The sequence below is a fragment of the Budorcas taxicolor genome, chromosome 18 (genome assembly GCF_023091745.1).
Source record: "Budorcas taxicolor isolate Tak-1 chromosome 18, Takin1.1, whole genome shotgun sequence".
Classification (NCBI taxonomy): domain Eukaryota; kingdom Metazoa; phylum Chordata; class Mammalia; order Artiodactyla; family Bovidae; genus Budorcas; species Budorcas taxicolor.
The window spans coordinates 20,356,769-20,498,761 of NC_068927.1; the positions used below are offsets into that span (position 1 = coordinate 20,356,769).

A 141,993-nucleotide genomic window follows, 5' to 3' on the forward strand; every position below is an offset into this window, starting at 1 on the left:
GCCCTGGAGTCCTGAGTCCTCTCTGCTTCTTGCGGTGAGAACTCCACTCCCACCTCCAGCCCTTGCTCCTCCTCCTTCCTATAAACCCTTTTCTCGCGTCAACTCTGTCATGTATGTTAGGACACGCTCAATCCCCTCTTGGACAAGTGACCCCAGGGATGGTGTGGGCCAGGGGCATGGCTTGGGGGCCCTTTTGATTTCAGGCCCTGCCCCCTTGGGTGTTTGTTTTCCTGAGATTTTTGGACATGGGCATTTGAACCTTGACTGTCACTTTAAGAGGGGAACTAGAAAGGCAGGAGCCGTGGTCCTCCCAGCTCTCCACTGCTCAGCTTGTATACAGGGAGCTAAATGGGGCCTCTCTGGTTAGGGTGGGCATTGGGCCAGGGCCATTGCCAAGTGTGGGGAGCTGGCAGTGGGAGGTCCAGCCAGTATGTGCACAGGAGGCCACCCCTTCAGTTAATAACCACCTGCTGAGTGAGGTGGCTATGAGCAGCTATCCACCTGTTTGCAGAGAGAGGCACTGTTTTCAGTTATTAACAACAAAGGCTAGTATTTGCAAGCTTTTATTCCTGGAGGACAAGAACACATACTCTGGAGGGCATCTCTTAGGCTTGAGTCCAACCTTAACGTTTCCTAGCTATGTGACTTTGGGCAGGTGCTTCAACCTCTCTGAACTTCAGTTTCTTATCAATAAAAAGGAGATGGAATAAGAATACTTACCTCAAAAGTCAGGAACAGCTTCTGATTAAAAGAGGCCAAAGTGACATGACAACCAAATGCAAATATGGATCTGTGTTGAAACAAATTGCATGAAGAACATCATTAGGACAGCTGATGGAATTAGGTATGGACTGTAGATTAGACCCAGACTGTAAAGAAGCCGCCTGCAGTGCAGGAGACCTGAGTTCGATCCCTGGGTCAGAAAGATCCCCTGGAGAAGGAAATGGCAACTCACTCCAGTATTCTTGCCTAGAGAATTCCATGGACAGAGGAGCCTGGTGGGCTACAGTCCATGGGGTTGCAAAGACACATGACTGAGTGACTCACACTTTAGATTAAAGTGTATTAATATTAAATGATCAAATTAATATTAAGGACCAAATATAGGGCCTTGTTCTTAGGAAATATGCACTGAGGTGTTTAGAAGCTCACTGTATAAGCAGCCCACTCTCAATATTAAAGAGAAACATATGTATAAACATAATAAAAGTGAGGCAAAAATGATACAAATAGGCAAATCTGAATTAAGGTATAGGAGAGTTCTTTGTAGTTTTCATGTAACTTTTCTAAAAGTTTGAACTATTTCAAAATACAAAGTTAAAAGAATGCCTATCTAATAGCTTGAATGAAAGCACATTAACTCATGTTACTTAGTGCCTGGCACTCATTGAATTTAGCTGCCGTTGTTACTGTTGCCTTTTATTGTCATTAATATGGACAAAGTGTATCGTATCTTCTTGTTACAATACTGTGGGCTATTTTTCCACTTTACAGATGACAGTTGAATCCCAGAGATGTTAAGTGGTTTGCTCAGGGCCACACAGTATTGAGTCCAGAGAACCTATAGGAGAACTGCTTGAAATTTATTTTGGATTAATCGCCAGCATCTGAAACCATGAGATTTTATGTAAAAACCCAGATTTCTTTTTTTTTGTTTGTTTAGTTATATATATGTAACATATTTGTAGTTATATATATAAATTTTAATATGTATTTATTTTTCAGATTCTTTCCCATTATAGATTATTACTAGGTATTGAATATAGTTCCCCATGCTATGTGGAAAATCCTTGTTTATCTATTTTATATATAGCAGTGTGTATCTGTTAATCCTAAAACAAACCAAAAAAATGAAGCTGCTAATTCATGTCCAACTCTTTGCAACCCCAAGGACTGCAGCCCGCCAGGCTCCTCAGTCCAAGGGATTCTCCAGGCGAGACTACTGGAGTGGGTTGTCATTTCCTTCTCCAGAGGATCTTCCTGACCCAGGGATTGAACCCAAGCCTCCTGAATTGCAGGTGGTCTCCTGCATTGCAGGCAGATTCTTTTACTGACTGAGCCAGCAGGGAAGCCCCCTGTTAATCTGATACCCCTAATTTACCCACTGCCTCTTCTCTTTGGGAATTGTAAGTTTGTTTTCCAGGCCTGTGAGTCTGTTCCTGTAAAAACCCAGACTTCTGATTTCCTTTGATAACTCAGAAGGCTTGCAGCATTGGCCACACTCCTTTGTGACAGCTGCTGGGTGAAGCTTGGCAGCAGAGCGTCCTCACACAGAGCTTCCAGTTTGCCATGGTGCCCAGACAGCCAGCCCGCCTCACTGTCCCCTCTGGCCTCTGGGGGCTCTGAGCTTGCTGTCTGAGGGGAGTGTCAGTGTACACCCGATCCCAGGGTGCGAGGCCCAGAGGCCGGGGCTCTCCCCTGCCCCACCCGCTCCTACTTGCAGTGGGTGCACCTCCTTGGCCCAGCCTGCACTTGAACACCTGCCAGGTGTGTGGGGAGAGGCCGGGGGCTGCAGGCAGGCGGAGCAGGAGCCTGAAGGTTGTGTAGCTCCCGCCCGCTCTGTCCTGCCAAGTTCCTGTCTCCCCTCATCCTGCCTGCAGCCTCAGCAGTGCTCCCGGCTCTGCAGAAGGGGTAAAGGGTGGTTTGCTGATACCCCATGAGGAACTGCCCGAAGGGCCCCCAGGGTGCACTCTTCGTCTTGGCTTGGTGTATGTAGGTGGGTGATTATTTCTCTTCTCTGAGTCTCTGGTCTTCCTCTGTAAAATGAGGCTGTACTGCCCCCATGAAGGGTGGTCAGAAGGTTGGAGGCTGGCACATCAGGTGGGGGTCTCGGGATATGGTCGTAGGACTTCCCTGGTGGCTCAGATGGTAAAGCATCTGCCTACAATGCAGGAGACCCGGGTTCGATCCCTGGGTTGGGAAGATCCTCTAGAGAAGGAAATGGCAACCCACTCCAGTACTCTTGCTTAAGAGAATCCCATGGACAGAGGAGCCTGGTGGGCTACAGTCCATGGGGTCGCAAGGAGTTGGACAGGACTGAGCGACTTCACTTTCTTCTTCTTTCACTGTTTCACTCTATGCTTGACCTCTGATGCCCCTGGTTCCCAAGAGGCAGCAGAATGAGCAAAGGCTGGGAGTGAGGGCACTGGTCCAGAGGGAGTGGGGCAGGGAGGCTGGGAAGGTGTTCCTGTGGCCTTGTGGGTGTGCCTCATTGCCCTCAGTCTCACAGAGGAGGGGACAGGCCCCATGGCCAGGTGTGAGGGGCTCGCCTGGTGGGTTTGGTGTCTGACAGATGGGGAAACTGAGGCTCAGAGAGGCAGGGTGACCTTGAAGGGGAGTCCCACACAGCCAGGCAGCTTCTACCTCCTGGGCCAAGACCCTGAGCTGCGTTCCTGGGGAGGAGGAGAGGATCAGCTCATTTCTTATTTTCAGATGGCTTGGATTTTGTGTTAATTACAGAAATAATTCTCATTTATTATTAAAAAGCAGAAAACCTAAGCAGTTAAGTGGGGGAGATAAACCAGAATCTGTGCTCATTAATGTAACCCAATAGTGCCTTGATGTAGTCTTTCCAGATGATTTCTTGTGTGGTGGTGTTTTTTTTTCAACATGTGACAAGAAGAAAAAAAATGATTATCACATTTCTTATTCTGTCCCGCTTACTCCCAGGCTTTGGGAGTAGAGGTGCTGGGTTTCCAAGACATGTATTGGGCTCACCCCAGCACTTTGTACACTAGGAACCCGGACTTACTTTCTCAGCCCTGCTTTTGCTGGACACTTAGGTTTTCTCCAGTAGTTCTGCAGTTAGATCTCTGTGCTAAGGAGCCCATAGCTAAGTCTTCGTACACACTTGGGATTCTTTTCTGTAGGGTGAATTAAGACAGGTCCACTTTGCACCTTGAAGGCTGGATGCAGGTTTGTGGTAGGGCTGTGTCTGGGGGCGTGGAGGTCTTGGGCGCCGAGAGCAACCCCCTCCTCCATAAACTGCTTTGCGGTCAGGGGATGAGACAGGGAGGGGTGCCCACTGGAGGGCTTTGCCAGGAGAGGGGTTAAGGTGCCGCCGTCCAGGCTGGTACTGGAAGCCTTTAAGCTCCTGTGGGGGAGGTGGGTGGAGGCGAAGGAGAAGGTGGCCTGCACTCCAGGCTGGCCCATGGTGGTGGCGCCTGCATCCCCACAGCCTGTTCTGCTTCCGCAGAGGGGCCTGGGGTTGTCCGTGCCCATGCTCAGGGGTCAGGCCAGGAGTGCATCCTTGTGATTTGGGGGACAAGGTAGCGAACTCTCCCCCACCCCTTCTAGGGAGCCGGGCTGAGACTGATTCTGTGCTTCCAGCTCTGAGACTCCCTGGGGGTGGGGGACATCTTTCATCTCTAGGAAGGGGGCTGGGAATGATACCGGCATCGAGTGACACCCAGATGACAGAGCAGACGCCAGAGCCCTGACAGTGACTGTGTTTCAGCATTTCATTGTGGAGAAACTACACACCCACGAAGGAAGACAGAATGGCATGCCTGCCCACACATACTCAGCCCCTAGATGCCGCAGCTTCCAGCCCTGGGCCACCCTGGAGTCATCTCTGCTCCCACACGCTTCCCCCTTCCAGGCCTCATGGCACTTCATCTGTGGAGATGGTAGTACAGCCATACCTCCTTTTATTGTGCTTTGTAGGTAAATTCTGTGCGTGTGTTTTTCTTTATTTTTTCTTTTTTTTTTAAACAAATTGAAGGCTTGTGGCCACCTTGTCAGATGATGGCTTGCATTTTTTAGCAGTAACGTATTTTAAAATTAAGGTATGTACGTTTCTTAGATATAATGCTGTTTCACTCTTAACAGGCTACTGTCTAGTGTAAACATAACATTTATATGCACTGGGAAACCAAAAAATGTGTGTGACTCACCTTGTTGACATATTTGTCTATTGTGGTGATCTGGAACTGAGCCTGCAATTCTGAGGAAGTATTCTTGTTTATATTCCTGAGAGAGAAGGCATGAAAAAAAGAAAAAAAAAGAATTATCTCCACATCTAAAACTTAGCAGTGCTCTTTAAAATTATAGCTATCCAGTCAGTGTGTTGTGTTCAGGTTTCAATTGTTTCATACAGGTCAAAAATAAAATTAAAAAAAAATTTTAGATCTTAAAATCAGAATTCAAATGAGGTCTACGTAATGGGATGTCTTTAATGGGTTGATGTCTTTCTCAAGTCTTCTTTAGTCGGTAGTATTGATGTTCATTCATTGTCTCTCTTGGGCCAGATGTTGTGCTTCTTTGAGCTCTCTATAATGATCAACACATTTTTTATCCACCAACCTCCTATAAATTGGTAGTTGTGTCTCTAGCCTTGATCTACTTTGACTTCAACTATCCCCACTCCTGGAGTAGGAAATGGCAACCCACTCCAATGTTCTTGCCTGGAGAATCCCATGGATGGAGGAACCTGGAGGGCTACAGTCCACGGGGTCGCAAAGAGTCCGAAAGGACTGAGCGACTTCGCACAGCACATGCCCACCCCGCCCTGCTGCCACTGCAAAAGCACTTTGGAGAAGAGGTTGGAAACTTCTGCTGGGAAGCTTGCATTGTCTGGGACAATCTCTTTCTGCTATCTTCAGTGGCTTTGAGATAGTAGGACTTCTCATTATCATAAAAACCTTTCATTTTCACCTGGTTACAAGTGGTGCTGAGTGAGTGAAGAACTTCCAGTCTCAGGCCATTGTTTTTCCTTATTCCTGCTTTTTTTCCATAGTAGCTGCTTTTCCCTATTAATCTTTTAATTACATGGGTAGTATACTTTTATTAGAGAAAATTAGAAAACAGGCATAAACAAGAAAATTATGAAATTAAAACTATGCTGAATTTTATCACCTAATGATAACTCCTAAGATTTGGAGTATATCCTTTCAGGCTTTCTTGTGTGGGGAAAAAAAAAAATATACACACACACACACACACACACACGTGTATGTACATCTGTGCTACTGTTAAATGAAAGGTGGAACTTTACACACGGGTCTGTTTTCACCTTGTGGAATCTCCATAACTTCCTTCCCAGGATCTGTAGGGAGGGACGTGGTCTTTCTCCCTGTCCCTCAGTGGTTCACACCAGGCAGGGTGTGGGGAAGGACAGGCGGCCGCGGGTATAGCCCAGCTGCCGAGTTTTTCAAAGGAAATAAGGACTTTTGGTTGGCAGGGCAGTTGCTTTCACATCTGTTCTTTTAGGAGTCTCTGCAGTTGCTCAACACCCTGTGACCGGGCCTACCCCTTTCCTTGTCCAAAGTCCTGTCCTGGAGGCCTGGCAGAGGCTGGGGCCGGAGGTGGTCATGGGAGCCAGCCCCCTGCCTTCTGGTAGGCTGTGCCACCCACAGGATGCACGGTTGTTCATCTTTCCTTGTCTGGTATTGGACCTGGGACAAGCAGCAGCTGTTTAGATCTCTACACGGGCGGGACAGTGGCTAAGGGAGCTGACTTTGGGAACAAAGATGCTGTTTACTTCTTAGCACATGTGTTTTTTTTGGAGTGGTTTGGTAGTTCACCCCAAGTCGCCCCTTAGGACCACCACTGATTAGGAGTGAAGGCCCTTGTTCCATCTTGTAACTTGGAGGATATAAGTGAAGGAGTGAGCCAGAGCATCTCCATATGTTTCCCGCCTGAGCAGGGAAGGGATCTTAGCACATCTCTGAGCCTGCAGTCAGCCCAGAAGAGACGAAGGCAGAGGCGCCGGAGGTGAGTCGCTGCAGCGGAATGCAACCCCCTCGGGCCCCATCTCAGCAGTGTGAAGAGTCCATCTCGGAGGAGGGTGAGTGACACAAGCTTGTGCCTGCCTCAGCGAGGCTGTCTCCTTGGGGATCTCACTTTGGTCCCCCTGGCCCAGAGCGTGGAAGAGCTGAGGGCCTGAAGGAGGGGCAGCCCGGAGGCCTGATGCCAGTACTGGGCCAGACTGCTCTGTCCTCTAGGCCAAGTGAGTGCTGCTGTCTGCACGGAGAGTGGGCTCTGTTTCTCTGCTCTGCATTCTTGTTAGAAGACTCTGGGGGCAGATCAGTTTGGCAGAAATGTACAAAGGGCTCTTGAGTGCCTGGTGCTTGCGGGGGGATGGCCTGCTGGAAGAGAGGAGGTGACCCCTCCCCCCGTCACTCCCGATCAGGTAGGGATGCTGCAGTTACAGCGCGTCAGTGCAGTCTTGACGGGGGCTGGAGGGTGCGCTTCCGAGTTGGCTCAGACGTGTGGGTGGCAGGTCGATGGTGGCTGTGGGCAGGAGGCCTCAGTTCTCACCGCAGGACTGCTCGAGCGTCCTCATGACATGCTGGCTGGCTTCCCCTAGAGTGAGTAATCCAAGGGGGAGCAAGGTAGAAGCCGCAGTATCTTTCATAACTTTGGAAGACAAGCATGTGATGTCTACCGCATTTTGTTGGTCACCCAGGTGATGTGGGAGGGCACCATACAAGGGCATGGACACCAGGAGGCAAGGGTCACTGGGGCTGCCTACCGCTGTGGCCCCAGCAGCTTCCAGCTCTTATTCTCCCAGCCTAGTGAAATGAGAGCATCTTTTTTTTTTCCATTGAGTTCCTACAAAAGTCCCAGAATTGAGCATTTAGAGTCACCTGCCCATTCCCCAGTGGACACTGACCAGGAGCCCCCCACCCCCCCAAAGGGCTGACTACCCATAGGAACAGGGAGCTGTTACTGGAAGTGGAAGCTACAGAAGGAATATGGCAGTGTGTATCCTCTAAGGAGAGCCCTGTGGTCCAGAGAAGGTGACGATGGGACATTGCTTCTGGAAAGGTGGCATTTGTCCTTGTCTTGGCAGGATGAGTAGCATTTTAGCCATCCCAAGTGGCAGGAAGGCCTGAGCCAGGGCACGGCGGGGTGAGGCAGCTGGATCGTGGGGTCACGGGAGATCAGGCCGCAGAGATGACTTGGGCCAGGCATGGGGGTGGGTCAAGTGGAGGAGCCAGGATTTGACTCAGGAGACACCAAGAAGCCATGGAAGGTCTCTGACCAGGGCAGGCATGGAGTAGAGCCAGGATGTGGAGAACACCCTCTGTCTGGCCTTCCTTATCTTCGGCTATCATTGAGCACTTCCTGTGTACCCGACACACGTTTCTCACTTAACCCTCACAGCCTCCCAAGGCATTGGATGATGTCACCCTGACTTTACGATGGGCCAAGGTAATGCAACTGGGCCAAGGTCACTCGATGGGGACTCTGATTGCAGAGCTCTCGGCCTCTTCATCCCGTATTCATGGGACAAAGGACTGTCATGAGAGTGAATCACCAGCCTGATTGCTTGGACCCTTCTCAGGGCTACCCTGGGGTGTGGTAGCTCTCGTACGGATGGTTTCTTTGTCCGCACTCCCTCCCAGACATCTGCCTGGGGTGCTGTGGGGTTTCTTCCCTAGGGGGAAGGGCTTGACATCTGGGTTTGTCAACTGGGGCCAAACTATTTTCTCAGTGCTCGGCGTTATTTGTCTCTTGGCCGACTGCCAACCGTGTCTGCCTTGTTTTTGCTGCAGTTCTATTCTGTCTTGCCCACCATTTCACAGCTTGGCCACTCTCGTGTGTGGACTGGTGGCTCCCACGCAGCAGCCAGGCACTGAGTGGGCCATCTCCCTGGCCTGAGACACCCTTTTGTGGGCCTCTTCCTCCTCTAGGTGGGTGAGGGCTCTGTCCCCTGAGCTCTGGACCGTGTATCTCACCTTCAAGGATGCCCCTCCCAGATCTTTGTGCCTTGTCACAAAGTGGGCCTGGCAGGGGGTGTGTCCAAGTCACGCTTGTGTCCCCAGCACCCGAGAGGGGTCCTGCCCACAGGGAGGAGGGGGGATGTTGCGGAGTGAGAGGGGAAGGGGCGAGTTGTCCTGAGCGCCTGGCACCTTGAGTGAAGGAAAGCCAGCCTTCCCTGCCTGAGGCTGAGGAAGCCCACAGCTGCCGCTCCCTGGGGGGAGTTTCTCCAGCAGGAGCAGCCTGTCTCCAGGGAAGCCGTTTGTTCATTGCCCCTGGGGAGGGTCACAATGTCAGTGATTGAAAGCACCAGCTATAGAGTCAGACAGACCTGAGACTCAGTTCTGGCTCTTCCCGTTGTTGTTGTTGTTTTTTTTTTTTTTCAGCTGTGTGTGCTTGAGCAAGTGAGTAGCCTCTCTGAGTCTCAAGTTTTCTCTCTACAGAATGGGCATGATAGCAGGACCTCCTCCTGAGGCTGGGCATGGTGCCCAGCACACTGTTTAAATGCTGACCCCAGGTCCTGCCTGCTGGGACCTCGCAGTTGGCGTCAGGGTGGGGTGCCAAGTGCCCAGTGACTGGGGCTCAGGGTGCCGCAGGCTGGCAGGGAAGAGTGCCTCCTCTGAGGAAGGAGCTGGAGGGGAGACCTGGGGAGGGCAAGGCTGGGAAAACTGGGCTCCATTCTCTTGTCTGGAGGAGCCCACTCCAGTATTCTTGCCCAGAGAATCCCCTGGACAGGGGAACCTGGCGGGCTACAGTCCATGAGGTTGCAAAGAGTCAGACACGACTGACGCGATTTAGCACACCCTTCTTTGTTACTGAACAATAGGGCTTACTGTCAGGATACAAGGTAGAAAATGACCCCAGGTCCCCATATCACATGTTCAGGGGACTCCCTGCGGACCAGGGGGTGCTTCCCCCTCCATCTGGGGCCGTCTGTGCACCCTGCTCCCTTCCTATCTCCCGCCTCACTGCTGAGCACCCCACCATTCCAGAAGGGAAGCTGAGGCCCGAAGTGGAAGGGGAAACTGGAGCCTGATGCGTGGCTTCCAGGGATGCAGGGGTGCTGGGGTTGTCTGGGGGCTCTTTGGAATAGGGATTCCAACCCGGGGCCTTAACCTTGGCCCCTGGCCTGGCCCCAGCACGGGGCGGGGTGCAGTTGTGAGATGGAGAGGTGGCAAGCCAGACTGGAGACCTTTGACCTCTCAGAGAGGGATGAGGCCCCCTCGCTGTGTGGGTGAGGAAACTGAGGCTCAGGGCCCTGTGTGAGAGGCGGAGCCAGGAAGAGGCTCCCTGGCAGGCTTCTGTCACCTCTTAATTGCTCATTAAGGTGCCACTCGCCCCCTGCCTCCAGCCAGCATCACCAGGCTTCTAATGCAGGCTTTGGGTGCTTGTTTTATTTTTACTTTATGAAAATTGTTCCAGTTTAAAGCTTCCAATTTCCATGAGGTCATTGGAGCTGAGAGCCTGGCCTGACGGCTCCGCCGACTTCTGTCGAGGGCTCTTGCTGTGGCTGGGAGGGGGCTGAGCTGAGGGCTCAACATTAGCCTTTCTGCTGCTCCCACCACCAGAGCAGGAAGTTGTGGGTCCAGATGTGAGTCACTCTCATTAGGTAGCCGGTGGAAGGAGGCTTCACGTGTGTGAGTCTGGGCGCTGGCCAAGGAGGGGCAGGCGACGGTCAACTCTGAGCGGGCTCTGACCCTGGCCCAGCTGCTGGGGGGCCCCTGGAAGAAAGCCAGGTAAAGAGGGCAGAGGGGATGGGGCGCCATCTGTCCTAGAAGCCTGGGGCCCCCGGGCAGCACCCCTCCCCACCAGGCGGGCCTGGCCGGGGCATGGGTGGACACGATCCGGACTGGCGGTAGGGGAGGCCTTGGATGGCCAGGTGTGGGGGCTCCTGGACAAGGTCACTGACGTGTCTCAGCCTGACAAGAAGCTGCTGTTACGGCTGTGGTGGGGGTCATTTGGCTCGGCCCACCTAGACTGCCGTGACCCACAGACTCTCAGGTGTCCACCTTTCTTTTCAAGGTTGTAGCTGTACATTTACAAGTACACTTTACTTTTCTCAGTGAAAGTAAAAGTGAATGAGGGAAGAGCAATTGAATTTATTTTGTTAGATTGAAAAAAAGAACAGAAATAAACCAAAGCCACACTCTGAAAGTGACGCATGCCCGAGAGACAACCAAGACACCTGAAGAAAGTGGACGGAGCAGCCTCTCCTTCCCTCCAAGTCCTCTCAGCCCAAAGCTCTGGGGCGAGCAATAGGGACCATGGGGAGTGGGCCCTCCTGGATCTTTCTGCCCATTCATCCAGACACAGACACAGGGCAAAGCAAGCCCTCTTGTCCATGTCATCACATGGGGGTCAGGACAGCGGGCCCTGCGGGCTTCCGCTGCCTGGCCAGCCCCTGAGGGAGAGGATAGGGAGGGGGAGAGAAAGCGGAGGGCTGGGCTTGACCTCCAGGAGACAGACCGCCTGGCCCCAAGGCCTGGATGGACGGCCGCAGCCCAGACTGGCTTTGCCTGCAATAGCTGTGTGACCGTGGGCTGTCACCGGCTCTCTCCACCACGGACACGTGAGGGGTGACTAGACCACCGTTTCTAAGGTTAGCGAGGGCCCTGCTCCTCAGCTGCTTTTAGCCATGTGGATGAACGTGCTTAAAATGTAGGTATTCGTTTTAATGTGTTTCAGGGAAAAAAAAATCTGTAAATAGGACCTGTTACTTCATGCATGTATTTTTGGCTTGGACAGGGCTAAAGAAGACACAGAAATGAAACGGGGAGACTTAAGAGGAAGTGCAGCGGGGTTGGCTGCACAGGAAGTGTGGGCGTCCAGGGGTGTGGGGTCTGGAAGGCTCATCTGAGAGCCCTGGTTTCTGACCCGGCCGCGGGCCTCCCCCTCCAGATGGGCCCTGGGCTTCCTGGAGTTTTCCTGTGGCTCCGGGTGTGGGGGAGGAGGACTCTCAGGTTGTGCCGTGTCTGCCCTCAGCGGGGAAGGTGTGAACTTCGTGGGGGAGTCTCCAGGGGTAATTCGCTGAAACAAGTGACTGTTTGCTGGCGACCATTTTCCCAGGGGCGAGGTAGGGGGTGAAGGGCAGTCGTGGGGCCTCGTTGCCAGAATTGGGTCTGGGGACAAGGCAGGCTTCCTGTGGGCCCTTTGGGGATGGGGGCTGGTGCAGTGGGGGTGGGGGTTGGGGGCAAAAATGGGGCTTCCAAAAAGCCAAAGGTGCTTTTCCAGAGGAGACAGAGGCCCGACTTGATGTTGCTTTGGGGACGTGCGCCCCTTTTACAGTTTGTAATTATTGGTTTAACCCATTCCCTGCCTACCCACCCTCTCCAACCCCCACCGCCCGGTGTGGTAGTGTCGTCTGCCCTCCGTTTGTGGAGGGGAAGCCCGAGGTCTTGTCCTGGGTCACACAGGGAGTCGGTCCTTGGGGCATCCATTGGCGTGCGCTGCCTTCAGGGCGAGCCGCCACGTTTGAGGCCTGGCGTGGGGGTCGGGACGCTGCGCCTCGTCTTTGGAGGGGCTGGTGGGGGAGCGCGCCGAACAGGCTCTGGGTGGCTTTGGAGGGCCGGTGGGGCGAGCCTTCCTGGCGGAGGGTCTTGTCTGCCCCCAGCTCGGGGTGCCCGGGGCTGAGGCAGGGCTCTCGCCTCAGCGGGGCCTGCGTCCCTGGACGCACGCCGGCGTCCTGCCTCCGTGGGGAGGTGCGTGACCCAGCCCTTGGCATTTTCTGTGACTTGCTATCCCGGCATTGCTGGGTCACCAAGGGGTGGCCGGGCCTGTCCCTCACCTTTCTCCTCCTGCCGTGGGCACATTCATAGTGAGCTAAAGGCAGGCATCCACATCTCATTGCCTAGGCTGAGGTCAGTGCTTAACTTGGCCGGGAAAGTTCAGGGTCTCTGAGGAAGCCGGCAGAGGGGTCCCCCCATCTGCGTCAGTGTGGCCACGTCCAGCCTTTGGTGGGGTCAGGTCTTAGGGATGAGTAGGAAGTGCCAACGGCATTTCCTTTCCTTTGAAAGACCTCAGTAGCCAAGAGCTGGGAGGTAGTTTGGCTCGGTGAGTGAGGCCTTGGTATCAGAACAGCAGCCAGAGAAGCAGGGTCTTCTGGAGGCCGTCGGGTCCAGCCCCCTGCCTCCAGGCAGAGCTGGATTAAGGCTTGGGTTCAGTACCCCCTCCGCCTTCTCCTGGCAGTGTACAAGATGAGCAGGGGATTGAGCTAGTTTCTTGCATCTGTGAAATGGGTCACGCATGGTACCCAACGTGCTGGGTAGTTGTAGAATTAAAGGAAGGGGCGTGCATGGCGTGGCCGGCACGGAGAAGCCGCTGCCCATGCGGAAGTGTTTGTCGTCGTTACTGGCGTGCAGCTGTGTTTGGGGCTCTCTCCCCCGTCCTGCCTTGGGTGGGAGGGTGGGCATCCTTGGAGAAGGGAACCCGGGAGGGGAGGGGGCGCTGGGCAGGGCTGGCTGAAGGGCATTGCTGAGGGGCCTCCCTGTAGCCCTTGGGGTAGTCACAGTCTCTGGGTTCTCGGTTTTCTGCTCTGTGAAGTGGCAGCACCCAGGCAGGTTGCTGGTAAACTTAAAGGCCTGAAAAATGCTTCCCAGGCATCCGAGACCAGCAAACTCAGGCCTCGATGTTCCCGGCAGTGGCGAGCCCCCTTCCTCTGCCCGAGGGGCCTAGCAGCTCTGCCCCCGCCCTCCTAGCCCAGGCTCACTTGTGGAGTCTTCACTCGCCCACCTGTGGTTCCTCCTGCCATCACTTTCCAAAGAGGGTGGCCCGGTGCCCACCTGACAGCCATCGGCATCCAGCTCAGCCTGCCATGGCCCACGGATTTCGCAAGGGGCTCCGTCACGGCCGGGGCCTTGCCCAGTGCCCACGCAGGCCTGCGGGGCCGCGGCACTTCTGCTCCCCACACGCCCCTTTCCCCACGTCCCCACCCACTGCGCCTCTAGAAGAACAGGGCCTCAGGGTGGGGGGGGGGGGGCGGGCTGAACGAGCCCCCTTTGTGAAAAGTCACCTTTGCACCGAAAGATGGCTGAAAGTCGCCTCTCTGGCGACCTTCTCCCCGTGACGCCCAGGGTCGCCCTTTCTCCCTCTGTCTGCTGACCTCTTTGATGGTCTTGCTCCATCGGTGTTTTCTGAGCAGAGTGCTGTGCTGGGGGCTAGACTGAGCCCACCCTGGGTGAAGGGGGGCCGGGACAGCTGACCTGGAGACGAGGCCCGTGGGGTTCCTGTGTTCCCCTAACACACAGATGGATCCATTCCTCCTGTCCCGTTTGTGTTCAAACCCATTCTCCTGGCTTTCGCCCTTCCCCGCCCCCCAATCCTTGCCCCCACCTCTGGTTCTGTCTGCTAAACTCTGGGCCTGCCCCTGACCTGGGCAGCCCCTGCAGCCTCCTCTGCCCAGAGTGCTTCCCCACTTCAGCCCCCTTCTCATACCTTGTGTCACCCCTTCCCGCTTCAGGAGTCCTTGAGGTCAGGAGAAGACGAGGGCACCAGGAGCCCCCACCCCCTTGCTCCCTGCTCCTCTTTGTGCCTCTGTCCGCCCACCCCCCTGGACCACGAAGGAAGTTACCTGCAGCCGTGACTGATGGAAAAAAAAAACTGAGGCCTTTGTTGCGGGTACCCTGGTCCTCAGACGGGATCCTGGCCCCCAGGCCCACCTCCTCTCGCTTTCTGCTGAGCTGGGCTGGGGGAGTGATGGAGGGGGGTGCCTGTGACCCAGGGGGAACTTGTATTACTTGTGGGTGGGGAGCAGCGAAGCGGGCCTGGCTTTCAGGCATCAGGAGGCCCCCAGGGGAGATGCAGGCAGTGGTGCCACCCCCCATCTTTGGGACCCAGAGTACTGGGTGAAGGGCTCTGTCTTCAGGATCCAAGCCTCCTTGCCCTTGAAAGTGGCTTAGCTCACCACCTCAGGTGCAGCCGACTTGGGTCCGGGCTCCGGCCATCGCTGGCTGGCCGAGTGGGGGCAGGGCCAGGTGTGGTCCCCTCCCTACACTGGTGGGGAAACAGGCCCAGATGCTGGTGTGCTTCCCCGGTCAGAGCTGTGCTGGAGGCACGTTTCCCCTGGCCTCACTCAGCAGGGAGCTGTGGCTTTGGGCTTGCCAGCCCATCTTCCTGCCTCAGTCTCCCCATCTCTGCAGTAGGCAGATTGACTCTGCTTCCCACCCACCTCCCTGCCGTGCGGGCCAGGGAACCCACGGGTCTGCCCATCCCTGCTCCCTGAGCCCTACTCCTTGGCTTCTCCTTCAAGCCCCCATCTGGCTCTGGGAGGAGGAGCTCTTTGAAGTTGGCTGGAGGCATTACTTTAATGGGGCCCTGGCCTAATGGGGAAGCATCTTGTTTTGAAACACCCAGACTCCCTGGAGCCTCTGCCCAGGTTCCCTGGGGAAGGGGTGCCTCTGCGCCTCCCAGGCAGGCCTGGGTCAAGGGCTGGCACCCTGGGATCTCTCTGCCAGTCTGTTTTCTGAGAGAAGACAGGAGCTGCCTTTTGGGGGCTGACAGCAAGTGAGGTTTTGCTGTGAGGTCTTTGTCGCAGGCACCCTGGTCCTCAGCTGTGTTCCTGCCCCGCAAGGCCCACCCCTCTCTCTCTCTCTCTCTTCTGGGCTGGATGACGGAGTGGGAGTGACATCAGTCTCTCCAGCCCACCCCTTCTGTGTGGAGCTGTCTGGGGTGGCCCCAAGTAATGGCACTCCCTGGGTGCCAGCCTCTTGGGTCAGGCCCCTGGGCCTTAGGTACCATCACATGTCCATCCTGCAGATGAGGAAACCGAGGCCCAGAGAGGTTAATTAATGTGCCTCAGGTCACCCAGCCCCTCTGATGTGGAGCTGGGGTTCTTGCTTGTTGGGTCTCAGAGCTTGTGCTCTCGACCACTAGGCTTTCCTGGGTTCACAATTGCCCTCGCCCACCCTGGCATTTCTTTGCCTCGAGGGGCTTATGTGGCCCGCGTCTAGTCTCTGCCCTCCCCGCAGCAGGAGCTCACAGGGACCCTGCACCCATCGTGTTTGTTGTAGCTCCAGCAAGCACCTCACCTGGTACCTGGTGTGAGCAGGAGCCCAGTGAGCACCCGCTGGGTGGCAGCACACGGGCCTTGGGCTGAGGTAGAAACAGCACCGCAAGGTCAGCCCCCTTCCCCGTGAGAAGTTTCTGGATATTATAAGGAGTTTTCATAGCCATTAGGTCATTTCACTGCCAGAACAGGCCGGGGAGCCAGGGAATGTATTTGTTCCATCGCTCAGGTGAGAATCTGGAGACCTGAGAGGCAGGTGACCTGCCAAAGCTCATGCAGACAGGACTAGTGACACCAGGCTTGGGGCCCAGGCTCCACAGTTCAGGGCAGGCTGTTTTTGACTCAGTTTGTGAGTTTGGGGTGTGAGTGTCCTCTGTGTGCCAGGCAGTGTTGGGTCCTGAGAGCGGGGCAGTGTGTGGCCAGACACCGGCCTTGGGAGAGGCAGTGACAGGCCAGGATTTCTGTGCTGTGGTGGGACGCACAGGCTCTGAGTCCAGATTGGGCAGCCCTCCTGGAGGAGGTGGCCGCTCAGCCTGGCTCTGCGGGGCGTGCAGGAGTTTGCCAGGCAGAGGGAGCTAGGGGGTGGAGAGGTAGGCAGCTCTCTTAGGCTGCCTGAGCCTGGAGACAGAAGGGTGGGGCTTGTTTGGGGAACCGAAAAAAGTCAAATCTCACAGCCACAAAGAGGGCCTCAGGAAGCACTGGAGGACCGTGTTGGGCAGGGGTGAGTAGGACGGAGCTCATTGTCCATGGGGCGGCAGACAGGTGAGGGGAGGCCTTGGGGAAGATCCCAGGGGAGGCTTGGGTTTGGGGGGGCATGTGGCTGCCGTGGACTTAGGCTCCATCACGGCGACTGCCAGTGCCCAGGGGAGCCTGGCTCTGGAAGACCAGTCTGTGAAGGGAAGGGGTGGGCTAGGAATGGGGGCACTTGGGCTCGGGGGAGAGCCGTGGGGAGGGGCTCCTGAGCCCCTGTGTTTGCGGCTCCGGAAGCCGGGCTGTGGTTTCAGGGGGTGTGGAGGAGGTCGGCTGTAGCTGCTTCCCTTGCAGAAGGGCTCTTCCGGGCTCCGGGCTGGGCTTTCGCCAGGCAGCCCTCCCCCTTCTCCCCCCTGATGTGCCCCCTTGACCTTACACCATTCTCAGGAAGCCTCGAGGAAGGGGGGTCTCGGCACCTTGGGTGAGGGCTGGGCTCTCTGGTGGGGGTCTCTGGGCAGTGGCTTCGGGAGCCGGACTCAGCAATGATGCCTCGCTGGGCTCCGTGGGTGCAAGGGGAGGCTGCGAGCCCCGCAGGGCCTGCTGAGTTCTGTGTGGGGGTGCCTATCCCTCTGCCTGTCCCGCTCACCTCTCTGCAGCTAACTTTTCTGGTCACCTGAGCGAGGAGGGACCTCGCAGGCCCTGGGGGCCTTTCCTGCCCTGGGAGGAATCAGGCCCAGAGAGGGCTTAGAGGCAGAGCTCCTTAGGTCTGTGTCCCTTGCACTGCTTTGCTTGCAGCAGGTGGGGAGACTGAGACAGGGGCACTTTGAAGCAAGGCATGGGAGAGGCAGGAAGTAGGACAGGAGGGTCTCTCCTGGTTGGTTAGTGTTCTCTTCCACTTTCTCTTCCCCAGGGCGGATTGTTTCCTCAGCTGGAGACTGCCTGAGCGCAGGGTCTCCTCCCGTCTTCCCTGCACCCTACCCTGAAGGTCAGACTCAGGGCTGGTCCCCGTGTGCCCATCCAACCCAGCCCAGGGTCAGGTGGTGGTGGGGGAGCTGGGCCCCAGCCTCAGGGACCTCCCAGGCTGTCAGGAAAGGGGCAGACAGTGACCTCTGTTCATGATGCTTCTTGGGGGAAGGTCCCTGAGTTGAGATGTTGGAGTCAGCATTTCCCAAAGAGGATTCATTAGAGATTTAATGAGAAAAGAGCCTCATGAACCAAGAAGACTGGCAAGTGTTTAGCCGTGTTTATTAATTCAGCAGCTTTGCTTTCTTATAGGGCTTCTCAGAATCTGTAATCCACTAATGTGTACAGCATATCTTTGAAAGTGAAAGTGGTGGTTGCTTAGTCATGTCCGACTCTTTGCGACCCCATGGACTATAGCCCACCAAGCTCCTCTGTTCATGGAATTCTCCAGGCAAGCATGCTGAAGTGGGTAGCCATGCCCTTCTCCAGGGGATCTTTCTGACCCAGGGATCGAAACTGGGTCTCCCACATTGCAGGCAGATTCTGGGTTTTCCCTGGTGGCTCAGTTGGCAAAGAGTCTGCCGGCAATGTGGGAGACCCAGGTTTGATCCCTGGGTCGGAAAGATACCCTGGAGAAGGAAGGGCATGGCAACCCACTCCAGTATTCCTGCCTGGGAAATCCTGTGGACAGAGGAGCCTGGTGGGCTACAGTCCATAGGATCGCAAGAGTCAGACATGACTGAGCAACTAAGTCTTGGGTATCTTTAGAGAAAGAAGAAGAGAATGGTAAGGCCAGTGCTGCCTGTGACTAGGGACTGGCTGTATGTGGCCCCGTGTGCACGGCTCTGTGTGTGTGCCTTTCACGGCCTTGCGGTTGGACAGAGCACACATCAGGAGATGCCCATGTGGGGCTCGGAAGGAGCCTGGGCCTTGGAGCGGGCAGCTCAGAGTTCACATCCCAGCTAGGAGGCTTTGGACAAGTAGCTTGCGATCGCAGAGTTGGTTCCCCTGGCTGAAAGTAGAGTGAGAGCACCCCTAACCCGCCCCGGGGGTCAGGAGACAGGGACTTTGCCTGTTTGCAGCAGGTGCTCAGAGGCTGACGGGTCAGGGACGCCCATGGGCTGGTTTCCTGCCCTCTGTCTCCCCGTCGGGTTCGGGGTGTGCAGAGCATGCCTTGAGGGAGGGGTATGGTGCTTTCTCTCCTCTCCGCAGCCCTAGAGGCCTTGGGGGTGAGGACCCGGTGCTGCCTGGAGGCTCTCTCTGGCTCGGGCCCACCTTCCTTGACCCAGTGGACAGGTGCTCTCTCGAGCCCAGCAAGGCACCGCTTAGAGAGTCAGGTTATTCCCCCATTTTTTTTCAAATGAGGAAACTGCAGCTCAAAAAGGATAGGTAACTTCTCAGGGTCATGACGAACCTGGGGTTCGTTTTTCTGTTTTTCTTATTTTGTTTGTGTGTGTGTATACTCAATCGCTTGCTCGTTGTATCCATTTCTTTGAAACTTCATGAAATCAATGTACCAGCCAGGTTCCTCTGTCCATGGGATTTCCCAAGCAAGAATACTGGTGGGGGTTGCCATTTCCTATTCCAGGGGATCTTCCTGACCCAGGGATTGAACCTGCATCTCTCCGTCTTCTGCATTGGCAGGTGGATTCTTTACCACTGAGCCACCTGGGAAGCTCTTTGATTTATACGCTCTATTTAATGTTTGGAAAATCACATGGACAGAGGAGCCTGGCAGGCAACACCCCATGGAGTCGCAAAGAGTCGGACATGACTGAGCAACTAACACATACATTTATGTTTGGGGTATTCACATACGTGTTTATATATCTGTGCACACACACATATACACCCACTCTGACAAACCTGCCAGGAACACATCTATGTTAATATATTTCGAGTGTCACTTCAGTTATCAATCGCTTTATAGTGCCCTTTGAGTTTCTCCTTGATTTTTTACTTTACGTATTTATGAAAAACCTCTTTTTTGAGGTATGAGTGACATACAAAAAGCTGTGCATTTTAATTGTGTACTACTCGATAAGTTTGGAGATATGTATACACCCACGAAACCATCACTACAATCTTTGTTGTGTGCCTGTCCCTCACAGCCCAAAGTTTCCTCCCCACTTTTAATTTATCATTATTATTTTTATGCTGCTGCTGCTACTGCTAAGTCGCTTCAGTTGTGTCCTACTCTGTGCGACCCCACAGACAGCAGCCCATCAGGCTCCACCGTCCCTGGGATTCTCCAGGCAAGAACACTGGAGTGGGTTGCCATTTCCTTCTCCAATGCATGAAAGTGAAAAGTGAAAGTGAAGTCGCTCAGTCGTGTCCAACTCTTAGCGACCCCATGGACTGCAGCCCACCAGGCTCCTCCGTCCATTGGAGTTTCCAGGCAAGAGCACTGGAGTGGGTTGCCATTTCCTTCTCCAGTGCATGAAAGTGAAAAGTGAAAGTGAAGTCGCTCAGTCGTGTCCGACTCTTAGCGACCCCACGGACTGCAGCCCACCAGGCTCCTCCGCCCGTTGGAGTTTCCAGGCAAGAGTGCTGGAGTGGGGTGCACACAAAATCTACCATGTTGAGAACTAAGTATCCAGTGCAGTGTTGTTAACGATAGGTACTGTGTATACGATAGATCTTGTTTTTTTCTATTGAAAACTTTAAAAATTACACAAGCTGTATTATAACCATAGAAAAAGAAGCTGAAAATGAGAAAGTTTGTTCACTCTGTTAAAGCAGCAGTTTTGGTGTTTCTGTGTCCTGGTTCAGTCCTAATCCATTCCAGGCGTGACCTTCCCCATGTAGATTTTTCACAGGATGCCCTGCCATGGTACAGTTCAAGCTGCTGTATCTTTTTGACAGCTGCATAGTATTCTACCATAAGAACGTATTGTGATTTATCTTCTCCAGACTGATACACACATTGTTTTCAGTCTCTCCTACTTACAAATAATGCTGCAATGAATAATCTTGTGTATAAGTCAAATTTTACACATGTGAAAGTGTTTGTAGGATAAATTACTTGAAATAGGTTTGCCAGGTCAAAAGCTGTGTGTGTACATTAGTCACTCAGTGAGGTATGAGTAAAATGCCCACCCCAGAGGTGGTGCTGAATCTGATGCCTGCCAGGGTGAAGTCTGCTTCCCCCCAGGCTGGCCAACACAGATTTGTGAAATGCTTTGATCTTTGCCAAATAGATATATAAAAATGGTTTTCCATAGTATTTTAAATTTTCATTTCTCTTATTATGGGTGAAGTCAGTTTCTTTCCAAATGTTTTTAAGATTTAGATTGTCCTTCTGTGAATTTTCTGTTCATACCCTCCTCCCATTTTTCTGTTAGGTTATTGTTCTTTTTGATTTGTAGGAACACTTTACATATGAGGGAAATTAGCTCCTTGGGATAAAAATTGCAAATGTCTACATAATCTTTTGCTCATCTTTTGATTTTGCTTTTGATAGCTTTTACTATATAGAAAAAAAATTTTAATTGTAATGAATTTATCAATCTTTTCATTATGACTTTTAGGTTTCATGTCGGGTTAGAAAGGACTTAGTCACTGCAGCCTTATTTGAGAATTCTCTCATTGTTTCTTGCTCTTTGGAAATCATCCTAGTATAAATTATGACTCAAGCTTTCTCTCCCTCCTCTGGGTTTTGCTAACTTTTTCAACAGGCAACTAGCAGTGCTGGAGTTAAGACTTAAACCTAAATCTTTCTTGCCGTCTCCAGGACAGTGGCTACTCTGGGTTAAATCCACCATTACCAGTGGACCCACTGGGTGGGTCATGGGAAGCACACTGTTCTGACTTCTTGGGCAGGACTAGTACCACATGAGGTCTCTGAAGGCCAGCTAGACTTCCCCTTTCTGTTCTTCCTTATCAAGGGGAAAGGGAACAGGAATGAAACATGGGCATGAAAGTGTTTTAGTCTAAAGGGGGAGCCTAGTAAAGGTAGGGCTTAAAGGAATGAATCACTAATGGTGGAATTTCAGGCAAGAGTGCGGAGAAAATATAGCTGTTCTTTCCGATATGAGAGCCTGGTTGAGTAGTCAGTCAATCAACACTGCTGCCTGAACACCCACTATGTGCAGAGCCCTTTGCACACCTAGGGGGAGGGGGCACTGAAGTCTCTGCCTTCTGAAAACTTGGGCCTGGAGCCGAGTCTGCTCTTGGCCTCTGGCCTGGGTGCTGGCACACAGAAGGTGTTGGTGCACATCTGCTGAAGCCCTGAGTGCGTAAATCTCTGTCAAGATGAGTGAATGAATAGATGGACTCTTTCCAGGCAGTCCCTAACCCTCATTAGAATTGGTGCAGGAGATGGCAGACCAGATTTATTATCTCTGGCGGCTGGAACCTTGGGGCTGTTTGTGTTTTAGAGATTGACTAGGTCATGCCTAATCCATGGAGAAGCAGAAGGGCAGATTTCAGGAACAAAGAAGAATTCCCAACCCCACCCCTAGGATTAGCCCTCTGGGGCCAAGTGACAACACTTCTTTTTGTTGGGCCTCTGAGATCTGACTTAAGTACTTCCTTTGCAAGAGGGAGAACCATGGCCCAGATCGGGTGAGGGTCACAGAGCATGTTGGCAGAGCCAGGGGGCTGGGACTCAGGTGTCTGGACCCCAGGACTGAGTGGCCGCCTGCGCTCCCTGGAGGCTGGGTTGCAGTCCGCCTGCGGGTCTTGGCGGGCAGGGCTGGCTGGGGACTTATGCTGTTGGGGCTCTTGGCTTCTGCTGCTGCCTGGTGGCACTCTGGCGGTCACCAGGAGGTGGGGAGGTCAGGTAGAGGGTTGTTAGGGACTCTGCCCTCTTTGTACCTCGGTCTCTCTTGCGGGGACTAATGGCTGGGCTTTCTCAGCTCTAGGACCTGAGCTTGCTTCTGGGCACATGTGCTGTTCTGTCCTCGCTGACTTGGCCTGTTGGCCACGAGGACCCGTGCCTCACTCTCCCCCTACCTTGGCCATCAGCTTACTGGTGAGAACACAGGCGTGGAGCCTGAGAGCCTCTGCCACTCACATGGGCAAAGGCACAGAGCTGGGACTCGAACCCAGGCCCCCTCCCTCCCGGGCGCAGATCACCTGGCGAAGGTGTGGCGCGGCAGGTGCTGCCTGTTCTGCGGGAGGCCTTCTTGCCTGCTTTCACCATCGTATGCCTTAGTGCCAGCCCCCGCCGAAGCCGCCCTGCCTGCCCTCTGCCAGCTTTCTGCCAGGCTCAGTTTGGCTCATCCGTTTGTTTGTCCCACAAGCACCCGCCAGGGCCCAGCTGCAGGACATGGACTCAAATCCCACATCAGTTTGGTGAGGCAGTGCAGGGATGTTTGAGAGGCGTCTTGGAAGAACTCTACAGGGACAAGTGCCGGGAGAAAATGGTAGGCAGAGGGAGGTTGGGCTCCTGCGTGAGCTATGGCTTGGAGAGGGTGCCTCTTTGTGCTGGGCCTGGCAGAGCGGCTACTGGCTTCCCCTCACAGAGCTCTGGGTCTCCTGAAGGAGGTGACATTAACGTGATCAGAAAGTCTGCCAGTCATCTGGCGCTGGGCTGGAGGGCACTGGGCTGGGGGGCTCCTGCCTGCCGCAGTATGGTCACGTGGGCAGAGCGTGGGCGCAGGGACCGGTCCAAGAGGCCCAAGTGGGGCCTCTCCTCTCCTTAGGCCTGCCTGCCTGCCCCGCTTCACACCCCGAGGCCCCACTTCCCCTTTCTGGGGCCACCAGGCCCTGCGCAGCAACGGGGCCTGCCAGGGCAGGGCCAGAGGAAGCCGGGCTGGGTTCCTGCCAGTGCTGCTTGGGTGAGGAAGTGGGTATCCTGTCTGTGTCTGTGAAAGCTGGGGTGGGCTAGCACTCCCCCAGGGGTGTGGTAGGGCTGGGAGGGGGCTGCAAGATCAGCCAGTTCTGCTGGGGAAGGGTTTCCTGAGCACCCAGAGGGCCAGTTCCTGCAGTCATAATTTGAGGTCCTAGTGCCCTCCTTCCAGGCTCCTCTAGCTGAGGAATGTGGACTCCTGCCCATCAGTATTTGACAGGAAGACCCCAGTCCTGTTTTGGTTGCAGGGAAGGGAGAAGACGGTGTGTGAGGGTAGCTCAGAGGGCTTCCTGGAGGATGAGACCCTCCTGGTCTTGCTGGCTATGAGGACTCTCCCTGGCATGGCTGCCTGATCTTGCCCCTGGAAGGCAGAGGGAGGGACTTTGACAGAGTCCACTTTGCCCCCTACCCTCTCTCTGGAGTCTTGAAAACGGGGAGGGCTGGAAGGGGTTGGCATTTGGAGATGTTCTGGGTTCTGCGGATGTCAGTACTGCGAGGGAGATGGGCAGGACCCTGGATGGCCTGTATTCAAATCCCAGCTCTCTTTTACTAGCTGTGTGACCTCAGGCAAGTAACTGAATCTCTCTGTGCTCAGTTCCCACATCCATAAAAGAGACACAGGAGTCTCACCTACAGGGCAGGCATGCGGATTCAGACAGCGCTGGGCACACAGTGAGCACCCAGTAGATTGTCTGATGGTCTGTTCCACTCAGTCACAGGCCCTGGGGATGCAGGGAGTGCGGAGCCCACCAGGGCCGCTTGGGGGAGCAAGCTTGATTCCCCGGCTGTCACTTTCTGCCTACGCATATCCCTGGGCTCCCTAACTCCTCTGGCACAGGAGTCTCTGGAGGGCACTGGAGAAGAAGCAGGGAGCACCCTGCCTCTTGCAGCCTTGGGCCCCCTGCTGCTCTGGCCAGTCAGGGACCTGGTGGCCAAGGTATAAGACCCAGGTTGGGGTGGGGAGAGTTCCCCAGAGGAGGTCTCAGCCAGGACTGGTTGTGTCTCAGGGGCCTCCTCCCACCTCTGAACCAACTTTTCTTGGCTTGGATCCTCAAGGGGCCATGAGGGCTTTCCAGACACAGCACACTGGGGCAGGAGGCCTAGCATGGACCTTGGGACTCTTGGTTGCAAGTGCCTGAAGCTCACTCTGGCTTCAGCCGTAGCGGGGCGTTGATTGTCCCTTGTGAGTGAGCCTCTTGGGGTTGCTTGCGCCTCTGACAGAGCTGGATCCAGGGGCCCCAGGGCTATACTCAGGGCTCCGTCTCTCTCCAGTGCTCCATGTGGGCTTCCTTGCCGCCACATCTGTCACTGTCTGCTCCCTTGGCTGCCAGCTCAGGCCATTGGCAAAGCGAGCATCTTTCCCTCGTGGGCCAGCAGAAGTCCCGACGAGGACTCACACTGGGTTTGGTCCCACGTCCGTCCCAGGTGGCGCTAGTGGTAAAGAACCCACCTGTCAATGCAGGAGACGTAAGAGACGCAGGTTTGAGCCCTGGCTCGGGAAGATCCCCTGGAGGGGGCATGGCAACCCACTCCAGTATTCATGCCTGGAGACTCCCATGGACAGAGGAGCCTAGAGCAGTCCATGGGGTCACACAGAGTCAGACATGACTGAAATGACTTAGCATGCATGCACACACCATCCTTAAACCAGTCGCTGGGGCTTGGGAGAGCCTGTGCTGATGAGCCAGACCTGGGTCACGTGCCCCCTGGACTGAGGGCTGGGGGAGGGGGAGAGGAGCGCACCTAGCAGAAGCAGGAAACACCTTCCCACTGGACCCTTGGGGCCTCCCCCTCCTTTGTGAGAAGTGGCCGTTCCCCCACCAGCGTTGCTGTGAGGTGGGAGTGACAGCGAGGGGAGCCTGGGACTCCAGCGCCTCCAGGTAACGGGGCCTCAAGGGCTCTGCTCCGGGTGTCCATGGAGTTCACACAGGCTCCGGGGGATGGGGGTGAGGGAGTGCGGAGGTGAGTGGGCTGGGCCTGGCTTGACCTAAGGTCAGACTTACAGCCAGAGTAGCGCAGGTGCTGGAGAAACTGCCCCGAGAGGGGATGAGCTTCCTGTCACAAGGCCTGCGAGCTGAGGCTGCAGAAATGCTTGTTGGAGACGCGGCAGGAGTTCATCCAGGGGCTCAGAGGGGCCCCCGAGTTGCCAACTGAGCTGGCACTGGCAGAAGAGCCTTGAAACCTGCCCCGACAGAGAGGCCTCTGGGTCTCATTTTGGGGAGGAGCTGGCCTGTGGAGCCCCTGGAGGAGGGCATGCCAACCCGCTCCAGTGTTCTTGCCTGGAGATTCCCATGGACAGAGGAGCCTGGCAGGCTACAGTCCATGGGGTCTCAAAGAGTCAGACACAACTTAAGTGACTTAGCATGCACGCATGGCCTATAGAGATACCCATCGGTGCGGGCTTGTCTGTGGGAGGTAGTACCATAGCCCTTCCTCCCAGCCTGGCCTTGCACTGCTCCGTTTGTTCCAGAAGCTGGATGGCATCCCTGGGTGGGTCCAGTCCCCATGCCCATGCTGCCCATTGTCCACCTTCTCGCCCGCCTGCTGTTGCCCAGGAGGTGGCCTAATTAGATCCCCAAAAGAAGTGTTTACCGGGCCTGAGTTTCTGAGGATTCTTTCAGCTAATCCCTCCCTCTCCCTGCCTGGCTCAGCCAGGCTTTGTGTGCCTGGAAGGGCAGGTTGGCGTTGGGGGTGAAAGGCCCTGTGGGGGGTGTGTGTGTGTGCGTGTGCGTGTGCGTGTGCGTGTGCGTGTGCGTGTGCGTATGTATGAATACACACACGTGGGTAGGGGTACACTTGTGCACATCCTGGCCACCCGCAGTCTGTTCTGGGGCTGCACCGGGGGGACGGAGCAGCGGTGGAGAGTTGCCTTGGCCCCTTGGAGTTTGGGTTTCTTAGGCTGGCAGTCCTGGTGCCCTGGGGTTGGCACCCATCCACAGAGACAGTCAGTGTTGTGAATAGTTTTGGAAGCTGGTTCAGTCCCTGGGAGCTGCTGCTTCTGGAAGGAGCTCTGTAGGGAAGCCTTTCCCTGTTGACTGAAACCATGAGGCCGGGCCAAGGGGTCCTGGTTTGGGAGCTGGCAGCCCCGGGCTTGAGTCCCAGCCCTCCTGCCCACCAGCTCCAGCTGTGTGATTTTAGGGACCGCTCAGCCTCTCTGGGCTCGGTTTTGCCTGACAGGTTAAGAGGGTGAGAGTGGAGATGTGCGTGGAGGCGCCTGGTGTGGCGCTGTTGCAGCTGTTTCACGTGCCCTGGAGAGGGGGCTTCTCGGGGCAGGCACCCCATCTTGCTTAGTGACTCCTTCGGCGCAGGGCTGGTTAGTACTCAGACATGCCTGTGCTGGAACAAAGACTAGTGAGTGTCGATTTAGAGGTGGCAAATGCGTGGGCTGTGCTGCGTGAATTTTAGAATTATTTTTTTTACTGAACTACAGTTGATTTACAGTGTTGTGCCAACCTCTGCTGTATACCAGAGTGACTCGGTTATACACATATAGACATTCTTTTTAAAATATTATTTTCTGTTATGGTTTATCCCAGGAGATATAGCTCCCTGTGCTGACCTTGTTTGTTCATTCTAAATATGATAGCTTGCATCTAGTAACCCCAAACTCCCAGTGCCCCCTCTCCCTCCCCCTGCCTCCTGTGCAGCCACAGGTATGTTCTCCATGTCTCTGAGTCTGTTGTGTAGATAAGTTTGTTTGCATCATATTTTAGATTCCACGTGTAAGTGACATCATATGGCATCTGTCTTCCTCTTTCTGACTTCATTCAGTGGAATCATCTCTAGTTGCATCTGTGTTGCTGCAAATGATATTATTTCATTCTTTTTTTTTTTTTTGGCTGAGTAGTATCCACTGTGTGTATGTACAGCATCTTCTTTATTCATCTGTTGATGCATATTTAGGTTGTTTCCATGTTTGGGTTGTTTTGTCACTTTTGGCTATTGATACCACACAAATTTTAAAAATTAGCTATCAACATTTGAAGACTGGTATTTCATGTAGAAATCAGATTTGTAGCTTGTCCAGGCACTTTGAACACTTTGGCAGCCCTGGCTCAACCCCCTCAGGGTTGCCTGGGTTAAAGAGGTGGTTGCCAAGGCTTGTGGACACCTGTCTGGGCCCAGGAGGAGCACAGGGGCCTGGACCTCTGGCAAAGAGCCCCTTCCTCTGCCTCCAAGTATGTGGTTTTTCTGTTTTGTACCTGGGATTTGAGGAACAGGAGCTCCCAGATGGAATGATGCCTCAAGTGGGTCCTGATTCAAGGTGGCCCCGGGTTACTCAAGGCAGCTGGTGCTCACTGGGGGTCTTCACTTAGACGCTGAGATTCTGGGTGCCCTGCTATTCTATCTTTGGAGTCCCTGGACTGACGTTCCTTTGCAGCTTGCCCCAGTGGCCATCTGCAGCTCTTGTGACTGCCCTGAGCCTTCCCGCGTCTGACTGCCTCCCTGCCCCCTGTCACCTGCCTTGCCCTGGCTCCTGTCCCTGAGGCAGGCCGGGACGATGTTGGGGGCCTGGACTCCCGGTCCGCTCCCTTGACCCAAGATTCCTGTTGAGAGCGTGGCAGCCGCCCCAGGCTCCAGTGGCTGCATCTAGGGATTGCACATTTTTGGGTAACTTTCTCTCCCTGGAGACTGGGAGCCCTAGGGGAGAGAAGTGGGCCTGGTGTGCCATAGGCATGATTAGCAAGCCTTTTGGGAATGAACTAATGAGTAAATATATGAATGGTGCTGGAGAGAGAGGGAGACCCTCTGGGCTGAGCATTGCAAGCCTGGGGTCTGCTCTCAACTTTGTCACTAAGGGGCCACTGTGTTCTTCTCTGAGGTTCAGTTTTCTTTTCTATGAAGTGGAACTTGCTAGCTTGTCAATGGGTCCTTTTAGAAAAATTCAGTCTTAGGTGGAAACTTAACGTAATATTAATACAAGGGCGGTGCTCTGAGTGAAGCTGGTGTTCGGGTCTAAGACTCACCGAAAAGCTCCAGTAATCGAGTGAGTGAGGTCTTCACACAAGAACTGTTGGGGCAGAAGAAATCCTGCAGACAGACTTCACGCGTGTGGCCACCTGACTTAGGACAAACGTGGCTCCGTGACACTTTTGAGGGAAGAATGTGGTTTCACTTAAGGCCAGTAGGGTAATCAGATGCCCATTCAGAAAAAGGAGCTTGACCCCCCCATCATACTGTACCCCCAAATTCCGTGAGATGGAACAGAGGCCTACATGAAGTAGAGCAGTGCTTTCCAGGAGAAGTTTCCGGATGATAGCGGGGCTCCATACCTGCACTGGCCTATGTGATAACCAGGCTAGCTGTGTGTGGCTGTTGAGCACTTGCATGTGACTGGTATGACTGAGGGACTGGCTTTGTTTACCTTTAAAGATGTTTGTGTAATCACCATGCTGTTGTGTTGCTGTTCTTAGTCGTTCAGTTGCGTTTGACTCTGCGACCCCATGGACTGTAGCCCACCAAGCTCCTCTGTCCATGGGGATTCTCCAGGCAAGAACATTGGAGTGGGTTGCCATGCCCTCCTCTCACGCTATTATTATGCTCAAAAAATTAAGTGTAATTTACTAACCTAGTCCCACCTTCGGTTCACACGTATTTATCTGGGCGCTGCGTCTTCCCTGCTGCACGGGCTCTCCAGTTGCGGCGAGCAGAAGCTTCTCCCTAGTTGCGGTGCTCAGGCTTCTCATTGCGGTGGCTCCTCTTGCTGGGGAGCAGGGCCTCTAGGGCTCTCAGGCTCAGTAGTTGTGGTGCTTGGGCTTAGTTGCTCTGTGGCATGTGGGATATTCCCAGACTAGGCATCAAACCCGTGTCCCCTGCCTTGGCGGGTGGATTCTTAACCACTGGACCACCAGGGAAGTCTCAGTTCCCATTTAGATTTCACCACTTGTTTCAAAACAACTTTTTGTAGTGGTGCATTTTTAAAAAATTTTATTTATTTGGCTGTGTCAGGTCTTAGTTGCAGCATGTGGGATCTTGTTCCCTGACCTGGGAACGAACCTGGACCCCCCGCACTGGAAGTGTGCAGTCTTGGCCACTGGACCACCAGGGAAGTCCCTGAAGTTGCAGGTTTAAAAATCGAGGGCTAGATAGTGTCCACTACGTTGGGTTTGGAAGACTTTTGGGCTTCTCTGGTGGCTTAGTTGGTAAAGAATCTGCCTGCAGGCTAGGCAGGTTCGATCGCTGGGTCGGGAAGATCCCCTGGAAAAGGGAATGGCAGCCCACTCCAGTGTTCTTGCCTGGAGAATTCCGTGGACAGAGGCGCCTGGCAGGTCCATGGGGTCGCAAAGGGTCAGACATGACTGAGCAAGCAACACCTTTTTTTGTTTTTTGTAAGATTTTAAAATTTATTTTCTCATGTAACATCCCCACTGTCTCTCATGTCACTGACTGGTTAATAGTGGGTTATTTGTCCTGTAGGTCAGTCGTTTTCAAAGTGTGGACCAGCAGCTTCAGCATCTCCTGGGAACATGTGAGAAATGCCCATTTCTTCTCAGGCCCCATGTAGTCCCGCTGAAGCAGCACTGGGACTGCAGCCCAGCGATGCGTGTTTTCGCCTGTCCCCCGGGATCTCACCTGGGTGCCACTGCTGTTGTGACTAGCCCGCTTCATAGGTTTGGCTGGTTGCGACCTCCTGCTGCCATTTACCGTCTCCAGTTGGCCTCTATATGGGACTGAATTTTTCATTTCATTAAAAATTTTTTAAGTCTATTTATTTTTGGCTGCATCAGGCCTTCGTTGCTGCACGTGGGCTTTCTCTAGCTGGGGAAGGGATCACTCCTCATCGCAGAGCGCGGGCTCTAAATGCACCACCTCAGTGGCCGTGGCGCTGGGCTCAGCAGTTGTCTCCACAGGCTCAGTGGCCGTGGCGCTGGGCTCAGCGGTTGTTCTCCACAGGCTCAGTGGCCGCGGCGCCTGGGCTCAGCGGTTGTGTCTCCCGGGCTCCAGAGCACAGGCTCAGTGGCTGTGGTTCATGGGCTTGGCTGCTCCGTGGCACATGGAAGCTTCCCAGACCAAGAATTGAACCCGAGTCCCCTGCACTGGCAGGTGGATTCTTTACCAGTGGACCACCAGGGAAGTCCTAATGTCACTTTTAATCAATTTAAATTTAACTTTTGACAGTGATGTGTGGCTAGTGGCTACTGTGTCGGACAGTGCAGTTCTAAGAAATACAGGAAACTAGCTTTATGACCTTGGGGTGGGCCAGACTTTAAACAAGACCTGAAAGTTAGGTTTGGGCCAAGGTCGCTAATCACACCTGGGCGCGAGTCCTGACCTCGCTCTCCCCCGATGCCCAGCCTTTCCAGTCCAGGTCAGATCTCTGTCTTCTTTGTGTCTCTGCAGAGCTGAGGACCCCGCGTGGTCATTCACTTGGACCTGAATGCAGAGGCGGATGCTGGCAGTGCAGTGAGCCAGGCCTGGCAGCGGGAGCAGTGCAGGCCCCGTGTGCCCATGGAGCTGCCAGCCGAGGGGGTACCTTCCCAGCCCCACCTGCCAGGCTGGAAGAGGCCAGAGGCCTAGGCGCGCAGCCGTGGGTGTCGGCAGACAAATGCTCCCCAGGCCGTGGGGTTTCCTGCGTGGACTGCTGGGTGGGTGTGCCAAGGTGGAGGATGCCAGCCAAGGGGCGCTACTTCCTCAACGAGGGCGAGGAGGGCCCCGACCAGGATGCGCTCTACGAGAAGTACCGCCTCACCAGCCAGCATGGGCCGCTCCTGCTGATGCTCCTGTTGGTGGCCATCGCTGCCTGCATCACGCTGATCGTCATCACCTTCAGCTATGGGGTGAGTCGGGGCAGCCCGTGGGTGCTGGGGCTTCCCTGGGGTCCAGGTCTCAGCTCTGACGCTCTGTACTTGTGAGGCCTTGGGCACGTCATTATTTTCTTTAAGCCTGAGTTTCTACATCTGTAAAGTGTTATGGAGCACATTTAGGCTGGTCAGTTCAGTCGCTCAGTTGTGTCCGACTCTTTGGGACCCCATGAACTGCAGCATGCCAGGCCTCCCTGTCTATCACCAACTGCCGGAGTTTACCCAAACCCATGTCCATTGAGTCGGTGATGCCATCCAACCATCTCATCCTCTGTCGTCCCCTTCTCCTCCTGCCCTCAATCTTTCCCAGTATCAGGGTCTTTTCAAATGAGTCAGCTTTTCGCATCAGGTGGCCAAAGTATTGGAGTTTCAGCTTCAACATCAGTCCTTCCAATGAACACCCAGGACTGATCTCCTTTAGAATGGACTGGCTGAGTCTCCTTGCAGTCCAAGGGGCTCTCAAGAGTCTTCTCCAACACCACAGTTCAAAAGCATCAATTCTTTGGCACTCAGGTTTCTTTATAGTCCAAGTCTCACATCCATACATGACCACTGGAAAAACCACAGCCTTGACTAGATGGACCTTTGTTGGCAAAGTAATGTCTCTGCTTTTTAATATGCTATCTAGGTTGGTCATAACTTTCCTTCCAAGGAGTAAGTATCCTTTAATTTCATGGCTGCAGTCACCATCTACAGTGATTTAGGCTGGAGGAAGACACTTTCTTTTTTTTTAATTTTTAGGTCTGGGGTGGTTTTAGATGGTACGTTAATTTGGGCAAATAAATGACCATCACTTTTCTCCACAATGGACTTTCATTCTATTGAAGGTCTAAGTCAGGGAGGGCCGGTGTGTTCCTGCTCCCACTTCTGGTACCAAGGCAGACACCATGAATCAATCCCAGCACTTGTGCTCAGGGAGCCTGGCCATGGTCTCAGAGTCCTTCTCAGCACAACTGTCCAGGCAGACACCACAGCCATGACCTGTGTGTGGCTGCTGAGCACTTGAAATCGGGCTAATATGTCTAAAGAACTGAATTTTCTGTTTCGTTTCATTTTTATTTATTTTTATGCTTTGGTTGCGGCATGTGGGATCTTAGTGCCCCAACCAGGGATCGAATCTGCACTCCCTGCAGTGGCAGTGCGTAATCTTAGCCACTGGATAACCAGGGAAGCCCCTTAAGTTTACTTTTAAATTAGTGGAAATTTAATTTTGAATAGCCACACATGGCTAGTGGTTGCTGTACAGGACAGTAAGGTTCTAGGAGAAAACAGCAGAGACTAAAGGGTATTAACGGAGCGGTATGAATAAGGTAAGGTGGCCAGTGCCCGGTAGGTGCTCCATCAGTGCTGTCTGTGTCTCTGTGGGTGTACACTCAGGGATGTTTGGTCACTCGGCAGCTGGTGTACCACTGTGGGCCTGCCCCAGATCAGTCTCTGTGCTCGTCTTGCTTAGGGGCCCCTGGGGGAACCAGGTGCCGGCCCACTGTGCATGGTCTGCCCTGTTACCCTCCTCCCCGCAGGGCGCACGTCTGCGCCTCTCCTTCACGCCTCCCCCGTCTCGGATGCCCTTGGTCATCATTTCCCCTTAAAGGTCCTTTTGTTCCTTTAAGTTAGGATTGGTGGCCCCTCCCCCTTCTGTGTGCTTATACCTGTGCCCTGCAGTTGTGCACAGAGCCCCTGGGCCCCCTGGGGGGCGTTGCTGGGGGAGAGGGAGTGGGCAGTGAGACCATCCCAGGGCCGGGCCGGGGAGGGTGCTGAGGGCAACTGGGGAAAGGTGGCGGTGCAGGCACCCCCAGCCGAGGCAACGGCGCCAAGCCTGAGGGGACACAGACCCTGATGTCTAGAGGGAGGAAGGGCACCGCCCACGAGGAGGGAGCCGCTGGTGACCTCGCTTAGGCAAGCTGGCCAGGCTAACCTGGCAGGCTTCCTGGAGGAAGTGACACCCCGCTGGATAGCGATGGCATTTCTTTGTGTGTCTGCCCCACCCAGGACCCCTCCAGACACCGGGCCATCCTGGGGACGGCGTTCTTCACGCTTGCTGTGTTTGTGGTCCTCTACGCGCTGGTGTACGCTGAGTGCCTCAACCGACGGGGGCTCAGGGTTTCGGCGCTGCTCATCTGGGCCTGCCTCATGACGCTGGGCTACGTGCTGGTGTTTGATTTCGACTGGCCGAGGAAGGACACCTGTGCCCGGGAGCAGGTAAGAGGGCAGGGACCCTGGCGCCCCTCGGGGTTGGGTGCGCTTGGCAGCTCCTGCACTCCCTGGGCCTCAGGTCCGTCTTGGAGGCTGATCAGCATTGGGTGTACCGGCCACAGGCCCTCCCCTCTCTCCGGGCTGTGGTTCTATGGCTGAAAATGGGCCCTGGGCTGGTCTCGTTCGCCCCGCTCTGCACTGATAAGATGGGGGCAAGGTGGGAGGAGGGTCCACCTGAATGTCTGGCCGTGGTGTTTCTGGAAATGACACATCCCCAATCAAAGAGGCAAAGAGGCCCGAGCTGGCTCAGGTGGCAGGAAAGGCCCGGGGTCAGTCTGGGGCTTCAGCAGGCTGGCCAGATCCTGTTTCCTTCCAGCTCTGCTTTCCTGTCCGGCCATCCCCAGCTCAGCACACAGATGGCTGCAGCGCCTCCAGGCTGCCGTCCACCAGCCTGTCCCGGCCGGCTAAAAGAGGGAGCCCTTTCTCAGCCAGCTTGAGTCACACTGGCTGGCCTGGGTCATGCGCCTAGCCCTGGATGGTCATTGTCATCAGGGGCTGGCCCCAATCTGACCATCGGGGCTGGGGTCATAGAAGCCATGCATGGAAGCGTGGGGATTGGCACTGCTCACCAAAGGGTGCGAGCAGGCAGGCCAGCTCTGAGAGTGGATGGGGCAGGTGAACGGGCCCTGCCCAGCCTTCCAGTAGTTACCATTTTTGCAGAGGAAGAGCTGGGGGAAGCCGGCACCAGGCAAGGGCTCCCTGGGCCCTGAGCGCAGTGGAGGCTCAGGCTGGGTAGGCTCAGCCTTGGCCCCAGACCCTGAATCAGCTCATAGGACATGATGCTGGCTGGGTAGGTTTTTGACTTTTTCCTGTTCTCCCACGTGTCTGCTGCTGCTTCTCACCACACAAGGTAGGGGAAGGGGCCAGCCTGAGGGCAGAGGGCACCAGGGTCCTGGACGGGCTGCTGACGACTCAGCGGGCGACACTGGGTGGGGGTGGTGGGGCGGCCGCGTCATGACGTGCTCTGTGCAGGTGCCCTTCTTCCTGTTTGTGGTCTTCGTGGTGTACACGTTGCTGCCCTTCAGCATGTGGGAGGCCGTCACGGCCGGACTCGTCTCCAGCGCCTCCCACCTCCTGGTGCTTGCCATTCTGGCGGAAGCCTTCACCAAGCCCAATGTCCACCTGGGGCTGCAGGTGAGGGGCATGGGGCCGGCTAAGCCTCGAGTGGGGCTGTGGTTCGGGCTGAGGGCAGCTGAGGCTGGTGTGGGAGAGTTGGAAGCCTTGGAGACAGAGGTTTGCTGACAGGCAGCCTTCAGGCCAGGCTTTATCCCAGTCGGCAGGTGCCCAGCCCTGCAGCCTTTGCTTTGCTGGCCTGGGGTATCCCAGGGTTCAGCCTCTCCCTCCAGCCCTGACCTTTGGGGTCCTTCCTGGGTCCAGTGCGCTGTGCTGGGTGAGACCCTGTTCAGAGGTTTCCCCTGCTCACGTCAGAGCCCCACTGGACAGGGTTGGACACCCTGTCTTCTCTTCGTGTTGAGGGATTATGAATGGTCAGTGGGGATGGTCGGTTGTGTGTTCAGTCTGGGAGGCGAAGGCCAGAGCTCCGGGCAGCCAACCAGGCGCTGTGCCTTCCGTGACTGTCCTTGGCGGCCCCCTGGGCTCTGTGAGGAGACATGCTCCTACCACTGTTTTAGTGGCTCTGGGTCCTGAGCCCTTCGCGCTAGGGGGTGCCTGGAGGATGCAGACACAGGCCTGAGTCCCGTCCTGCGGTCACAGCGACTTACTTGGGGACCAACCCCTGTCTGGGCCTCAGTTTCCCTACCTGCAACCCCTGGGAGGCCAGGGATTGGGGAGAGGGTCCCAGCATCAGCCCGCCAAGGGGGCCGGTGTCCTGGGGGCATGGGCCAGGCCTGATGCCAAGCCCACTGTGGCCCACCCGCAGCTGCTGGCCACTGCGGTGGTCTTCCTGTGCGGGAACCTCACGGGCGCCTTCCACAAGCACCACATGCAGGACGCCTCCCATGACCTCTTTACCTACACCGTGAAGTGCATCCAGATTCGGCGTAAGCTGCGCATTGAGAAGCGCCAGCAGGTGAGGATCTGCTGCCCCCTGGAGCTGCCGCCCCTCATCCCCCTGCTGTCCCCCAGGCCCCACGCCCTGTGTCCTTTCTCTGACAACAAGTGTGTACACGGGGCACCTGACCAGACACCTGTGCTGGCGTCCCCTGGGGGGCTGCCAGGCCACGGGAGGTGTGTGCCTGTGGGTTGGTGCAGGACGTGCACCAGCTGCTGGGAGGTGCACAGGGCGCAGAGAGGACGGGAGCCTGATGCCGCCCCACCTGTGCCCGTGTGCCAGGAGAACCTGCTGCTGTCCGTGCTGCCCGCCCACATTTCCATGGGCATGAAGCTGGCCATCATCGAGCGGCTCAAGGAGCGCGGGGACCGCCGTTACCTGCCCGACAACAACTTCCACAACCTCTATGTCAAGAGGCACCAGAATGTCAGGTGGGTGGCTGGCAGGCCCGTGTGCCCCAGTGTCTCCCGGGGAGCCCCCTACCCTCCTACCTGGAGGCCCAGGAGACTCCCCCAGGCTGGGGAGAGGTAAATCCAGGCCCCTCCCCGGGCCTCAGTCTCCCCTCTTGCTCCCCAAGAGAGTGAGGTTGGATTACATGGGTACTGGAGGAAATCCTCTCCCCACTAAAATGGTCAGACTCTGTGCACGGACGTGACTCCAGGGAAGGAAGGGGTCATTTGCAGGTGATTCTCCATGGGGCACAGGATCCCCTCCCAGGAGGCGAAGCCCCCCTCAGGTGACCGCTCGTGGCCCCTCAGTCCTGACACCTGATCTTGACTTGAAGACTTGAAGGGCCTGCAGAATCTTACTCGATGGCGCTGCCCTGAGTGAGGTGTAGATGCGGGTGCCGTGAGCTCCACTCCGGCCCTCTGCCTGTAGCTCAGCCTCACCCCTGAGGCTGCCCGTGGCCTCTGTCTGGGCTGCAGATGGTCCAGAACCACAGGCTCAGGAGCCGGGAGATCTGGTGCAAAATGCAGCTCTGGCTTCCCAGCACGTCTTCACCTCCTGGGGCCTCGGTTTGCTCATCTGCAGAATGGGGGTTCTACAAGGGCAGTGTGAGGATGAGAGGTGTGAAGGCACTGGGTGTGGAGCTCGCCTGGAGGGAGCGTCCAGTCGCTTCTTTGTTGTTGTTCAGTCACTCAGTCATGTCCGACTCTTTGAGACCCCATGGGCTGCAGCACACCAGGCTTCCCTGTCCTTCACTATCTTCCGGAGCTTGCTCAAACTCATGTCCATTGAGTCAGCAATGCCGACCAACCATCTCATCCTCTGTAGCCCCTTTCTCCTCCTGCCCTCAGTCTTTCCCAGCATCAGGGTCTTTTCCAATAAGTCAGCTCTTTGCATCAGGTGGCCAAAGTATTGGAGCTTCAGCTTCAGCATAATTCCTTCCAATGACTAGTCAGGGTTGATTTCCTATAGGATTGACTGGTTTGATCTCCTTGCTCTCCAAGGGACTCTTAAGAGTAGCTGAGATTCCCTGGTGGCTCAGATGGTAAAGCGTCTGCCTACATGTAGTGTGGGAGACCTGGGTTCGATCCCTGGGTCAGGAATATCCTCTGGAGAAGGAAATGGCAACCCACTCCAGTACTGTTGCCTGGAAAATCCCATGGACAGAGGAGCGTAGTAGGCTACAGTCCATGGGGTCTCAAAGAGTCAGACACAACTGAGCGACTTCACTTCACTTCACCAAGGTTTTAGTTCTGAAGTCTGGTGAAATCAGGTGTGGGGAGGGTGAGAAGTTCCCAGGGGCCCAAGAATCCACCCGTGATGGCACAGTTGAGTCATCTATGGTGAGGGCTCTAAAGGGGTCAGGGGTTCCAGAGGGCCTTGCAGACCAGGGCTTGCTCCCTTTGACTCTGATGTGAAGCCTCTGGAACTTTAATTTGTCTTTATGACAGGGAGCTTCTCTGCCATCCCTGTGGAGGTGGAGGGCTTGCAGGTGTGACTGAGTGCAGGGCTGGCAGATATTTGGGCGCTTTTGGCCCTGATCCTTCTCCCACCCCACCCCCAGCATCCTCTACGCTGACATCGTGGGCTTCACGCGACTGGCCAGTGACTGCTCCCCCAAAGAGCTGGTGGTGGTGCTGAACGAGCTCTTCGGCAAGTTTGACCAGATCGCCAAGGTGAGCGTGTTGCCGCCGTTCTTCCAGTAGTGAAGTCAGGAATGCCTCCCGCTGCACTCACAGGGTGTCCTGTGTCCAGTGCTGTTTGGAGACGGGCACAGGGAGGCCTGGGTTGAATTTCAGCATCCAGTCAGCAAATGCTTCCAAGTGCCCCGTGTCGGAGTGGAGGCTGAGCCAGGACCCTGTCCCCCAGAGTGTGTCAGTGCACACTGGGGAAGGCACTGGGCTTCCTGAGCTCAGAGGAGGCTGCCTGGAGGAGCAGGTGGCTCCGTTCTCACTACATGAGGGCGACAGCCTCTGCCTCACTTGGGAGCCTCACTTGGGAGCCTTACCCAGAATCTGCCTTTTGACAGTATCCTGGGTGAAGAGCCTGCACATTAAAGTCTAAGAAACCTGAAGAGGAAAGGGAACAGTGTTATGGGCAGAGGGAACCAAATGTGCAAAAGCCTAGAGTAGAAAGAGAGCTCTGTGTGCCCACATGTGGAAAGTGGCTCCGTGTCAATGGGCAGTGGGACAGTGTGTGTTCATGGGGGCGCATGGTCACAGGGTCAGACATGCAGGGACTTGACAACTGAGGTGAGGAGTGGGCCTTGACTGGAGGACCCCTGAGGACCCTTAGCAGGTGCCACACCTGGAGAGTGTTGGGCAAGGGGAGTCTCCAGGATATAGACAAGGCAGGAGGGGTCTGGAGACTGAACAGGGCTGAGCCAGGACCTCACTGTCTTCACACATACAGCTCCCAGTGTGTGTGTCCGGGGGAGAGGGGTTGTGAAGGAGTCTCAGTTCTTCATTAATTTAGCACATGGTCTAAGATCAGCCGAGGGTCAGCCCTGGCCTCACATGGGGCCTCAGGCTGCCCTCAGGTAGCTCCCAGTCTGCATGTTGCCTGGTTGGAAGAGGGGCACAGAGGGTGGGACTGGGGAGTGCCTAGCCCAGCCTCAGGTGGTCAGGAAGGCTTCCTGGAAGTGGTGGCCACTGAGTAGAGACTCAAGTGTAAGATTTAGGGCGGTAGCTCTCCATTCTGGCCACCTGTTTGAATCACCTGAAAAGTTTAAATGAAGCACCAATACCCATGCCCACACCCTTGGGAGTTTTTAAGAGCCTCCTGGGTGACTCCATGGGCAGAGAATCAGTGGTTTAGAGTTTGATGGGAGGCAAGTTCTGGACCCACACTAGGAAGAACTGCTCATTCTTGGTAGAGATTGCCTAACCAGGAGTGGGCAGTAGGTGCCATCTTGGGGGATGAGCTTCCCATCACAGGAGGTAATCAAGCTACAGTTGGACACCACTGGCCAGGGGTGCTCTGGAGAACTGTTTACCTGGGTCCTGTTGAATGAATGAATGACTCTGAGGGCCTCTCTAGCTGGGAGCCTTTCTTCAGGAGCTTCCTTCCTTCATGATTTTCCCTGAACCAGCAGGTGGGGTTTCTCAGAGGCTGGAGGCCATAGCTGGCTCTTTACCAGCCAGAAAGCCAAGGCCTTGCCCTTGCCTTCTTGGGCACAGCCTGCCCTCTGTGGCAGGCTCATGAGGGAGCCCCACTGTACAGATGAGAAGAGGGAGGCCGTGGCAGGGGCCAGTCTTCAGGCCAGAGTGTCCAGTCCCTGGGCAGATGCAGCAGGCAGGGCTGGCTCCAGCCTTTTGTCCCCTCAGCCACCAGATCCCAGAACAGTAACCTCCTGGCTAGAGGCAAGGCCTGCTCTCAGGGGTTTCTGCGTTGCCTCTGGACTCAGCCACTTCCGCCCCCAGCACACTGACCCAGCTCCTCCAGTGCTAAGTGTCAGAGGCTGTGGGAGGAGCAGCCGGGGGATTGTGGCCTCCTGACAGTGGAGTTGGATCCAGACTGGGATCCTGCACCTGGCCTTGGAGGAGATAAGAGCGGCGGCTCCCTGAGCCAGTGCCTGGGTGTCCCGGCCCTCGACAAGCTTCTGCTTTCTAGGAAAGTGGTGTCCTCACCCAGCTACTTAGGCCATGCAGAGCTCAGCACGTGCCAGACGGGGCAGCCCAGCGGGAAGCAAGGGGGAAACACATGTAGAGGAGTCCTTGGAGGGCAGGCTTAGGAAAGGGACTGCTCACAAAGGCCTGGCAGGTAGGGTACCCCAAGGGAGGGTACCTCCAGGGTACCCCTTGGGGGCATGCCAGGGAGTGGACACTGGGTCTGCAGACAAAGTGTGTCCTGGTTCCAGGAACCAGCTCTTTGGGACCCTGCAGGAGGGAGCCAGGGCAGGGCTTCCTGGTGGGGTCTCTGCAAATAAAGCATGCCGTTGGGGTGCAGTGTGGAGCATGCAGCCCAGGAGGCAGCTCCTCCTTCCTGTTCTCCCAACCCCCACCCCCAGGCCTTGGTGTGTGTGGCCCCCTTTGCTCAGGGCTTATGAGGGTCAAGTGGCTGTAGCACCACTTCAGATGGGACCTCAGACAGCCTTCCTGGCCTCCCCTTCCCCTCCAAGAGCATTCTCCTCCATGATTCCACCTTCTCTCCCCACGCCCATCTTTACTCTCTGCTGTCTGCCCACTCCCCAAACCCTGTGTCCCTGGCAGCTTAGCTGTCTCCTTGGTTACCTTTGACACCTACTGACCCTGGAGCTCATGGCTCCTGTTGCCTCTCTGTTCTCACCCCCTCCACTTCATCCACACAGACTGCTGTGCTGTGTCTCCAACAGCTTCATGGCCTCAGGGCCTTTGCACAGTCTGCTTCCCTCTGCCCGGGATGCTCCTCCTCCAGCTCTCTACAGGGCTTGCTCCCTCCTTTAGGACTTTAGGACTTGCTCCTTTAGGACTTTTCTCGAAATTACTTTCACTGGGAGGCCTGCTCTGGCCTCGTGGAAGCCTCCACTTCCTTCTCATTCCTCATTTTTTTCTCCATAGCACTTATCATCAGGGGTGTCTATCGGTTTTATTTATCTAGTTTAGTGTCCAGCCCTGCCCCTGGCTGCAGGGTTATTTTCTGTTTTGCTCACTGCTGTGTCCCAGTGTCTGGGGCAGGGCAGGGGACTCAGTAGAACCTCAAACAGTGCATGGGTGAATGAAACCACAGGTAGTGGCTCCCTAGAGGCACTCAGGTGGCTGCCCTTCCTAACACTTGATTTCATCCTGGACACCTGCTTAGGGTTCCTCCTACAGAGCTCCTGTGTCCCCAGTCCTTTTGCCAGGCCCAGAAGCAGCTGCTGGTGTTTGGTGCCCCGGGGGTAAAAGCCTCTGGCCGGAAAAGAGCCTGGCTGACTCTGGAGAGTGTGGGGAGGTGGCTGACAGGCCTGCTCCCTGGCCCGTGGGCCATCGGTGGACAAGGCCTCTCCCTTGACTTGCAGGCCAACGAGTGCATGCGGATTAAGATCCTGGGTGACTGCTACTACTGCGTGTCCGGCTTGCCTGTGTCCCTGCCCAACCACGCCCGCAACTGTGTGAAGATGGGGCTGGACATGTGTGAGGCCATCAAGTAGGTAACACGGGCAGGTCCAGGGCCCGGAGGCTTGTCCCCACAACAGGCCCTTCCTGCTCCCCAAGGCATGGTGAGGAACACATTGTCCCCACTTTCCAGATGAGAAACTGAGGCTGCAAGGGTGCAGAAGGCTCACCTGGACCACTCAGCAGTGTGTTTCATCCCTCCCTCTGGGCCCCACTGGGACTCCGAGTAGCAGGGAGCCTCCGGAACTCAGAGCTCAGGGTCGTCATGAGGATGGGTGGGGGACTCTGTTTCTTTGGACACTGAGCCTTTGCAGTGGCAGGGGACCTGGCCAACACAGGGTCTGATTCCAGGCCTCCATCTGCTTCCTGCTCCCCTTGTGAAGATGCTGGGAGTTGGGGAACTAGCCCTCAGCTGCAGGGAGACCCCCAGCGTCCCACACCAGGCAGGCCTGGCCACCCCAGCCAGTGTTCAAGGATAGCGCAGGGGGCGGCTGGGCTGCCTGGCAAGTGCACAGCTCCTGTGCAAACCCAGCTCCAGCTTGTCTTCCTCCTGAAATCTCACCAAACAAATCACCGCCCGGGAGTCAGGGGTCCAGGTCACAGTCTGGCTCTGCATCACCGCCTGAGTGATCACAGGTTGGCGCTGCACTCTCGGGGGTCACTTCCCTCCCTGGAGAATGTGGGTGTTGTGCGGGGCCCTCTGCTCCCTCTGGCTCCGACCCCAGCAGGCTTGGTCCGTCTCCAGCCCGTTGGTGGGCACACGGCACTGGCTGCTTCCTGGACCCTCTCCCACTTGTCAGAGGGACCCCAGAGAGCCCTGTTCATGTTGAGGGTGCCTCGTGCCCCAGGGAAGCCTAAGTGGGGGCTCCTTGTACTGAGTGCTGCTGCAACCCTCAGTGCTCCCGTTTCCCAGAGGTGGGGATGTATAAGGCCCCCCAAGGCTGTCCCCATGTTCTTTGTTTCTGCTGGGTTTGGGTGGTGCTTGGATCCTTCTGCAGACCCCAGCTGGGGCTGCCGGGCAGGGGAGCACCCAGTGACAGACTCTTAAGGCCTTCCCCACGAGCCATGGTGACCGCTGACAATTGGAATTCTTCCTCTTTTTAGTAGCCTTTGAACTTGGGGGTGACCACATCCATTTGCACACTCCTGGGGATGGGGGTCTCATCCCCTTTCAAGGAGGCAGCCCTTCAGGCTGAGAAACTTCTCTCCTGGGAGCTGGGCCTGCCCTGTCCCCACATGCTCCTCACACCCTGTACAGGGACCTTGAGCCTGTCCTAGGGTTTAGGGCCTCTCAGGAGCCCTGGCTGAGGTGGGGTGGCTGGCCTCTGCCCCAGGCAGGTGCGTGAGGCCACAGGCGTGGACATCAACATGCGCGTGGGCATCCACTCGGGGAACGTGCTGTGTGGTGTCATCGGGCTGCGCAAGTGGCAGTATGACGTTTGGTCCCACGACGTGTCCCTGGCCAACAGGATGGAGGCGGCCGGAGTCCCTGGGTAAGGCTCAGCTGGTCGGCGGGCGGGTCAGAGATCACGGGGCTGACTGTGGGCTGCCATGGTGGGGGGTCAGCATGGGCTCAGAGAGGGAGTCAGTGACCCCGAAGTGGGGGGGGGTGGCGCTCACCTGGGCTCCGGTCTGCTCGGCCCTGCTGTGCACCCCGGGTGGGTCCCCCACCCTCTCTGGGGGCCCTGCTGCTGTGTGACTCTGGTCTCCCCCAGCCGGGTGCATATCACAGAGGCGACGCTTAAGCACCTGGACAAGGCGTATGAGGTGGAGGACGGGCACGGGCAGCAGCGGGACCCTTACCTCAAAGAGATGAACATCCACACCTACCTGGTCATCGACCCCCGGGTACGAGGCTCGGCTGCGGCAGGGTGGGGTGGGTACCATGTAGGAGCGGGGGTCTGCACCTGGGGAATGGTGCCCGCAGAGAGAGAGGTGGGAAGAGTGAGCATCCCGTCACCAGGTATGTTTTAGGCCCCAGGTGACATCTTCTCTGGGCCTCAATGTTCTTTTCTGTGAAATGGGAATGGCAGCAGTGCCTACCTCAGGAGGAGAAAAAGCCAGTCTGATTGAAGCCTTCACTGTGAGCTGGGTGCGTTGTCAACGTTCTTGAACGAACTCTGGTGACATTTTAGTCACTATTAGTTTGTTTTCCACGAGGTTGTCACTAATCTTCCAGATTTTCAAGGCACATTTTAAAAACACGCCTTGGATGGGAGTCAGGGGAAGCAGGGGTCGGCCAAGGGGCCGCTAGGCAGGAGTCTCCGTGTGTCTGACCTGCCGTGTCCGCCTGCCCCGCTGGCGCCTCTGTGTTCTCTGTGGGCCCCTCTTTCTCTCTGGGCCCCGTGGCGGGGCAGGGTGTGGGGCTGTGGGGCTCCTTCCAGGCGCCCGGCCCGGGTCCTGCCCCAGCCCACCCGCGCCGGCAAGGGCCATTCTTTCCCGCCCGCGGGAGGCCCGCTCGTCTGGCCGCCCTCGGTGAGTCATCCTTGGGGCTTGCTCAAGAATGTCGGCCGGGCCGGCTCTCTCGGCTCCCTCTCACTCTGGCCTTGGCTGTCCTCAGGGCTGACCCGGCTGCCAGTCTCCAGGGGGGCTGAGGGCCAGTCTCTGAACTTCTCCTCACCTCCCTCGGCTTCATCCTGCCGACGTTCCGAGGGCACCCTCGGTGGGCCAGCAACTCTGAGTTAGCGTCCGGGGGAACCCCGCCTGGGTACCCTGGGGCTGCTCCCGGCCCCTCACCCGGCCCCTCACCCGGCCCCTCACCCGGCCCCTCACCCGGCCCCTCACCCGGCCCCTCACCCGGCCCCTCACCCTGAGGCTCTGGGCCCCGCCCACTTCCTGACCCCGCCCACTCCCACGGCCCCCGCCCACCCACCGGGCCCCGCCCACTCGGAGCGCCCGCACTTCCTCCCCCGCCCTGTGCCAGCCTCCAGTCCCTCCACGCCAGGCTCTTTCCATGGCAGGAGCCAGGTCACTGATGCTCTCTCCGCCCAGAGCCCTCTTCCCTTTGTCCCAAGTGCTCCTGTTTATCCTTTTTACTGTTTATTGTCAGTGTGAGCTCCACGTGGGCAGGCTTGGTCTGGGGTCCGTCTTCTCTGGGCTGCAGCCCGGGGTCCTCGAACAGCGCTTGACATGGCGCTGGGGCCCAGACAGCTGGTGAATGAATGAAGCAGAGCCCTTGAGCCCAAGGCGGTGGTAGGCATGGCCCCAAAACCCACCCCTCAGGGCTGCCGGGTCAGCAGGTACAACAACGGACGACCAGTCTGAGTCGCGTTCCAGATGAACGAAGGAGGTTTTAGTATGAGTGTCTCATACAGGGTTAACTGGGCTTCCTGTAATTTACCTGGCAACCCTACCTTCCCCCATTTTTGTTTAATTTTATTCATTCATGTAGTCAAAAATTCAGAAAGCATGAGGGGCATGTTGTAGACAGTTTTCCACGCATCCCTGTCTAGAGCTGGCATGTCCCCTCTAGAGGGGGCCAGTGTGGTGAGTGTGTTCCTTCCAGAGGTGTCTATGTGGTTAAGTAGACGGAAGAATTTTGCCCTCCGAATAGCGCCCCCTCCTCCCACCTCCAGTGCGAACCTTGCAGTGTAGCTCGGAGACCTTCCCTTCTGTGCGCAGAGACCACCCTCATCTCTTCTCGTGACTGTAGCGCACACCACACGGATGCTCGGGCTCATCACCGGTCATGAACGGGAGGCTGGTTCCCAGCTCTGGCTTCTGTGGGCTTATGTGTGTGAGGTCCCCCCCACGGATGAGTGTCCAGAGGTTGCTGGAAGGGGGGCCTGTGAGCTCTCCCTGGGCCCTTGTGAACAGGTGCATTTTTACTCAGAACTGATGGATCTTCGGTATACATTGAACTTTTAGGGACAGTGTCTGGCTTCCCTGCCCTAAGAGAGAAAGTGCTAGTGACCTTAAACTTGAAGAGCTGAGTGCCGAATAGGCAGGGCTACTGACAGTGAAGGGGGAGGCAGAGAAATGTGACCGCTCCCCACCCATCTGACTTCCAGGGCAGGTCACTCACTGCAGGGCGATGCTCGCTTTCCGGACCCTGGGACTTTCCTCACAAGGACAGAACCCCGTGCTATTTCCTCTGACTGGGCAGACAGATGTGGCTCAGGGGTTAAGAATGTTTCTATCCCAGAAGGAGGCAAGAAGCTTCCAGGAAAGTTGCTGCTTGTGGCTTGACAAGCGTTTGTGGCTGTAGGTGCCAGTCCATGTGGGTGTTTGTGGGAACCCCTGCAGACTGGGACTCCTGGAGGGCAGGAGCGTTGGTGGGGGGAGGACTCAAGATGGCTCAGGCTTGTCCCTGGTGACCTTTCGGATGGTCCCAGGCAGGTTGTTGTTCCAGGTGGGGGAAGGTGGGTCCCTTGCTCGGGGCCTGGATGAGCCACCACATCCCTGGCATGGGTACAGAGGGCGTGTGGCGGATGGTGGACCCATGCCGTAGTCTGAGGGCTGTACGAATGGAACTCCCTGGAGTGCTGCCCCATGGGGATGTGGGTTCAGCTCTGGGTTGGCCGATGCTCCGGGCTGCTGGCCAGCACTCCCCTTCCTCCCGCTGCTGCCAGGGGACATGTGCCAACCACATGAGGGTGGGCCAGGCAGGATGCCTGTGGCTTCCCTGGGTGCCATCTGCCTGAGGTACCTCCATTGGGAGGGGCCGATGGACTTTCATGGGCCAAGCGGGGCCTTTGGGCTTTGGACTTTAACCCACTTGTTGCCCTGGGGAGGCAGAGGTGGGTCTGAGGGGCTGTGCACAGTTCTGAATGGGTCGGGGAGAGGTCCCTGTGAGCTGGGGCCTCCTTGGAGCCTAGCTGGTGAGTGCACTGGGCTTCCATCAATCCCCGAGGGGCTGCAGCCCCAGCAGTTTGTTCATTTTCCCTTTTCTCCAGATGGACCAGCGCTCTGGGCAACATCCCCTTTCTTGGGGAGCAGGGTGTGGGTGGGGGCCCCTTCCTGGGCTGAGAAGGGAGGGGTGGGACAGGCTGTGTCTGTGTCTGCTCTCAGAGCCAGCAGCCGCCTCAGCCCAGCCAGCACAACTCCAAGAACAAGGGGGATGCGACCCTGAAGATGCGGGCGTCCGTGCGAATGACGCGCTACTTGGAGTCCTGGGGGGCGGCTCGCCCCTTCGCGCACCTCAACCAACGCGAGAGCGTGAGCAGCAGCGAGACCCTTGTGTCCCACGGGCGGAGGCCCAAGGTAGGACCCTCCTCCCAGGGAGCTGGGAGCCGGGGCCCTGTGAAAGGGCGGGGGGGGCAGATGCTAAGGGGTCCTTCCGTCTTGAGCCTCGCTCTGCACGTGCAGGATGGTTCTGGGCTCTGCTCTGCCTCCCTGCCTCCTGGGGCCCTTGGGGAAATGAGAGCATTTGGAGAATGCTCCAGGGGGCTGGGGATGTCTCTGGACTCCTGGTTCCCCAGACCAAGTTCAGCTTCAGTCCCAGGTGCCTGCAGCCTGGACGGTCCATGCATCCGAGGGTACCCAAGATGATAGACCCAGTCCCAAGACCTGCACCAGGCTCATGGCCTCGAGAATAAGCTTCTCCTCCTTTCCCTTCCAGGCCGTTCCCCTGCGGCGCCACCGGACCCCTGACAGGTTTGTGCCCTGTCCCCTGCTTTCCTGGCCAAGTCCTGCCCCAGTCACCTCCTCCAGGCAGTCTGCCCTGACTGGCCTCTGTCCTGAATGGCAGCTCCACAAGGCTCAGCCTTGACTGTGGATTTTGCCTCGGTTAGGGTCAAAGTGTTTCTAGGAACCAGAACTTCACAGTGATTGAGTGCCTGCTGTATACTCACCCTGTGGTGGGGTTGTTGGGGTGGGTGTGAGGGATACCTGGGGTTTAGTGGAACAGACTTTGGGCCGGGATCGGCCCTCTGCTTCTTGCTGGGCTGCTGCTGGGTGATGCTGTGTGATGCTGGGCCTTCACTTGCCCTCTCTGGGCCTTAGTGGGTCCGGCCCGACCCTCCTCCATCCTGCATGAGGCTCTGGGACCTCCTGCGGGCACCTGGGAACCCCACTTGGAGTGAGTCATCTCATCTACACCCCTGCCTCTGGGTGAGTGGTTAGGTCCCCAGGCTGATGCTGCTGTGGGTGTCTGATTCCAGAAGCGCGTCCCCCAAGGGGCGGTCAGAGGACGACTCATACGACGATGAGATGTTGTCAGCCATCGAGGGGCTCAGCTCTACCAGGTGAGGCTCTTGAGACCTCTGCCTCCCTCAAGCAGGGGCCATCTTCCTTGTGCCTTGTGCCTTGTGCCCAGGGGCTGTGTCCCCGGGGCGGCCACCTGAGGGCGGGCCCTGTGCTCCGCCCCACCCCCTCTCCTCTGAGGGTGGCCCCTGTCACCCCGCCCCGACTCCTCCAGGTTTCACCTCTTCCTGCTGCATCTCCGCCCCACAGACCCTGCTGCTCCAAGTCTGATGACTTCTCCACCTTTGGGTCCATCTTCCTGGAGAAGGGCTTCGAGCGAGAGGTGAGGACCTCTGAGCAGCCCTAGGAAGGTGGGCTCTGAGGTCTGGGGGCGGGGGACAGGGGCAGCCAACACCCTCGGAAGGTCTGCTCGGGGAGGGTGCTGGGGAATCATTCCAGCTGCCACCAGGGTGGGGTTGGGAGTCCATCCAGCCTGTTGGGGTCTCTCTTGGCTCACCGCTCTGCCTGCCATGCCCGGGAGTGGTTCGCCTACTGGGGTTTGGGAGGCTTTGCTCCCTATATGCCAGACCTCAGCTGATGGCTCCAGGGCACACAGTGGTTGACAGTGTTGACCTTTTTAGGGAAAAGCCCCAAACTTAGTATTGGTCTAATGGGGCCCAACTGGTCCCCCTATATGGCTGCCGTAAAACCATTCTGTGTCCCGCTAGTGACCATTTTTGTTTTTAATTTGGCTGTGCCGTTCTTAGCTGTGGAATGAAGCATCTTCAGTTTTTTGTTGAGGCATGCATGATCTTTAGCTGTGGCAAGTGGGATCTAGTTCCCTGACCAAGGATTGAACCCCGGACCCCTGCATTGGGAGAACAGAGTCTTAGCCACTGGACCACCAGGGAAGTCCCCATTCACTTATTTATTGAAGGCCTATGGGTTCTGACAGCGTCCAAGGCCCACACGTGGTCATTTCACTCTCACCTGCTGGCCGAGATGGGTGCTAGTACCCTTTTCACAGACTCTGACCTTTAGAGCGTCTTGGCATCGGGTGTGGCCTGAGAGGGTGGCCCAGCCCATAGCACCCGTTTCAGCCTCCAGGGGTCTCCCTGCGTGAGGAGCTTGGGGCCCGAAGGCAGGTGCGGTCATCAGAAGAGCTGTCTGGTGGCCTCCTGCTGCTGGGAGACCCAGACGGGCTGCCCGCTCCCTGAGCCTTGGTTTGCTCACCGGTGGTGGGAGCCCCGCGGGCAGAGATCTGCCTGGTGTGGAAGGGCAGGCAGCACAGGGCCCCCCACCCCAGGCTCAGGGCTCAGGCCTGGTTGTACTGCTCAGTTTGGGATGACAACAGACCCACTGGTAGCCCCCATCACAGTAACCCCGAAGCTCAGTTGGGCTACGGGATTTTCAGGGACCTGGGAAATAAAGATGGAGACCCGAGCCGGGCTGGGGAGGGGAAGGGGTTGCCTCTGAATATAAAAGAGAATTTGCAAAACCAAAACAAATGAGAATGGCTTGTTCATGATGACGTAACAGCGTCATGGTGAAGTCAAGGAGATGGGGTAAGGGTGTTTTTTTAAAAAGATGATTAACCAGAGCCAGGGTGGAGCTGGGAAGGGGTCAGGGCAAGTGGCTCTGTGGGTGGGGCCTCGGCTGCCCGACCGCCCCTCACAGTCTCTGTTGCCCCCAGTACCGCCTGGCGCCCATCCCCCGGGTCCGCTACTACTTCGCTTGTGCCAGCTTCGTCTTCGTCTGCATCCTGCTCATCCACATCTTGCTGTTGTCCAGGTCAGTCGGGGGCTGGGCCGGATGGTCAGGCCCACCAGGGTCAGGCGAGGAGGGCTGGGGACCCGCAGATCCCAGCCTGGGAGAAGGGACTGGCTGTGAGTAACTCTAGTCACTTTAGACCTTCGAGCTGCAGAAACCAGCCTGGGTGCAGTGGTCTCCATACCTGGAGTTGCCAATGTTCAGTTTTTAATTTTTTTTTAAAAAAATTATTATTTATTTTAATTGGAGGCTAATTACTTTACAATTTGGTGGTGGTTTTTGCCATACATTGACATGAATCAGCCATGGCAGTTTTTCGTTTTAATTGAAGGTGCTTGCTCTCTCGTGCTGTAGGCCTCCCCACTCCCAGATGCCTCCCACCACCACAGTCACCGGTTATCTGTGTGGCCCTGGAGGCATTTCAGTTGCCCTAGGTGTTTGGAGTTGTAGAAGGGCCAACTCCTAAAACCGTAACTGCCACCATCTCCCTCTTAGGTGTGGGAAATTGAGGCTCTGGGGTAGAGGTGGGGTCTCTATTAATGAGGGGGAGGTAGAGGAGGGGGTGGACAGGGACAGGGGGCTGAGGTCATGGGAGGGAGTAGGATCAGCTCCTTGGTGGCCTCTGGAAGTGTGCTTAGGCCAGAGGTTCAGGATGTGCTTAAGAAAGATGAAATAAGGAACATGTTTAGATGTGCTTGTGTGCTTGCTGGACAGGAGTGTAAGGGCTGTGTAATCACTTATTTCTTGTGTACTGGGCCCAGAAATGGCGGGGGGCGGGGGGTGGAGTGTGGCGTGATGTTGATCCTGGGCTTGTGTGTTGTTCGTGGAGCAGCCGGACCACAGTGTGCAGAGTCCCCCTTTGGCTGAGGTGCTGGGGGTGGGGAACATGCCCTGGGCAGAAGGTCCTCTCAAACTTAGGTTTTTCCTTCTCCAGGGCGAAGACTCTGGGTGTGTCCTTTGGGCTGGTGGCCTGCGTGCTCGGGCTGGTACTAGCCTTGTGCTTCGCCTATGAGTTCTTGGTGAGCAGGAAGCCCCTGACAGTGCTGGCCGGGCCCCAGCAGGTGGCAGGGTGGTGGTGGCCCCAGCCCCTCCCCACGAGCTCTGCCCCCCTTCCTGGAGGACAGTGCTGAGTGCCCTGGAGGCTCCTCCCAGGATCCTCTTTCCTAGGTGCTAGTGGTCCCCAAGCGGCCATGGCTGTCCCAGCCGCAAGGGTGGGCATGTCCCTTCTGTCTGCTTACCACATGTGTCCTGAGCTCTGGGCTGGACACAGGCACAGCACCCCTGATCCCCGCTCGGAGCTCTTGGAAGCTCTCACTCTGCTGGGCCCTTGGGCTGTGGGCCCTCCTGGGTGCTGCGGGTGCTCTGTGATGACACTGTGATTCCACAGAGGTGCTGCCCGGCCCGGGGGAAGCTCCGAGCCATCACCGAGAGCGTGGAGACGCAGCCCCTGCTGCGGGTGTCCCTGGCCATCCTGACCATCGGCAGCTTGTTCGTCATCGCTGTCATCAACTTGGTGGGTGCCGGGGCTGGTGGGCCTGGCCAGGACCCCTCAGGCTGAGCACACTTTGGGGAGGAGGAAGCCAGTCTTCAACCCTGGGAACCTCTAGGTTCTAGAATCCCATAATCCTGTTGCATAAAGCAGCATGTGATGTGGCCATAATCCACAGCCTGGTGGGCCGGGCCTGTGGCAGCCCCCGTGGTGGCTCCAAGGTCCTCAGCCTACATTGGTCACACAAGGACTCGAGGCCCCCAGAGCGCTCACCCGGCCACCCCTGTGTCCTTGACGTGCCAGTCTTTCTCCAGCCCCTGAGGAGGCCCTGTTTCAGCCTCTCTGAGACTTGTCTCCTCATTGGGGTCGAGCTGCCCTGGGCACGTGCTTGGGGGCACGTGGGTCCCACTTTGTGGGCTGGGCTCACATGCTTCGTGCTCAGACAGCACTTGTCCTGGCTGGTCCTGCCTGCTCCCACATCTAGAGTCGGCATCTCCTCCCGACCTCCGTGTCCGCTGCACTTGGGACTCTGTGACCGCCTCCCTCAGCATCACCCGGGGAGAAGGGGACTCACTGAAAACGCTGCTCCCAGCTTCTCCCCGAGTCAGCCCCAGGGGCCCTGGGGCAGGATCCACATGCCGTCCGCTGCAGTGGAGCTGTGGCCGCGGTGGGATGAGGTCGGGGTGCCGTGCCTCTGGGCTGGGCTTAGAGCTGCGCCTGGCAGGAGATGCTCACTGTGCCACGGAGCCCGGGCCCTGCCCTCTGCCCCCAGCCCTCCTTGGCCTGAGCAGACCCTGGGTCGTCCCCAAACCACCTCTCACAGGGCCCTTGTCTTGTCCATAGCCGCTGATGCCCTTCCGGGACTGGGGGCTGCCTGTTGGGAATGAGACAGGCCTGAGGGCTGTGGGCGGCTGTGAGATGAGCCCGTGCTACCTCCTCCCGGTGAGTGTGTCCCTCCGCGTGCCCCGTGCCCTCACTCGGATTTTCCCTGCACGCTCAGAGAGTGCTAAGTTCCGGAGCCCATGGGCTCTCCCAGGAGAGGTGAGAGTGCAGGGTGGGTGCTGGCGCCTGCATCCAGGGCGAGAAGGTTGTCCCCCACCATGTCCGTCATGATCTCTCTTCGTGAATGGGGATGTGGCGTGGGGAGGGGGACAGGTTTGCCTCAGAGGCAGTGGAGCCAGGGCTGGGAGTGTTCTCCTGGACAGAATGAGGGCGGTGGGACTTGAGGGGGGCAGTGGGGGATTTGAGCTGGTCTCTGAAGGGCAGAAAGGTCATGGGTCGACAGGGAGATAGGAGGTGGGACGGAGAGAAACAGCCGAGGCAGGTGGTGGGCACAGTAGGTTTCAGGTGGTTGTGTCACAGGGAGGAGGTGGGGGAGGGTTGGGAGATGGAGCCAGAGGTGGGTTAGATCCAGCTCTGGGCAGAGCACAAGGGCCAGGGTGAGGAGCTCGGTCTCTATGCTGCGGTCGCTGGGGAGCCACAGCAGGATCTTGAGCAGGAGACCGATGTGGGCGGAGATGCAGTTTGGGAGGGACCAGCTCACGGCAGAACTCAAGACCTTGTCACGGCCACATGGCACCGGCATTTTCATTTACTGCATTTTTTTTTTCTTTTAAATGAGTTCATTGGCTGTAAGTGGAAGTAAACTTATGCTAAAAACAACATATTACAGAAAGTTTTAGGCTCCATTGCCTGCTGCTTGTTAAGGGAGGCAGGAGAGTAATGCTGAAGACACACTGGCTCTTCATGGAGTCCCCTGTGGCTAAAGGTGGCCCTCCTTTCGGCGACCTCTGGTCCGGGAGGTGCCACCTGGAGACGGGAGGTAGGGGCTGACCAGAAGCCCTGTCTCCCCAGGACTCCACCTGCAGCTGCATCCTGGCCTTCATCGCTTGCTCTGTCTTCCTGCGGATGAGCCTGGAGCTGAAGGTCGTGCTGTTGACCATGGCCTTGGTGGCCTACCTGGCCCTCTTCAACGTCTCCCCGAGCTGGCAGTGGGACTGCTGTGGCCACAGCATGGGCAACCTCACCGGGACCAATGGCACCCTCAGGTGAGGCCCCGCCCACTGCCCGTCCTGACTGTGTCCGCTGCAGTGCCCTTGGCTTTGTCTCAGTGCCGTTTCAAACTCGGGTGCTTTTGCAGCCACAGTCCCCTGTGGAGCAGACAGCCTGTGGGCTGGACTGGCAGGTGTCGTGGTTCCCACTTTACAGAAGGGGAAGCCATGGCCCTGGGTCTGCAGCGCTTAGGACTGAATGTGACTCATCGGCAGGGGGTGTGCCCCCGGTGCCCAGAGGCCACCTGGTCTCCTGTCTCTAGGCCAGTCTGGGGTGGGAGGTGGAGGCTGCAGCCCTTAGCCCAGCACCCGGCTCTGAGCTGTGTCCTGGGTCTCAGAGTTCTGCAGAGAGTGGTCGTCTCTGGTCTGTTCCCAGACACATGGAGGGGCTGGTGTGTGCCTGCTTCTGGGGCTGGGGGCTCAGGTGGGCCAAGGAGAGAGACCTGGCTGCCTTGAGCTAAAAGGCAGAAACCGGGGGACCCAGAACAAGGCCTGTTCCCATGGGCCTGGCTTGCACCTTCGACTCCTTCTGCAAGCCCTGCTCACCTTGAGGAGCGTGGGCTGCCTTTGGCTGCCCCCCCCACCTGCCTACAGTGCTTTCCTTGACTTTGCCATGGCCCTTCCCTGTGACCAGGTGTCAGCTCTGATGTCACCTCCCTGTCAGTCTCCACCTCCCTCTTTACTTTACAACCTGAAGCATCTTGTTTGCCAGCCTTGCGCACGCGAGCCCTGACGGCAGCACCCTTCCATCTGGCTCACTTTCCCAGGGGCTAGCACTGGGTCTGGGCCCGCCTTTTGGGGGGGCTTCCGGGGGAAGTGGTGGTGACGCCTGCCTTTCCTCCTCGTGTCCAGCAGCTCCTCATCCTGTTCATGGCATCTGAAGACGATGATCAGTTTCTACCTGGTCTTGTTCTACACCACGCTCATCATGCTCTCCAGACAGGTGCAGCCCGGGAGGCCCTCTGCTTGGAGAGAGGCTGGGGGTCGGGTGGGGGCGGCCTCGGACTTGGAGCTGCACACAAGATGCAGTCTTTTCAGGATGTTCTGCTCCCGGGGTCAGGGGTCCTGAGTGTCCTTACTTCTCGTCAGGACTTGAGTGACATTTAATCGTGTGGGTCACTTGAGGATTGTAAGTCTCGGCTGACAGGGGTTTCAAGGCCACTGCAGGGCGGCCCTTGAGTTGGCGATGTCAGCCAGAGGCACAGGGAGGCTCCGTGGCCCCTGGGGTTACGAGTGTGCTCTGCCCTCTGCCCTCGCTCACTGCAGCCAGGACTCAGATATCCCCCTGTCCACAGATTGACTATTACTGCCGCCTGGACTGTCTGTGGAAGAAGAAGTTCAAGAAGGAACATGAGGAGTTTGAAACCATGGAGAACGTGAACCGCCTTCTTCTAGAGAATGTCCTGCCCGCACACGTGGCCGCCCACTTCATCGGTGACAAGTTAAACGAGGTGGGGACAAGAAGGGACTAGTCACTCTGGGCAGGGAGCCCCAAGGCACAGGTGTGGTTCCTGGAGGGAGGCTGCTTTCTGCACTTGGTCCCCATGGCACTTGGCCTCACCGATGCTCCCAGGAGACTGTGTGTGCCATGAGCTGTAAGAAAACAGGCCTCGGAATCAAGAGGCCTGCATTCAGGTCTCACCGCCCTGGGCCTTGATTTTCACATCTGTAAAGTGGGGCTGATAGTACTTGACTGGCAGAATTGTTGCAAGGAGCGCATGTCCAGGTATTTGTAATCCGGACCATCTGCTGATGAAAACACGCATTTCTACCAGTTCTGTACAGCAGAGTTTCCTGTCTATGGGAACTCAGGCCCAGCGAGCAGAGAACCCAGGCCTCCTGACTGTTACCATCTATACCCGGGGGTTCTCAAGCCCAGCTGTGCAGACACAGGGGACCTAAAGGAGCCCCAAACCAACCTGAGTCCCACCGTCCTCAACAAACTGATTTAGAACCTCCTGTTCTGTAATGATCCCCAGTTGAATCTCATGTAGTCAGGTGGAGAACCACTGCTCAGCCCCTCCTGTCCCCCTCCCACCCCCACCAACACCTGCTCCCGTGAGGAGGAATTGGCCCCAGTCTGCTCGCCGCCCTGCTCCCAGGAGGCTGGGTGGCCATGGGGTCCTGTGTCTCCCCCGCCCCAATCCAGGACTGGTACCATCAGTCCTACGACTGCGTGTGTGTCATGTTTGCATCGGTGCCGGACTTTAAAGTCTTCTACACAGAGTGCGACGTCAACAAGGAAGGGCTGGAGTGCCTGCGCCTGCTCAATGAGATCATCGCCGACTTTGATGAGGTAGGGCCTCCACACAGCCTGGAGAGAGCGGGGCGGGCCCGGGGCACCCCAGGCCCAGCTTACACGTGCACTGCGGCTCCCTTGGGGGGAGCACACATCACACAAATTATGAAAAGAACACACACATTTGCCTTTTCTGTCTCTTCAGCATATAATGTGTTATCTTCTCTGTGATTGGCAGCAGCTTGCTTAGATTTAGGTTGTAGAGTTGTTTGATTTCTTGCTTAGCCTGTGCTGGCAGTCTGTTGCAGAGTTAGTCACTCAGTTTGGGCTTAAGTCTTAGCTGCAAATAATCCGAATGCCTGTGTAGACTCTGTTGAGTAGTGGGGTGTTTGCATCTTAGTAGGAATTAGACTGGGCTTCCCTGGTGGCTCAGACAGTAAAGAATCTGCCTGCAATGCGGGAGACCTGGGTTCGATCCCTGGGTTGGGAAGATCCCCTGGAGGACAGGGCAACCCACTCCCATATTCTTGCCTGGAGAATCCCCAGGGACAGAGGAGCCTGGCGGGCTACAGTCTGTGGGGCCGCAGAGAGTCGGACACGACTGAGCAACTAAGCACACAGAAGTGAGACCAGATGAGAATGGAAAAGACAAGGAATGTCAGGGAAGAAAGGAGCAGGGAGAGAACGCAGAGGCTGTGCCCACCTGTATGGAGGTGTGAACTCAGAGGGCAAAGGCCCAGCGGGAGAAATGTTTGCGTTCAGAAGTGGTGGTGGGAGAGGACCCTACCCCCTTCTCAGGACCGGGGACAGGCCCAGGCTGCAGCCCTCTTGTATGGCCCTGCTTCCCTTTGTCTGCAGCTGCTGTTAAAGCCGAAGTTCAGTGGTGTGGAGAAGATCAAGACCATCGGCAGCACGTACATGGCCGCTGCAGGGCTCAGCATCCCCTCAGGGCCTGAGAATCAGGTACTCAGCCTACCTGCTGGCCTCGCGCCGCAGCCCCAGAGGGGAGAGTGGGCACAGCCCCAGGCCAACACTGTCCTCTCCACACTCCCTCCTTTGAGGGTGCGGCAAATGAGCTCATGCCTCAGCCTGAGGGACGATTTGCTGGAGGAGTTGGGACAGGGGGCCCCTTGCCAGGAGGGGAGTCTAAGGGGGTGCTCGGGTCCTGGACACCCTGTGGAGGAGGCTTGGTCGGTACAGCTCTGCCCAGCAGTGGCCCCCCGTGGCTTTCATGCCCTGGCTGGCACACGGTGCTCCCCGGGTCAGGGTGCTCTGGAGGCAGGGAGGCGGAGCAACACTGCCCACGGCCCCACGTACAGCGCTCTATCCCGCAGGACCTGGAGCGGCAGCATGCCCATATCGGCATCATGGTGGAGTTCAGCACCGCCCTGATGAGCAAGCTGGACGGCATCAATCGGCACTCCTTCAACTCCTTTCGCCTCCGAGTTGGTGAGGCCCTGGGAAGGTGGGGTGGGCTGTGGCTCAGGGCAGGACTGTGGAGCCCTGGCAGCCCCACTCTCAGTGGGGTGTATGTTGCCATCCCTGCCTCCTGGCAGCCCCACTCTTAGCTGGGTGTAATGTTGCCATCCCTGCCTCCTGGCAACCCCACTCTCAGTGGGGTGTATGTTGCCATCTGTTTCGAAAAACTTTAGAAATCCCTCTGATCTTACAACCAAGTGATTGGGAAATTATCCTTTCCTTGCATACTACTTTTCTTTGAAGGTTTTAAGTAACCAGGAATATATATTACCATGGGGAATCCCCAGTTGTAAACAGGTGACCTTAAATATCCTGAAAACAAATCGAAATTATTAACCTAAGTAGTCACCGAAACTAATACGGTCAGTCCCCAAAACCCATTCAGTTTGAGGTGATTAGCAGACACAGGTAGAGTAAAGCATCTGCCTGCAATGCAGGAGACCCGGGTTTGATCCCTGGGTCGGGAAAATCCCTTAGAGAAGAAAATGGCAACCCACCCCAGTATTCTTGCCTGGAGAATCCCTTGGACAGAGGAGCTTGGCGGGCTACAGTCCATGGAGTCACAAAGAGTCAGACACGACTGAGTGACTCACACACACAGAGCAGATAAAGGAAGTGTTAACACTGGACTCAGGCGCCACATCCAGTCAAGTCTGAAAGGGAACTGCCTAGGGAGCCCTCCCCTCACATCTCAAGTGCCATCTCCTGTCCCAGGTGCAGGAAGCATGGTCCCTACCTTCATTTTCATGGTTTTGCCAATCCTTTCCGTGGTAGCTGGGTGGATTCTGTAGCCCTATAGCTGGAGGCTGTCTCTATGATGCCAACTGCAAATACCTTTAGGCATAAACCATGGGCCTGTGATTGCTGGAGTGATTGGGGCACGAAAACCTCAGTACGACATCTGGGGAAACACGGTCAATGTTGCCAGTCGAATGGAGAGCACTGGAGAACTTGGAAAAATCCAGGTAAAAGCTCACCTGGGGAAACCTGTGCCCAGTGGAGGTGAGGGAGCCTGGGCTGTCAAGTCTGCCAGGGGATTCTAGCCACCAAATTCTGGAGGGAAACCAGACCCTGTCGGCCAATTTCTCTTCGTCCCCGCCACAGCAGGTTTCTCTCTTCTGAGGACTTATGCTTCCTTCCTTTTCAGGTTACTGAAGAGACATGTACCATCCTCCAGGGACTAGGGTATTCCTGTGAGTGCCGCGGGCTAATTAATGTCAAAGGCAAAGGTGAACTGAGGACTTACTTTGTCTGTACAGATACCGCTAAGTTCCAAGGCCTGGGGCTGAACTGAGGGCTTTTGGTAGGTGCCAGACATGCTGGAAACCCATTTCCTTCTCTGAAGCAAGCCAGGCGGAAGGCCCAGCCCCACACCAGGCACAAAAGCAGTCCAAGGGATTGGTCATCACCACCTGAGCAGGTGGCTGTGTGTGTGTGGCCTCCTTGGACTTGCACTAGGGGACGTGTCAGCTTGGGGCAATCACCCGGCCTTACACACAGGCAGCCAGAAGCTCTGTGCTGTCCGAGTCTGCAGGGCGGCCTCCAGCCCAGCAGGGAACAGCTCATTTGTGAGCCATGCACTCATCCCCAAGGTGCTGTGGAGGAGACCTTGGAGCATGACCTGGAGACCTGCCTGCCCCACCCCCCAAGGCCTGTGACCTGCACACGTGGAACGTGTCTTTTCTCGTCCAGGATGGGTGGGAACTCCTTTCTCCCCAGCACACCAGCTACAAGAGCGCACACATCTCATACAGGCATTCTGGTAAATGGAGTTGAAAGATTGTTTTACATCTACAAATGGGTTCAAACAATAGGGAGAAAGCCCCACAGTGGACACTTACTTCTTATCCTCTTTGGCATGTGTCTGTTTAAAAATGGATACATTATTAATTGAGGTGTCACCCTCTAAATGGCTTCTGAGATGCTGGATAAATTCTCTTCCCTCCAGTGTAGCCTCTTCCTTGGTAACCATGGACATGCAAGTGGGACCACTGTCCTGTGTGAGCTCACAGGGTCAGCTCAGCCATGGGATGGAGCTCTGAGGAGCGTGGCTCACCACAGGAAGGCAGCAAGTGGCAGAGCCTTGGCTTGAATCAGACAACTTTGAAGCCAGAATTGAGATTAGGTTTAATAAGTGAAAAGCCTTAGAAAAGGTGTAAGTTCTCAGCCCTTCCTTGACTCCTCATGCATTTCCAAGCGCCCCTGGCAACCTTGCAGTCTGTCTTAGCTTTATACTGGAAAGGAGTGGCCTCTGTGTGAGAGAAGCTGACAGGCTGCAGTTCCCCCCTTCAGTCCTCACAGCTAGCTCTGAAGAGGACCTACTCAGCATCAGCATGTGCAGAGGTTCCCGGATCTTGGAAGCCAGGCCTCTCACAAACAAGTGCTTGGATGTTCTGAGCTGACTGAATCCAGGCAAGTGAAAAAGCCAGGTTTTTGAGGTGTGGTGTCTTATAGCACTTCAGCTCCAGAAGAATCAAAAGAAGTCAATCCGTGTTTTAACATGAGGAAAGACCAAACTGCCCATTCCCTTTTCCAAACTGCCTTCACTGCGTCATAACCAGAGTCTCACCAGGGTTTCTAATACAGCTGAACTTGACTATATAGCAGGAATTCTAGCCACAAGTCATCAATGAACTCCCCTGAAATTATACAGAAAGTCTTGCATACGTGAGGCTTTAAAAGATGACACCACCTTGCAGACAGGTGACTAAGCAGCCGAATTTGCCTGGGACGGGGGCGGTGGAGTGAGCCACGGCAGGGAGGGGACTGGAGCTGAACCTGCTGTTGGCCAGTGCTGAGTCCTGGGGTTGGGTGGGCTAGTGGCAGCTCTGATGCATCACTGGAACAGGTGGGAATAAATCACAAGAACTTGCTGTCCTAAAGGAATTTCACGGTGAAAACACTGGTAAGGGAAATAAACCTTACTTAGATTGCTTTTTTCACACACCAGTTCTTCATCTAAGTACTACGCTGAAATCTATACCCTTAAAATCAGGAGTGACTGGGCTTTCCTGGGAAATCACGAAGGTTCTGTCACTGATCCAGTGTAGACACACATCAGTATGCTGGGCCTCTCTGAGGTGGACATGCTTCTACTTTTGCAAAATACAAATTACTGTTTGCCTCCAGCAAAGAAATCCCAATTGGGAGTTTAAAAAATAATTGGTTACCATTTATGTATTTTTTTTTTCACTGTGCTCAGAGAAGAATAATATTAAGTTTTGAATTTCTGACATTCAGATCATAGTGTATAACTGACCATAAAAATCACTTAGTTACTTGTTATAAATTCATTTTCCAATTACCAAGTCATTTGTTCACAGGTGTCATTTTGCTTTGACAAGACAAGTATTTTTCATAACACTGACCTTCTCTATGGGTCAGGGACATGCTTCATATCTCTACTAAGGTGGCCTCACTGATGCTAGTGAAGTTTTCTGGTTTCCTTAAGAAAATTTCCTAAACAGAAAAGATCACTAACCACTGTATACATTGTGTATATGTATAAAAATAGGCTTTGAGAAAGTACATGAAACAACTAGGGGTTATTCGACACACTGAATATTTATAGATCTGTAACATTTGTTTCAAAATGTTATATTTCATTTTTATAGAGTACCAGTGTTTCTCTTTTGTCTAGCTTTTCACAGATTAAAGCAGCAATCTGGAAAACCTGTTCTGGAGTGTTTTGAATTTAAATGTTTTCTTGGTCTTTGGGAACTACTTAGCTAAATAGATTGAAAGTTTTAAGAGCTGGTTGCTACCTGAATTATATTTGAGAGACAAACTCTAAAAAGACTTGATAAATATTGATAAATACATATTTGAATGGATTCTTTAATTCTTCTGGCATATGTTTTCAAGTATGTTTTTGAAAGATTAGGTCATCTTAACTCTCTTGAGAGATTCAATTTTCCTTCACCCTACTTGTTAAATGTTTTCAAAGTCAAGAAAATAATAAAATAGCTTCCAGCTTGGATGTTTTACAGAAGGACTCCATACAGTCTGAGTAGGGTCTTAAACCTAATTTGTTCCCTGAATTAGGTCACAGTCTAGCGCCTGGTCATAGAAGAGGAAGGACCACGTATGATTTCCTACTTAAATAATTAAACTGCTCAGGAACTTCACCTTTGCCTTTCAGATAAAAGTAGATGAGTATCAGTTTAGGGGGCATGGCAGAATCATAGGCGACCTGTTGAAAAACAGTAAATAGAAACATCAACTTTCCTTTAAGCTTGGTGATTTCCTTTTCATATTCATGGACAATTTAGTTTGTATCCTATTTGGCTTGTCCTTTTATTATACTGGGAAAACCCCTCTACAAATGGCAAAAATAAACCAAAAAGGAACACCAGACAAGTTAGTGCTATGAAACTCCTAACATATTTTTATTTCGTTTTGCTTTCGTGGTGGGAAGCCCTGCTCCTTCCACATAAGGACATCGTCCTCAACACATATATGGGGGACATGCTAGTAAATTCTAAAGTTGAATTTGTTTTCATGGTATAACAATGGGAATCTCACTGGATGGTAATTTTAAAGAAGGGTTTCTCAGTCATGGTCCTGCCTGTGAAACATAAGGAAGCAGCACTATCACTCCTCTGCAAGAACTCTGCCCAGGTCCACTCCCATCCACTTTCTGCTCAGTATTCCAATAGGTCCGAATCATTCCTTTCTCACAAGGCCTCTTTTTGAATAAATCCTCGAAGTGAAATCTGCTAAGTCAGGAACCATTTGGTTATAATTTCCTTAATGAGAAGAAAGGCAAATATGGGAAAATGAGGGATTTCAATGATTTGGGCAACTTTTTAATGGATGGTCAGGAAAAAGGCTGTTTTATTCTCCAAGCTCTTCTCTAATACTTCATCCTCAGATTCAGCCCCAGGAAAAGGTGATATGTACAATATAGCTCATAGTCCAGGTTCAGCTTTATTACCTAATAGAAGTTCAACCTCTGGAACATTAAAATCAACTGTTCCAAAGTTTAATTAAAAACACAATTTACAAATATTTAATATCTTCTGAAAAGCATTTCCAAGTTAATGAAAAAAATATATACATAATATATAATCAAATACCAGATAGATTCAAATCCCATCAGGTTCACACTCAGTAACATCAGTCTTTTTAGGTTCTTCAAAATCTGAAAGAAAAAAAAAAACACACCCTTTATTTAGCACCTTTTTTCCTTTTAATTAAAAAGGGGATGTGACAGTAAAACAGAGTAACTGTTGACAGCCCTTCTTCACTATGTTCAAGGTTCAAGACTAGGCAGGTGTATCACTATAGTTTTTTTTTTCCCGCAAGCGTGTGAGGTCTTTATTCCTTAGACAAGATGGAAAGAAAACTCGCCCAGTTCACACGTTAGCATCAGAGACAACACCTTGCAGATGTTGCTGGAGGGAGAAGACTGATGTTCCCTCGCCCTCCATTCTCCAGAGACACAGGGCACGCACCTGCTGTTAAATCCACAAGGTTGTTTCCAATGACTGGGGAGGGGACGGAAATCCCCATCGCTTTTCGGACTCCATATGTGCTTACAATATCACCTGGAGTTACTTGCTGTGCAAGTTCTTTAAGGTTGTTGGTCACTTGTTCAGCTAGGGAAAAAAAAAACAGCAACAGAAAGAGAGTTCAAGGTACTGAAATGTGATTCCTTTAGATAACTGAAAAAAAAGCCCAATAAACATGAATACAGAAAATGAACTGTCCATGGTGTTTCTCTTCAGTGTTAAGACTTTATAGTGGTATCACTACTCAAGCAATGCTCCCTTTAAGTGGCTTGCTTCTCTAACCAGGGGCTTCCCTGGTAGCTTAGATGGTAAAGAACCTGCCTGCAATGCAGCAGAGCCCGGTTCCATTCCTGGGTTGGGAAGATCCCCTGGAAAAGGGACAGACTACCCACTCTAGTATTCCTGGGCTGCCCTGGTGGCTCAGATTCTAAGAGGTACCACATACCGAGATGCATTTCTCTGTACGATGGACCCAAGAGACAGATCATGTTGGGAGGGGGTCTGGTGCTCAGACGCTCATTCTGGGCTTCCTGGAGCTCTCTGAGCAGTTTGGTGGTCTCATCAAGTTTCCTCTGGAACACTTCAGCTTCTGTGAGAAAAATAACTTATTAAAGACATCACGGACATCTTGTATCTGATCCTGTGCAACAAACTGAATACTGTGCTCTGGGGTTTTGCCATTTATTGGTTAGTCGTCTCTCCTCAAAGGAGGAATCCCCCCTAAATGAAATCAACACCACAGACACGCTTCACTATTCACTGAGCTTGGCCAGTCACCATGTTCCCGTAGTGAATGGCTATGCTAACCTGTGCTCCTTTGACATTACATCTTGCCTGCCTGTGTCAGGAAGTGTTTCCTTCAAGTCCTCTGGAGACACTCACCTTCGGAGTCAAACACTTCAACCGGAGCTCCAAAGTTTGTGACTGCTTTCAGCGCTGTAAACTTGTCTTGATGATTGGAGTCCAAAGGCCCTGTTAGTTCAACTTCTGTAACCTGCTTAAAAAAAAGTTATCGGAGCTTGCTAAGCCCTGACAATGCTAGAATGAGAAGTTAGTAAGATGGCTTGTGTTTATAAGCCAAGTTATTTCACTTATTTACAGTGATAATTCTGATGCCATAAAAACCTTTAAAATGCCATTCCTAAATCCTGGCGGACGTGTCCCTAAGTTCACACTTCTTGGTAATGGAATGGCGTGTTTTAAACACTGTGTTATTTGCTTCATCGCCGCTCTAAGGATAAAAGCCTTGTCACTGCCCTTTTGGTGACTGTGGTGGTGCTGCAGTTTCTGAGGCTCACAGGCAATGTTTTAGTCCAAACACTGGCACTCCCTTATGGTAGAATTTGAACGTGAGATACTTCCTGGGTTCTCCTGTGGGCCTCAAAGTCAGGCTGTTAGTATTGCATGGGAGAAACAAAATCCTAAAATGGGTCGTTTTATTTTTGGAATCTCAAGACTCAGAATTTCCATAACCCTAACACTGGTTTTTAGGAAATGATCAACTGTGACAATGAGTAACCCAAAGTTAATGGTTCCATTTATACTCTGGTATTGCACTCTGAGCTCAGACGCATGGGCTAAGTGTGGTGGAGAAAACCCTATCAGTACATACTTGGGTCTGTCACCTCAGCTGGGCCCTCACAACTCAACTCAAAACACTTCTCATCCAGCTTTCCTTCCCAGTCTCCAGCTTTCCTTCATTCTTACCTGTTCACCACGTACATGACTTTGCCTGGCTAATCTTTCTTGGAAAATGACATGACTTTTTAAGTACCATGTACATTTGCATCTATCTCTACTTGATCTCCCATCTTCAAGTTTTCTTTCCTGTCAAAAGGCTTACAACTCTCTAGGTCACGTAACTCACGGCATCTTTATCTTGTCCCCACCGTTTTACTGAAATTACTCTGATTTAGGTTACAAATGACATGAGCTAGAGGGCTTCGTGTGGCATCCGACACTGCCGGACTCTTTCCTGCACGACTCTGCCATGCTCTTCCTATCTTAACCATTGGTCTTTCCAAGGTTTTTTGGCCTTTTCCTTATGTGTTCTGCCTGGACAGTCTCATTCATTTAATACCTACAATAATTCTGCCATGACACTAATGACCTCTAGATCAACACACCTCCAGTGATGTCCCAAACCATGCTCACCAGCCCTGAAACCAGATATTTCTTTCCCTGATGAAGGTTGCTCCTTTTCCTGTACATCTGACGTAAGCTAACAATGCTAGTATCTACCTTGTGCATCAGGCCCTATCAATTTTAGTTCTACTGTATTTTTCTTTATTGTACATCTTCATTCTCTTCCATTACATTGTTATCTAAGCAAAAGACAACTAGCTGAAGTCCCATAGCTTTTCACTGGTCCGCTCCCTCCAGCACCCCATTCTCCTCTGCATCGAATCACAGCAGTCTCTGAGGAGAAAAATCTCAGCTTCTTAGCACTGCACATACAACTTGTCATCTGATCCTCCACTCTCCTGTGGTCACTCACTTGCTGGGTGCTCTTTCGCCCTGCCTGCTCAGATTATGTCACTACACATGGAGGTCTACCCACTTCATACACCTGGCCCTGCGCTGCAAGAACCTTGTTCATCTTTCTAGACCCAGTTCATCTGGAAGCCTCTCCGTGACGGTCTCACCAGCTGTCCAAAGCAGCTGGCTCCTTCAGCTTGTGTTCCCACATGTACGCTTATACTGTACAGTAACGGGCTTTGGGTCCCTTGTTTACACGCTTGTTTACCGTACTCACTGCTGCAACCTTCTCCACAGGCAAAAAAAGTTCTTTGATTTCAGGAGATAATAAATATTTTGTTTTTTAAAAATAAAAGCTTTATCACTTAGGCTTTTTAGCTTATTTGCCATTTAAATATTTCTTGTAAAGAAATGAAATATAATCACCTCCATTTCTTTTGCTGTGTGAAGTATCCTAATCTGGCCTTCATCTTCAGGAGATGACTATAAAGATAAAGAAAAACACTTTATTAAAGAAAACATCAGATGGCTAAAATCTCTGACAAACAGAAGACAGGAGAACTCCTAGTGTATTCTACATGAAGAGGCAATATTCTCAAACAGCAGCAGATGTGTATAAAATATTCAAATGCTACAGAGAAGGTGAAAACTTCCCATAACCCTAGTCTTCAGAGATAATGCGTATATATAAACAACACATGTATCATGTGCAAAAATCAATGATGATCTGTTATCTTCTCTTGAAAGATTATACTGTGATTTACTTAACTGATTTCTAGTTTTAAAAAATTATAAAAACTGTATTCCTTACATATAACTTCCGTCTTATTTTCTAGTATAAATTCTGAGAAGAGGAACTGCTGGATCAAAGGGCAGAGACATTTTAAATTTGAAATATACTGCTGTATCAACCAAATGAAAGATAAGCAATTTTAGTTCAAGACCTTTAATTAATTCAGATTAATTGATGGGAAGTATACAGTAAAAATATTTCTGAACTGATAAAAAGCTGAATGTTTTTTAGGTGATGTAAAGAAAGCAGTTTTGTGCTAAGATATAAGACTGTACGGCAGTTCTCACTGAACTTCAGGCACTGACTCAGCAGGCACAGGCACAGTGAAGGCAGAGCGCACTGAGGCTGCAGGCACAGCCACCAGCAAGAGTCATAACCCCCAGAAGATACAGGGCTCCTCTAACTACGATGACACGGACATTCTGGAGGTCAGCTCTCCTCTCCACTGAACAAATGTTTTCTGGTTCTCATCTTTGAGTCAAGTCTCTGAATTACCCTGGATTATGAACTATGTCCAACTGAACTGGAGCTAATTTACAAGTGTTAACAAAAGACAGCAATGAGGAAGCTTTTTACTTTTTTACTTGAGGCTCCACCACTGTATTATTACTACATAAGGAAAAGGACATTCCCTGTCATTTTAGTCAACTCAGTGTCAAGCCAGTGAGCCAGACTTCCTTTTTTTTGTTCAGGTACGTAACACAAGCTGACTTCTGGGTTATAACCCCCATTTTTGATTTCTACATTTCCAAGATGAGGAGATAATGACAATCATCTGGCCCTCACAGATCCTGGTAGCCGAGTTACTTGTTTCCGTTCATTGTCCTCCACCCATGGGCTCCACCTGGGCTGGGCTGTCTTTTCAGTGGAATGGAGTTCAGCTGCCACACTGGTTAATCCCATGGTTTCATAACACTGATGACTAACACTGGAGAACCAACGATAAACCATCCTGTTTCTTTAGCAGCATTCTTACCGTCTCTGACTCCTGCAGGGTTCTAGAATGTCCTCCTTTTGTTAAAACATCCAGTAAACTATCTGCCATAACATATGGATAATCTTGGCATGTGGCCAAAAACTCATGGATGCTGAAAAAGAGTGTTGGGAGAGTCACTTTCATATAAATGATCTCCACTGGTGTTTTCTTCCTATTACAGCCAACTGTTTAATTAGATCCCTTTAACTTATGCCCATGATGTGAAACTTTCCATCAAGACAGAACACAATTATACTTACATATTTACCAGTGATAGATTTATCATCATGAGAGAATTAATATCAAGAACACCATGAAAAGGAAATGCTTCTGGGGGAAAGTTCAAAGAAAAATAAGATCTCAGTGATGGTGGGGATGAGGGCTCAGTCAGTGGAATTCTTCGCTTCTCTCTTTTCACTCCTTCCCTAAGCTAAGTCGCTTCAGTCGTGTCCGACTCTGTGTGACCCCATAGACGGCAGCCCACCAGGCTCCCCCGTCCTGATGGTATTTGCCTCAGGGCTCTCGTATGTACTAAAACACTCTCAAAGTTACACCTCCAGGTTGGACCACACTCTTTGGAAGCTCCATTTGGAGGTCAAATAGCCTCATAATGTCCAAAACTGAATTGCTGGATCTTCCTCCTGAAGCAGTCCTTCTAAAATCTTCCCTCTTTGTAACAGCAATGTCATCTTCTAGGCTTCATCTAAAACCCTGGAATTCTCCATGACTTTCTTCTCTCACACCCCACTTCAGTGAGTCAAAAAATCCTACTTAGGCTGATGCCTGGAAAATACGGCACCAGCAATACCTTCATGTGGAATGCATCGATGAATGAGTAATTGAGAAAGGATTTATTCAAGCTGGTGAGAAGAGGTTTAAAGGATACAAGTGGCTTGATCTAAACCACAGTCACTAACTTGTAAAAACACTGCCACCACTACCACCATACATATATAAAAGTGAACAATTCCCTCTTTTTCAGAAAACCAGGAGACTGGCTAATCTACTGGGTTAAAGTCTTACACATAATGAAAGTTTACAAAATTCCACTGCCAAGAAGGAATAACCCAAGCCAGAATGCCAGTAAGTCAGGATGGTTATCTCATTATGCTGATGGCATGCAAAGTACCCAGCATCCTAAACAAGAACACAAAGTTACCTTCTCACAGAAACATGTCATAAGGGCTGGTGGAGTGAAACTGCCAGAGTCTACTGGGACCTGATGGGTCAAACAGGCTTGGATGGGGGTCGGCTTTGGATCAAACCAGGTCCTAGCTCCTATCTTGGGGAAATGTGTGGTGGCTTTGACTTTGATTTGATCCCCCACAGCGATCAAATCTGGAACAACTCACGGATGCACAAACATGTTACAATGAAGCAGGTGGCACACCAACATTCTGAAGCAACAAGCTCCTGAATTTTAGTAAGCAGAAGTACAAAACATCTTCAAAAACATATTTTTGTAAGAATTAAAATACTGCAGATGCCAACACCATAAAATATCAGGGAGACAATGCTTTCTTTAAAATATTTACTTTCCACTAAAGAATGATGATAACTAAGGGTCTGTTTAATTGTCAATTAAAAAGATTACTGAACACATTTCCTACCATTTGAATAACTCCGTAGGTCTATCAATAGATCCCTTATGTGTATCAGTGTTTTAGGACAATGCAGCTCTCAGAGTACCAATGAAGTGACGACTCACCTGAAATCACTGGGGAGATCAGGGTCCTCCCCATAGGTTGAATAGATTAAATCAGAATCGTCCTTGCTGATATTTGCAAACGTGGAGTCATAATGTGGTGCGTAAGAACTGTAAGGTCCATAACTCAAGTATAACACTGTTGAGGAAAACACACACAGAACCACAATACCATTCTTTAACTTGTATGTCAATCTATTTTCCAATTATTAAAGATTATTCCCTTCTAACTTTGCTACTTCACTGACTGGCAAACAAATCCAAGGTAAATTATTTTCTCCAAAATATATACTTATAAGTCACAACTCAAGTGAATCTTTTCTCACAATGGGGAGGGGAAAAACAAGAAAGAAAACTCATTCTGAATATTAATACTGATTTTTCAGTTTTTTCTTTAAAATATCTAATTAATGTTGCAAAAATACTACAAATAGAGTTAAAGTAATGGTAATTACGCTTCTTTTCCTCACTCCTTGAAAATGAGAAGAGAAAAAACTTTACTACCACATGGGAGCCTTACCTGGAGTTACTTTGTTCCTTTTATCTTCTTTGAACCCCTGCAATGTATTCACTCCAGACTGAAGTCTTCCAGTTGTCATCCCCAGTCTCACAGGACAATAGCCTGGTTCTAAAACATAAGAGCAGCATGGTGGAGACGGCTCATGTGGCAGTGACCCCATGGCGCTCTTGCAGAGTGTCTGTGGACACACTGCTTCACGACATCCACCTGACTCCGGGCAGCCCTTACTATATCCATCTTTTTTTTGTTTTTACCCATTTTTAACAAAAAAAAGCTGAGCTGAGAAAGGCAGGAATGTAGCCAGGATCCAAATATGGTCCTTTTCATCATACCCTGCAGCATCCTGGAATTCTCTATAATCATGTTGCACTTCACTTTAAAAAACATTTAAAAGTCGGACCTTTCAGTGTTAAGATGAGTAAAAGAAGGGGAAATCCCTGATTAAAGACAAGAATTCATAATACATTCAGGATAAATTAATCTCTACAAGAGGCAGACTTGTACTGCAGGGACGAACAGCCTTTAAAGACGAAAAGCCTGTAAACCAGGCATGAACCCCTGTGATGATGTTGGAAATCTGCAATATAAGCCTAAGAACAGAGAGGGATGGCGTCAGGAGAGAATCTGGTCTCTAACAAAATCCAACAGAAAAGATTGTTTTCTTCCGAAGACGAGCTCTGGTTTCTGTAACAAGACCACCCTGGAATAGAGTCTACTTCCACATGTGATCAGTGTGACAAAGTAGAAGCACTTGTGAGAAACTCCAAATCTCTGAACAAAATCTTCCTTCCTTGGTAAGCATGTGGTGTCTTAACTGGTACTAGTACCTCCAACCAGGAGGATGAAGCTGAGATGCGAGCAGGGGCATCTTCCACCTTAAACCAGTAAACTGGCCTCCTGGGGGAGCAGCTGTTGAGTGTGAGGATCAAGTCAGTGTTGGCCGCATGTGAAAATGTCTACAGGAGCTGGAAACCCAGAAAACCAGACCAAGAGCAGAGTCCAGAACCCCAGGTACAAAGAAAGGGGCAGATCTTTGTGCCTTTTAGAAAGCTTTCACCTAAATCAACTTAGCTGCATCTCTTATCACCAAATTTTCATCACTGATACATCAGAAAGAGCAATGTTCTCAATCCTGTGGCATTTTCTATGACCCAAGACTCTAAAAAACTCTACTATGAAAAGTTCATATAAAAGTAAAAAATGGGGCCAGAGCGAAAAGAGCAAGTTGTGGGTAGTGGCGGCGGCAGCGGTGGGGTGTGGGCAGTGGTGCTGCATGGCCACAGCCACGGCGGGGGCGGCTGCTCCGGCCTGAGCAGCAAGGCCCGGTCCATGGCCTGTACCTCTGCATCAACCTGGAAGGGCTGCAGGGCCTCACAGGGTAAATAAATTAAAAAGTGAAAGAGTTTTGTCTTGAAATCATAGCACCAGTTCCTTTTCTTCTAAGTCAAGGAGCCTATTAATGTTCTCCTGCTTCAGCATTTCAAGAGTGTACTGCAATGCTAAAAGGAAACATTGACAGGCTGGCATCAAGCTCTTCTCTGCTTCAGGGTTTTTTTTTACTTGTTATTCCCCAATCCCTTACTCACCACTTTGGGATCAACCTAAACATCTCTTAAGGAAGCCGTCTTTGACCTCCAGACACTGTTACTACCCTGCTGCTCTGTTCCCCTGCTGCACTGATTCATGGTGGACAGGCTGCCATCTCTCGATTCTTTCTGTGTTATTCTTTCCCCACCCCATAGAATGTAAGAGGAAAGGACTTGTCTGTTCCTCTTTCGTTCCCTTCTACACCTAGCTCCACCTCCAGCTCCTAAGACAGTGCCTTCCTCAATGCAAATAATAAATACTGGAAACTATTTCCTGGAATTTTGTCATTATTCATTTCTGTATCCCCAATTATCTCCCTCCTAATGGTAGTAGGAAAAGTTATTTATAGAATAAACATTCTCATGCTTATCACATGATTCCCTCTAAGATAAATGATACATATTTCCCATTCTTACATCAAATTTCAAAATATCCCCTATTCTATTTCCATTAAAATATCATTTGAAAAAATAAAAGTATGACTTATGTTCTAAAACAGTGATTTCTTAACCTTTATAATCTATCAACCACAGTGAAAGATATAATTCATTTACTATATATTATTCCACTACCATTAAGGTACTATTACACGGCATATATATTAATTTTATTCTCTAAAGTTAAAAAGTCTATTAAATTTTATTATGCCATAGTCTGAAGGTTTTGAGATATTGCCTGAGTCTTTCTGAGGTATCTCAAAAAGTGCCAGTCTCTTAAACCAGGGCTAGAAATGACTGCCTAATATTTTGGGTTTGTTAACGGTGCATATGATAGTCCAGCTATTTAGATATACTTAAGTCTTTTTTTAATGTGGTCCACATTTTAAAAAGTCTTCATTGAATTTGTACAACACTGCTTCTGTTTTACGTTTTGGTTTTCTGGCTGCAAGGCATGTGTGATCTTAGCTCCCCGACCAGGGACTGAACCCGCACCTGCATTAGAAAGCAAAGGCTTAACCACTGGACTGCCAGGGACGTCCTAGGCACTTTATATTTTAAAGAAAACTTGATTTTGTAGTACTTATTTTGGGATGAAATAAAGTTAGTCTGGCTGTTAGTATGAAGTACAGGATACCTAGCCAAATTCTTTCTAGATGATGATAGTTGGGTTTATCAATATTCAGACTTGCTCCTCTAAAACAGTCCCCAGGTGACTGCTCTTTGCCACATTAGCATCAAGTTCATGCGCAATCTAATTCTGTGAACCTACCTCCTACAACAGGATCCACAGGATGGAGAAGTCCCAATGTTGTTGTTCCATCTGGTTTTCTCCTTTCAAATTCACACTGCAAAGACCCAAAGTATTCAAATGGCATAAACAGTTTTATACATGATACATATGTATGTTGCTCACCAGAAAACCTCACGTTAGTTTAATCAAACTAATGTTGCAGGTGGCTATCATCATACTCATATCAACTCACATATATATACAGGTGCTGATGGATTAAAGAAATAAAGGTTAGAAAAATCTCAGAATTTTAAAAGAGCTGTGTGGGTGCTTAAGGCCACCAAATTCTGTTTAAACTATTTTTAAAAAGTATACTGAAAACCAGAGAAGGGAAGTGACTTACCTAAAGCCATGGATTAATTCATTTGGTTTTAGAACCGAGGTGCTAAACATGACTTCAAAAGATCGTGTATGTTTTCTTTTAATCTTAAAAGTATGTGGTTCATTTTCCAACGTTTGAACACATTGCTCTGCTAAGTCACTTCAGCCGTGTCCGACTCTGTGTGACCCCATAGACGGCAGCCCACCAGGCTCCCCCGTCCCTGGGATTCTCCAGGCAACAACACTGGAGTGGGTTGCCGTTTCCTTCTCCAATGCATGAAAGTGAAAAGTGAAAGGGAAGTCGCTCAGTCGTGTCCGACTCTTTGAGACCCCATGGACCGCAGCCTACCAGGCTCCACATCCATGGGATTTTCCAGGCAAGAGTACCAGAGCAGGGTGCCATCGCCTTCTCCGTTTGAACACATTAATGTCCTTTGAAAAAAAACCCAAACCCTTCTAGCCAGTAACAGAGGATAATATGAATTATGTACTTTAAAAACAAGTATATTACTACTTTTTCTTCTGTGAGTGCTGTCCTGAAGAGCTCTATGGCAGATATGCATTCAAAGTACACAAGCAACTTAAAAACTAAAAGTTTCAGACAACCCAAATCAGTAGGTAATGAAAAGAAAGGAAAAGCTCCATCACCTGACTATTAACAAGCCTCCTGGTCAGCTTTCCTCCAGATTCCTTAACGATACGGTCAATCTGCTCCTGCTCTCTTTCTACATTACTGCTTTTAAATTTATCTTCAAGCACATCTTTGTCTTTCCTGAAAGCACACATTAATACTAAGTAAAAAGAAAAGAAGAGGAGAAGATGAAAACATTAAAATGTAATTCCAAATATGAATACAACCAAAGTGGAGAAATTTGTGCTACTGACACCAGTTAAAACTTTGTTCCCTAATGACCTGGGAAGGGGCCCCAATGACACACAGATACTAAGGCAAGCCAAGTAGTTGGTCAGTTCCCTCCCTGTGTTCAGTGTTATTTGTTTTACACATTTTTCTTAGTATATTCATAAAAATGAACCATACCTCAAATATATTTTAAAAGCAGCAGCTGCTGCTGCTGCTAAGTCGCTTCAGTCGTGTCCGACTCGGTGCGACCCCATAGACGGCAGCCCACCAGGCTCCCCTGTCCCTGGGATTCTCCAGGCAACAACACTGGAGTGGGTTGCCATTTCCTTCTCCAGTGCATGAAAGTGAAAAGTGAAAGAGAAGTCGCTCAGTCGTGTCTGACTCTTCGAGACCCCATGGACTGCAGCCTACCAGGCTCCACATCCATGGGATTTTCCAGGCAAGAGTACTGGGGTGGGGTGCCATTGCAGAGGGGTGTACAATTTGTTCTACAATTTGATACACTGAAGTCCAACTTTTAAAATTTAAAATAAACATATATTACAATGTATAAATCTTAGAAATATAAGAAAAACCTGTCACAAGTTCACTAACAGCAGAAGTCCCAACCTGCTAACTAAACCTCTCTCCCAGAGCTGACAGCCAGGTGCTGGGCGTCAGGGCAGGTAGGCAGCAGCTGAGCGGGATGGACATGTACGCAACTGAGTCAGGCCATCGATAGCTGAGGGCTGGCAGGACCGTGGTTCACACTGCTCCCACCAGCTGACACTCAGTGGAGAACATGCACACATCTCAGTGACAGCCCGTCTGTTTAGAAGGCAGCTTTAACTGTGCTTAAGCTTAAGCGTGGGCTCGACCCCTTTGTGCAATGAGGTAATGAACATACAACTTTTTCTTAAACAAATAGCTCTATTAATATAAACTCAATAACAGCATGAGTCCCTCGAGACTATTTACTGGCTTTAAAACGACTTCCCTATAGAATAGACATTCAGAACTATTTTCTGAATTGTGTTTAGACAATTACAAACTGTGCTTTGTATGAGAAAAGGGGTGTGAGATCATCAAAATGGACTTTGACAAAGCCCAACCAACCATGGACCCAAGGCAGGCCCCCAAATTGTATTTTCTCCCATTACTGGCGTGGAAAAGACAGCTTAACCGTAATATTCCAAAGATTCTTTACTTTTTATTTTCCTTATTGGGGCTCTTGAAGCCCTGTGCCTCAGCATCTCCAGCATCGTCCCTCTCTCTTGGCCAGGAGCCGCTGTCCTCCCCACTCTGTGAGGTGTCTGTCCCGTCTCTCTGCTTCCGACTTTTCTGCAAGTCTGCCATGAAGTCTATGCTCTGCTTCAGGCTCTGAATTCTCTCCTAAAAATATTCAGCAATATTCTTATTGTATATTTGCCATTCATTTGTAAAGTAACGCATTTTCCCCCTTAAGAGTTTACACTTATCCTGTCATTAATTAGAAAAGAAAAACAATTAAATGTAATCCTACCAACAGAACAGAATAGTTAGGAACCAGGACAATAAAGTCTATTCCTTCAATTCAGATAATTTCCAACATAAGAGAAGGCTTTGCAACTTTACTACATCATCAAAAAGTTCACAGGAGAGAATGTGTGAATAAAGACTAAATATTCTTAGCAGTAGTAAATTTAAAGTTTAATAGTGTGTTAAAACTTCATATTTAATAGAACAGTTCATCTTTTGAAATTTAAGAATTATTAGATATTTAAAATGAGCATGGGGAGATCTCTTACATTTTGGTATCCTGGGATGATCACTGAGGACTGGCATTTTTCTGTGTGAAAACACGCCTCAAAGAGAAAAGGCTGCTAGCATAGTTTCTTTTTAAGAACTCATAATGTTCTAACCAAAGAAGTACTGTTTCTATTCTGTGAAACCGTGCTGAATTTTCCACTGCATCCCTTATGGCCTGTGGTTTCTGGACAAATGTTAAAGAGGCAGACTTGTTCCTAGCAACTACTCTGCCTTTTAATTCTGTGCTGTCAATGGACAAAATATGGAGCGTAGTCTCCTTAGGGCTACACAGTAACAGCAGGGAAGGCTTCTACAGAATAACAGAAACTAGAACTGGAAAGGACCAGAGGTCATTCAGATAAGAACAATGCAGCCCAGAAATGCTCAATGACTCAACTAAGGTCTCAGAACCACTGACTAGGAGCAGGCCTCTTGGATCTCATGATGGGGCCTTTTCTCATCATACTCTGCTGTGTTAGCAGTGCAGATTGTGACAGCCTCAGGAAATGGACCCTGCTAATTTTACTGCACTATAATTTTTAATTATATTAAAATATACATATATATATAAATACATATATAACATACAAATGCTGCTGCTACTGCTAAGTTGCTTCAGTTGTGTCTGACTCTGTGCGACCACACAGATAGCAGCCCACCAGGCTCCCCCGTCCCTGGCATTGTCCAGGCAAGAAGACTGGAGTGGGTTGCCATTTCCTTCCCCAATGCATGAAAGTGAAAAGTGAAAGTTGAAGTCGCTCAGTTGTGTCCGACTCTTTGAGACCCCATGCACATATATATATATATATATATATATATATATATATATATATACACACACATATATAGAGAGAGGGACAGTTTCCCTCATAGTTCAGTCAGTAAAGAAGCTGCCTACAATGCAGGAGACCTGGGTTTGATTCCTGGGTTGGGAAGATCCATCCCCTGGAGAAGAAAATGGCAACTCACTCCAGTATTCTTGCCTGGAGAATCCCATAGACCAGAGGAGCCTGTCAGGTTACAGTCCATGGGGTTGCAAGAGTTAGTCACAACTTAGCAACTAAATCACCATAATTTTTAAAATAATGTCAAAACTATTTAAGTAATGAATTTTATTGTAGACAAAGACATGGGTAAAGGAGAAAATAAGAACCTTGTTAATTTATTATCTAGACAGGAAAAGTTTTACCAGATTTAACATTCTAGTATTTTTTAAGCATTACACATATTAGCAAATCAGAATTATACTGAATAAGCAAATTTTCTTTCAGTTAATAAACTGTATCTCCCCTCTGTTTCATATAATAGTCTTTAAAATATTTTAAGTAACTGTACAGTATTTTATCCCATGTGTGTCCCATGGTTTAATTAATGACCCCCTACTGAAGATTTAACTTATTTTCAAGTTTCTGCTATTATAAATAAAAATCTCTAGGAATCCCTATCTCTTTAGAATAAATCAGAGGAGTAAAACAGCTTCCCTGGTGGCTCAGTGGTAAACAATCTGCTACAAGGCAAGAGACCCGGGTTTGATCCCTGGGTTGGGAAAATCCCCTGGAGAAGGGAATGGCAACCCACTCCAGTATTCTTGGCTGGAGAATCCCATGGAGACATAAGCCAGGTGGGCTACAGTCCATGGGGTCGCAAAGAGTTGGCCACAACTGAGCGACTAACACATGAGTAAAAATACTAGGTCAAAGGGAATGAATATATTTTAAGGCTTTTGATGTTTACTGTTAAACTGCTTCCCAGAAAAGTTTTAACAATTTTTAGTGTTTGAGCATCCCACCAGTGTTTGAAATTTTCTCTGACTCCTTGGCAAACTGATTCAGTTCAGTTCAGTTGCTCAGTCGTGTCTGACTCTTTGCAACCCATGAATCGCAGCACACCAGGCCTCCCTTTCAATCACCATCTCCCAGAGTTCACTCAGACTCACGTCCATCGAGTCACTGATGCCACCAGCCATCTCATCCTCTGTTGTCCCCTTCTCCTCCTGCCCCCAATCCCTCCCAGCATCAGAGTCTTTTCCAATGAGTCAACTCTTCACATGAGGTGGCCAAAGTACCGAAGCTTCACCTTTAGCATCATTCCTTCCAAAGAAATCCCAGGGTTGATCTCCTTCAGAATGGACTGGTTGGATCTCCTTGCAGTCCAAGGGACTCTCAAGAGTCTTCTCCAACACCACAGTTCAAAAGCATCAATTCTTCAGCACTCAGCCTTCTTCACAGTCCAACTCTCACATCCATACATGACCACAGGAAAAACCATAGCCTTGACTAGACGGACCTTTGTTGGCAAAGTAATGTCTCTGCTTTTGAATATACTATCTAGGTTGCTCACAACTTTTCTTTCAAGGAGTAAGCATCTTTTAATTTCATGGCTGCAGTCACCATCTGCAGTGGTTTTGGAGCCCCAAAAAATAAAGTCTGAAACTGTTTCTGTTTCCCCGTCTATTTCCCATGAAGTGATGGGACCAGATGCCATGATCTTCGTTTTCTGAACATTGAGCTTTAAGCCAACTTTTTTGCTCTCCTCTTTCACTTTCATCAAGAGGCTTTTTAGTTCCTCTTCACTTTCTGCCATAAGGGTGGTGTCATCTGCATATCTGAGGTTATTGATATTTCTCCAGGCAATCTTGATTCCAGCTTGTGTTTCTTCCAGTCCAGCGTTTCTCATGATGTACTCTGCATATAAGTTAAATAAGCAGGGTGACAATATACAGCCTTGATGTACTCCTTTTCCCTTTTGGAACCAGTCTGTTGTTCCAAGTCCAGTTCTAACTGTTGCTTCCTGACCTGCATACAGATTTCTCAAGAGGCAGGTCAGGTGGTCTGGTATTCCCATCTCTTTCAGAATTTTCCAGAGTTTGTTGTGATCCACACAGTCAAAGGCTTTGGCATAGTCAATAAAGCAGAAGTAGATGTTTTTCTGGAATTCTTCTGCTTTTTCCATGATCCAGCGGATGTTGGCAATTTGATCTCTGGTTCCTTTGCCTTTTCTAAAACCAGCTTGAACATCAGGGAGTTCACGGTTCACGTATTGCTGAAGCCTGGCTTGGAGAATTTTGAGCATTACTTTACTAGCGTGTGAGATGAGTGCAACTGTGCGGTAGTTTGAGCATTCTTTGGCATTGCCTTTCTTTGGAATTGAAATGAAAACTGACCTTTTCCAGTCCTGTGGCCACTGCTGAGTTTTCCAAATTTGCTGGCATATTGAGTGCAGCACTTTCACAGCATCATCTTTCAGGATTTGAAACAGCTCAACTGGAATTCCATCACCTCCACTAGCTTTGTTCGTAGTGATGGCCCACTTGACTTCACATTCTAAGATGTCTGGCTCTAGATTAGTGATCACATCATGATTATCTGGGTCATGAAGATCTTTTTTGTACAGTTCTTCCGTGTATTCTTGCCACCTCTATCTTCTGCTTCTGTTAGGTCCATACCATTTCTGTCCTTTATCAAGCCCATCTTTGCATGAAATGTTCCCTTGCTGTCTCTAATTTTCTTGAAGAGATCTCCAGTCTTTCCCATTCTGTTGTTTTCCTCTATTTCTATGCATTGATCACTGAAGAAGGCTTTCTTATCTCTTCTTGCTATTCTTTGGAACTCTGCATTCAGATGCTTATATCTTTCCTTTTCTCCTTTGCTTTTCTCTTCTCTTCTTTTCACAGCTATTTGTAAGGCCTCCCCAGACAGCCATTTTGCTTTTCTTCATTTCTTTTCCATGGGCATGGTCTTGATCCCTGTCTCCTGTACAATGTCACGAACCTCATTCCGTAGTTCTTCAGGCACTCTATCTATCAGATCTAAGCCCTTAAATCTATTTCTCACTTCCACTGTATAATCATAATGGATTTGATTTAGGTCATACCTGAATGGTCTAGTGGTTTTCCCTACTTTCTTCAATTTAAGTCTGAATTTGGTAATAAGGAGTTCATGATCTGAGCCACAGTCAGCTCCTGGTCTTGTTTTTGTTGACTGTATAGAGCTTCTCCATCTTTGGCTGCGAAGAATATAATCAATTTGATTTCGGTGTTGACCATCTGATGATGTCCATGTGTAGAGTCTTCTCTTGTGTTGTTGGAAGAGGGTGTTTGCTATGACCAGTGCATTTTCTTGGCAAAACTCTATTAGCCTTTGCCCTGCTTCATTCCGTATTCCAAGGCCAAATTTGCCTGTTACTCCAGGTGTTTCTTGACTTCCTACTTTTGCATTCCAGTCCCCTATAATGAAAAGGACATCTTTTTTGGGTGTTAGTTCTAAAGGGTCTTGTAGGTCTTCATAAAACCACTCAACTTCAGTTTCTTCAGCGTTACTGGTTGGGGCATAGACTTGGATAACTGTGATATTGAATGGTTTGCCTTTGAGACGAAGCGAGATCATTCTGCTGTTTTTGAGATTGCATCCGAGTACTGCATATCGGACTCTTTTGTTGACCATGATGGCTACTCCATTTCTTCTGAGGGATTCCTGTCCGCAGTAGTAGATATAATGGTCATCTGAGTTAAATTCACCCATTCCAGTCCATTTTAGTTCGGTGAAAAGAATGTCGACGTTCACCCTTGCCATCTCTTGTCTGACCACTTCCAATTTGCCTTGGTTCGTGGACCTAACATCCAGGTTCCTATGCAATATTGCTCTTTACAGCATCGGATCTTGCTTCTATCACCAGTCACATCCACAGCTGGGTATTGTTTTTGCTTTGGCTCCATCCCTTCATTCTTTCTGGAGTTATTTCTCCACTGATCTCCAATAGCATATTGGGCACCTACTGACCTGGGGAGTTCCTCTTTTGGTATCCTATCATTTTGCCTTTTCATACTGTTCATGGGGTTCTCAAGGCAAGAATACTGAAGTGGCTTGCCATTCCCTTCTCCAGTGGACCACATTCTGTCAGACCTCTCCACCATGACCCGCCCGTCTTGGGTTGCCCCGCAGGCATGGCTTGGTTTCATTGAGTTAGACAAGGCTGTGGTCCTAGTGTGATTAGACTGACTAGTTTTCTGTGAGTATGGTTTTAGTGTGTCTGCCCTCTGATGGCAAACTGATTAGTACCATTAAAATAAAAAAAATACTGGACTTTTCCTGGCAGTCTAGTGGTTAAGACTTGGAACTTCTACCGCAGGTGGCTCAGGTTCAATCCCTGGAACTTAGGGGTGGGATAAAAAAAAAACTGATTTTTAAAAACAGGTCTTATTTTAATATGTACTTAAAAATGTTAGTTTGATTATTTCTATATGCATTTAGTGGCCATTTGTGTTTCCTCTTGTGTATATCACTTAAGTCATTTTTTACCCATCTACTTCTAGTACCTGAAACAGAGGCTGGCATATAGAAGGTACTCAGTAAGTGTTGGTTAAATGAATGGGCTTGGATCACAAAGTTCTTGGTAACCTTTTAACTTCCATTCTAGAATTTTATAAAGCAGAACCTAGATTAGGAATATTTTCAAACTCAGAAAAAATAATGCATCAAATTAAAATAATTCAATTAGAAGAATTTTCTAAATTTCAACACAAGTCATGGAAAAAAGTTGAGTTTAATTAATTTTACTTTAAAAGCTGAATAGTCCAATACTTTGGCCACCTGATGGGAAGAGCTGACTCATTTGAAAAGACCCTGATGCTGGGAGGGATTGGGGGCAGGAGGAGAAGGGAACGACAGAGGATGATATGGTTGGATGGCATCACTGACTCAATGGACATGGGTTTAGGTGAACTCTGGGAGTTGGTGATGGACAGGGAGGCCTGGCGTGCTGTGGTTCATGGGGTCACAAAGAGCTGGACATGACTGAGCAACAGAATTGAACTTTAAAAGCAGTGTCTTCCTTTTTCGGTAACCAAAATGTCTCCAAATCAGCATACTGTTTATCAATTCTCCATTTTACAAATGATTAAAGGGTTGATTCTTTGCCATTTATTATTAATGGCTAACACCTATTTTGTTATACCTATACGTTTGATTCCTGGGTTGGGAAAATCCCCTGGAGAAGGGGATAACAGTATACCTGTAACCTATAGGTATAGGTATCGAACCTATACCTACTGAGCTCTCACTCATGAGGTATAATTCCGTGAGGTAAGTGCTACTGTTGTGCCATTTTACATGATGGTAAAACAGTTGAGAAAGGTTACATGGCCTGCCTAAGGTCACACAGTGTCTCAACAGCACAGCCAGCACTTGGAATTTGATTAGTCTGACCCAAGGTCACTATAAATATAATTTAGCATTTAGTATTTATTTAGGAGATCAAACAGTTATTCTTCATATGTCCACTCTTTATAAAAATAACACATCTACTAATAGTCACTATTTGTGTGTAACTGAAAAAAAATGATGAATGACTGCTCTACAACTTTTACACTGAATTAAAAACCAGTTATTTTTGAAAAGACACCATTCATGGAAGGGTGTGCTGGGCTCTCTTGGGAGATGTGCTATTAAAAGAGTAACTCAGAAGGTCTAAATTTAAACATTTAAAAATCACTGTTGTAAGAATCTCTCCCATCTAGGGTGGAGAGAATAGTCAACAGGAAGCAGTAACACAGGATGGGTAGGGCTCCTCAACAGGAAGAGATCTGAAGGAAAGGAAGACAACAGAGAGAGAAAGGGGAAAGTGGAAAGAAGGTTTTTTTGTGTGTTTGCAGCCAGCCCACCCCCAATAAAATGCAAGCGCTTCTGGAATCATTTGCATTTAGTATTAACTACATTATTTAAAGATGAGAAAACAGTGGTACATCAAAGTTGAAAAATTTACTTGGATATATTGTTTGAAAATCAAACTTTATTCTAAAAATTAAACATGCATATTCTGGAGAAAATACTGCATTTGTTGGGTGCACCTTTACTTCAAATACAAAAATAAATATTTGCAGGTTAAAAAAATTTGGTCTTGGATTCTGAGTATTTCTGCAAAGGATGGGATAAACACTTTATATTCCCCTTTCCTCTGCATATTTTGCCAAAGATGGGTAACTGGCTTATATTACAGCTTCCCAAGTCTTTAGGAAAGAGTGGAAATTGATGTTGTCTAAATATTAGGAGTACAAGAATGATCATCAATCTAAATGTTTTTCTTTCCTCAGTTAAGTGGATCCAACAATCTTTCAGAGCCAAGCACACAGACACCAAGACATCTGCACCCCAAGGCAATTCTTTAAACGTAAAACTGTGATACAGATGATCACCACAAAAACTGGAAAACCACGTGCACCTGCGGACGACTTGTCTTTGCTATCCTCCAACTCCCCTCAATTTCAGCCTGAGCTCTTGATTCCAATTTCTTTCTCTTCCTCATACCTGTTTCTTCTTTTTTTTTTTTTTTTGCAAAAACATTCTATCTTGTTCTTCTTGGTATACTCCCTACTCTAGCTCTTATCTAAAATCAGCATATTAATGCTAGCACTTATCTTAGAGACCTTCTTCTCTACAGATAAGAACACAGAGGCCCAAGGTCCACAAGTTAGTGGAAAAGAGATAAAACTAGAACCCAGTCTTCTGACTTCCTGCCAAGATAAGGTTTGTCTCAGTTAATTTTCCATGTATTCAGAGCTGTGAGTAAAACCTCACAAGACGTGATTCATCTGGTGAGTTCTCCTCCTCTTCCAGTAGATGCAAGTGATCACTTCAATTTCCTCAGCCACTGCTCTGCAATGAGACTCCTGTCAGTCTCTGCCACTATCTATGGCATCTCTGTTTTGACTAAGTTATTGTGTAAGCTTCCTCATGAAGCTTGATGATAATGATGTGTCCTCTACATACATTTCTCCCACTTCACACACCTTACTATCAATCGGTTCTTGTTCTTCAAGGGAGAATCTGCTCCTATGGGGAGGTGGCTTTCAGAAAATTACCAGTGATTGCTTATTTGTCTATTTCCTTTCTTTCTACCTGAAGGAGATCCTGTGCTTCACCAGAACATTAGCTTCCACCCCTGCAAAGGGAAACAGGGTGCTCTCCTTCCAAAAGATTTCATAACTCATATAATCTATCCTGTCTTGGAATTCAAGATGATGTCTGTTGCACAGTCAATATAAGTCTATCTAATGAATACCAACTCAACAGCTTCCAAATAAATAATTACAAGTGATGCCAATATTTATTTGTATAATTCCAAATGAGAGTCTTCCTGCTGTAATCTTCATGTTAAAATTTTTTTAAATTTAATATTTCCTACTTTAATATAACCTGTCTATAAAATAAAACCTGAACTGTATGGGATCTGTATCACTACGATGAAAATCAAAGGAATATAAATTTTATAATAATTATTATTTATGACAAAGAATTTCCTTTACCTGGCTAAGAATTTTCATCCCTGAGTGCAACAGCTTTTTCGCAGCTTTATAATAAATCGTCTCTGGTTTGTTGTAAATCATAGCATTAGTACACATTAGTTTGAAGTTATCCTGCAGAGAAAATATTAGGAAGGAATGCATTAAGACAAAACAAAGTACCCTCCTGTCCTGGTCTAAAATTACGCAGGTCCTCAAAAAGCTCAAAACAACAACCATCAAACAAACAAAAACAAACCAGTAAAAAAATACCATCTTTCCTTTTGTTTACTAAACAACATTAACAGCAATTTATTAAGTTTTAAAACTAACAAAACAAATACTGCAAAATTAATTTAAACATCCGACTACATTCCTTTACAAATTCTAAACATTCTATAGTAACTACATAAACTTTATAGATTCTGAGATAAAATTTTAAAATGGGTTTCTTCAGTATAATCTTATTGCACACAAAGAGGATTAGAAAATACTTCTATCTTACATTTAATAATTACTGAGTATTTCATTTAATTAAAAAAATCCTTAGTTTAAAAACAAACATCTTAATTATCCATTGATGAATTAAATATTTTATTTTGGATCTTGACTGAAAACTGGGACAATTGTAAATCATCCTAACAATATTTCCTACCAGAGTCAAATTAACTGAGCAAAAATGGCAAAACATTTACACTAATTTAAGTGTTTGGATACTATTATAAGCTAAATATAATTTGCAGAAAGTTGCAAAATCATGCCAACCTGAAATAAACCATACAACTTCAAAGACTTACAACATTTAACCAGAGTAGGCAAACTATCAAAACTGTACTTTTGGTTTAAATTTCAAAGTATGCACATGTGCTAGGGAACTCAATTCCACTGCGTATTTTCATGGTTAAGTAATTTTTACATTGTATAAATATGAGAGCGATTATGCCAAGGCCTTACTAAATAAAAATTATAAAAACTCAACAAAAAAGAATCTGACCCTCAGCCTCCTCTGAATTTAAAACATTTAAGCCCCACTATTTAATAACTAGTGATGACAGCCTAAAACATTTAATGTCCTGAAAATGGGTGGGCTGAATATTATTTAAAAGTACATGAGAAGACTGAGTCAAGTGTCACAATAAGTTTGGTGTTAAATTTAAAGCAGACGCAGTGTATGTGGGTCCTCAGTTCCTGGCCAAGTCTCTAATCCGTTAGGGTTTTGTTAGGTCATCATCTCTAGGAATCTGAGGAGAGCTATGGATCTACTCCTCAAGCGCACACATGTAACACAAAGGTGAACACAAAATTTCCCTGTAATTCTATAAAATTCCTGATCCCTCTAAAGGCTCACCCATGGCTACCCAAAAGACCCCAGGTTCGGAACCTTTGCTATAGATATTCTGAAAAGCTTTCATTCCATTAAAATTATTAAATATATATTTGGGGAAGGAGAGGCAAACGAGGGGAGACAAACTAGGTGACTACCATACTAAATGACCACTGGTCCTATAACTAGAAAACATACTGGATCATTCTACAGACTACAGGTCTGATCCATTACTTCATGAATCTTTTACAAATTACTTATTCATCTAGTAACATTTTTTGGTTGTGCTGGGTCTTTGTTGCTGCGTGGGCTTTCCTCTAGGTGCAGAGAACAGGGGCTACCCTCTGGTTGTGATACATGGACTTCTTAAGAGTCGTGGCTTCTCCTAATAGGGCACAGGCTCAACAGTTGTGGTACACAGGCTTAGCTGCTCTACGCCATGTGGGATCTTCCCGGATCAGGGATTGAACCTGCATCTCCTATCCGATCCCTGAGTTGGGAAGATCCTCTGGAGAAGGGAAAGGCTACCCACTCCAGTAGTCTGGCCTGGAGGATTGCATGGACTGTATAGTCCATGGAGTCGCAGAGAGTCAGACACAACTGAGTGACTTTCACTCTCATTCCTCCACTGGCAGGCAGGTTCTTTACCACTGAGGCTCCAGGGAAGCCCTATTATTCCATGAATCTCAACTGTCATGTGCTAGACTTTACTGGATTTTTGTGTAATGGCAATTGTTCTTTCATAAAGTTGAATGACCTTTCTGCATACTTCCAAGTATTAAAAAAAAAAAACCTCAAACAGTTTAATGAGCTGGATAAGCTAATTAAACATTACATGGGGCTATTGAATTTTCTTGAGAAAAAAATACAGCTGTATAGAAAACTCCAAAGTCAAAAAAACTTGTTCACTTTAATTATGATAAGTCTCGACCATCTGCTCAAAAACACTTAGCGGGCATACTTCCATTCTCTCTTGTCATCGTAAGGGAAAGATCAAAGGAAAGTTATTCACAGAAAGGAAAAAAAGCTGAAAAATTTCCCATTAAGCAATAATAAGATCAGAAACATGCTGAAATAAACAGTTTTAGCTTGATTTTCACCAGATGAAAAGTTGAGAAAATTTTCTGTTTCTCTGAATACAAGAGAATATAATTCAGGTTTTTCAGAGTGAAATATACATTCAAACTAATAGTAAAGACAGAACTAAATGCTAGTATTATTCATAAAATTCAGCTAATCAATGTGCATAAAAAAAAAAAAAAGAGACCAAGTAAAGATAACATTTACTGTCTTATTTTCCTTCTGTAGATGATTAGGGTCTAGCCCTTGGGTCAGATGAGAACACTACAATATTCATTCAGAAAAAAAAACAAAGGTAGAGTAGACACACTATTTAAACACTTGAGTTTATGGTGGTTTGGTACAGAGCAAATTAAAACAGAAAACACACGGCCCCTTTCCTTAGGATGATTAAAATGAAAAGCTTAACTCTGAAACCAGCATCTACATCAAGGCTATTCAAAGACAGAAAAATGTCAACTATAACACCAGGCATGTGTACCATCTTCGTGGCTTGTAGGTTCTTTACTTGTAATTTTAAAATTTCTTATTGCTGAACGTTGAAGAAACTATGCTAAAAAAAATACAGCCAAAGTGAATTCAGGGAGCAACTCACTTTCATCAAACTAGATAATGTAATTAAACTTCTGCTTGGTATTCCTCGACAAGCCGATTTATTCTCTATTTTACATGTCCAGAAACAGAAACTACTCTAAATCAACTTCCATTAAGATACTAACTTTAATATTTTGTAAAAATCTATAATGGAAAATAATCAAGAAAAAAATACACAGCCCAATCACTTTGTGGTACACCTGAAACCAATACAACATTGTAAATCAACTATACTTCAATTAAAAAACTATCAATTTTACCTGTATTCATCTGAAATTTAAAATCAAACATTTTCATTTTAAAGGTTGAGAAAGTATTTCATAGAACACATGAATTTCAAAATTTTACCAAAACTCACAAAATAATAAAGACAGCAGATGACTTATTTTGTCTGGTTTTCTATCACTAAGCTCAAACATGTTTTCTAAGACAAAAAAATACACATTTTTGGGTATTAACATAAACTTGAGAATGATTCGGAATACCAGACATGCAGATTTCTACAAAGACTTCCCATACACAGGGTCCAAAAGTTTGACTCTTAATTGAATAGATACTGTAGCATAGCTCAGTCTATTCTCCAATACAACATAAATAACAAGTTACCTTCAGTTCTTCTATGGACTGGTAATCATTGTTCTTGATCTTTTCTTTCATGGTACTAAAATCCATTGGGTGTTTAATGATCATGGAGTAGCCGGGGGCAATAAAATCAGTCACAGGAAATGAAAAGAAAGCACTTGGGTCTTTTCTGTGAAGACAGGAAAAAAGCAAATTTTATTTCTACTACAAACAAAATTACTGGTCAAGGAGTATTAAGTCAGAGGAAATCCTTCAGATGTAGAATTTGTAGCAGGCTAATATGTTTTTCACTAAAAACTGAAGTAATGATTTTAAAGACTAATAACTATTTAATAAGTTTCAGATGCTTTACATATAAATTGTACCCTTAAGACAGAATCTTTTAAAATATGCAGCTTAATTAATTCGCAACATCTCCAACACAGGGAAAGATGAAACAAAATAAGAAATCTCGACTAACTAAAAAATGTCTTGTACTCTGGGAGATTAATACTATGTATTTTTTATTAACCAGAGAAAAAGCAGAAGCAGTGACTAAAACGCACGTCTGCAGCCTTCCACACTGGCTTCTAGCTGGGCTTGGACTCTTGGCAGGCCACAGAGCTGTTGCGTCCTCATGAGCGCAGCTGGCCCTCTGTATCTGTGGGCTTCCCAAACGTGGATATGAGAGCTGACTGTTCACTGGACTGCTGCCATTTTCTGTAAGGGACTTGAGCATCCTTGGATTCTGGTACCCATGGGGGCTCCTGGAATCAATCCCATGGGGATACCGAAGGACAACCATATATATTTTCTTAAATGAATGGGTATAACTTCCTATCGTGTGTGTAGGGGACTGCTCAAAAAATGGACACTAAAAAGGTTATAATACCTCCAAACTTGAGACCCAGTGCTTTCTATCATAGGTTCTTAACCCTGCCTGTACATGAGAATCATGAGAGGCGCTTTAAAAAGAATTCCAGTGTGGTGGGAGGCTAACCCTAGACCCACTACACGCGAATCTCTTGCGGGAGGAAGAGTGGTCCAGGCACTGGTTTTTCTAGGGTTGAATTTTGGTACTTACAGGATAGACAGAGTTGAAAACCACTGCTCTATATGATTAGTTCATTAGACTGCTATTTTCCTCTGGAAATTTGGCATATCAAAGCTTTCTTACTCCAAATAACCACAGCATTAATAATGATTAAAAAGTCATAATAATGGAAACAATTAAAAAAAATAAATTTACCACATGCCGGGCACAGTGGTAGGGAATTGATGTATTTTTATATCTTATGCTCACAAAAGCCATCAAGGAGCTGGTATTCTCACTTAGAGATGAGGGTACTGAGGCTCAGAGGTCAAATTATTTGTTTTAGGTCATAAATCTGACAAAACACAGAGTTGGAATCTGAACTCAGGTGTGTGTGTATCTGCCTTGGTTCTTCCCAGCAGGACACCTAGCTGTAACAGTAAAAAATATTGAGAATAAGCAAAAATGTCCAGTTTGGAACTTACAGATCCAAATGCATACTATCCATAGAAGTTACTTGAATAACACCACGAAGCATCTCTGGTGGACCTCTTCAGACCAAATTATCTAGACTCCCTAAAATTAGTCATTTTAATATAGAGTCCGACTTGGTTTGACCAAAGATGCTATTACTAAACCTGGTCAATTACATTCTTTTCCAGTATCTGCACTGAGCCTCAAGGACCAAGAATCACTAAGGCTATTAAAAAAAATATGGCTCTAAGTTCTAATTCCCATAATGTTCTGAGCAATGTGCACATTCTCAGACTGAGAGAGACTGACAAGTAGATTTCTCTTACGGAGACATCATTAACTTATATTCTGGTCTTATACTGCAAGAAACAAAATTAAAAGGTAGCCAAACACTTTATAGTCAAAAATTCTAATTGAGTTGGAATGCTCAGTACTTACCTGTTTACTCCTTTGGGACAAGCAATGAATGATTTATTCAAGTGTAAAGACTTGAGATGTAAATTTCTCAACTGTTCTTTAACACCAAAAAAGGAAGAGAGGTCACTGATTTCTGATTTTCACTGCAAAACTAATAGGTGTTGAATACAGATAGCTTTATTTTAAAAAGTATTTATGATAAGTTCTGGGGTTGACATATAAGTCCAACACAGTCAGAAGAAATCTCACTGTATGAATGCATGCCCTATATCCTTGAATCCTCTGCTAATAATGTAGATGTCTTTAGGCTAAAACTTTAAATTCTGAGTGAACTGAGGTATCAAAATAAATATTTTAACAAGGATTAAGTTATTCTTTTCTCTTTTAAGAACTTCACATTGGTTTTATCAAGTTACTATACTTTTTAGAACAAATTTCTGCATTTAAGAGAGGGTACAAATCTTATTTATGGTATTTCGTTTCTTCTCCCAGACTTGGTAATTACGGAACACTCACAGCAGTGATAAGCAGCACAGACCTATAGAAGGTGTTTTGATCTGTTAGCAAAATGGAAATTCCTGTATTATTTAATCCTGGTTTAAAGCTTTAACATCAGAAGTTACTTTAGATTAAGGAAAAATCTGCCATTAAGAGGATTATGTAACACTCTTCAAGCTGCCAGTTAAAACAAACCAAATGAGAACATCTAAAAGTCAGCCTCTTGGAGTATTCCTATTGCCAGGCAAAATATTTATCATCCACTTTAAAATCAAGTACATTTGGATATAGGCCACAATATGTGATTTGAAATAATAATAATAAAAAGAAGTGGTTTGGATCCTCTATTTCCCATTTCAATTTCCATGTTATAAAAATGCTAGAAAAAAATTCACCTCTGCAGTTGTCTCATCAGTTGATTCAAAGCTTCTTGAAGAGGTGTCTGTTCTACTTCTAAAGCAAAGAAAGAAGAGCGTTTTAAAAGAGAAGATCTAGAGAGTATTGTTTAGCTTATTTTCTGTACATGACTTATCTCATACCCATCATTAAATTATCTCATACAGAAACTCCATTTATTTTTCAAATATGCTGAAGTAAGAGAACAAGAAGTTTGAAAAAGAAATTAAAGTTCTTAAGCAGTAATATAAGAAAATGTAAACAAATTTTTTTTTAAACAAATTTTAATTTAACAGCTTTTAAACTTTTAACTTTCCCTGGCTAACATCCTTAAAATAATTTCAGCTTCCTCATTCAGGCCAGTTAATTCAGAGTTATTCCAACCTTCTTGTTTGGCTAAAGAGCTTGCAAGAGGCTTCTCAGGAGGCAAGTCTAATCGTACAGGGGCCTGACACTGTAGGTCTTTTTCTGCCTCAATATCCATATGGTCACGATCTCGCTTTCTTTTATCCTCCTAAATGGAACAAAAAGAGATAATTTAGAAATATTTCAGAATTGATTCCTTTAAATCATTTGATTTCAGTGGAAAAAAATAAGATGCCACTGAAGATGATTAATAATGAAATCTTAATGTTATTTTACTGCCATCTACTGGGAAATAAGAGAATATCATGTTCATAAATGGGAGGGGAAAGTGCTTCTCTATGCTAGAATTAACTAATCAGAAAAATAATACTATTCATAGAAGCAAAATAACACACCAGGAGTAAATCTAATAAAAGATGACCAATTACCTTTTAGGAAAAATTGTGAAACATTATTGAAAGGCCATTGTGAAAGACCTGAATAAAGGAGATATACCATGTTCATGAACTGAAAGATAGTTCGCTCCAAAGTAATTTATAAATAAAATGCAAAGCCTATCAAAATTGTAAGACAGGATTTTCCATTAAATTTGACAAGCCAGTCATATAATTTATCTTGAAGAGTGAATCATCAGTACAGTCAGAACAGTTTGAAAAAGGTCACAATAAAATGTGTGCTATCAGTTTGTATAAAGTGACAAGACAACGTGGGTCTGACACAGGGACAAACAAACCTACGAAACAGAGACCAGAGAGCCAGAGCCAGACTTGTGCACACAGAGAAGTCCTGACAGACCAGAAAGTGCGAGGGAAGCCGCTTGGTCGAGCCCCATCCTGCGGCACGATAGATCAGCTACGAAAGGGTAGTGCTGGGCCAACTGGTCGTCCATGTCAGGTTAGAGCTCTACCTCATACCACACGCAAACGTAAGTTTTAGATGCGTTAAAGACTTGATTTTAAAACTCGACATAGAGTAAGAGAATCTTTATGACTTAAGAATGGAAAGATTTTCTTATCTATAAAAGACCAGCTACTGACTGAGAAACACAAATAAATCAAAATATTAGCAAAGATTACATAAAGAGCATTTATAAATTCATGTAAAAAGGCAAATAACCCAACAGAAAATGGGTAAAGGAAATCACAGCTAAGCCCCAGAAAAGACACGTAGAAATGTTAAGAAACATGAAAACTAGCTTCAAGATCCCTGGAACTCTGGGAATTATGAATTTAAAAACCGGAAGGTACTTCACATCTCTATGAGTGGTAAAAATTAAAATGTCTGAAAATGTCAAGTTTTGAAAAGAATGGGCTCTCATACCTTGCTGTGCACGTGTATGTGCTAAATCGCTTTAGTTGTATCTAACTCTGTGTAATCCCATGGACTGCAGCCCACCAGGCTCCTCTATCCATGGGGATTTCCCAGGCAAGAATACTGGAGTGGGTTATTTCCTGCTCCAGGGGATCTTCCCAAGCCGGGAACTGAACCTGCGTCTCTTGCATTGGCAAGTGGATTTTTTACCAATGACCCACCAGGGAAACCCACAACAACCTTTTACCCTACTTCTCAGTGATTCTACTCCTGGGCATATACCCTAGAGAAACTTCCTTTCACAACTGTACATGAAGAGATGCACAAAAATATTTACTTCAGCACTCTGTGAAATAGTAAAAAATTAGGAACAACTTATTAAAAGGAAAATCCTACTAAAAGGAAATACAATAATAAATTATGGCATATTTACATAGCAGGTAAAATTAATAGGCTAAAGTTACACTGTATCAGCATTTATTATGTTTAGAAATAATTTCTAGAGGAAAAAGTTGAGAACTGTTACAAGATCAGCTATGTAAGTTTTGAAAATATATAAAGTGTACTTTACAAATATACACAGAAGTAGTAAAATAAAACAAGTTTACATGTTATACACACCAAATTCATGGTTCTCTCTAGGGAATGAGGAAGAGGAATGGATTCTGGGAGGATACACAGAAAGCTTCACTGGTGTCTGTACTCTGATATCTTTAAAAAACATAAAACCAACCAAACGGCAAAATGTTATGTTTTGCTAAAGCTGAATGGTTGGCATCCAGGAAATAGGTTAAAAAAAATTTCTGTTTTTTGCATCTTAAAAATTAAATTTTAGAGTAAAATTGCCCCAAACTATCTATTTTACACTCCTGAGAATCAAGATTCTCAATAGGATCTTATTTGCTTGGTCTACGTCCTAATTTCTTATTCTAGTATCCAAAGCGGTGGTTCTCAAAGTGTGGTTCCCAGACTAGCAACATCAGCCTTATCTGGGAAATTCCTAGAAATGCAAATTCTGAGGTCTCATGAAGGCTCGCAAGTGTCGGCGCGCATCAGAATCATTTGAAAGTCTTGTTAGAGCACTAGTGATTAGGTCCTGTCCCCAGAGTTACCGATCCAGTGGGTCTAGTGTGCAGTCTGTGAATCTGCATTACTAACAAGTTTCTAGGCTATGTGGGTGTTGCCCATGCAGGGACCACACTTGGAACATCAGTGATACAGAGCTTCACATTCTATAGTCCAAAGCATCTAATACAGAAAACATGACTGGTTGAAGCTCCAGAGAACAATGTTATAAACTGTACTTCCTGTGCACTTGAGGTCAGTTTCCATTAAGTTGACTGGTGTCTTTTTTTATGGCCCTATGACATATTCTGGAGCAGTAATTTTTGACTCATGGAAGTTTTGTATCTTTTCCCCAGAAAAACTGGCATTAATCTTTTGTAGGTTGGCAGGTTTTGAACATCTGTTCAATGGAAAAAGACCTCAGAGAGAAGATCTCTTCCTGTTAAATGTAAACAGTGGATAAAGGACAGCTTGAAAGGCAATTAAGCACTCTCCTAGGTGGAAAGAACTAAGGCCTTAGTGCAAAAAGTCTAGAGTAGGGATTGGCAAACTTTTTTGGTGAACAACCAGGTAACATATAATTTAGGCTTTGTGGTCCATAATGTCAGTGACAACTATTAATATTAACCTTTGCCAGTATATCAAGAAAGCAGCCACAGACAACATAATGGGTGTGGCTATGCTCTAATAAAACTTTATTTTCAAAATCAAGTGGTGTTGGCTCTAGTTTGCTGACACATGGTCTAGAGGCTCAAGTTCTTGCTCTAGCTTCATCTTTAACACACTCTGACCTTCTTAGGCACTCACTGACTTTCACTAGGCCTCTTTAGCAGCTATAAGATAAGAGATTCAACTGCTGATATTTATTTAACTTAACAGTTTATGAGATGGTGAAATGACCATGAAATAGAAAAGCTGAAAAAGTACCAAAGGAAGGTATTATGTTTCTGAACTACCCCTATCTGGTAACTTCATCTAGTTAGCCTGGTCTACAGTAAGCACTTTACTATTTGGTATGGCAAGAGAATATAGCCTTCCGGGCTAGAGTCCAAAAGAGAAATAGAATATAAATAACATATACTTGGAAACTACCCTAAAGTGAAAGGAGATATTGTAACATGTTACTGCCAGACTAGAAATTAGGAGCTCTAGCTTCTAATTTACTAGAATGTAAACTTGAACAAGTTCTTCTACTGTTTCAGTCTCAGCCTCACCTATAAAACAAGAGGCTTTGATCCCTACAGTACTTTCTCCGCCTAACGCTCTGATGATTCCTACCTTCCAATTTTCTTTTTCATGATTCCAAAATACGACAGAATCCAATTGTTAACGTCACTTACTGAAAGTAAGATATGTAAAACCAGAAGTTAATACAAGTCTGGTTAATACAGCGTATTTTGCTAATTACACAGAGAAAACTAAACAGAAGTACTAGAGCCATTTAACTTCAGGTAGGAGGGTTTATAATTACAGTTTATAAAATGGGTTCAAATTCTGGCTTTGACACTTATTAGCTATGAGGTCATGGAATAACTACATAAGGTGGAGCAGGGGCCTAATTTCCTCATTCTTAAAATAGACACAATAATATATACAACATGTACCTTAGAAGCTTGTTTTGAGGATTAATAAGTGTATGTGAATTTTTAGCACAGTGCCTACCACATGGGCACATGGTAAATATTCATTTGTGCATTCAATAAGTAAACGGCATTCTACTGTGTGGACACACACTGGTGGATAAACAAACACAGCCCCGCCCTTAGGAAGCCGACAGTGTAAAATGAGGCAGACATTAAACAACTTGGTAAAAAAAATGCAGATTTCAAGGAGAGAATAACTGCTGGATGAGTCTAATTTAGAACTGGAGAAGTGTGGGAAGACTTCTATGAGGAAGTAGCATTTGAGCTGAGATCTCAAGGAGAGAATTTAGCCAGTGTGGGGGTGGAAGTCAGGGTGGAGGTGGAAACAGAATTCCAGGGAGAGTAAATATTCTGAGTGCATGTAGGCCCGAGGCAGAGGAGAGAAACAGCAGCTATTTTTGTAACTACAAGCACACTGCACTTACATCAAACTGGATTCCTATTTATCCATGACTCAATGGTAAGTTATTTTATTGATTTGTAAAACTTTTTTTTTTATTGAATGAAGTAACTCTTCGCTCATATCATTACTACTAGCTCACTGCACTATGTTACAGATAGACACGCTTGCCTGTTTCACTGGAGTTCCTGGTGGGGAGGGAGGGCTTCAAACGTTATTCAGCTCTCTACCCCCAACCTCAATAATGCCTAATACATAATATTTGTAGATTAATCAATCATTAAGAGATAGCATGAAGAAGGAACAAGAAAGCATGAGAATTACCAGCTGAAGTTCTAGGTATTATCCTTCAGATTGGTCACTTTTCAGAAGATGTATAGATAGATATCTGGGCTTTCTTGGTGGTTCACATGATAAACAATCTGCCTGCAATGCAGGAGACTCAGGTTCAATCCCTGGGTCAGGAAGATCCCCTGGAGAAGAGAATGACAACCCACTCCAGTATTCCTGCCTGGAGAATTCCATGGACAGAGGAGCCTGGCGAGTTAACAGTTCATGGGGTCACAAAGAGTCATACACGACTGAGTGACTTTCACAACAACAACAACATTCATAGGTATTGATGTTAGTCGCTCAGTCATGTCCGATTCTTTTTGACCCCGTGGACTATAGCCCACCAGGCTCCTCTGTCCATGGAACTCTCCAGGTAAGACTGGAGTAGGCAGTCATTCCCTTCTCCAGGGGATCTTCCTGACCCAGGGAGTGAACCTGGGTCTCCTGCATTGAAGACAGATTCCTCACCGTCTGATCCACCAGGGAAGCCTATATCCGAATATTGCTTCCAGTGCAAACTGCAAAACAATTTCAGAACTTTGCTTTAACAGTTGACTTTATAATTCAACGGAAAAAAATCACTTTTATTACTTTGAAGCTATACTTCATCTTCGGCCCTACGCTGAAAACAGCACCTGTCGCACAATTTAGCCCTTAGATACTTCCCCTAGTCCCCAAGGCAGAATGAGGAACACCATCCTCTGTACTCCCAGAACACTTCAATCATACCTCTGTTAGAATTTACCAGGCCATGAAGTTTATCTTTTTGTGTCTGATTCCCCAGCCTAACTCTGAAGTCCTATAGAGTAGGAACTGTACTTTATCTTTATTATTTAAGTCTAATATTATATGTAACAGGTTTTTGGCAGATATTTGCTGAATAAACAAACAAAAAATCCTTCTATCACAGGGCCAATACTACTCTTATGTCCTTAGTCAAGAGTCCTCCTTTTCTCTTGGAAGATCCTGTGTGACTAAGAGGATCACCTCAGGAAAGAACAGCCAAGCGGGGTTAAGTGGGGAAGATTTTCTGCTGACTGGAATAAGCCATAGCAGCCCTGAGATCCTGGGTGTGGCAGATTCACACAAAAGAAGTCAAGGAATTGTGTTTTGACAGAATTCCCACTTTCTTCAACAATTATCGTCATTCATTTCTCCTCTTGAGTAATAACCTATTTTACAGTTAACTAGGCAACAAAATAAGATACTAATAGTACCTACCCCATAAAACTGTGAAGTATTTAAATAGTAAAGAACTCAGAATGCTGAGCATAAACACTCAAAAGTCAGTTTTTACGAATATGTATGCCTCCTGGGACCCAGTACAAGACTTTAATAAAACGGGAATCTACTGTATAGGAATAAGTTTAAATTTTCATTAAAAGTTTTATTTACATTAATTCAAAAAGATGTAAGACTATGTTCATTGCAGCAGTATTTATAATATCCAAAATATAGAAACAAACTGAGTGCTTATCAATGGATGAACGGAAACAAAATGCCATGCTGAAATGAAATATTACTCAGGCATAAAAAAAAAAGATGAAATCTTGCTATTTGCATCAACATCAATAGACCTTGAGGGCATTATGCTAAAGTGAAATAAGTCTGACAGAGAAAGCCAAATACTGTTATGATTTCACCCATATGTAGAACATAAAAAACAAAAAAGAAAACAAAATAAATGAAAAAACCAAACCAAACCAAAAAACCCAAACACATAGACACAAAGCATATAGCAGTGGTTACCAGAGGGGGATGTGGAGGAGGGTGAAAGGGATAAAATGAATCAACTGTATTGTGATGGATGGGAAGTAAATTTTGGTGGTGAGCATGCTATAATGTACACAAAAGACAAAATATAATGCTGGACCAATGAAACTGATGTTATAAACTGTTACATTAATAAAATGTTTTACTTAACTCTAGCATTGTGAATAATGTCCTAGGAATGCCTGTTGTTTTTGTCACTCACTCTGACTCTTCATGACCCCATGAACTACAGCACACCAGGCTTCCCTGTCCTTCACCATCTCCTGAAGCTTGCTCAAGCTCATGTCCATTGAGTCAGGGATGCCATCCAACCATCTTGTCCCCTGTCTCCTCTTCTCCTCCTGCCCTCAAGTCTTTCCCAGGATCAGCATCTTTTCTAATGAGTTAGTTCTACGCATCAGGTGGCCAAAATACTGGAGCTTCAGCTTTAGCATCAGTCCTTCCAATATATATTCAGGATTGATTTCCTTTAGGATTGATTGGTTTGATCTTTTTTGATCTCCCTGCAGTCCAAGGGACTCTCAAGTCTTCTCCAACACCACAGTTCAAACGCATCAATTCTTCAGCACTCAGCCTTCCTTATGGTCCAACTCACATCCATACATGACTACTGGAAAACCATAGCTTTTGACTAGATGGACCTTTGTCGGCAAAGTAATGTCTCTGCTTTTTAATATGCTGTCATAGCTTTTCTTCCAAGGAGTAAGGGTCTTTTAATTTCATGGCTGCAGTCACCATCTGCAGTGATTTTGGAGCCCAAGAAAATAAAGTCTCTCACTGTTTCCATTATTTCCCCATCTATTTGCCAAGAAGTGATGGGACCAGACGCCATGATCTTAGTTTTTTGAATGTTGAGTTTTAAGCCAACTTTTTCACTCTCCTGTTTCACCTTCATCAAGAGGCTCTCTAGTTCCTCTTCGCTTTCTGTCATAAGGGTGGTATCAACTTCACATATGAGGTTATTGATATTTCTCCTAGCAGTCTTGATTCCAGCTTGTGCTTCATCCAGTCTGGCATTTCGCATGATGTATGCTGTATATAAGTTAAATAAGCAGGGTGACAATATACAGCCTCAATGTACTCCTTTCCCAATTCAGAACCAGTCCATTGTTTCATGTGTGGTTCTAATTGTTGCTTCTTGACATGTATACAGGTTTCACAGGAGGCAGGTAAGGTAATCTGGTATTCCCATCTCTTGAAGAATTTTCCCGAGTTTGTTGTGATCCACACGGTCAAAGGCTTTAGCGTAGTCAATGAAGCAGATGTTCTTCTGGAATATCTTGCTTTTTCTATGATCCAACAGATGTTGGCAATTTGATCTCTGGCCCCTCTGCCTTTTCTAAATCCAGCCTGAACATCTGGAAGTTCCTGGTCATGTACTGTTGAAGCCTGGCTTGGAGAATTTTGAGCACTACTTTGCTAGCATGTGAAATGAGTGCAACTGTGTGGTAGTTTGAACATTCTTTGGCACTGCCCTTCTTTGGGACTGGAATGAAAACTGACCTTTCCCAGTCCTGTGGCCACTGCAGTTTTCCAAATTTGTTGGCATATTAAGTGTAGCACTTTAACAGCATCATCTTTTAGGATTTGAAAATAGTTCAGCTGGAATTCCATCACCTCCACTAGCTCTGTTCGTAGTGATGCTTCCTAAGGCCCACCTGACTTCGCACTCCAAGATTTCTGGCTCTAGGTGAGTGATCACATCATCGTGGTTATCTGAGTCATTAACATCTTTTTTGTATAGTTCTTCTGTGTATTGTTGCCACCTTTTCTTAGTATCTTCTGCTTCTGTTAGGTCCATACTGTTCATACCCTTTATTGTGCCCATCTTTGCATGTATTGTTCCCTTAGTATCTATAGTTTCCTTGAAGAGATCTCTAGTCTTTTTCAGTCTAGCGTCTTCCTCTATTTCTTTGCATTGTTTACAGAGGAAGGCTTTCTCACCTCTCCTTGCTAATGCTCATAACTTTAAAAAAATTAAAGAAAAACACTTGTCATTTTATTCTGATAACATCCTTAGTAACAGGACTAGCCTAAATTCTTTGAATATCTACACCTGAAGCTGACTTGCAAAGCAGTCAAAATAGAATTTGGGTTAGATTATGCTTTTCTGAAGAACAGGTTTGAGTTCCAATAAAAGAATACAGACGTCTCGTCTGAGCTATTTCAACGAAAAAATCTCCCTACACTCACTAGTCTCTTCAATATCTGCTGACACTGTTAACAGAGTATCATTACTAAGGGTCAATTTTTTATCTTTCTTTCACTCAGTAAGTTTTTGACTCTCCACTGCTTACATATTCAAGTTCAAATGCCATACTCTGACATCTCAACCACCTTTTGGATCTTATCCTATACTCCTCTTCATGGATTCTGTGCTTTAAAAAAGAACTACTTATGTCCCTTATAGATACCCTCACATTTGCTCACTATCATGCTACTGTTCTTAATTCTCTCCTGGGTGTGTAAGCTTCCTTACCTTCACAGTAATGCAACATTCTGTTCAGGGGTCAGCTTCTCAAGTCAGCATATAAATGAAAACTCGGTTGTTCGATTATCTTTGAAAATACCTTAAGTAGCCCATGAAATATAATACTCATGGCCTTTTATACATATGATCCCTTATATTTAATTGTATGATATGAAAAGAATATTTCTACTGTACTACATAATAGCTCAGAATATACTGCTGCTACGGCTGCTAAGTCACGTCAGTCGTGTCTGACTCTGTGCGACCCCATAGACGGCAGACCACCAGGCTCCCTCATCCCTGGGATTCTAGGTAAAACGGGGGCTCTGTATCAACCTAGAGGGGTGGGATGGGGAGGGAGATGGGAGGGAGGTTCAAAAGGGAGAGGATATATGTATATTCATGGCTGATTCATGTTGAGGTTTGACAGAAAAACAACAAAATTCTGTAAAGCAATTATCCTTCAATAAAAAAAAAATTCTTTAATGCAAAAATCTACAGGTATACTGTTACTGCTAAGTAGCTTCAGTCGTGTCCAACTCTGTGCAACCCCATAGACGGCAGCCCACCAGGCTCCCCCGTCCCTGGGATTCTCCAGGCAACAACACTGGAGTGGGTTGCCATTTCCTTCTCCAATGCATGAAAGTGAAAAGTAAAGTGAAGTCGCTCAGTAGTGTCTGACTCTTAGCGACCCCATGGACTGTAGCCTACCAGGCTCCTCCATCCGTGGGATTTTCCAGGCAAGAGTACTGGAGTGGGGTGCCATTGCCTTCTTCTCAGAATATACAGTTGACCCTAAATCGACTGTAGTGTAACATCACTATACTCTGATTTCTAAATACCAGCTCCAATGCTCCTTTCTATTCCCCTCAGTGCCAAGGAATCTAGGACTCTCAGAACTAAAATTCTGCCTCTGTTAGGGCACTGATTTTATGTTTCCATATACTGTAAAGGGATTGAGGGTTGGGGTCCATTTCAACAACTCTTTTAGACTAAAGAGCTCTTTTAAGAGCAGCATTTGAGTTCTTGTGCTAGCTCTCTGTCCTTGAGCAAGTTACTTAACTTCTCTGAGCCTCAGTTTTCTCATCTATTTAAAAGAGACAATAATTTGATCCAGCAATTCTCCTTCTGGATATACATCCAAAAGAATTGAGTGCAGGATCTCAAAGAGATACATGTAAAACCATGTTCATAGCAACATTATTTATAATAGCCAAAAGGTAGAAGCAAACCAAATATCCATTGATGGATGAATGGATAAACAAAATGTGATATATCCACACAATGCAATACTATTCAGCCTTAAAAAGGACAGAAACTCTAACACATGCCACAACATGAGTACACCTTAAGTGAAAGAAGTCAGTCACGAGAAGACAAATATTGTGTTACTGTATTCCACTTATACGAGGTATGTACAGCAGTGAAATTCAGAGAGGTATAAAGCAGAATGGTGGTTACCAGGGGTGAGGGGGAGGCGGAGGAGGAAATGGGGAGCCGTTTCATGGGTGTGAAAAAGCTCCAGAAATTGGAGGTACAACAATGTGCGTATTCTTAACACTACCAGACACTTAAAAATGAGGAAGATGGTAAATTTTATACTGTATGTATTTTACCACAATTTTAAAAAAGAGAGAGACGATAATACCAGACTTATAGGATTACGGTAAAGAGTAAAGTGAGAAAACATATACAAAGCACTAAGCACACAATCTAGAAGGTAATAGTTGCTTTTTTAACTACCAGTTATTATTTGTGAAGTGTATATGTAGTTCTTAGTAATTAAACGCAGTGGATGGTATTAAAGACTATTGCTTTATAGGAAGAAACATTATTGATTCCATCTGTTGGGCATTTTATCAGTGCCTTCCTACTCAAAAGGACATTACTAAATTTTAAGACATCTTTGAAAAATTACAGGGTTTTGTGTTGTAAAATCTGTGCTTCCCTAAAACTTTATCTTCGTATTTTTCTAAGTAAAAGAGTCTTGATTTTTATTAGGATATAATGCCCCTAACTAAAACACATTTCCCAACCTTCCTAGCAGGTAGAGTGGCTAAATGATGAATTACAAGAAGTTATGAATGCCTTTTAGAAAAACACTTTAAAAGGGAAAAGGCACATCCCTTGCATTCCTATACACTAAAAATGAAAAATCAGAAAGAGAAGTTAAGGAAACAAGCCCATTCACCACTGCAACAAAAAGAATAAAATATCTAGGGATAAATTTACCTAAAGAGACAAAAGACCTGTTTGCAGAAAAGTATAAGACACTGATGAAAGAAATAAAAGAAGACACAAGCATATGGAGAGATATACCATGTTATTGGATTAGAAGAATCAATATGGTGAAAATGACTATAACCCAAAGTAAACTACAGATTCAATGCAATCTCTATAAAACTACCAATGGTATTTTTCACAGAACTAGAACAAAAAAATTCACTATCTGTATGGGAATGAAAAAGACCCTGAACAGCCGAAGGAATCTTGAAAAAGAAGAATGGTGCTGGAGGAATCAACTTTCCTGACTTCAGATTATACTACAAAGATACACTAAAACAGTATGGTACTGGCACAAAAATAGAAATATAGACCAATGGAACAAGATGGAAAGCCCAGAGATAAACCACACACCTATGGGCACTTACCTTGGAAGGAGGCAAGGAGATACAACAGAGAAAAGACAGCTTTTTTAATGAGTGGTGCTGGGAAAACTTGACAGCTACATGTAAAAGAATGAAACTAGAACACTTTAACCACACACACAAAAAACTCAAAATGGATTAAAGATTTAAATGTATGGCCAGAAACTATAAAGCTCTTAGAGGAAAACACAGGCAGTACACTCTTTACATACATCACAGCAAGATCCTCTTTGACATACCTCCTAGAGTAATGGAAATTGAAACAAAAGTAAACAAATGGGACTTAATTAAAGTTAAAAGCTTTTGCACAGCAAAGGAAACAATAAACAAGATTAAAAGACAACCCTCAAAATGGAAGAAAAATAACAGCAAATGACACTGACAAAGGATTAACCTCCAAAATATATAAGCAGCTCATGCAGCTCAATATCAGAAAAACAGACAATCCAATCAAAAAATGGGAAGACAATCTAAACAGACATTTCTCCAAAGAAGACATACAAATGGCCAACAAACAGATGAAACAGATGAAAAGATGCTCAACATTGCTCATCTGCATATTTAGAGAAATGCAAATAAAAACTACAATGAGGTATCACCACACACTGGTCAGAATGGCCATCATTAAAAAAACTACAATCAAGAAATGCTAGAGAAGATATGGAGAAAAGGGAACTTTCTTGCACTGTTGGTGAGAATGTAAGTTGATACAGCCACTATGGAGAACAGTATAGAAACTCCTTAGAAAACCAGAACAGAACTACCATGTGACCCAGCAATCCCACTACTGGGCATACACCCTGAGAAAATCATAATTAAGAGACCCATGTATCCCAGTGTTCATTGAAGCACTTTTTACAAAAGCTAGGATATAGAAGCAGCCTAGATGTCCATCAACAGATGAATGAATACAGAAATCGTGGTATATTTATACAACGAAATATTATTCAACCATAAAACACATAGAACATAGAACACATTTGAGTCAGTCCTAATGAGGTGGATGAGCCTAGAGACTATTATACAGAGTGAAAGAAGTCAGAAAAAGACAAATATCATACATTAATGAATGTAAATGGAATCTAGAAAGATGGTACTGATGAACCTATTTGCAGGACAGCAATGGAGAGGCAGATTTACAGAAAAGATTTGAGGACAGTGAGGGAAGGAGAGGGTGGGACCAATTGAGAGAATAGAAAGGAAATATTTACATTACCATATGTAAAATAGATAGCAAGTAGAAATTTGCTGTGTGACACAGGAAGCTCAATTCAGTGCTCTGTGACAACCTAGAGGGGTGGAATGGAGAGGGAGATGGAAGGGGGTTCAGAAGAGAGGGCACATATGTATACCTGTGGTCGGGAAGATTCCTGGAGAAGGAAATGGCAACCCACTCCAGTATCCATGCCTGGGAAATCCCATGGACAGAAGAGTCTGGCAGGCTACAGTCCATGGGGTCACAAAGAGTCAGACATGACTGAGCACACACGCACCTAGGTGGCTGATTCTTGTTGATGTATGGCAGAAACGAACACAATATTATAAAACAATTATCCTCAAAAAAAAAAACAAGTAAAGGGCAAGGGCATGTTTTATTCTTTTCTTGTGCCCTTCCTCCTTTCTGCTATTGGAACTGACAGAAGAGCCACCAGTTCCTCAGAACCACATATACTCTAGCCACTTTCAGACCCACAGGTGTCACGAAGCTAACCTTCCCCAAGAAAAAAACAGGGGTAGCTGCTGTTACTAAAACTCCCTGGAGATCCAGAGCACAGCTTGGAGAGAGGTGTTCTTCTGTAGTGTCCCGTCCCCCTCCCCAGTCCAGTTTGAAAAAAAGGGATAACCCAAAAAGCCTCTACAGAACCAATGACAGCCCAGAAATCTCTCATGGTTCTCCCTGAGACCTGGGAAAGTGGGACCTGGGCAAATTCACTTCATTTCTTTGAGTTTCCACTTTAACCTTTATACAGTGCTTCCTTCACAGCTCAGTTGGTAAAGAATCCGCCTGCAATGCAAGAGACCCCGGTTCGATTCCTGGGTCAGGAAGATCCCCTGGAGAAGGGATAGGCTACCCATTCTAGTATTCTTGGGCTTCCCTGGTGGCTCGGCTGGTGAAGAATCCGCCTGCAGTGCAGGAGATGTGGATTCAATCCCTGGGTTGGAAAGATCCCCTGGAGAAGGGAAAGGCTGCCCACTCCAGTATTGTGGCCTACAGAATTCCATGGACTGTACAGTCCACGGGGTTGCAAAGAGTCAGACAGGACTGAGCAACTTTCACTTTTCACAGGGGAAATCATTAACCTACCTGCCCTACTCTGCAGGATATTATGTCCACATGAAATGGTGGATGCAAAAGCATCTTAAATTGCAATGAAATAAAAATATATAGGTGGCTGCTGCTGCTGCTAAGCCGCTTCAGTCGTGTCCGACTCTGTGCGACCCCATAGACGGCAGCCCACCAGGCTCCCTCGTCCCTGGGATTCTCCAGGCAACAACACTGGAGTGGGTTGCCATTTCCTTCTCCAATGCATGAAAGTGAAAAGTGAAAGTGAAGTCGCTCAGTCGTGTCCGACTCTGTGCAACCCCATAGACGGCAGCCTACCAGGCTCCTCCGTCCATGGGATTTTCCAGGCAAGAGTACTGGAGTGGGGTGCCATTGCCTTCTCTGATACAGGTGGCTAATGACACTCAAAGCCACAGTCAAGAAAGGGCAGAGGGAGAGACTTGCCAGAACCTATCTTGAAGATAGCCCTATAAAAGGATACAAAGAGATGTGAACAGTGAGGTTCACTGCAGCATTACCTGTAACATTTAAAAGTTATATAAAATAATTAAAAAGATCATACACCATGACCAAGTGGGCTTTATCCCAGGGATGCAAGGATTCTTCAATATCTACAAATCAATTAATGTAATATACCACATTAACGAATTAAAAAATAAAAGCCATGTGATCATCACAATAGATGCAGAGAAAGCCTTTGACAAAATTCAACATCCATTTATGATAAAAACTCTCCAGAAAGTAGGAATAGAAGGAACATACCTCAACATAATAAAAGCTATATATGACAAACCCACAGCAAACATTATCCTCAATGGTGAAAAACTGAAAGCATTTCCCCTAAAGTCAGGAACAAGACAAGGGTGCCCACTTTCACCGCTACTATTCAACATAGTTCTGGAAGTTTTGGCCACAGCAATCAGAGCAGAAAAAGAAATAAAAGGAATCCAAATTGGAAAAGAAGAAGTAAAACTCTCACTGTTTGCAGATGATATGAGCCTCTACATAGAAAACCCTAAAGATTCCACCAGAAAATTGCTAGAGCTAATCAATGAATATAGTAAAGTTGCAGGATATAAAATCAACACACAGAAATCCCTTGCATTCCTATACACTAATAATGAGAAAAGAAAAGTTAAGGAAACAATTCCATTCACCACTGCAACGAAAAGAATAAAATACTTAGGAATAGATCTACCTAAAGAAACTAAAGACCTATATATAGAAAATTATAAAACACTGATGAAAGAAATCAAAGAGGACACTAATAGATGGAGAAATATACCGTGTTCATGGATCGGAAGAATCAATATAGTGAAAATGAGTATACTACCCAAAGCAATATACAGATTCAAAGCAATCCCTATCAAGCTACCAATGGTATTTTTCACAGAGCTATATAATTTCACAATTTGTATGGAAATACAAAAAACATCAAACAGCCAAAGCAATCTTGAGAAAGAAGAATGGAACTGGAGGAATCAACCTGCCTGACTTCAGGCTCTACTACAAAGCCACAGTCATCAAGACAGTATGGTACTGGCACAAAGACAGAAATATAGATCAATGGAACAAAATAGAAAGCCCAGAGATAAATCCATACACCTATGGAGACCTTCTCTTTGACAAAGGAGGAAAGAATATACAATGGAGAAAAGACAATCTCTTTGAAAAGTGGTGCTGGGAAAACTGATCAACCACTTGTAAAAGAATGAAACTAGAACACTTTTTAACACCATACACAGAAATAAAACTCAAAATGGATTAAAGATCTAAACATAAGACTAGAAACTATAAAACTCCTAGAGGAGAACATAGGCAAAACACTCTCCGACATAAACCACAGCAGGATCCTCCATGACCCACCTCCCAGAATACTGGAAATAGAAGCAAAAATAAACAAATGGGACCTAATTAAAATTTAAAGCTTCTGCACAACAAAGGAAACTCTAAGCAAGGTGAAAAGACAGCCTTCAGAATGGGAGAAAATAATAGCAAATGAAGCAACTGACAAAGAACTAATCTCAAAAATATACAAGCAACTCCTGCAGCTCAATTCCAGAAAATTAAATGACCCAATCAAAAACTGGGCCAAGAACTAAACAGACATTTCTCGAAAGAAGACATACAGATGGCTAACAAACACATGAAAAGATGCTCAACATCACTCATTATCAGAGAAATGCAAATCAAAACCACAATGAGGTACCATTTCACGCCAGTCAGAATGGCTGCTATCCAAAAGTCTACAAGCAATAAATGCTGGAGAGGGTGTGGAGAAAAGGGAACCCTCTTACATTGTTGGTGGGAATGCAAACTAGTACAGCCACTATGGAGAACAGTGTGGAGAGTCCTTAAAAAACTGGAAATAGAACTGCCTTATGACCCAGCAATCCCACTGCTGGGCATACACACCGAGGAAACCAGAATTGAAAGAGACACGTGTACCCCAATGTTTATCGCAGCACTGTTTATAATAGCCAGGACATGGAAGCAACCTAGATGTCCATCAGCAGATGAATGGATAAGAAAGCTGTGATACATATACACAATGGAGTATTACTCAGCCATTAAAAAGAATACATTTGAATCAGTTTTAATGAGGTGGATGAAACTGGAGCCTATTATACAGAGTGAAGTAAGCCAGAAAGAAAAACACCAATACAGTATACTAACGCATAAATATGGAATTTAGAAAGATGGTAATGATAACCCTGTATGCGAGACAGCAAAAGAGACACAGATGTATAGAACAGTCTTTTGGACTCTGTGGGAGAGGGAGAGGGTGGGATGATTTGGGAGAATGGCATTGAAACATGTATAATATGATATATGAAACGAATAGACAGTCCATGTTTGATGCAGGATACAGAATGCTCGGGGCTGGTGCACTTGGATGACCCAGAGGGATGGTACGGGGAGGGAGGTGGGAGGGAGGTTCAGGATGGGAAACACGTGCACACTCATGGGGGATTCATGTTGATGATGGCAAAACCAATACAATATTGTAAAGCAATTAGCCTCCAATTAAAATAAATAAATTTATATTAAAAAAAACTCATTGTAGGTTTCAGTGGGTAAGAACAATATTGGTAAATAGTATATATAAAGAACTCAATTATGTTTTTGTTCAGCAATAAAGCACTAAATTTCAATTTCTGTCTTAAAAATAATAAATAAAAGTTATATAAAATATGGTACAGCAATATAATCAAATTCAGTGTATTTAATACAAAGATGATAATTGATAAAACAAGAAATGAAAAGTATATTAGCTGGCATAACAGTAGTAACTGCCAGAACTAAAACCAGAAGTGGTTAAAAGGAGTTACTTCAATTTCCAGTTAAATGAGATGGTGGGAAGAAAGAGTAGAGGAGACCACAGAAGATAAAAGATGTCACCACATTTGGGAGATGAAAGGCAAGTGGAGGAGTCTCCAGATCAGAGAAAACAAGATACCTCCTGCCTGCAAGGAAGGAGACACCTGTGAGAAAAGTTCTAACCCCAGAAACCTGGGAAAGGGTAAAACTTTGGTGGTTCCTGATTGAAGTGATCAGGTCCCTGTTAGTGATGCCCACGGTGAAGTCTATCAGCTGATAAACTTTGTCTAGGCACAAAGCACATAATCTGCCCTTCTGTGCTTCACGTTTAAATAAAAAATAGATTACAAAGGCCTAAGAGATAACTAAATGATGGTTCTGACGCTAAAGGAAGAGATGGAATAAATAAACTGAAGAAACTTGAGGGGAAAATAGAGACAATGTAAGGAGAAAAAGAAAACTTAAAAGAAAAAAACCCCCATCAATTTATATATCAGAGAAAAAAAGATACCACATGTAAAAAGAACAGGATGCTATTAAAACAAGGATGGTTAGAGAATATGAAAAAGTTCTTGGAAACTCAAAATACAAGATCTGAAATAAAATCGAAGACCAGAGCCAGAGGACAAAGTTCAGGAACTCTCTTTGAAAGAAGAACACAAAAAAGCAGAGGAGAAAAAAAAAACCACAAGAAAATTAGAGAACCAGTTGAGGAGTCCAACATCTAATAGCAGGGGCCCTGGAAAGAGCGGAGAGAGAATGGAGGAAAGGAAATTATCATAGAAATACTTCAAGCAAACATCTCGGAACCGAAAGTACAGAGCACTGAAGACAATGGAAAGATTCTAAACGTTCTCAGAGATCACATAATGGCCATGTTCAAAGAACTAAGAATCTGAAGGAAACAGACTTCTCAGCAGCAAATCTGGAAGCGAAAAACAAGCAATACTTTCAAAATTCAGGCATAAAATAACTTCCAATTTGAAGTTCCATGCTGAATCAAACCATTAATCTCTATGAGGAGAGTAAATGCGAGTACAATAAAATTTTTCAAACACGTAAGAACTTATCTACCTTCTATGAATGCTTTCTTAGGGGGTTTGTAGAGTTAAGACTCCACCACAACGAAGGAGTAAATCAAGAGAAAGATATGGGATCCAAAAGCAGGCAAAGGAGTCCCAGGAGGTCTAATCAACTAATCCAGATTAGAGCAGGTAGTAACAGAGATGGATGGATGCAAGACGGATGTTTCAAAAAAAAAGGGATGTGTTTGCCCACGTGAAAAACAGAAGCTAGGTGGCTTTTACAAATCTGTTAAGAGTTTGAAGAATTAGTACTTAACAACCAAACAAATGAAAGCAATTAGCCAACTGGTCAATAGCAGACTTGTATTTGTCTATTACATTTGTGTCCAATAAACAATAATTAGAAATGAACACTGAATACTGAATTTACTAAGAACTGAGATGTATCCACAGTGGGAGAATGCAGGAAGGGAAACTGGGGGCATGGAGCTATATAAGGACATTAATTTAAATTCTCATCTTCTGTAACATAATGTCAATAAAAGATGTACAAATAAAATTAGTAAACAGCAACATAAACCAACACTTAGAAATGGAGATAAATATCCAAAGAAAAAACTAAAAAGTTTGGGAAGGATGGAACAGGAGTCTGGTTTTATGTTTAAATGTATTAATAGTACTCTTGACTTTTTAAAACTATGCTCATAAATTACTTTATCCTGTAATAATGAATAATTAAAAAACAATCCCCCCACAACAAAACTGGTTACTTCTGGAGAGAAAGACTAAATGAGATACCTGAGTGAGGAAAACTTTTTCTCTCGTCCTTCTTGTTCACTTCTGTATTACTTGAATTAAAAAAAATCATATGCATACAAGGCTTTTACAATTTAGGGAAAAAACACTTGGAAGTTCTATGTATTGCCACAGTCTCCTTCTCCAATGCAGGTAGACAAAGGCAATAAACACTGGAGCAGAAAGACATAAATAGGAAATTCCAAAAAGAGACTAAGATTTAGGGACTTTGGAGAAGGCAATGGCACCCCACTCCGGTACTCTTGCCTGGAGAATCCCATGAATGGAGGAGCCTGGTAGGCTACAGTCCATGGGGTCACTAAGAGTCGGACACGACTGAGCGAATTCACTCAGTTCACTTAATGTGTTTAATCACATGGTCTAGAACATTCCTGTTGTATACATAAATATTAGAAAAATATAAAAATAAGTCTACAGAAATTTAGCTTCAAGTTCCAGTAAATGATTCAATAAGTCACTTGGTGACAGGTTAAGTTTGAGAAGTGCAGAAGTAGTCGAGGAGAATTCCAGGTACATATGTGATCATCCCTGGAAGGAAAGTTTATTATTACTATTTTATCCAGATGACAAACAGAGATGGCAGCCAGTTTCTTTTTTCCTTTCTAGTAACTGCATATGGTTAAGAAAACGCTTATTTTTGTTACTGCTGTCATATCTCTTGAAGGTTTCTGATCAAATTATCTCTTCAATAGACTCAGACTTCGTCTTAAAAGATGAGAGTTGTTCATTATGTATTTGTCATTACAGTATTTCAGAACAAAATTTGAATCCCATTTTGGAGAAGGCAATGGCACCCCACTCCAGTACTCTTGCCTGGGAAATCCCGAGGGTGGAGGAGCCTGGTAGGCTGCAGTCCATGGGATTGAGAAGAGTCGGACACGACTGAGCAACTTCACTTTCACTTTCATGCACTGGAGAAGGAAATGGCAACCCACTCCAGTGTTCTTGCCTAGAGAATCCCAGGGACGGGGGAGCCTGGTGGGAAGCCGTCTAAGCGGTTGCATAGAGTCGGACACGACTGACGTGACTTAGCAGCAGCAGACCCCATATACTTTTTTAAAAAATTTATTTTTAATTGGAGGTTAATTGCTTTACAATATTCTGTTGGTTTCTGCCCCGTATCAACATCAGCCACAGGTATACATATATCCCTTCCCTCTTGAACCTCCCTCCCAGCTCCGAGGAAGGGAAGGAGAGGGTAGTGTGAATTAAGAGAGCACACTGAAACATTTACATTACCACATGTAAAATTGGACAGTCAGTGGGAATTTGGTGTATGACGCAGGGGGCTCAAATCTGGTGCTCTGTGACAACACATTTAATTTTGAAATGACTGTTTTCCCCAAACCTCGAACACTAAGCTTTGCTAGAGCATGACTTTTACCTTTCCTAGATGGAAAAACCACTCTTTGAAGCAGCTCCTGAAAATGAGGACTTAGCTGTTCACTCACCTGATGTGTGAGTACAACTAAGAACATAATTAAAGAGTTGTTGAAACTCATAGATGACTCATGTTTCTATTCTGCCCTCAAAGTCAGCCCGATTTTATAGACGTTTCAGCATCTCATTTGACACAAAGGAAAAATAAAGTGAGGTTGGCAGCGGGAGGCGGCAACGCTCAGAAAAGTACCACCTTCAAAGCTGAAGCAACGCAACGACCTTTTACCTTTACACGTCTCCGTTTTCTCCCCTTTTCTTCCCCTGGAATCTGCTTCTCTCCTTTCTTTCTCTTTTTCCGCTTTCTCTCTTTGTGTTTGTCATGATCGTTTTTGTCTTCAAAGAGGCTGGAGTCGTGCCCGGAGCTGCCCGTGGAGAGCTCGGTAACTTCGTTCCCTCCCACTTTGAGGACTAGCTTCAGGGGCTTCTCTACATACTCTTAAACGAAACGAAAGAGTCTCGATTAAAGGAGAGCCTCTCCGGGCAGTATCCACAACGCAGAGTAAAACTGGGTAGGGAGAGTCAGTCTGAGGCGCACAGGCAGAGGCGGCCAATGGCACGCAGTGGGCGCCCCTCGACGCACCTGTTGAATGACGGACACTCGCCAAGTGGACGCCCCGAACGCTCCCCGGCCCGCCTCACACCTCCCAACCGGAGATCCGCCCCGGCCGGAGGTCCCGGGTTCGAACGCCGCCCCCGCCTAGGGGGTCTGGCGCGGCTCAGGCGGGCCGCGCCCCCTTCGCGGGCCCAGGCCTGCCCGCGGGAGGTGCGACCCCCGGCCCGCCTCGGAAGCTGGAGAGTTGTCTAGAAGGCATGAAAACTCCACCGAAGGGCAGTGGGCTCGCCGCCCCCCACGTGGCCCACTCCTCACCCTCGTAGAGGTGTTTGTCCGACTTGTGCTTCTTGTGCTTCTTGCCCATGTCCGATCGGGCCCCGGTGCCCGCCCCCCGCGCCAGGCCCAGGCCGTGCGGCGCCGCTTCCGGTCCGGGCCAGGCGAGCGGAGGGCGGGAGCGGGGCCCGCGAGACCCCGCGCCGCGAGGCAGGGGGACGGCGTGCGCCCAGCGGCGCGAGGCCCCCTCACGAATAGACCCAGCCGCGCCCGAGCGCGCGAGACCCAGCCGGAGCCGGAGAGCGGCGGCAGGTTGGCGAGCGGCCGGCGCGGAAGCGGGAGAGAGGGCCTGCCGCGCGCGCAGAGAGTGGTCGGCTGGGCGTGGCGGCCCCTCGCGGCTGGAGGTGGCACTGCACCCTGAGGCCTGGGGGCGGAGTCCGGCTCGTGGGTGGGGCCAGGGTGGGGTCCACCGCTCTGAGATTCCCGTTTTCCTGTCTGCCTCCCTTCCTCTCTCTCTCTTCCTTTCCTGCCTTGATTCCTTCCCTCTCTCCCTCCTCTTTGCCTCTTCTTCCTTTCCTCCTTTTTCTTATCTTTTTATGACCTTACTTCCTTTCTGACTCCTCCATTCTCTCCCGCTTTCCCTAGCGTCTATCTTCATTTTAACGTTTGTTGAATCCTGTACTGGACGCCAATCGCAGGAAACCCAGAACATTGGTAGCGGAAGGATTCTAATCTCTAAAACAGAACAAAACAAACTTATATAGTGATATGTAAAGACCTTCAAGACCTTAATTAAAACAATACCAACAAAGTATGAAGCAGAGTGTATTCAGTAAGATGCATTTATGGAAATAAACGTTGGTATCTGGATAAAAAGGCTGTGACCGATACACAAGAACTGTTAATAGTGGTTATCTCAGGAGACTAGGACTGAGAGTGGAGTTGATTGGTTTAGTTTTACGCTTCTCTATATTTTTTGAAAATTTTCTCACTTACATATTTATTATTTTTTGAAATGAAAGAAAATTTAGAAATTAGATTGAAAAAATGATGAAAATAATCTGGATCCCCACGAAGCAGAGGTCCAGACTAACACTACTGCTCTGTTAATGTAGGTCCACTCCTCTTTCCTGCTTTAAGCCCTGCTTCTCCTTGACTTTATCCTTAGATGCTGAACCCTACTGATGAGATGAGTTATTCACAGTTTTGCTCGTTGGCACTTACCTGAATATTAAGATGTGTTTAAGAGACCGCACCCAGGGATGAGGGCTGAAGAGAGACAAAATAATGTTGATATTTTTTGACATGACAACCTTGTAAGGTAGAAAAGGAGAAATATATTCCCATTTTACACATGAGGAAATGGATGCCCAGAGAAATGAAGTAAGTTGCCACTTACTGGTAGGGCCAGGCTTCAAATCCAGGTTTTCTGAATCTGAATCATAAGCTCTTTTTATTTGTGAATATGATGAAAGGGGTCTTGACTGTCTCTATGTTTAGGCTTACAGTGCACTGTGTGTTTCCAGATAAACCTATACTCACAAGAAAGGAACTGACATCAGTCATTAATACTTAAGAGTTTGGACCTCTGGATCACTTCTCCCAGAAAGATGTGTAGCTTTCACTTGAACTGCAACGGTTAAGTGGTAGACCTGTAATTTAGGGTCCTGTGGTCAGGGACGCTTACTCCTTGGAAGAAAAGTTATGACCAACCTATATAGTATATTCAAAAGCGGAGACATTACTTTACCGACTAAGGTCCGTCTAGTCAAGGCTATGGTTTTTCCAGTGGTCATGTATGGATGTGAGAGTTGGACTGTGAAGAAGGCTGAGCGCCGAAGAATTGATGCTTTTGAACTGTGGTGTTGGAGAAGACTCTTGAGAGTCCCTTGGACTGCAAGGAGATCCAACCAGTCCATTCTGAAGGAGATCAACCCTGGGATTTCTTTGGAAGGAATGATGCTAAAGCTGAAGCTCCAGTACTTTGGCCACCTCATGCGAAGAGTTGACTCATTGGAAAAGACTCTGATGCTGGGAGGGATTGGGGGCAGGAGGAGAAGGGGACAACAGAGGATGAGATGGCTGGATGGCATCACCGACTCGATGAACGTGAGTCTGAGTGAACTCCGGGAGTTGGTGATGGACAGGGAGGCCTGGCGTGCTGCGATTCATGGGGTCGCAAAGAGTTGGACACGACTGAGTGACTGAACTGAACTGTGGTCAGAGAATGATAGAAACCCAGTTTGAATTATTTCAGATGAATAAAAAGATTAGTGGGTCACATGTCCAGGAAGGGAGGAGTAAAGCTTCCCTGAAGAAAAATAGGAGCCAGGGGTTTGATACTCTGTTTCTTTGTCTCATCCTTCTGTGTTGGGCTCCATTTTCTTTTCTTACATGACTGAAAACATAGTTTCCAGCAGCTGTACCCTGACTGATTGGGAAAAGGGTCTCTTCCCTGTCAGCATCATCCAGGAAAAAATTCCAGGGAAGGTCCCTGATTGGCTTAGTTTGGGTCACATGTTTTGTAGGCAAAGGATTGGGAGATGGATCCAGCTTGGATACCAAGTCCATCCCTATGGCCAAGAGGAATTAGAGTCTGTGACTGGCCGTCCCCATCAGAGTCCAGTGGTTAGCCAGGGAAGCTGAGGTTGCTTTAGAGGAGGGGAACTGATTTTTTTTTTTTTGAAAGGATAAAAGTTTGTATCTGTTACCTCCTTGTAACAATCTGCTCTGGCATCTCTGAGGTAGAGGTCAGAGTGGAGGAAAGGGGTTGTGTTGGAGAAGGGAACCTCTGTTGCTCTAAAATCAAGCCACCAATGCCCCCTAGTGTAGAGCAAAGCTTCAGTTCAGTTCAGTTCAATTCAGTCACTTAGTCATATTCAACTCTTTGCAACCCTATGGACTGCAGCACGCTTCCCTGACCGTCACCAACTCCTGGAGCCTGCTCAAACTCATGTCCATTGAGTCGGTGATGCCATCCAACCATCTCATTCTCTGTTGTCCCCTTCTCTTCCTGCCTTCAATCTCTCCCAGCATCAAGGTCTTTTCAAATGAGTCAGCTCTTTACATCAGGTGGCCAAAGTATTGGAGCTTCAGCTTCGGCATCAGTACTTCCAATGAATATTTAGGACTGATTTCCTTTAGGATTGCCTGGTTTGATCTCCGTGCAGTCCAAGGGACTCTCAAGAGTCTTCTCCAGCACAGTTCAAAAGCATCAATTCTTATGATCACATCCATACACGACTACTGGAAAAACTATAGCTTTGACTAGACAGACCTTTGTCGGCGAAGTAATGTCTCTGCTTTTTAATATGTTGTCTAGATTTGTTACAGCTTTTCTTCCAAGGAGCAAGCATCTTTAATTTCATGACTGCAGTCACCATCGGCAGTGATTTTGGAGCCCAAGAAAATAAGTGTGTCACTGTTTCCACTGTTTCCTCATTTATTTCCCATAAAGTGATGGGACTGGATGCAAAGCTTTGGTGCAGCTTTTCAACCTTTTCAAAGCTATAACTCTTTTTTGTTTTAAGGAGGACCGCTATGCCAACTCCACCTATGGATCTGGCCTCGCTCCAGGCTGAACCTGTGAGTTTACCCGCCTTCTCCCCACCCCGCAGTGTGCTCCACCAGGCAGGGTTAGGACCAGGGGAGCATGGCACCTTTGTGTCCACAGTACCCAACACAGTGACCACTACGCTGCAAACGCCCCTCAGAACCAGCTCACCCTTGGTTCATATGTCTTCCCTCTGAGCACCCTTTGATGGAGGGAAAAGGTCTGGTTACCTCAACTTCATTAGGGAGTTTGTAATTTCCTTCCTTCCCTCAACAGAGATCTTACCTAGGTCCAAAAGTCTTCACAGCAGGGAAAAATGGGGAAGAACTCAAAGCAGAAAATGCCTCAAAGAGAAAGATTCCTGGGAGACAGAAACCCCAGCTCATCTACTTTTTAATTCCCAGCTCAAGGACAGTACCTGGCACAGAAAAGTCACCAGAAAATTCTAGTTGAACCAAACCATTTTACAGTCTGTCTGAGCTAAAGACTCCCGCCTCCTGGTCGTCACATCCTCCAGCTGAGTGTGGACTGGCCCAGAGACTGACTTCTGACTGTAGAATGTGGCCAAAGTGATAAGACGTCACTTCTGTGATTCAGTCCCAGAAGATCGGGTCTTTCATCTTATTAGCCAACTCTGTTGACTTCTTGGCTTGCATGCTTTGGTGAAGCAAGCTGCACAGTTGAAGAGGCTCACATGCAAGGAATGAAGGGAAACCTCCAACCAATACCCAGGAAGCACTGAGGGCATCAGTCCTGCAGCCCATGAGACATCGGTTCTGCCAACAACTCGCTGAGCTTCAAAGTGAATCCTTCCTCAGCAGAACATTCAGATGAGAACTCAGCCCCGGCTCACTCCCTGACTCAGCCTTGGAGAGACTCCAAAGCAGAAGACCCGGGGAAGCTGTGCTCAGACTCCTGACCCACAGAAACTGTGAGGTAATTAATGTATGTTCACGTGAACCGCGAAGTTTTAGAGCAGCTTGTTGTGTAGCAATAAAAAGCTCATACAAATATCATCCCAAACAGGGAAACTTTCTGAGCCTACTACATATCTCAATCAGAAGGACTGAAATGACAGAAATTGAGCAGTTGCCTGGGAACAGGACTTGGTGGAGTGTTCCCTATGCTGCCTAGCCCCATTTATCCTCTTCTGGCCAGGTGAGAGGAGCACTCTAGTTTTATTGAGACACATCTTTATCTTTGATATTGATTTTTTTTTGGAAGTGCCATGGGACGTGTGGAATCTTAGTTCCCTGACCAGGGATTGAACCTGCACCCCCAGCATTAGAAGCATGGAGTCTTTGCCACTGAACTTTCAGGGAAGTCCCAAGAGGAACACTCTTATCCCTATCCCACAGGTGAGGAAACTGAGGCCTGGAGAAGTCAAGTGGTTTATCTATGATTACACAGCTTGCCTGTCTGGGATCTGAATCCTTGTGTGCCTACCTCCAAACCCCACATTCTAACCATTAGGTCACAGCGCTCTTCCTAAAGGGGGTTGGATAATTTCCGAAGTCCCTTCCTTCCTGTTTGGAATAGCGTTAGATAAAAGCCAATTCCAGAAGAGGATCTATGTGCTCACATAAACATGTAGAAATGGATGTTTGTGCCTTGAAGATCAGAAAGTAAGTCATCGATGTATTTATTGTTGGGCCATGCTGGGTCTTCATTGCTGGGTGCGGGCTTTCTCTAGCTGCCATGAGTGGGGGCTACACTCTAGCTGTGGTCCTCACTGGGGGGCTTCTCATTGCACTGGCTTCTCTTGTTACAGAGTACAGGCTCTAAGCTCACGGGCGTCAGTAGCTGCAGCTTGCAGGCTCTCGGCTTCCAGCTCTAGTTGCGGTGCACAGGATTGGCTGTCCGGCAGCATGTGAGATCCTCCCAGACCAGGGATCGAACCTGTGTCCCCTGTACTGACAGGTGGATTCCTAACCACTGGACCACCAGGGAAGCCCCAGAAGGTCAGTTAAAGAAAGGAAGTAACTTTACTGTTTATGGAGCCAGGGGAACTGGATCGGTAAAAAATGACTGCTCAACTCAGTGGCCCAACTCTCTCTTGGCTGAATGTTGGGATTTGTGTAGCATCATGGTTCTGACCTAAGGGGAGGCTTCTTGGCACTAGCCAGTTGTCCCTCATGAGGACAGGGAGCTTCTCTCTCGTGCATCCTTCTTGGTAGCAGAGGAGGTGGATGATCTTGGAAGAGGACACGGCTGTCTCTGTACCTTGCTTAGTCCCACCCAGTACCTTACAAGGTCTGTGGGCCTCTGTCACCTCCCTTGCAGCCTGGTTTGCCGCAGCTCCATCTCGGAGGCAGGATGGGTGGCTTCTCTTTCCACAGTGGATCTGCCTGACACACTTCAGCAGATCCTGAGAACACACAGCCTTGATGCTTCGGGCATGAATAATGGCTGTGACACTTGTTGAGCATGGGCTGTGCACCCATAACCCACCCAGATCCTTCCTCAGTGTCTTCCCTGCAACACCCAGAGGAAGATATAGTGTGTGTGTCTTACAGGAGCAGCATCAGAACCAGACAGGAGTCACCTATGTCCCATAGCTATTGGGTGGGAGTCGGGGTGAGAAAACACCAAGAGTAAGACCTGGAATAGAGTTGCTCAATAAATGTCAGCTGCTAATATTAACTTTAAAATGTCCTATGATCCTTTATTTATTTATTAATTTTTGTTGGAGTCTGGCTGCTTTACAATATTGTGTTAGTTTCTGCTGTACAGCAAAGTGAATCAGCTATATGTTTATTTATAGCCTGTCTTTTTTTGGCTTTCCTTCCCATTTAGTTCACCGTAGAGCATTGAGTAGAGTTCCCTGAGCTATACAGTAGCTCAGTTCAGTTCAGCTCAGTCGTGTTCGACTCTTTGCGACCCCATGAATCGCAGCACGCCAGGCCTCCCTGTCCATCACCAACTCCCGAAGTTCACTCAGATTCACGTCCATCGAGTCAGTGATGCCATCCAGCCATCTCATCCTCTGTCATCCCCTTCTTCTCCTGCCTCCAGTCCCTCCCAGCATCAAAGTCTTTTCCAATGAGTCAACTCTTCGCGTGAGGTGGCCAAAGTACTGGAGTTTCAGCTTTAGCATCATTCCTTCCAAAGAAATCCCAGGGCTGATCTCCTTCAGAATGGACTGGTTGGATCTCCTTGCAGTCCAAGGGACTCTCAAGAGTCTTCTCCAACACCACATTTCAAAAGCATCAATTCTTTGGCACTCAGCTTTCTTCACAGTCCAACTCTCACATCCATACATGACCACTGGAAAAACCATAGCCTTTACTAGACAGCTATAGTTATCTATTTTATACATAGTATCAATAATGTATCTATGTCAATCCCAATCTCCCAATTCATCCCATCTTCCCTTTCCCACCTTGGTGTCCATATGTTTTTTCTATACATCTGAGTCTCTATTTCTTAGTTGCAAATAAGATCATCTAAACCATTTTATGCCATTTTCATATATATGTATATATATAGGGAGAAGGCGATGGCACCCCACTCCAGTACTCTTGCCTGGAAGATCCCATGGACGGAGGAGCCTGGTAGGCTGCAGTCCATGGAGCCGCTAAGAGTTGGACACGACTGAGCGATTTCACTTTCACTTTTCGCTTTCATGCATTGGAGAAGGAAATGGCAACCCACTCCAGTGTTCTTGCCTGGAGAATCCCAGGGATGGGGGAGCCCAGTGGGCTGCTGTCTACGGGGTTGCACAGAGTCAGACACGACTGAAACGACTTAGCAGCATATATATATATATGTTAATATGTGATATTTGTTTTTCTGACTCACTTCACTCTGTATGACAACCTCTTGGTTTCTATAAATGTCCCAATTTTGTTCCTTTTTATGACTGAGTATAAAATATCCCAGAAAACTAAGATCATGGCATCCGGTCCCATCATTTCATGGCAAATAGATGGGGAAACAATGGAAACAGTGACAGAATTTATTTTGGGGGGGCTCCAAAATCGCTGCAGATGGTGGCTGTAGCCATGAAATTAAAAGACGTTTTCTCCTTGGAAGAAAAGTTATGACTGACTTAGCATATTAAAAAGCAGAGACATTACTTTGCCAACAAAGGTTCATCTAGTCAAAGCTATGGTTTTTCCAGTAGTCATGTATGGATGTGAGAATTGGACCATAAAGAAAGCTGAGTGCCGAAGAATTGATGCTTTTGAACTGTGGTGTTGGAGAAGACTTTTGAGAGTCCCTTGGACAGCAAGGAGATCAAACCAGTCCATCCTAAAGGAAATCAATCCTGAATGTTCATTGGAAGGACTGATGCTGAAGCTGAAACATCAATACTTCAGCCACCTGATGCAAAGAACTGACTCATTGGAAAAGACCCTGATGCTGGGAAAGATTGAAGGTGCAAGGAGAAGGGGTGACAGAGGATGAGATGGCTGGATGGCATCACAGACGCGATAGACGTTAAGTTTGAATAAGCTCCGGGAGCTGGTGATGGGACAGGGAAGCCTAGTGCACTGCAGTCCATGGGGTTGCAAGAGTCGGACACGACTGAGTGATTGAACTACACTGAACTGAACTGAAGATGATCCTTTAGAAATGAGATTCAGATAATGTCACTCCCCTGCTCAGAACTGTCTCATGCTTCTCCACCTCCCTCAGAGTCAGAGCTACACGCTTACCTCGGCTTTCAGGGTCTGACCTGGCCTCATTCTCTTTCCAGCTCTCTAACTCCCGCTCCCCGCCCGACATTGCCGTGGTCCAGCTGCACCAGCCCCCTCCCTGGTTCTGACGTGCCAGGCTTGCTTCTACCTAAAACCATAGCCTCTGCCTGTCCCTGTTCCTAGCACACTCTCCCCTCAGCTCCTGGCCTGGCCCCTGCCCTTATGTTGGCCTGGTTTCCAGCGTGACTGCCTCAGAAAAGCTTCTGGAAGGAGACCCACAGTGGCACCTCTGACTTCTCAGCCCCGCCTGGCTAGGCTTCTCTCTGTGGAGTCACATATCTGTTACCCATGTGTGTGCCCGTTCCCTCACTCTCCACACTGGACTCCCAGCTCCTTGAGAACAGGGCCTGGGCCTGTCTCCCTCTCACTCAGTGTGGGGTGGGCTAGGCGCGGGCCCTGAAGCAATAGTTTTTGGGATGAAGGAATGTTTTTGATGATGATTCTCTTCCCCCCTTCTCCCCTGAGGGTCTCCTTTGGTTTAGGACTGGAGGTAACGGGTGGCCCCCTCTGGGAGAGTCTCGGAGGAGGAGGAGAGAGCACCGGGGAAGGCTGGCCACTGGGGGGTGTGGCATTCCCAGGAAACGGCCTCTGCCCGCTCTGTCAGGCCCGGGCCTCTCTGCAGTGGCCTGGTGGGTCTGAGGCCGGGGCAGGCCAGGCCCTGAGCAGACTCATCACCCTGAGGTGCACCAGGCTCCCACCACAGTGGGGCCTTCCAGTCTTGGCACTCCTGTGGAGAGGGACACAGCTGACGTCCTGGATACCTGAGGTAGGACAGCTGACATCCTGGGGGTAGAATGTAGCCTCCCCCGGTTGGGGCAGTTCTGGGAGAGCCAATGCTGACCCTTTACAGGAATTCCCTTACAGCTGACAGATGAAAAGGGCTTCCTGGGAGCCGACCCCCTGATCCAGGTTCCGCTGAAAGCCCTGAACATCGGGGGCTCCCATGACCCCCTCCTCTGCCCTGCTGTGCTTCCCAAAGACCCCCTCATGCAGCAGTGAGGCAGGCCGAGGAACTCCCATGACCAATAGTCCTTGGGCTACACTTCTCTTCTCTTCATTTGTCTCAACCTCAGTTTTCTCCTCTGAGGAATGGGTAGAAACAGGCCTGCACTGTCTGTGTGGTGGGCGGGAGGGTCAGGGTAAGTGAGGCGTGAAAAGACTTCTTGCACAGTGTCACGGGTGGGAAAGGGCCCACTCTCCTGGATGCTCTAAGTGTGCCCTGTACTCCGTCCCTGTAGGAAGGGAAGGGAGGTGGCATTTCCCAAGCCCAGAGCCCCAGGGGCTACAGCAGAAGCTCCCATTTGGCAGCAAGGACGGGCTTACCTGGCATCAGCTTGTTCATGCTGCTGGGAGAGGCCCAGAGGGGGCTGAGGTGGGGTCGGGGGGCAGATCTTTGGGGATGCAGCGGCCTGAAGTGATTCGCTGTGGCAGGCTGTTGACAGTGCAACTCCCAGAGTTGTTCACAGTCACAGGGAGTTGCCCCAGGCGCCTGCCTCTGAGTGAACAAAGGAGAGGTGGCAGGTGGCATCTGTCCCTGCAGAGAGCCTGGGCTGCCTCTGTCCTCGTGGCTCCAGAGCTGCTTGAGTGCCATGAGTCCAAGCCATGGTGCCCATTGCTGATAACCCCAAAGTCATCTGGGCTCAGAGTCTGCCATGACAGGGCTTTCCTCACGGCTCAGATGATAGAGAATCCGCCTGCAATGTGGGAGACCTGGTTTTGAGCCCTGGGTCGGGAAGATCCCCTGGAGAAGGCAACAGCAACCCTTTCCAGTATTCTTGCCTGGAGAATTCCATGGACAAAGGAGCCTGGTGGGCTACAGTCCATGGGGTTTCAAACAGTGAGACTGAATGGCCCACGACTCAGTGTCTAACACTTCTGCCACGACAAACCCAGAACCCTTGATCAAACAGAAAACACAAAGTCAGTTTTTGCGAAGGATGTGAAGTCTGTGTCCTGATTCATTTTTTTCACCGAACAAACATGTGACTGTTCAATTGTTCTAGGGATTTTGGGGGGGGGGGGAGGGGGCATGCTGTGTGGCATGTGGGATCTTAGTTCCCTGACCAGGGATTGGTTCTGCCTGCATTGGAAGCACAGCATCTTAACCACTGGACCTCCAGGGAAGTCCTAGGACCATTTTCTCCACTTTACTGCCTTTCCTCCTGTCAGTGGTTATATTTATGTGGATCTATTTCTGTGTTATCAGTTCCATTGATCTATTTGTCTGTACTTTCATCAAGATCACACTGACTTGACTGCATGCATGCATGTTCAGTGGCTTCAGTCCTGCCTATTTGTGACCCTATGGACTGTAGCCTGCCAGTCTTCTCTGTCCATGGGACTTTCCTGGCCAGAATGCTGCAGGGAGTTGTCATGTCATCCTCCAGGGGATCTTCTCGTGTCTCCTGCATTGCAGGTGGATTCTTTACTGCTGAGCCACTGGGAAGCCCACCCTCTTGATTACTGTAGCTTAATGGTAAGCCTTGAAGTTGAGTTGTTCAGTCTTCCAATTTTGTTCTTCTTTAGTATTGTGTTGACTACTTTGGGTTTTTTGCCTCTTCATATAAGCTCTAGAATCAGTTTGTCAATATCCATAAAATAATTTGTTGCAATTTTGATTGGAATTACATTGAATGTATACATCAATTTGGGAACAACTGACATCTCGACAATAGTGAATCTTCCTATTTGTGAATATGAAATATATCTCCATTTATTTAGTTCTTTTTCGATTCATAAGAGTTTTTTAGTTTTCCTTGTATAAATCTTGTACATATATTTTTAGATTTATATGTAAGTAGTTCATTTGGGGGGAAATGCTAATGTAAATGGTCTCGTGTTTTCAATTTCAGATACTACTTGTTTATTACTAGTGTATAGGAAAAGAATTGACTTTTGTATATTGACCTTGCTTCCTGCAACCTTGCTATGATCATTTATTAGTTCCAGCTTTTTTTTTCAGTCCTTTCAGATTTTCTACCCAGATGATCATGTAATCTGTAAAGACAGTTTCTTTCTTCCAAATCTGTATTTTCTTGTCTTGTCTTATTGCATTGGTTATAACTTCCAGTACAAATGTTGAAAAGGAGTGTTGAGACATCCTTGCTTTGTACCTGTTCTTAGAGGGAAAGCTCCGAGTGTCTCACCATTAGGTATGCTGTTAGCTGTCGATTTTTTGGTAGATAGTTTTTATCAAGATGAAGAAGTTCCCCTTTGTTCCTAGTTTACTGAGAGTTTAAAATTTTTACGTGTTTATTTTGGAATTTACTAATTTTTTATTATTTTTTGGCTGCACTGAGTCTCCATTGCTGTGCAGGGGCTTTCTCTAGTGGTGGCAAGTGGGGGGCTGCTCTCTAGTTGCAGTGTGCAGGCCCCTCATTATGGTGGCTCCTCTTGCTGCAGAGCACGGGCTCCAGGCGAGCAGGCTTCAGTAGTTGCGGCCTGTGAGCTCAGTCGTTGTGGTGCACAGGCTTAGTTGCTCTGTGGCATGTGGGATCTTCTCCAACCAGGGACCAAACCCATGTCCCCTGCATTGACAGGTAGATTCTTAACCACTGGAAAGTGAAAGTGAAAGTCGCTCATTCATGTCCGACTCTGCGACCCCATGGACAATACAGTCCTTGGGATTCTCCAGGCCAGAATACTGGAGTGGGTAGCCGTTTCCTTCTCCAGGGGATCTTCCCAACCCAGGTTGCCAGCACTGCAGTAGATTCCTTACCAACTGAGCCACAAGGGGAGCCACCAGGGAAATCCCCACTGAGATTTTAAAAATCATGAATGGGTGTTGGATTTTGTCAAATGCTTTTTTTTTCTGTCTGTTGATGTGATCACGTTATTTTTCTTCTTTAGCCTGTCCATTTGATGGATTACGTTCAGTTCAGTTCGGTTCAATTCAGTTCAGTAGCTCAGTCGTGTCCGACTCTTTGCGACCCCATGAATCGCAGCACGCCAGGCCTCCCTGTTCATCACCATCTCCTGGAGTTCACTCAGACTCACATCCATCGAGTCTGTGATACCATCCAGCCATCTCATCCTCGGTCGTCCCCAATCCCTCCCAGCATCAGAGTCTTTTCCAATGAGTCAACTCTTCGCATGAGGTGGCCAAAGTACTGGAGTTTCAGCTTTAGCATCAGTCCTTCCAAAGAAATCCCAGGGTTGATCTCCTTCAGAATGGACTGGTTGGATCTCCTTGCAGTCCAAGGGACTCTCAAGAGTCTTCTCCAACACCACAGTTCAAAAGCATCAATTCAGTGATTTGAAAAAAAATTTTTTATGTGGATCATTTTTGAAGTCTTTATTGACTTTGTTACAGTATTGCTTCTGTTTTATGTTTTGTTTTATTTTTTTTGGCTGAGAGGCATGTGGGATCTTAGCTCACTGACCAGAGATTAAACCCACACCCCTTGCATCGGAAGGCAAAGTCTTAACCATTGGGCCATCAGAAAGTCCCCTATGTTAAGTGGTTTTTGAAGATTGAATCAGTCTTGTGTTCCTGGGATAAATCCCACTTGGTTATAGAGTATAATTTTTTTATTTATTATTGGATTCTATTTACTAATATTTTATTAGGATTTTTATATCTATGTTCATGAGAGATATTGGTGTGTAGTTTTCTTTTCTTGTAATGTCTTTAACTGGTGTTAGTTATTAGAATAATGCTGGCCTTATAGAATGAGTTAGGGGGTCATCCCTGTGTTCTGTCCTCTAAAAGAGGTTGCAGAGAATTTGTATAACTTCTTCCTTTAAATGTCTGGTAGATTTGGCCAGTGAACCTATTTGGGCCTGAGGCTTTCTCTTCTGGAAGGTTTTAATGATTGATTCAATGTCTTTAATAGATATGGACCTATTCAGATGGTCTATTTCTTCTTTTGTGAGTTTGGCAAAATTGTGTCTTTTAAGGAATTGGTGCATTTTATCTAGACTCTCAAGTTTGTGGGCATAGAGTTGTTCATAGTATCCCTTTATTATCCTTTTAATGTCTGTAGGAGCTGTAATGATGCCCCGCTTTCATTTCTGGTATTAGTAATTTGTGTTTTTTCTCTTTTTACTAGCCTGACTAGAGGTGTATTACTTTTATTGATCTTCTCAAAGAATGAGCTTTTTGTTTCATTGATTTTCTCTATTGATTTCCTATTTAACCAATTTTTATACCTTAGAAACAAACACATTGAAATTTAGGTCACTGATTATTAAAAAGTAAACGTTAAATGTTAACACTTTTAACTTAAAAGATAAAATACACTTGCAGTAACAAGACACTGCTTTATTTCCTGTACACAGGAGGGAGCCCTGCTTAATATTTCATTTGAAATAAGAAGTTGCTAAAAAAATCTTTGAAAACCACTCAATGATATGATCTCCAGGGGCCCTTCCACAGCTCTGTGATCCAGTTAGATTAAACAATGCTGTGATCAGATGTTTTTGTTTTAAAAATATCCATCTTCAGTAAATTGTAAAGCCATACAGATTAGTCAGGTTTGGGTATGTGGTTGGATAAAGTTACTTGGAAAATGATACAGGGTGAGAGCCCCTTGGATAGAAATCAGAGGGTCTAGTCCTTATCCTTGTATTCCTTAACCTTCACCTGGGAATCAGAATGCTCTTTGTTGGTGTCAGAAACCCACCCCTAATGAGGTTAAGCTTTAGGCATGGCTCCATTCAGAAGTTCAAATGATGTCACAAGGTAAGAGGCTTTCTCTGTCTTTGGGCTGTTTCCTCTGTTCTGGTCCTGTTCTCAGACAGGCTCTAATGACCTCCATCCAGCAGCTCCAGGCTGACATCTTCATAGACCCCAATTCAGAGAAAAGAGAGTGCTCCTTCCCCCAGGGGTCCAGCAAAAAGTCATGGGGTTTTCTGATTGAATGGATTTAGATCACGTGCCTACTCTGAACCAATCACAATGAAGGGGCAGGAGGTGGCCCTGATGGTGGTGGATTTCAATAACAGGTCAAATCTAGATCATAAATCCACCCCTGGGATTTAGATGGGAGGCCTGTACCTCCTAGTCCACGTGGCTTAAGTTGAGGTCCCCAAGAAAAATTAGGATGCTGTTATCACAGGATTGGAGAGTGGGTGCTGGATAGGCAAAGCAGTTCATTAGAAGCAAAAACAAAATAGTCTCTAAACTCAGTTTTTGTACCTGCTTTGAGGGGACTGCTGTTGTGAGGGCCCAGTGAGGGGAGGACACGGACATCAGGGAGGGCTAGTGCCTGTCCTGAGAGGGATGCGGGCTGGAGGCACATTGCTGTGCAGACTTGGCTGGCAGGCATTACCTAGTTGAACCAAAACATTAGATGTTTAGTGAACCCAACAGGTTTCACAGAATGTGAACTCTTGGCCCTCATGAGACTGGTCACCAGTGAAGAGCTGACAGATTCTTTCTGGCTAATCATGTTCTGATTGGTTTAGTCGATACTGCCCTGCTCACCCCAGAGGCAAACATGCCCATTTGCTCAGGGAAATGCAACCAGGGAGGCTTTTTCTGCCTCTTTCTCTCCTGTGATCTTGTCTTTCAGAGGCAGCTGGGGATCAGACTTGGAATTGCTGACACTGTCAGCCCCAGGATAAAATTTGTGAGGCTCAGCCAGATCTGTTTGTGCCAAATTTGACATTGTCATTTGACATGTTATTCTCACTTGGAACCGCTGACGGTTTGTTATAATTGTTTAAACCTCCATGTAGGTGATTTGGAAAGTACAGATTGATGAATGCCCATCTCTTTTTCATTTCTGAGGCAGAAAAAGGAAAAACAAGTTTTCCCTTTACTCAGGAGGAAAAAACTTGGAATGCAGCCTTTTCGTTTATTCTTGCCTCTTCAGCTTTCACTCGGGGTAAAATCCCCTCCTCAAAGCCTTCCCCCAGATCCCCTATTAGGAGGAAACAACCCACTCATCTATATGTCCTTGACATTAACTTATGAGAGCTGCCATGTTTCCCAGCTTCAACTCTGCTTCACTCTCCATCCATTCTCCCCCTGACAGCCAGAGTGACCTAATAAACACAGATTAGCTTGGGCTGCACCATCCCTGTGTTCACAACCCTTTGGTGGCCTTCCTTTACACTCAGATAAAACCTCAGCTTTGGGGGGAACTCCCTGGTGGTCCAAGGTTAAGACTCTGCACTTCTATTGCAGAAGGCATGAGTTTGATCCCTGGTCAGGGAACTAAAATTTCACATGCCATTCAGCGCAACCCAAAAATAGTAGAAAAAAATAAAATAAAACCTAAGTATTTTCCCTGGGCCCTCCTCTCTGACCCAGTCTTCTGCCACAATCCATTTTGACTCATTACACTCCAGACATGATATCCCTAATGTTTTTTTCTTTTTAAAACAATTTATTTATTTTTAATTGAAGGATAATTGCTTTACAATACTGTGCTGCTTTCTGCCATACATCAGCATGAATCAGCCACAGGTGTATATATATATATATATATATATATATATATATATATGTCCCCTCTGTCTTGAACCTCCCACCCAATATCCCTAAGTTTAGTCTTGAACATGCCACATTCTTCTATATACATGACCTTCATACTTGCTTTTCCCTTATTCTGGAAAGCTGTTTCCACATTTTTCATACAGTAAGTTCTTTTTTATGTTTCTCAGAAAGATAACCCCCTAAACCCTGCTGACACGAGTCCCTTTTAGTTTCTTTCATAGCACCCTGTGCATTCCCTGTTTCCTTTAAATACATCACGTTTGCAACGACATATTTATGCATCATGTCTCCCCATTAGACTGAGAGCTTCATGAGGCCAAGAGGTGTTTTGTTTACTGGTAGGTCCCCTGCAGCTGGCACTTAGCATGTGCATAATACATTTTTGTTGCCTAAATGATTGGAGGGTTGGGGTTCTTTCTTCAGGTAGGCAGGACTTCCTTCTGTGTTCCTTCTTCTGGCTGTCATTGATTTCTTCTTCCAAGAGGGGACTGGGGTGAGGAGGTTGTGTCACCCTTGCCTCTATCTCCCTCAAGGTAGTTACCTGGTATTTGTTCACAGTGGACACCCAGTGATGGTTGCTGAATGAATTCTCATTACAGGTGCTCTCCCACCCTGCCCCCTCAACTGCATAGCCAGCCACTCGTTCAAGTGGCAGAGATTGCAACCTACGGGATGAGAGTTCAGAGCTGCCAAGCCACTGACAAATCTAAAGCTCTCTTTTCTGCTGGTGAGTTGTGGTCCCTGAGATTCTGGCACCACAGAGCCTGGACAAGCGCTAAGAATCGCCATCGAATGAGCAGCACACCTGGATGAGGTATTGCCTGAACTGAGCCTAGAGATCTCCTCCAGGGGCAGGGACTAGTGGGGCGGGAGGGTGGGGGGTGCAGTGACAGCCCCTGAGCCCCAAGACTCTCATGTCAACAGATTTTCATCCAGCAAATAGTGATTGTGTTAGAGTCTGTGGGGGCCTCAGACAAGAATAAGACACAGCCCCTGACATCAGGAGGCTTGGGGTTTCATAGAACAGATACATGGCTTACCCCTTTCTAGTTGTATGACCTTGTCCCCATTACTTAACTTCTGCAAACCCTCAGGTTTCTCATCTGTAGGATGGGGTAATAAATATAGCGACCTCATAGGTGATAATTCAGTGTGTTGATGCATGGAAAGTACTTAGTACAAAACTGGCTTAGTAAGGGTTGGCAGTAAGTATTATTTGCCGTTCTCAGATGGGGTCCGTAGACATGTGCAGCCCTCTAAGGTTAACCTCCTGTTTACCACTGTTGCCAGGCAGAGCTGCCCTCTGGTGGCAGTCCTGTAGAATGACCATCTATCCTGGGACCGCTTGCTCATGAAGCCAACCCTGGTTTTCAACCTGAGATCATTTAGGCAAATGTGTGAGGAAATTATCAAATAAACCATTACCAAGCACTTCTAATTGAAGATATTCTAAGGGGTAAGGGTTCTGGAAATGGAAATATCTCAAGTGTAGGTATGTGGGTGGGTGGTGTGCTGCTGGTTGGGCTTCCTGTCAGTTTTGACCAGGAAGGAACCAGAGGTGGGAGGAGTCCACCTTTGGTAAAAGAGAAGAGTCAGGACTCAAAGAAGTTTGCCAAGCATGCTTGATGATATCCTGGCTCTGCCACTAGACAGAATCTTATTTTCACCATTTAGTAGCTTATTAAGGACCTTGGGCAAGTCACTTGATCTTTCTGATGGTTTCCTGGGATGGAAATAGTGAAGATATTACCCCTAATAGGTTTGTATTAATAACATGCATCTGACAGGATAATGCCTGTGAAAAACCCTTTATGAACTATAAAAGTATTACTGAAATCCATCAGTGCTAAGATGGACTTTTTTTTTTTTCTTAACATTTCCTATTCCTGAAATTGGAAGAAATCACAACCCATGGTATAACATAATTTAACTGGTGGTTTTAAGTTTTGCTTGATGGGTCATAAAAACTGTGTGTATTGCAGTCAGGGCCATATCATGAACAAATATGAAGAGATGGTAGTTGAAACAGTAGTCACTGTCATTCTCACCCCCACCCCCGCCACTGCTACCCTTGCGCAGAAGCTCTCAGAGACCACAAGTGACACCTTTTCATGTGTGCACGCTCAGAGCCTGGCAGAGTGAAAAAGTCCGTATTCAATTAGTGGTTTTTAAATATTTATTTTTATTTATTTGGTTGTGTCTGGTCTTCATTGCCGCACGTGGGGTCTTTTGTTGTAGCACACAGACCCTCTAGTTGTGGCATAGACTTAGTAGTTGTAGCACCGGGCTTAGTTGCTCTGTGGCACGTAGAATCTTAGTTCCCTGACCAGGGATCAAACCTGTGTCCCCTGCAAAATGGAGTGTTAACCTCTGGACCACCAGGGAAGTCCTCGTCAATTAATGTTTTATCCTTTGATATGGGCAAGTGACCAGCTCAGAGGCTCGGTCAGAATCACTTCTGAGAAGCCAAACACAACCTTCTTACCTTCCAATGTAGTCTTGAGGAGTGGTCCCATGCGTCTTTTGTTTCTCTGGCCACCTAGCATCCATTCACCTTATTTTTTGAGAGCTGCTGGTGTCCACCCTCACCCATTTCAATGAAATACAGAAGGAACACCTTCTCACCAACTTCTCACGCCTCCTACCCTCTCATCTCCCTGTTCCCGTGCCTAATGTAATTAGCATAGCACAGCCCTCTGGCCTCAGTGATTGGTTCAGAGGTTAACATATGACCCAGTCAGAACCTTTAAGATAACAGTGAGACTTTTGCTGGGGTAGCTACTCTCTGTGCCCCTACCAGAGCCCCTTGGCATCTGTCATTTCCATAAACACTGGCTGAACTTCCAACTGCCAGTTCATGGAACTCTGCCTGAGTCCATTGTGCTATATGTAGGCCTGAGTAACAGAATCAGTGTAACCAGGGAGCGGCTCGGGCTGGGATGAGAAGAATAACATGCCTCGTGTGAGAAATGTAAGGAGTCCTAGGCCCAGCCCTGGAGCAGCCCTCAACCAGCGGCTGATGGGGGCTGGTCGATAAATGCTGCAATTTCCTTCTGGGTGCACACTCTACCCTGTTTCTCACAGCTCCCCAGTGAGATTAGGCTCTGGACGTCTGCGGAGATAACTGGCTCAGTAACACACCCTTTATTGGCTTCTTTTCCTTCCCTGGCTCACTTCCCCATTCTCCGACCACTGTTTCCTGTGATCACTTCCCAATAAACCACTCATATTCAAATCCCCGTCTCAGGGTCTGTTTCTGGGAGAGCCCAAACCAAGACACCTGTTGGCTGTGATTAAGGGCTGCTGTGGCTCTAGGAGCTGTTGCAGCCGCTGTCTTGCCAGCCATGGAGGGCAGACCCTATAAGAACGGAGCTGACATGGAAGCGAGCAGAACTGAGATGGTGAATGAGGTGATTTTAATGAAGTTTTGCTCTTAAGATCTCACACCACAGTGCAGACACTTTATGGAATTCCCCATGAGATCTGTGCACCAGTATTTTCTCTCCGAAAGCCACCCACCTCTTCTCTCTGCCCTCTCCAAAAATTCTGTTGTCCAGAACGATTCATCTCTGTTTCTCAGCTTTTGCACCCACTCAACAAATTTAGTCTCCTTTGGGATTTACCATTTTGGAAGTTGGTCAGATGTGGGAGGGGAACTGCAAAGAAAAAGTAGAAAGGAGTGCACATGTGTGTATGTACGTTTGTGCTTCTTTGCAGGATTCATCTCAGAGGCTCCAAAGTCAGGAGATTCCCAACAGCCTTGTCTACTCGGAAATCACGTGGGAAGCCCAAACCAGGGGCTCTCACTCCCAATATCTTTCTGAGGAAACTTTTGTTTCTCTCACCTCTGCTTTTCTTCTTCAGAGAATCATTGACTTACACTACCTAACAGGCTGACCCCTCCCTGTTCAAATTCTCCGGGAAGAATCTGACAGGCTCTGCTCAACTGCCAATAGATGGCTTCTCCTGGGCCAGGTCCCACCTCTTGTCCAATCAGCTGTGGCTGTGGTGATGGAGGCGGGGCCTTGGGGGAGGTGGTCAATGAACTATCCCCAAAGCTCCACCCCTTTTAGGTGTCTGCTCACCGAGCCTCAGGACAGTATCTGGGAGAAAAGACAACGATAAAAGCGAATAGAGACTGAGTACCTCTTTAAATCAGGTACTGAATCTTCTTCTATCAATTACATCGATTTACTTGATTACTTCTATCTATTAATTGACTACTTCTATCAATTCTTATAGCAACCCCACGATGATGGGTGTGATGATTTGTATCTTTAACGTACAGGCATGAAAACAGGCTCAGCAAAGTCCATTCAGTCGCCTAGAGAGTGGATCTTTGACTTGAACCCAGGCTGTACAACTCCAGAATCTGATTGCAGGACCACTACCGCACACTGCTCATGTCACCAGCTCACCTTCGGGGATAAGCACGACCTGTGGTCTTGGGCAGTGACAGGGAGACAAACAGGTGACGTTCATTTGCAAAGTGTGTTCGGTGCTGGGTGGAAGAACTCCAGCCCGACCCTCACCTCTTGGCCATCCTTCCCCTGCCCCCCTCCCCCTTGCTGGCCACTTGGTACCTTCCTCTGCTTTTCCGGGCAGCACAGCTGCAGCTGGAGGCAGCCTCTGGGAACCACCAAGAGGCTTTATGATGTGCAGATGGTGTTTCCGCCGAGCCCCTCGCTTTTCATGTCTGTGGCCTCTGGGAGCTGGGCCAGCCCAGATGTCCCTGATCGTGAGAAAGGCTCCCCTGGCAAGACTGGCATACGATGCCAGCAACAGTGGCCTCAGGCCAGCTCTGGCTGGGAGCCTCCGGTGAGGGGGCTTGGCTGGATGCTCGAGAGGCGGATGAGTCTGTGTCATTTGTGTCCAGCCCTGTGGATTAGGATGATGTATCTGCGGAGCCAGGAATATCACTTCTGAGGCTACAGACAGAGACTCTGCACAGCTAGCCTTTCAAAGGGACTCTAGATTAATCTCTTTTTTCCATGCCTGTTGTTTTATCTGACTCTCAAGCTATCTGTGAGCACAGACTGCCTCTCCCACCAGAGGAGGTACCCTCCCGTGACAGGAACAATCTCATCCCCATCAGGGATAGACTGGGCTGAGATCAGGAGCCATGTGTCCCCTCTATCAGACTTGGGAGCTCTACAATCAGGGAGGAACGTACCTGTGCCATTGGGAAAATGAGAACCTGCAATCTGCTTTCAGACAAGGAGTTCCCCATATCAGGAGAATGTGACTCTTTCATCAGACTGAGAGATTTAAAAGTTGAGTACTCGTATTTGTCTCTTCCATCAGGCTGAAAAGTTCCCAGGAAGAAGTGAGCATCTCTCCCAGTGGAACAGGAGCTCCCTGAGAGTGGGGGTGATGGTATTTCTTCCTTTCTCTCTTCCCAGAGTGTTCAGACAAGGCTCTATCTTGCAAAGGTAGACACCTAGTGTAGGAGAGACGTCTACGGACAATCCTGGGGGACAGGCAACTTCCATCCTGGACTCTGCAGGCCTGGCCTTAGCCAACCATCTTGGAAGGGTGGAACAGTGACAGCCGGAGTGGGTGCTGGAGAAACATGGGTCAGGAAGATCAACCGTGAGATTGATGACACTTGGCCAGTGTCTGTTTCATGACCTGCTGGAGAACCTAGCTTTTGGCTCAGGGCTTGTTCTTTAACAAACAAGAGCTCAGTGGTGATGAATGAATGCATGCATGAATGAATGAAGACCTGGTTTCTGCCTTTGAGATGCTCACCCTCTCCTAGGGGTGAAATGAAGCTCACTTTTCTTGAGTTCCTCTATGCACTGGACACTATCTCAGGCTCTTTAATGTATATTACCTTTTTTAATACTCAAAACCACCATAGAGGATGTTTTACCTTCTCCACTTTACAGATGAAGAAATTGAGAGGCTCAGAGGCCTGTCTGAAGTCTCACAGCTGGGTTGAGATTTGAACTGAGATCCTTTGATTTTCAGACATGGACCCTTTTCTTGGAGAAATTACTGTCATTTAATTTCAGAACTACCTAAGATAGGTATGTATGATGTGGCATGTGAACTGAGGGAGAAAAAGCCTTCAAAGAAGGAGTGATGTTGGATATGGGTTTTGAAGGATGAGTAGGAGCTCATCAGCAAAGAAGATAGGGAGGCATGTTTAGAAAAGGAGAGACATTTTGTCTACTTAAAAGGCTCTCGTCTGGGGTTTTTGAGCGGCCACCCCCTCCCACCTGTGCTCTTCTGTTGCCCTGCTTTTCCAGGAGCTGGACTTCCTCCCTCTCTTTAAGAGGACAGACAACCTAATCTTATGCTGGCGCATCACTGCTGAGATGCCAGGAAGTCTCTGCTGTGAGCCTCCCACCCTGGTGCCAGGGCCCGCTGGCTTCTAGGAGGAAGGAAGGGTGATTGGGGGCCAGTTTTGATGAGAAATTCCCTCTTGGGCCCTCTGAAAGGGGCAGGGCAGTGGAGGAGAAGCTGGGACCCAAGACCTCCAACTGGGCCGAGGGAGGAGGCAAAGAAAGGTGGGGATGGTGAGCTGTCCCCCAGACCTGTGACCAGTGCCTCTCTCTCCATGGTTTAGAGAACAGGCGGCAGTTTATCACGTCTTCTGCAGGTGGGCATCCCTTAGATACATCCTCTGGGGACAGGCAAGTGTTACATTTTCCTGGGTAAGAGTGCAGAGTAGGTCTTCAGTAGATTCCTTGGCTGTTGATCTGTGGTCACACTGTGTGAATTCGTCATTTTGCTAAAACTGGGTAGAATGAAGTTCAGCTCTTAGTTGAGCTCATTAGGATCCAATTAGAATCACAGTTTCAGGCAGATCAGAAGGAAGGAGCCAGGACCCTCTAGATCTGCAGTTTTTAACTCATATGTGTGTTTTTATCCGCAAAGACTTAGAACAAGCCTGGAGATTTTACCTGAAACCTGATGTATTTATCAGATAAAAGCAGAGAAGCAGGGATTTAGAGGACTGCCTGCTCAGCTTTCTCTTGACCCCACCTTGGCCCCGTAAGGAGTGTTCCTAGGACCCAGCTCTTCCCAGCACCTGAACATCTCTGGTGAACTCCGACTCTCAGGTTTCATCATGAGGACCACTGAGGCACTGAGAAGGGAATGATTTATCGGAGGGTGCAGTGGTAATGGGTGGGTATGAGGGTGATATCTTCCAAATTCCTGGCCTAGAACTCAGGGGGTGTCTGTTAAGTTTGTATTGTTGGCTGTGGTGCCGGCTTCTCCAGGCTCCCCATTTGGGCCAGTGGAGAGCCCAGGGATTTGGGCTCTGGGTACTGCTACCCAAGAGGATAAGAGAAACTCTGCCCATGAGGGTCGGGACAGCCTTTTTGCGAGAGGGCAGGCTGAGGTTCAGAGAGGGCCAGGCTCAGATTCCCCAGGTGTCAGCCAGGGCGTTCATGCAGGACCAGGTCAGCGTAGCCTGTGGTTCTGTTCCCCTAGGATCTTCGCTTGTCCCAGGTGCAGTCGGCTAACGGAGACCCTCCCCAGGGCCCTGGCAGCCAGCCATCTGCCCAGGCTTCATCCAGCCGGGAGCCGTGAGAAGCAGGTTCTGATATGGAAGCTGCCAGGGCGTTACTAACGGGCTGTCGGTTGCAATTATGGCAGCGGTCTTTCATCTCCGTGCCACTCCCCTCCCACTCAGGACAGCCTCGCATCAGCCTCCCATCCCATCCTGACTCCGTCTGGCTGGTGTCAGGCGCCCCTCCTGAGGTGGGACACTGGGTTGGGGGGGTGGGGGGGTTGGACTGAGCCAGCCTCACTGGAGACCGTTGCCAGGGCAGCTCTGGATTCGATAGCAGAGTTTCCTGGGGCCCACCTGCAGTGGCCCCCTCCATCCGTCCCTTGGCTCCGCCTGGCGTGGCTGGGCCCCTCTCTGAGCCTTGGCCTGGAAGGCTCCATCCACTGCAGTCAGGCCTGCCCGAGATTACCTAGGTGTTCTGGTGACTTCTGAGGGCCTCGCATGAAAGATAACACCCAAATCAACAAATCTGCCATTGTGGCTTTGAAGAGACTGTTTCAATCACTTTATTTTGTCTTTATGTCAGGTTTGCCAGATGGCTTGGGTCTTTCTGAGGTCCTGTACCGAGGGGGCACAGAGAGAACTGGTGCAGCTTCAAAGCTCCTTTTTAATCTTTAGCAACATCACAGCGGCTGGGAAACTGCCTCGGCTCCCTCCAGTCTCTCCCACAAAAGAGGCGCGGCCGAGGCTCTAATGAAAGCCAGATAAAGGGATGGCTGGAATCAGAAACAGAGGGAAAAGAGCAGTCGTCAGTCTTTCTTGTAGCTGTTTCAAAAGAAATTCTAAGACAAATTATGGCTTTGGGTGTTTTTCTAAAAGGACTGAAGCAGGGAGAGGAGCTGGGGGAGGATGCCTCGACCCCTCAGCACCCTTCCCCTTGCATAAAAGGCGGAGGAGACTGGAAAAAGGCCGAAATACAACAATAAACTTTCTGCGTGTGCGTGGGGATGAAAGCCTGGCTGGCATAATTATGGGCGAGGGTGCACCGAAAGGGTGGGTGCCCTTACCTTGCCGCCAGCGCTATTAATGATGAAGCTCCCTCTTCTTTCTTCTCTGGAAGGGATGCCTCTGGTTTTGGGGAGTGGGGCTTGCGGGCTGCACCGTGCGGCTGACATCTGGCACCAGGCCGTGGTTGTGTGATGCGTGGCTCCATCGCACACGGGTCCGTTCGCACACCCTCGCTGGCTGCCAATGCCCGTCGTCCGCGAGAGGCCTGCCAAGGTGCCCATGGGTCCGCCTCCCTTCCCATTCTCCCTCCTTGACGGTTTCAAGGTCTGTCTCTCTGGGAACTGGGGAGGGGTTTTCTGACCTGTGATTCCGCCCACACACGCTCTCTCCTTCAGGTATCGGCCCCGTTCTAGAGGGCTCAGAGTGGTGGAGGAGCCTTCAGCTGTCTTTCCAAGGGAGGCACTGTCTTAAGTGCCCTCCTAGAGGGGATCTTCCAGACCCAGGGATTGAACTCGCGTCTCTTAGGTCTCCTGTATTGGCAGATGGACTCTTTACCACTAGCACCACCTGGGAAGCCCGTCTTAAATGCCCAAAGGCCAAAGGGCCAGGCCAGTCTGATGCTGACCTGTTCTTCAGCAGGGGTGGTGCCCTGGGCTGGTCTCAGCTCCTGTCTCCCCTCCCAGTTCCCCTCAGTTCAGCTCCTTGGCAAGTCCTTGAGGGAATGGGACAGTTGAGGTGTGATGGGTGGGTAGGGAGGAGGCTGAAAATTGGACCCTATGGGAGGCTTCCAGGGGAGGGGCAGGGTGGACCTCCGGGGGGTGCTGAGCAGTGTCCTTGCGAGGGCATCACTGGCTTTGAAGTTTGGTGAAGGTCTGCAGGGTCACAGGCCCCCAGAGCACCAGAGCCCCTCTAGAGGTGGCAGATTGAGGTCCTGGGAGGGTAAGGGCTTAGCCACGGTCACGCAGCAGGTCAGGGACAAGCAAGACCTCAAGTCCTCGTTCCACGGGAGGACTCGGTTATTCTGAGAGACTGGGCAACTTGTGGGGTCAGAAGAGAGTTCGGATCCTGAAGCGAGAGTTGGATCATGTCTGGCAGGTTCCTTTCACACTGGCCCTCTAACACCTCCCTTTGCCCCTTTGCAGGGCTCAGTGGCCTCTGGAGCCTTGGCCGAGAGGGGTTCCTGGGGCTCCCTGGGCATCAGGCCCATTGCCCAGGATGCAGTCAAGTGAGGAACATCCCCCTCATATGGGCATGTCTTCACTCACTTCTCTGGAGGCTCTTGCTGTGCATCTGAGACTTGAGAAGAATTGAAACTAAAGAAACGTAGCCACCCGACATCTACCTGCTGGTGTTAAAAGGTCTCCCCTTCAAATGGCATTATTTTGTTCTTTTTATGGCTGAGTAGTATTCCATTGTATATATGTACCACATCTTTCTCCACTCATCTGTCAATGCATTTAGGTTGTTTTAGGTGGATTTACGTTGTCTCCATATTCTGGTTAGAACAGACTTATGGTTGTCAAGCAGGAGAGGTGGAGAGAGTGGGAGGGAGTGGGAGTTTGGGGTTAGTAGATGTAAACTATTATATTTAGAATGGATAAACAACAAGGTCCTACTGGATAGCACAGGGAGCTATACCCAATCTCCTGGGACATAATGGAAAAAAAAAACATTTAAAAAAGAGTGCATATATGTATAACTGAGTCACTTAGCTGTACAGCAGAAAGTAGCACAACATTGTAAATCAAATATACTTCGTAAAAAAAAAAAAATCTTCCTGTTTCTCCATCTTGTTCTCAGCCCCAGAGAGGAGAGAGTTAGATGTGTTGACAGGTGGGCAAGGGGGAGGGCAAATCTCTTTTTCTTATTATCTGCCTTTGCTCCCTCCCTATGTGGTTCCCACTTTGTCTGTCTGTCTGTCTCCTCCCCATCCTTCTCCTGTGATATGTCCCAGTGTGGGACTCTGGTTTTTGTTCTTGGCAGTGGGGTTTCCATAGCTCCCTGCCTCCAGGCACATCTGGTGCCTTGTCTTCCTGCTGCACCTGTTGCTGGGTGCCAGAGGTGGAGAACCCCTGGAGACTGAGGGGTGCAGGCTAGCTGGAGAGGGAAGGGTGGCAGGGTGGTAAGGGCTGGGACACCAACTCACACTTTCCCCGCTTGCGGCAGAGTCAGGCCCCTGCCAGGCCCCTGGGCTACTTTAATGAAGGAGAATGTAGGCAGATGAGGGGTTGTAACCATCTGGGGTAGACTTCTGTTCTGTGTGTCTGGCACACACTCCACCATGCTCCCCTTGTGGACAGTATTGCACAGCAATGAGTCACAGGCTCTGGGGCCACATTCCTGAGGACTGAATCCTGGCTCTTCAACTTAACTGGGGGCCCTTGGGATGATGACTTCACCCTTTGTGCCTCACTTTTCTTATCTGTCAAATGGGACTAATAATTGTACTTAGCTCATAGTGTTGTCATGGGAAATAAATGATTCACTGTATTGATATGAATATTATTAGCAGAAGTATTCTGTAAAGTGCTTGGCACATCATTGGTGCTCAATTAAGTCTTGCTTTGTTACTGTTACTACTGTAAAATTGTTTATTATTATTTCTCAAAGGATGGAAGCATGGTGGGGCATGAGGGAGTGTGGATTAGTCAGTCTCCTCTCAGTTGCAAATAAAAGAAACCCAGATCAGACTGGCTTGAAAAACAAAAGGAAGTTGTTGGCTCACATGAGAGTAAAGTCTAAGGGTACTAATGAATTTCAGGCGTGGCTCGATCCAGAGCTCAACTCAAATAATATCACCAGGATACTGCCTATCTTTCCATCTCTTGGCTCTGTTTTTCGTGGTATAGGTTCCATTCCAGGGGTGTGTTGGAGCCAACTGTAAAACATCCAGGAATTTTGGGCAGTGTTGCTAAATCTTTGGTAGCATGAAATTGGCGATGGTGGGAGTATTTCTATCATGGAAATTGGCAAATACCACAAACCAGGGCTTGCTATCTTTATTCTTTTTCTCTGTGGGAGGAGAGCTAATTCACCAGCACACAATGGCTCCATTCTCCAAAAGTCACTTCCTTTGTACTGGCAAGATGGCTACCAGAGCAACTGGTTGACATCCCACCACCTATGCAGTCCCAGTGGGAAGCAAGTACCTCTTTTCCAGGAGTTCCAGAAAATGCCCCAAGGTTGGACCTCACTGACCTGGCTTGTGTCACATGCCCATTCGTGAAATAGCAACTGAGGCCAGGATGCCAGGGTACAGACTGGTACACATCCTTTCTGGAGCTGGGAGATGGGATCCACTCTCCCTGAACCGCTTGAAATGAGAGTGGGTGGGGATGGTTCCCTATCGTAACAAATAGTCATGAAACCTGGTAGCCTGCAACAGGAAATGTTTATTGTTCGCACCTCTGTGGTTTGGCTTGGAGGCTCTGCTCCAGGCTAGGCTTATCTGAGGCAGCTATCTGGGTTGCCTCTTGTTCCCATTCTCTCTTCTTCTCCACTGGGACCAGCTGAGCAGCCCAGAATGTCCTCCTCCTGGTGACAGCAGAGTCACAAGATGAGAAACAGCAATGCTCTCACAAGACCTAGGATCCTATTGGATAGACCATCAGTTCCACCTCATTTTATTGCCCAGAGCAAGTCACAGGAGTCTACCTAGATTCCAGAGGTAGGAATATACATCGTGTTGCTTTAGTGAGATAAACTAGGAAGTCTGATGGTGAAGAGTTTATTTAATTTTATTTAGAATTTTATTATTTACTTGTCTGCTTCAGGTCTTAGTTGTGGCAGGTGAGATCTTCATTGTGGAACAAGTTTCTCTCTAGGTTCAGCACATGGACTTAGTTGCCCCACAGCATGTGGGATCTCAGTCCCCAGACAAGGGATCGAATCCCTGTACCCTGCATTTGAAGTCAGACTCTTAACCACTGGACGACCAGGGAAGTCCCCCAGTGGTTGAAGGGTTTAGATGTAGACAGGGGAGAAGAATTGGGACTATTGAAACAAATTGGGGACAGATATGGCTGTGCTGGGTGTGGGGGGTGAAGGAAGGCCTGCAGAAGAGGCTGGAACATAATGTAAGGACTGGAAAGAGGCCTCCAATTTCTGTGACACCACTGTGTGGTGTAGATGACCGTCCTTGGTCTCCCTGACTCAGGGGAGCTGTCTTCATTTTTGTTTCACCAGGAGCAGGTCCTGAGTGAGGGTTTGAGTACGAGTTAATTTATTTGGGAATTGCAGCCATGAAATTAAGAGATGCTTACTCTCTGGAAGGAGTTGTGACCAACCTAGATAGCATATTAAAAAGCAGAGATGTTACTTTGTCAACAAAGGTTCGTCTAGTCAAGGCTATAGTTTTTCCTGTAGTCATGTATGGATATGAGAGTTGGACTATAAAGAAAGCTGAGTGCAGAGGAATTGATGCTTTTGAACTGTGGTGTGGAGAAGACTCTTGAGAGTCCCTTGGACTGCAAGGAGATCCAACCAGTCCATCCTAAAGGAAATCAGTCCTAGGTGTTCATTGTAAGGACTGATGTTGAAGCTGAAACTCCAATATTTTGGCCACCTGATGCAAAGAGTTGACTCGTTTGAAAAGACCCTGATACTGGGAAAGATTGAGGGCAGTAGGAGAAGGGGACGACAAAGGATGAAATGGTTAGATGGCATCACCGACTCAATGGACTTGAGTTTGGGTAAACTCCAGGAGTTGGTGACGGACAGAGAGGCCTGGTGTGCTGTGGTTCACGGGGTTGCAAAGAGTCAGACATGACTGAGTGACTGAACTGAACTGAATGCCAAGAAACACTGATAGAGGAGCAGTGATGTGCTGGTAAACTGGCTTAAAAAAAAAATTCAACAAAACACCTTATTTCTAGTGTCTGCCAATTTCCATGGTGTAAATGTTTCCACCATGGCTGATTTCAAGCTATTGACATGACGTAACTGAGGGAGAGGCTGGAAGGTGGCTGGAAGCCAGCTGCCAAGGCATGCCTCTAGAGCTTGGGACCACGGGGACTGCTGCAAGTGCAGGAAGCACAGGCCTCTGTGTTACCCTACTGGGGCGAGGGCCTGGGGGAACCACCTACCAGCTCCCCGTCCACTGTTTGTTCGGGCTGTTCCTTAGGGGATGGTAATCTGCTGGCACTTCTGGCCGAGGCTCTGGTTGCCAGAGGAAGAGGCACAGGGATTAGAATTTGCAAGTTGGGCTAGTGGGTGTGGAAATGGTAAGGTCTGCTTGGGGGGACTGCTGGAGAATTGCCAACAGAGAGAGAAACGTCTGGGACTTCCCTGGTGGCCCAGTGGTTAGGCTTCACCTCCCAGTGCAGGAGGTGTGGGTGTGATCCCTGATCAGGGAGCTTCATGGCCAAAAAACCAAAGCATAAAACAGAAGCAATATAGTAATAAATTCAATAAAGACTTTAAAATGATCCACATTAAAAAAAAATCTTAAAAAAAAACCCAGTGAAACCTCCCAGCCTCCAGGGTCCCCTCCAGCTTCCAGACCCTGCTCTTCCCCAGCAGACACTTCTTTGTCGGAAGAAACATCACCTGCTTCCCTCAAGCAAGAAATGAAGTAAAAACCCTTCACAATTTAAAGGGTGCCGTTCCTTTGTTCTTCGGGTGTGAGGTGTTTTCTGGCATATTTTCAGATGTGTTGCTTCTCTGTCTGGCAACCTATTCCCTCCAGTATTCTGGCTTCTGTCTGGCCCTTGATGGGGTACGAATGGGGTCATATTATTAATATGTTAATTTCTGCTTTTTCTCCTGCTGTCTGATGTTTCTTGCAGTTGGGGAGTCTGGAGAAAACGCTCTCTGGTTTTGTTTTTTTTTCAATAGTGAGAATCCATTCATTTATTGGGAACTCCCTCAGTTTTTGCTTCCCTGGTGGCTCAGGTGGTAAAGAATCTGCCTGCAATGTGGGAGACCTGGGTTTGATCCTTGGGTTGAGAAGACCCCCTGGAGAAGGAAATGGCAACCCACTCCAGTAGTCTTGCCTGGGAATTCCCATGGACTGAGGAGCCTGGTGGGCTACAGCCCATGGGGATCGCAAAGAGTTGTATACGACTAAGCGACTTTCACTCACTCACTCACTCAGTTTGGTGATTTGCTGGTGGATGCATGGACAGAGGAGCCTGGTGGGCTGCAGTCCATGGAGTCGCTAAGAGTTGGACACGACTGAGCGACTTTACTTTCACTTTTCACTTTCATGCATTGGAGAAGGAAATGGCAACCCACTCCAGTGCTTTTGCCTGGAGAATCCCAGGGACGGTGGAGCCTGGTGGGCTGCCGTCTATGGGGTCGCACGGAGTTGGATATGACTGAAGTGACTTAGCAGCAGCAGCAGCAGCCTTACCCAGATGCCTTTGAGGCTCATAGCTCCCACCTCTGGCTTCTCACTGCAAAGAACTGTGTGATAATCTGAGTTCATTCTCTGCATGCGAGAGGGTGACTGGCCCCACATGGGGGCAGGCCTGAAGTGTCCCAGGAGCAGCCCATGGTGGGGGACTGTTGGGAAGTGGTGGATTCATCCCTCAGGTGGGATACCCCTCAGGAAGGTCCTTGGGTCCAGGTGGGATAGAAGCCCTTTCATCCATTGCCGTCACCTGCTTGGTAACCTGTCCTTGGATGCCTTCTCCTCTTGCCTCACTTCCTTAAGTCCCTACTGATGTGTCCTGGGACCACTTCCCTGATAAGCTGCGTGTGCTCATGTTCTTGTCGAAGGGTCTGCTTCAGGGGAACTTGTCCTGGGGCACAGTGTGTCATCCCTTTGGCTTCTGAAGGAGACTCATCTGATGGGACTGGAGCTGGGTCTAATAGTGCTTTCTGATCCCACCCGACCCAGAGCTTGGCACAGTGTGAAGGGGTCTCCAGGGTTTCAACTTTTCTGGTGGAGGAGTCAATGTGAAAATCCAGACCCAAGGCATGCATGGTCAGCCACTCAGTCTCATCAGACTCTTTGTGACCCCATGGACTGTAGCCCCTGCCCCTGACCCCCCCAGGCTCTTCTGTTCATTGGATTTCCCAGGCAAGAATGCTGGAGTGGGTTGCCATTTCCTACTCCAAGGGATCTTCCCAACCCAAGGATCGAACCTGTGTTTCCTGCCTTGGCAGGAGGATTCTTTACCACTGCGCCACCCGGGAAGCCCTCGGATCCAAGGAGGCATCAGTCAAAGGTTGAAGGGCAGGCGGAGATGCTGGGGTCTACAGGTGCTGCGTCCTCTTAAATCTGGATGCCTAGCCCCCTGTCTGCTGAGCCCTAGACCTGTGCATCTGACCAGATATCTCCACTTGGACTGAAACCCAAAATATAACATCACCCAAGTCCAACCTGCCTCCTCTTGGGTAATGAAGGAAGACACTGGTGCCAAGCTTCTCTCCTTAGGCACAGGGTCTTGTTGGTACTCTGTACATCCTTCCCAAAGCTCTCCACTTCTCCCCACCTCTCCTGACACCTGTCTGGCCCCTGCCAGCATCACCTCTCCCCTCTAGTCTTGTGACCTTACAACCATTCTTCTGAAGCAAACTTGGCCACATTGCTCCCCACTGAAAGGCCTCCACTGTGGCTCTCCATCTTTATGAAGAGGAAACACAGATACTCCTTGCTGTAGCCTAAGAAGCTCCCCCTGACCACCACCATCCCGAGAACTGGTCCCCATCCAACCTCCATGTCCTGTACCATCTCCTCCCTTTAAGACCCAGAAGCCCAGGGCAGGAGTGCCTTCAGTTCCTTGAACTCCCTTTCTTTCATCTGCTGGCTTATCACAAGCTTTCTCTCTGCCCCCAACCCTTCCTCCCTCTGCCCCT

General features: G+C 48.3%; 2 protein-coding genes and 1 non-coding gene across 6 annotated transcripts; 2 read left to right on the forward strand and 1 right to left on the reverse strand.

The window, feature by feature from the left end:
* Window positions 1-2,850: 2,850 nt before the first annotated feature.
* TRNAC-ACA (transfer RNA cysteine (anticodon ACA)) lies at window positions 2,851-2,922 on the forward strand. Its single transcript has one exon. It is a non-coding gene; the product is annotated as a tRNA-Cys (tRNA).
* A 3,780-nt stretch (window positions 2,923-6,702) lies between these two features.
* On the forward strand, window positions 6,703-57,731 carry ADCY7 (adenylate cyclase 7). Its single transcript, XM_052655902.1, has 26 exons — window positions 6,703-6,787; window positions 30,495-30,931; window positions 32,945-33,154; window positions 34,181-34,342; window positions 35,088-35,237; window positions 35,502-35,650; window positions 37,231-37,342; window positions 40,645-40,772; window positions 42,076-42,234; window positions 42,457-42,589; window positions 45,752-45,943; window positions 46,302-46,336; window positions 46,843-46,926; window positions 47,135-47,207; window positions 48,558-48,655; window positions 49,569-49,653; window positions 50,022-50,147; window positions 50,967-51,065; window positions 51,978-52,171; window positions 53,027-53,117; window positions 53,470-53,625; window positions 54,324-54,470; window positions 55,272-55,376; window positions 55,748-55,862; window positions 56,733-56,857; window positions 57,040-57,731. Exons 1-26 carry the CDS (start codon window positions 6,733-6,735, stop codon window positions 57,184-57,186), a joined length of 3,567 nt encoding a protein of 1,188 aa, XP_052511862.1. The 5' UTR covers window positions 6,703-6,732; the 3' UTR covers window positions 57,187-57,731.
* A 2,301-nt stretch (window positions 57,732-60,032) lies between these two features.
* BRD7 (bromodomain containing 7) lies at window positions 60,033-110,144 on the reverse strand. 4 transcript variants are annotated; one of them, XM_052655838.1, is made up of 18 exons: window positions 110,060-110,144; window positions 109,418-109,626; window positions 88,681-88,810; window positions 88,296-88,353; window positions 85,524-85,668; window positions 81,944-82,054; window positions 73,064-73,248; window positions 71,664-71,787; window positions 70,674-70,749; window positions 67,878-67,985; window positions 67,361-67,496; window positions 65,653-65,764; window positions 64,310-64,366; window positions 62,288-62,402; window positions 61,851-61,994; window positions 61,349-61,492; window positions 60,971-61,035; window positions 60,033-60,084 (listed from the first exon to the last, which is right to left on the reverse strand). In XM_052655838.1, exons 1-17 carry the CDS (start codon window positions 110,106-110,108, stop codon window positions 60,980-60,982), a joined length of 1,959 nt encoding a protein of 652 aa, XP_052511798.1. In that variant the 5' UTR covers window positions 110,109-110,144; the 3' UTR covers window positions 60,033-60,084; window positions 60,971-60,979. The 4 variants fall into 4 exon arrangements, with proteins under 4 accessions (XP_052511798.1, XP_052511800.1, XP_052511797.1 ...); XM_052655837.1 differs by lacking the exon at window positions 60,033-60,084 and having other exon boundaries at window positions 60,781-61,035; XM_052655839.1 differs by lacking the exon at window positions 60,033-60,084 and having other exon boundaries at window positions 60,783-61,035; window positions 62,288-62,399.
* Between the last annotated feature and the right edge of the window lie 31,849 nt (window positions 110,145-141,993).

Bases quoted from the DNA above. Each gene is read 5' to 3' on its own strand.
- ADCY7 (XM_052655902.1), top strand. From the start codon at position 6,733: ATGCAACCCCCTCGGGCCCCATCTCAGCAGTGTGAAGAGTCCATCTCG. The intron at 35,238-35,501 runs GTGAGGATCTGC...CCCGTGTGCCAG, and splicing joins GCATTGAGAAGCGCCAGCAG to GAGAACCTGCTGCTGTCCGT. The intron at 40,773-42,075 runs GTAGGTAACACG...CCTCTGCCCCAG, and splicing joins GACATGTGTGAGGCCATCAA to GCAGGTGCGTGAGGCCACAG.
- BRD7 (XM_052655838.1), bottom strand. From the start codon at position 110,108: ATGGGCAAGAAGCACAAGAAGCACAAGTCGGACAAACACCTCTACGAG. The intron at 85,669-88,295 runs GTGAATTTTTTT...CTGTCTTCACAG, and splicing joins CTGATGAGACAACTGCAGAG to AAAAGACCCAAGTGCTTTCT. The intron at 65,765-67,360 runs GTGAGTCGTCAC...ACTCTTTTTCAG, and splicing joins GATCTCCCCAGTGATTTCAG to CATCCATGAGTTTTTGGCCA.